The 136,179-nt window shown below is 53.8% G+C and overlaps 7 long non-coding RNA genes across 9 annotated transcripts; all 7 read left to right on the top strand.

The window, feature by feature from the left end:
* Positions 1 to 2,136: 2,136 nt before the first annotated feature.
* Positions 2,137 to 4,078, top strand: LOC136304836 (uncharacterized). The gene is made up of 3 exons (XR_010724847.1): positions 2,137 to 2,804; positions 3,619 to 3,686; positions 3,963 to 4,078. It is a non-coding gene; the product is annotated as an uncharacterized lncRNA (long non-coding RNA).
* Positions 4,079 to 22,269: 18,191 nt separating this feature from the next.
* Positions 22,270 to 26,132, top strand: LOC136304833 (uncharacterized). The gene is made up of 4 exons (XR_010724844.1): positions 22,270 to 22,903; positions 24,067 to 24,289; positions 24,451 to 24,516; positions 25,551 to 26,132. It is a non-coding gene; the product is annotated as an uncharacterized lncRNA (long non-coding RNA).
* A 17,124-nt stretch (positions 26,133 to 43,256) lies between these two features.
* LOC136304835 (uncharacterized) lies at positions 43,257 to 44,957 on the top strand. The gene is made up of 5 exons (XR_010724846.1): positions 43,257 to 43,618; positions 43,697 to 43,738; positions 43,829 to 43,968; positions 44,077 to 44,155; positions 44,233 to 44,957. It is a non-coding gene; the product is annotated as an uncharacterized lncRNA (long non-coding RNA).
* A 99-nt stretch (positions 44,958 to 45,056) lies between these two features.
* Positions 45,057 to 46,505, top strand: LOC136304832 (uncharacterized). Of its 2 annotated transcripts, XR_010724843.1 has the most exons (3): positions 45,057 to 45,331; positions 45,944 to 46,166; positions 46,328 to 46,505. It is a non-coding gene; the product is annotated as an uncharacterized lncRNA (long non-coding RNA). The 2 variants fall into 2 exon arrangements; XR_010724842.1 differs by lacking the exon at positions 45,057 to 45,331 and having other exon boundaries at positions 45,417 to 46,166.
* A 1,406-nt stretch (positions 46,506 to 47,911) lies between these two features.
* LOC136304838 (uncharacterized) lies at positions 47,912 to 117,453 on the top strand. Of its 2 annotated transcripts, none has more exons than XR_010724850.1 (3): positions 47,912 to 48,154; positions 115,832 to 115,960; positions 116,346 to 117,453. It is a non-coding gene; the product is annotated as an uncharacterized lncRNA (long non-coding RNA). The 2 variants fall into 2 exon arrangements; XR_010724849.1 differs by lacking the exon at positions 47,912 to 48,154 and adding an exon at positions 115,606 to 115,619.
* Positions 117,454 to 117,459: 6 nt separating this feature from the next.
* LOC136304837 (uncharacterized) lies at positions 117,460 to 119,162 on the top strand. The gene is made up of 9 exons (XR_010724848.1): positions 117,460 to 117,524; positions 117,603 to 117,644; positions 117,744 to 117,788; positions 117,883 to 117,924; positions 118,020 to 118,068; positions 118,159 to 118,200; positions 118,291 to 118,425; positions 118,533 to 118,612; positions 118,690 to 119,162. It is a non-coding gene; the product is annotated as an uncharacterized lncRNA (long non-coding RNA).
* Positions 119,163 to 120,240: 1,078 nt separating this feature from the next.
* On the top strand, positions 120,241 to 123,303 carry LOC136304834 (uncharacterized). The gene is made up of 10 exons (XR_010724845.1): positions 120,241 to 120,365; positions 120,465 to 120,544; positions 120,622 to 121,684; positions 121,763 to 121,804; positions 121,903 to 121,948; positions 122,043 to 122,084; positions 122,182 to 122,226; positions 122,329 to 122,372; positions 122,458 to 122,498; positions 122,583 to 123,303. It is a non-coding gene; the product is annotated as an uncharacterized lncRNA (long non-coding RNA).
* Positions 123,304 to 136,179: the final 12,876 nt, after the last annotated feature.

The raw sequence follows: 136,179 nt of genomic DNA, 5'->3' as shown, positions 1-136,179 counted from the left end.
CGCCTGATCTGTGCGGCAATGCTGCCACCGTGTGGGCAAAGAGCGGTAGTGCAGCTGTCCCTCCCGCCCGTCCCGCCTGATCTGTGCGGCAATGCTGCCACCCTGTGGGCAAAGAGCGGTAGTGCAGCTGTCCCCCATGACCGTCCCGCCGGAGCCGTGCGGCAGTGCTGCCACCCTGTGGGCAAAGAGCGGTAGTGCAGCTGTCCCCCCCCGCCCGTCCCCGACGCGCGTGGCAGCCCCGCATTGTGAGCTCGGGGGCGGCGCTGCCGCCCGCCCGCCCGCAGCTCGGGGCCGAAAGGGAGGGAAAAAGGCAAGGAGCCCGGGCGCGTGGCAGCCGGCTGCCTGCGCGCGCCACCCGGACCCCGGAGCCGTCCGGGCGCGCTTTTCCGCGGCGTCTGCGGGTGTGCGGACACGGGATGGGGGCGCAGCGGCGCCGCGGGCGGCAGTCCATTGAGTCAGGCGCTTGTGTGAGCGGCCGAGGGGGCATTTTAGTGGGTTCCACTACCAAGATGGCGGCGAGACGCGAGGCGCCTGACCTTCTAAAAAGGGCGGCCAAAAGGGCGGGAAAAATAAGGACCCTATAGGTGTTTATGCAGCTGCCTGCACAAAACCCCGACTACGGCGCCGCCCGGGGGCAATTTTCCGCGGCGTTTCCAGGTGTGGGGACACGGGCCGTGTGCTCAGTCGCGCCGCGTCCGCGTTCAGATTCGTTGATTTAGTCAGGCGTCTGCGTAAACACCTGGCGGAGGCCTATGCCGAGCCACAAAGAACATGGCGGCCGGGACGGAAGTGGCCTCAGGAGCAACCAAGATGGCGGCAAGGGAAAGCGGAAGTCACACGTCGCCCCTCACAAAATGGCGCCGAAGCGCGAGGCGCCCGACCTTCCAAAAAAGGCGGCCAAAAGGGCGGGAAAAAATAAGGACCCTATAGGCATTTAGCCAGACGCCTGCACAAAAACCCCGACTACGGCGCTGCCCGGGCGCAATTTTCCGCGGCGTTTCCAGGTGTGCCGACACGGGCCGTGTGCTCAGTCGCGACGCGCTTGCGTTCGGATTCGTGGATTTAGTCAGGCGTCTGTGTAAACACCTGGCGGAGGCCTATGCCGAGCCACAAAGAACATGGCGGCCGGGACGGAAGTGGCCTCAGCAGCAACCAAGATGGCGGCAAGGAAAAGCGGAAGTCACGCGTCGCCCCTCACAAAATGGCGCCGAGGCGCGAGGCGCCCGACCTTCCAAAAAGGGCGGCCAAAAGGGCGGGAAAAAATAAGGACCCTGTAGGCGTTTACGCAGATGCCTGCACAAAAACCCCGACTACAGCGCCGCCCGGGCGCAATTTTCCGCGGCGTTTCCAGGTGTGAAGACACCGGCCATGTGCTCATCCGCGCCGCCTCCGGGTTCGGATTCGTGGATTTAGTCAGGCGTCTGTGTAAACACCTGCCGGGGGCCTTAGCGGTGCCGCAAAAAAGATGCCGGCGGGACCGGAAGTGGCCTCAGACGCAACCAAGATGGCGGCAAGGAAAGGCGGAATGCTCGTGGGGCTCATCGCGGCCGAAAATCACCGAGTGCAGCTCACACCCTGCAATGGCAAAAGCTGTTTTATTAAAACTCAGCCGAGAATTTTCCTCTTATTTCCAGGTCACAGGATATACTGAGCCTGAGAGGGATCCTAAAATCTGACTCTCAAGCAGACGGACCGTTTGAGAATCGAACTCAGCACCTTGGCATTACCCGGACTCTGCTCCAAGCAGCTGAACCAATCTCTGCATTATGGGGATGGACCTCCATAGGATGGCAACGCTTGGCCCCACTAAGGTAAGTGCAGTGCCGCCTTCTCTGCCAAAGCTGCTTCACACACCAGCCCCTGGAATGGCTCGAGGGCAGAACTGGCTGGCAGCTCACGACAGCACAAAGCTCTTCCAGTGACGCTGATTTCCTGTCCTTTCCAGGATTTACTCAACAGCTGCCGTAAAAGTACTTACACAAAGTCTCTTTCTGGGCGGAAAAGAGCAGGACAAGTCCTGAGGCTTCCCTTCTTCCACGGCCAAAGCTCTGCAGAGAGGCAGGGCCGGTCCCACCCGCACAGGGGCGTTTCCTGCAGGTGAGTGTTGCCGGGCCAAACTGATGGCAGCTGCTGAGGCCGGGGCTGCTTTTCTGGCCGGAGGCCTCGGTGCCCCCCCGTGCCGCCTGCAGTGTCCCTCGGTGTTTCCTGCAGGTGTCCCGGGTGCCCGGAGGCGCAGGGAGGAAGGAGGCCGGCAGCCCCAGCGGGGCCAGCAGCCCTGGGATGATGTGCAGGGGAGGAGCTGTGCCTGCGGGGCCCCGCCCGTGGCAGCGGCGGCCAAACGCAGGGCCCGGGGCCGGGCTCGGGGCTGGCACGGACACGGCCCCGGGGCTGCCGCGGCTCCTCGGCCAGGGGCTGCTCCCGCCGGGCACGGGGAGATGCTGCAGCCCGGACAGAGGCACCCACAGCCCAAGAGCTCCCCAGGGAACAGCTGGCATTGCCCGGGAACGGCGGCTCGGGCTGTCTGCAGAGGGGCTCAGACAGCAATTCCCACCTCCCGGAGCTCCCACACAGTTGCCAGGGATGTCCTGGCCACCCCAAATCCCCTCCCTTTCAGCCTGAGGACATCACCCATCGGCAGCATTAAAGCCAAGGTGCTCCTCCCTCACAGAAATTAAATCCAGAGCAACGGCCCTCGGAGATGCCTCAAAATCAAAGGTTTGAGTGGGATGGAGTTTCGTTTGGATGAAGTCTGGACTTTTCCAGGGAGCCAGCCGGAGTGCAGAAGTGATGGAAAGCTTTTGCAGGTGGGTCCCACTGGAGGTGTGCTGAAGGCAGGGATGGGCATCCCTTGCCTGAGGGAAAGGCACTTGCAGAGGCCACTGCTGGGGCTCGGAAAGGAGCTGAGCTCCTGCAGGGAGCTGTGTCCTCCCGAGGGCACAGGGGCTGCCTCAGCACAGGCCGGCCAGTGCCTTCTCCTGCTCTGAAACATCACCTGGAGCCCGAGCTCAGGGGGTGGCTGAATTCCAGGGAAATCTGACAGGTGACCCCCCAGGGGATGAGGGTTAGAATTAACCAAATCTATGGAATAGAAACCTATCCTGTCCCTATCCTGCTGAGCTTCCTTGGAAGCTCTGCTAGTTCCTGACACATCTGGCATTCAAGCAGCAGCTCTGCGTGGGAATATCCATGCTCTGTGAGGCACTGTGAGGTTATTGCAGCAGGAACTGAGCAGGGAATTCGGGGCCGTGGGTATAATTCATCTAAACTAGCAAAGGTGACAGTGAACCCCAAATCTGGGCACCACACAGAGAACAATCTTTGTGCTGCCCTGTCAGCTCAAGCCCCTGGGCTGGGAAGTTTTGGGAGTCAAACATATGGAATGATAAAAGTCACAGCAACTGGTGTCACCCCGAGGGACAGTCCAAGTCCCAGACAATTCCTCTGCAGTCCCCTGGGGGGGAAAACACCCTCTGTCTGCCAGGAGCCCTGACTCTGTTTCTCCTATCAGCTGTGTTGGGCTTTAAGAACTTGAAATAACTTTGAAGCCAAAGAAATCACCTTTTCCTTCTGGTTTGATTGTGTTTTTTTGTTGTTTTTTTTTTTTTTTTTTTCTTTCAGGTGCTGGACTTGCTTCTGTGGATGTGTGCTGAGCTCTGGCTGCAGGGGACTGTCAGGCCTGAATGGCTGTGAGTTTGTGTTCTTCTCGCTGGGGAAGCAGAAGTAATTATTAATTAGACTGCAGAAATGTTTTCAGAAACCTTTCCCCTTTCCTGCCCTTTGCTGGTGGATCTTCTCTTTCTGCCTTTGACTTTACAAAGCTGTTCCCTAATGTCAATTCCCCTGCCTGAATTCCTTGCAGCTCCTAGCTGGGAAAAACTGGGATGATGTCCTAGGGATGTTCTTAGGGGAGGACAGAGGTGAGATTTTTGCCTGTATTTTTCTAATATTTTCTAAAATTTCAGGGAGCTGCTCCTGCTCCTGCCCCTAATCCTGCTGCTGCTGCACAAGTGGAGCCTTGTCAGCGAAGACCTGCATCTGCAGGAGGCCCCGCAGGCCCTGGCTGGGAAGTGCCAAAACAAAGAAGTGATCAGTAAGTGCTGAACTGCTTCCAGGAGGGCATATTTTGTTGCAGCCGTTACAGACCAACCGTGTGGTGCTGGTGACTTTGTGTGAGTTGCTTTATTAAAGCCAATCGTTGGTAAGGGTTTTGAGCCTGCCTTGGAGAGCACTTGGAGCTCTGGGTGCCCTGGCTTTCCCCTAGGTGGCCCTGGGGGCGCCCCGGCTGTCCCCTAGGTGTCCCTGGGGTGCTCTGGCTGTCCCTGGGATGCCCTGCCTGTCCCCTAGGTGTCCCTTGGGGTCCACGGGCTGTCCACTAGGTGTCCCTTGGGGGGACCTGACTGTCCCTGGGATGCCCTGGCTGTCCCCTAGGTGTCCCTGGGGGTGCCCTGGCTGTCCCCTAGTTGTCCCTGGGGTGCCCTGGCTGTCTCTTAGGTGTCCCTGGGGGTGCCCTGGCTGTCCCCTAGGTGTCCCAGGGCTGCCCTGGCTGTCTTTTAGGTGTCCCTGGGGGGCCCTGGCTGTCCCCTAGGTGTCCTTGGGGTGCCTTGCTGTCCCCAAGGCGTCCCTGGGGTGCCCTGGCTGTCCCTGGGGGTCCCTGGGGTTGCCTTCCCTGTCCCCTAGGTGTCCCTGGGGTGCCCTGGCTGTCCCCTCGGTGTCCCTGGGGGTGCCCTGGGTGTCCCCTAGGTGTCCCTGGGGGTGCCCTGGGTGTCCCTGGGGTGCCCTGGGGGTGCCCTGGCTGTCCCCTAGGTGTCCCAGGGCTGCCCTGGCTGTCCCATAGGTGTCCCTGGGGGTGCCCTGGCTGTTCCTTAGGTGTCCCTGGGGGTGCCCTGGCTGTCCCTTAGGTGTCCCTGGGGGTTCCCTGGCTATCTGTGGGGTGCCGTGGCTGCCTCTGGGGTGCCCTTGATGTCCCCTAGGTGTCCCTGGGGTGCCCTGAGTGTCCCTGTGGGTGCCCTGGCTGTCCCCTAGGTGTCCCTGGGGTGCCCTGGCTGTCCTTTAGGTGTCCCTGGGGGTGCCCTGGCTGTCCCCTAGGTGTCCCTGCCTCGCTCGTATCCTCGACTCCGCCTCCGGCGCCATGGTGACTCCCCTCCCAGTCTGGACCGGTGTGGCCACACCCCCTCCCCTGGGGCCATTAGACCCATCCCAGTACAGAGCAGTAAGGCACCGTGTGCCCACCATGGACCCCCACACGCCTGCCAGTTCGTCCCAGTCCACTCCCCGTCCATCCCAGTTCTCTCTGATCACCCTCCCAGTGCTCCCAGTCCATCCCAGTCCCGCAGGTGCTGGTGCTTGTGGCTTGATCAGCTGGTGCCTGTCCGCAACGTGGAGCGGGTCAAATGAGGCCTCAGGGGGAGGGGGGGGCGGATTTTGGGGGGTCCTGGGGGTCCCGAGTTGTCCTGGAGGGGTTTGGGGGGTCTGCGGGGAGTCTCAAGGGGCTGCTGTGGGTGTTTTTCGGGGATCTTCGGGAGGTTTGGGCGGCCCATTTGAGGCATCAAAGGAACCTGAGGAGGGTTTTGCGGGCTCCTGGAGGTCGGGGGGGCCCTGGGGGTGGTTTGGGGGGCACTGGGGGGTTCCAGCCCGTGACCCCCCCCCGTTTTTGACCCCCCCCCCCCCCCCCGAGCTGTTTCGGTCTCATCGACGCCCTCCTGAAGCCCAAGGGGGGGTGGGCGCTGGGCCCCCCCCGCTGCCCCCTCCCCCTGCCACCCCCGCGACGCCCTGCAGGTGAGGGACCCCCAAAAACCCCTCCCCAGACCCCAAATTCACCCCTGGGACCCCAAAAAACCCCCAAAACCTCTCCCCGGACCCCAAATTCACCCCTGAGGCCCCAAAAAACCCCCAAACCCCTCCCCATGAACCCCAAATCCACCCCTGGGACCCCCCAAAACCTCCCCAGGACCCCAGATCCACCCCGGGACCCCCAAATCCATCCCTTGGACCCCCAAAAACCCCCAAATCCATCCCTGGGACCCCCCAAAACCTCCCTTCAAACCCCAAATTCACCCCTCGGACCTCCAGAATCCTTCCACAGGACCCCTCAGGGGTCGTTCCCCACGAAAAAGTGCGGGAAACGTGAGGGGAGAAAAAGGGCGGGAAACGTGAGGGGAGAAAAAGGGCGGGATCAAGTGGAGGGGATCAATGGAATTTTGGGGGGGGTCAGCGACGCTGAGGAAGGATCAATGGAATATTGGGGGGGCATCAATGACATTGGGGGGGTCAGTGACACTCGGGTGGGGATCAATGATGCTGTGGGGGGGTCGATATCAGCTCGAGGGGCGGCCATGGGTTTTTGGGGGGCCGCAACGCAGGCATCCGTGCTGGGTTTGGAGCGGGGGGGCCCCTTCAACCTCTGGGGGGGCCCTGGCTGTCCCCTGGCTGTACCTGGGGGTGCCCTGCCTGTCCCCTAGGTGTCCCTGGGGATGCCCTGGAGTCCCAGGGGGTGCCCTGGCTGTCCCTGGGGGTCCCTGGCTGTCCCCTATGTGTCCTTGGGGTGCCTTGCTGTCCCCAAGGCGTCCCTGGGGTGCCCTGGCTGTCCCCTAGGTGTCCCTGGGGGTGCCCTGGCTGTCCCTGGGGGTCCCTGGCTGTCCCATAGGTGTCCCTAGGGGTGCCTTGTCTGTCCCTGGGGGGGCCCTGGGTGTACCCTGGTGTCCCTGGGAGGGCCCTGGCTGTCCCCTAAGTGTCCCTGGGGGTGCCCTGGCTGTCCCCTAGGTGTCCCTGGGGGTGCCCAGGCTGTCCCGTAGGGGTCCCTGGGGGTACCCTGGCTGTCCCTGGGGTGCCGTGGCTGTCCCCTTGGTGTCCCTGGGGGTGACCTGCCTGTCCCCTAGGTGTCCCTGGAGGTGCCCTGGCTGTCCCCTTGGTGTCCCTGGGGGTGCCCTGGCTGTCCCATAGGTGTCCCTGGAGGTGCCCTGGCTGTCCCCTTGGTGTCCCTGGGGGTGCCCTGGGTGTCCTTGGGGTGCCCTAGCTGTCCCCTAGGTGTCCCTGGGGGTGCCCTGGCTATCCCCTTGGTGTCCCTGGGGTACCCTGGCTGTCCCTTAGATGTCCCTGGGGGTGCCCTGGCTGTCCCTTATGTGTCCTTGGGGGTGCCCAGGGTGTCCCTGGGGTGCCTTGCTGTCCCCTAGGTGTCCCTGGGGGTGCCCTGCCTGTCCCCGAGGTGTCCCTGGGGGTGCCCTGGCTGTCCTTGGGGTGCTCTGGCTGTCCCCTAGGTGTCCCTGGAGTGCCCTGACTGTCCCCTAGGTGTCCCTGGGGGTTCCCTGGCTGTCCCCTAGTTGTCCCTGGGGGAGCCCTGGCTGACCCTAGGGTGCCCTGCCTGTCCCCTAGGTGTCCCGGGGAGTGCCCTGGCTGTCACCTAGATGTCCCAGGGGGTCCCTGGCTGTCCCCTAGTTGTCCCTGGGGGAGCCCTGGCTGTCCCAAGGGTGCTCTGCCTGTCCCCTAGGTGTCCCTGGGAGTGCCCTGGCTGTCCCCTAGGTGTCCCTGGGGGTGCCCTGGGTGTCCCTCTGGGTGCCCTTGCTGTCCCCTAGGTGTCCCTGGGGTCCCCTGGGTGTCCCCGGGGGTGCCCTGGCTGTTCCTGTGGTGCCCTGGCTGTCTTCTAGGTGTCCCTGGGGGGCCCTGGCTGTCCCCTAGGTGTCCCTGGGGTTCCCTGGCTGTCCCTGGGGTGCCCAGGCTTTCCTATAGGTGTCCCTGGGGGTGCCCTGGCTGTCCCCTAGGTGTCCCAGGGCTGCCCTGGCTGTCCCATAGGTGTCCCTGGGGGTGCCCTGGCTGTTCCTTAGGTGTCCCTGGGGGTGCCCTGGCTGTCACTTAGGTGTCCCTGGGGGTTCCCTGGCTATCTGTGGGGTGCCGTGGCTGCCTCTGGGGTGCCCTTGATGTCCCCTAGGTGTCCCTGGGGTGCCCTGGCTGTCCTTTAGGTGTCCCTGGGGGTGCCCTGGCTGTCCCCTAGGTGTCCCTGCCTCGCTCGTATCCTCGACTCCGCCTCCGGCGCCATGGTGACTCCCCTCCCAGTCTGGACCGGTGTGGCCACACCCCCTCCCCTGGGGCCATTAGACCCATCCCAGTACAGAGCAGTAAGGCACCGTGTGCCCACCATGGACCCCCACACGCCTGCCAGTTCGTCCCAGTCCACTCCCCGTCCATCCCAGTTCTCTCTGATCACCCTCCCAGTGCTCCCAGTCCATCCCAGTCCCGCAGGTGCTGGTGCTTGTGGCTTGATCAGCTGGTGCCTGTCCGCAACGTGGAGCGGGTCAAATGAGGCCTCAGGGGGAGGGGGGGGGCGGATTTTGGGGGGTCCTGGGGGTCCCGAGTTGTCCTGGAGGGGTTTGGGGGGTCTGCGGGGAGTCTCAAGGGGCTGCTGTGGGTGTTTTTCGGGGATCTTCGGGAGGTTTGGGCGGCCCATTTGAGGCATCAAAGGAACCTGAGGAGGGTTTTGCGGGCTCCTGGAGGTCGGGGGGGCCCTGGGGGTGGTTTGGGGGGCACTGGGGGGTTCCAGCCCGTGACCCCCCCCCGTTTTTGACCCCCCCCCCCCCCCCCGAGCTGTTTCGGTCTCATCGACGCCCTCCTGAAGCCCAAGGGGGGGTGGGCGCTGGGCCCCCCCCGCTGCCCCCTCCCCCTGCCACCCCCGCGACGCCCTGCAGGTGAGGGACCCCCAAAAACCCCTCCCCAGACCCCAAATTCACCCCTGGGACCCCAAAAAACCCCCAAACCCCTCCCCATGAACCCCAAATCCACCCCTGGGACCCCCCAAAACCTCCCCAGGACCCCAGATCCACCCCGGGACCCCCAAATCCATCCCTTGGACCCCCAAAAACCCCCAAATCCATCCCTGGGACCCCCCAAAACCTCCCTTCAAACCCCAAATTCACCCCTCGGACCTCCAGAATCCTTCCACAGGACCCCTCAGGGGTCGTTCCCCACGAAAAAGTGCGGGAAACGTGAGGGGAGAAAAAGGGCGGGAAACGTGAGGGGAGAAAAAGGGCGGGATCAAGTGGAGGGGATCAATGGAATTTTGGGGGGGGTCAGCGACGCTGAGGAAGGATCAATGGAATATTGGGGGGGCATCAATGACATTGGGGGGGTCAGTGACACTCGGGTGGGGATCAATGATGCTGTGGGGGGGTCGATATCAGCTCGAGGGGCGGCCATGGGTTTTTGGGGGGCCGCAACGCAGGCATCCGTGCTGGGTTTGGAGCGGGGGGGCCCCTTCAACCTCTGGGGGGGCCCTGGCTGTCCCCTGGCTGTGCCTGGGGGTGCCCTGCCTGTCCCCTAGGTGTCCCTGGGGATGCCCTGGAGTCCCTGGAGGTGCCCTGGCTGTCCCTGGGGGTCCCTGGCTGTCCCCTAGGTGTCCCTGGGGTGCCCTGGCTTTCCCTGGGGTGCCCTGGCTGTCCCCTAGGTGTCCTTGGGGTGCCTTGCTGTCCCCAAGGCGTCCCTGGGGTGCCCTGGCTGTCCCCTAGGTGTCCCTGGGGGTGCCCTGGCTGTCCCTGGGGGTCCCTGGCTGTCCCATAGGTGTCCCTAGGGGTGCCTTGTCTGTCCCTGGGGGGGCCCTGGGTGTACCCTGGTGTCCCTGGGAGGGCCCTGGCTGTCCCCTAAGTGTCCCTGGGGGTGCCCTGGCTGTCCCCTAGGTGTCCCTGGGGGTGCCCAGGCTGTCCCGTAGGGGTCCCTGGGGGTACCCTGGCTGTCCCTGGGGTGCCGTGGCTGTCCCCTTGGTGTCCCTGGGGGTGACCTGCCTGTCCCCTAGGTGTCCCTGGAGGTGCCCTGGCTGTCCCCTTGGTGTCCCTGGGGGTGCCCTGGCTGTCCCATAGGTGTCCCTGGAGGTGCCCTGGCTGTCCCCTTGGTGTCCCTGGGGGTGCCCTGGGTGTCCTTGGGGTGCCCTAGCTGTCCCCTAGGTGTCCCTGGGGGTGCCCTGGCTGTCCCTTAGATGTCCCTGGGGGTGCCCTGGCTGTCCCTTATGTGTCCTTGGGGGTGCCCAGGGTGTCCCTGGGGTGCCTTGCTGTCCCCTAGGTGTCCCTGGGGGTGCCCTGCCTGTCCCCGAGGTGTCCCTGGGGGTGCCCTGGCTGTCCTTGGGGTGCTCTGGCTGTCCCCTAGGTGTCCCTGGAGTGCCCTGACTGTCCCCTAGGTGTCCCTGGGGGTTCCCTGGCTGTCCCCTAGTTGTCCCTGGGGGAGCCCTGGCTGACCCTAGGGTGCCCTGCCTGTCCCCTAGGTGTCCCTGGGAGTGCCCTGGCTGTCACCTAGGTGTCCCTGGGGGTCCCTGGCTGTCCCCTAGTTGTCCCTGGGGGAGCCCTGGCTGTCCCAAGGGTGCCCTGCCTGTCCCCTAGGTGTCCCTGGGAGTGCCCTGGCTGTCCCCTAGGTGTCCCTGGGGGTGCCCTGGGTGTCCCTCTGGGTGCCCTGGCTGTCCCCTAGGTGTCCCTGGGGTCCCCTGGGTGTCCCCGGGGGTGCCCTGGCTGTTCCTGTGGTGCCCTGGCTGTCTTCTAGGTGTCCCTGGGGGGCCCTGGCTGTCCCCTAGGTGTCCCTGGGGTTCCCTGGCTGTCCCTGGGGTGCCCAGGCTTTCCTATAGGTGTCCCTGGGGGTGCCCTGGCTGTCCCCTAGGTGTCCCAGGGCTGCCCTGGCTGTCCCATAGGTGTCCCTGGGGGTGCCCTGGCTGTTCCTTAGGTGTCCCTGGGGGTTCCCTGGCTATCTGTGGGGTGCCGTGGCTGCCTCTGGGGTTCCCTTGATGTCCCCTAGGTGTCCCTGGGGTGCCCTGAGTGTCCCTGGGGTGCCCTGGCTGTCCCCTAGGTGTCCTTGGGGTGCCTTGCTGTCCCCAAGGCGTCCCTGGGGTGCCCTGGCTGTCCCCTAGGTGTCCCTGGGGGGCCCTGGCTGTCCCCTAGGTGTCCTTGGGGTGCCTTGCTGTCCCCAAGGCGTCCCTGGGGTGCCCTGGCTGTCCCTGGGGGTCCCTGGGGTTGCCTTCCCTGTCCCCTAGGTGTCCCTGGGGTGCCCTGGCTGTCCCCTCGGTGTCCCTGGGGGTGCCCTGGGTGTCCCCTAGGTGTCCCTGGGGGTGCCCTGGGTGTCCCTGGGGTGCCCTGGGGGTGCCCTGGCTGTCCCCTAGGTGTCCCAGGGCTGCCCTGGCTGTCCCATAGGTGTCCCTGGGGGTGCCCTGGCTGTTCCTTAGGTGTCCCTGGGGGTGCCCTGGCTGTCCCCTAGGTGTCCCAGGGCTGCCCTGGCTGTCCCATAGGTGTCCCTGGGGGTGCCCTGGCTGTTCCTTAGGTGTCCCTGGGGGTTCCCTGGCTATCTGTGGGGTGCCGTGGCTGCCTCTGGGGTTCCCTTGATGTCCCCTAGGTGTCCCTGGGGTGCCCTGAGTGTCCCTGGGGTGCCCTGGCTGTCCCCTAGGTGTCCTTGGGGTGCCTTGCTGTCCCCAAGGCATCCCTGGGGTGCCCTGGCTGTCCCCTAGGTGTCCCTGGGGGTGCCCTGGCTGTCCCCTACTTGTCCCTGGGGTGCCCTGGCTGTCTCTTAGGTGTCCCGGGGGGTGCCCTGGCTGTCCCCTAGGTGTCCCAGGGCTGCCCTGGCTGTCTTTTAGGTGTCCCTGGGGGGCCCTGGCTGTCCCCTAGGTGTCCTTGGGGTGCCTTGCTGTCCCCAAGGCGTCCCTGGGGTGCCCTGGCTGTCCCTGGGGGTCCCTGGGGTTGCCTTCCCTGTCCCCTAGGTGTCCCTGGGGTGCCCTGGCTGTCCCCTCGGTGTCCCTGGGGGTGCCCTGGGTGTCCCCTAGGTGTCCCTGGGGGTGCCCTGGGTGTCCCTGGGGTGCCCTGGGGGTGCCCTGGCTGTCCCCGAGGTGTCCCAGGGCTGCCCTGGCTGTCCCATAGGTGTCCCTGGGGGTGCCCTGGCTGTTCCTTAGGTGTCCCTGGGGGTGCCCTGGCTGTCCCCTAGGTGTCCCAGGGCTGCCCTGGCTGTCCCATAGGTGTCCCTGGGGGTGCCCTGGCTGTTCCTTAGGTGTCCCTGGGGGTTCCCTGGCTATCTGTGGGGTGCCGTGGCTGCCTCTGGGGTTCCCTTGATGTCCCCTAGGTGTCCCTGGGGTGCCCTGAGTGTCCCTGGGGTGCCCTGGCTGTCCCCTAGGTGTCCTTTGGGTGCCTTGCTGTCCCCAAGGCGTCCCTGGGGTGCCCTGGCTGTCCCCTAGGTGTCCCTGGGGGTGCCCTGGCTGTCCCCTACTTGTCCCTGGGGTGCCCTGGCTGTCTCTTAGGTGTCCCGGGGGGTGCCCTGGCTGTCCCCTAGGTGTCCCAGGGCTGCCCTGGCTGTCTTTTAGGTGTCCCTGGGGGGCCCTGGCTGTCCCCTAGGTGTCCTTGGGGTGCCTTGCTGTCCCCAAGGCGTCCCTGGGGTGCCCTGGCTGTCCCTGGGGGTCCCTGGGGTTGCCTTCCCTGTCCCCTAGGTGTCCCAGGGCTGCCCTGGCTGTCTTTTAGGTGTCCCTGGGGGGCCCTGGCTTTCCCCTAGGTGTCCTTGGGGTGCCTTGCTGTCCCCAAGGCGTCCCTGGGGTGCCCTGGCTGTCCCTGGGGGTCCCTGGGGTTGCCTTCCCTGTCCCCTAGGTGTCCCTGGGGTGCCCTGGCTGTCCCCTCGGTGTCCCTGGGGGTGCCCTGGGTGTCCCTGGGGTGCTCTGGGGGTGCCCTGGCTGTCCCCTAGGTGTCCCAGGGCTGCCCTGGCTGTCCCATAGGTGTCCCTGGGGGTGCCCTGGCTGTTCCTTAGGTGTCCCTGGGGGTGCCCTGGCTATCCCCTAGGTGTCCCAGGGCTGCCCTGGCTGTCCCATAGGTGTCCCTGGAGGTGCCCTGGCTGTTCCTTAGGTGTCCCTGGGGGTGCCCTGGCTGTCCCTTAGGTGTCCCTGGGGGTTCCCTGGCTATCTGTGGGGTGCCGTGGCTGCCTCTGGGGTGCCCTTGATGTCCCCTAGGTGTCCCTGGGGTGCCCTGAGTGTCCCTGTGGGTGCCCTGGCTGTCCCCTAGGTGTCCCTGGGGTGCCCTGGCTGTCCTTTAGGTGTCCCTGGGGGTGCCCTGGCTGTCCTTGGGGTGCTCTGGCTGTCCCCTAGGTGTCCCTGGAGTGCCCTGACTGTCCTTTAGGTGTCCCTGGGGGTTCCCTTGCTGTCCCCTAGTTGTCCCTGGGGGAGCCCTGGCTGACCCTAGGGTGCCCTGCCTGTCCCCTAGGTGTCCCTGGGAGTGCCCTGGCTGTCACCTAGGTGTCCCTGGGGGAGCCCTGGCTGTCCCAAGGGTGCCCTGCCTGTCCCCTAGGTGTCCCTGGGAGTGCCCTGGCTGTCCCCTAGGTGTCCCTGGGGGTGCCCTGGGTGTCCCTCTGGGTGCCCTGGCTGTCCCCTAGGTGTCCCTGGGGTTCCCTGGCTGTCCCTGGAGTGCCCAGGCTTTCCTATAGGTGTCCCTGGGGGTGCCCTGGCTGTCCCCTAGGTGTCCCAGGGCTGCCCTGGCTGTCCCTTAGGTGTCCCTGGGGGTGCCCTGGCTGTTCCTTAGGTGTCCCTGGGGGTGCCCTGGCTGTCCCTTAGGTGTCCCTGGGGGTTCCCTGGCTATCTGTGGGGTGCCGTGGCTGCCTCTGGGGTGCCCTTGATGTCCCCTAGGTGTCCCTGGGGTGCCCTGAGTGTCCCTGTGGGTGCCCTGGCTGTCCCCTAGGTGTCCCTGGGGGTGCCCTGGCTGTCCTTTAGGTGTCCCTGGGGGTGCCCTGGCTGTCCCCTAGGTGTCCCTGCCTCGCTCGTATCATCGACTCCGCCTCCGGCGCCATGGTGACTCCCCTCCCAGTCTGGACCGGTGTGGCCACACCCCCTCCCCTGGGGCCATTAGACCCATCCCAGTACAGAGCAGTAAGGCACCGTGTGCCCACCATGGACCCCCACACGCCTGCCAGTTCGTCCCAGTCCACTCCCCGTCCATCCCAGTTCTCTCTGATCACCCTCCCAGTGCTCCCAGTCCATCCCAGTCCCGCAGGTGCTGGTGCTTGTGGCTTGATCAGCTGGTGCCTGTCCGCAACGTGGAGCGGGTCAAATGAGGCCTCAGGGGGAGGGGGGGGCGGATTTTGGGGGGTCCTGGGGGTCCCGAGTTGTCCTGGAGGGGTTTGGGGGGTCTGCGGGGAGTCTCAAGGGGCTGCTGTGGGTGTTTTTCGGGGATCTTCGGGAGGTTTGGGCGGCCCATTTGAGGCATCAAAGGAACCTGAGGAGGGTTTTGCGGGCTCCTGGAGGTCGGGGGGGCCCTGGGGGTGGTTTGGGGGGCACTGGGGGGTTCCAGCCCGTGACCCCCCCCCGTTTTTGACCCCCCCCCCCCCCGAGCTGTTTCGGTCTCATCGACGCCCTCCTGAAGCCCAAGGGGGGGTGGGCGCTGGGCCCCCCCTGCTGCCCCCTCCCCTGCCACCCCCGCGACGCCCTGCAGGTGAGGGACCCCCAAAAACCCCTCCCCAGACCCCAAATTCACCCCTGGGACCCCGAAAAACCCCCAAAACCTCTCCCCGGACCCCAAATTCACCCCTGAGGCCCCAAAAAACCCCCAAACCCCTCCCCATGAAATCCAAATCCACCCCTGGGACCCCCCAAAACCTCCCCAGGACCCCAGATCCACACCGGGACCCCCCAAATCCATCCCTTGGACCCCCAAAAACCCCCAAATCCATCCCTGGGACCCCCCAAAACCTCCCTCCAAACCCCAAATTCACCCCTCGGACCTCCAGAATCCTTCCACAGGACCCCTCAGGGGTCGTTCCCCACGAAAAAGTGCGGCAAACGTGAGGGGAGAAAAAGGGCGGGAAACGTGAGGGGAGAAAAAGGGCGGGAAACGTGAGGGGAGAAAAAGGGCGGGATCAAGTGGGGAGATCAGTGGAATATTGGGGGGGGCAGTGACGCTGAGGGAAGATCAATGGAATATTGGGGGGGCATCAATGACATTGGGGGGGTCAGTGACACTCGGGTGGGGATCAATGATGCTGTGGGGGGGTCGATATCAGAGGTTATCAGAGGAAATCGCCGCCGCCGTCCTCCCGTGCCCAGAGCCCCGGCAGGACCCCAGCGCAGCTCCGGCTGCAGGCGGAGCAGGAGCGGCTCCTGCCGCCCGCAGCGATCCCGGTCCCGATCCCGACCGCAACGCCAGCTTGGGCCTCAGGCCCCGAGACCCACAACCCGCCCGCCGGGGGGGGCCGCACCTCTCGGGAGCCGCAGCCGACACTGACAGGACCCGAACCAGAACGCCCGCTCCCATTCCCGGCCCCGCCTGGCTCCGCGCAGGGCCGCGAGCAACCTCGGCTCGGTTCGGCTCGGCTCAGCTGCGAGGGGCGGGGCGGGGTCGCGGGCGATGGTCCCGCCCCCAAGCCGGGGCGTGCTCGGGGCGGAGCCGGGGCGGGCTCGGAGCGGAGCCGGGGCGGGCTCGGGCCGGATCCGGGGCGGGCTCGGGGCGGATCCGGGGCGGATCCGGGGCGGGCTCGGGGCGGAGCCGAGGCGGGCTCGGGGCGGAGCCGGGGCGGGCTCTGGGCGGAGCCGGGGCGGGCTCGGGGCGGAGCCGGGGCGGAGCCGGGGCGGGCTCGGGGTGGGCTCGGGGCGGAGCAGGGGCAGAGCCGGGGCGGGCTCGGGGCGGGGCCGGGGCGGAGCCGGGGCTCTGTGAGGCGGGGCCGGAGGCAGCCGGGGCCGGGCAGTACCGGGGGCGCGGCTTCAGGGGCGCGGGGCGGGTCCCAAGTGCAGGGCGCCGGGACCCCACCGGGGCGTTCCTCACCGAGCCCATAGAGCAGCAGCTACTTCCGCCACCCTTTTGAATCCCCGCGATTGGCGGGCTCGCTGAGGCATCGGCAGTGCTGATTGGACAGCGGGCCCCGGGAACCGCCCCCGCCCCCCGGCCCGCGCTGAGGGCCCGGGGCCTCCGCCCTCAGACCGGCTCCGGCTCCAACCCGGCCCGGGCTCTGCTCCGGTCCCCCCGGCCCGCCCTGAGGGCCCGGGGGCTCTGCGCCGAGACCGGCCTTGCCCCTCCCCGCCTCGCCCTGTAGTAGATTTCTGTTTGGTTTGTGGGAAGAAACAGGTGTGAGAAGTGAGATTTGTGCTGGAGAGGTGCTGCTGGGAAGAAAGGATGGAGTAAATCTGCTCCAAGGATGTGCGATGAAGAATTCAGGGTCAGAGGTGGGCAGTATTTATAAACTGTCTCCATATTTCCCTGTATCTCTGGGTGTTTGGATTGAGCCTGGGATTGTCAGCTATGTTATAAACAAGCCAACCCGGCTACTGAACTCCCAATGAACGTTTGGAAACCCTTGCACAGAAAGACAAGGTAGTAATGATTCCAAAGGAGAAAATGTAAATGAAGGGTAACGATTGCTGGGAAATTTCCTTAGGAATTGTGAACCTCACACAAACGGAATTTAGGAGGTGGAATCCCAGTTTCAGCCTTGGGCACGTGCAGGAGAAGAGGGATCCTTATTCACAGCAAGGAAAGCCCGGTGCCCCAGCGTGTCAGTGCACACAGTGCAATGTCCAGGAAATGAGCGGCAGGGACTGGCAGCAGCTGCAGGTGAGAGCTGTCACAGGCTGATTGAGGGGACAGAGCAGCCCCAGGTGAGAGCTGTCACACTGATGAGGGGACAGAGCAGCCCCAGGTGAGAGCTGTCACACTGATGAGGGGACAGGTGTAAGCTGTAAAGGATAACGAGGGGGCGGGTCCTGCCAGCACTGCTTTAAGAGGGGAGCCCGAGCTCAGTTTGGCACGGAGCTGCGGGAGGAGAGGGGTTTATGCTGGGCTCCCAGGTGAGGCTCATGGAAGGATGGTGAGTTCATCTCACAGGGGCTGGGGGAGGCCTTGGGCGTGGAACATTACTTCAGGAGGTGCTGAGGGACAAACCTTTGTGCCGAGCAGCAGCAGCACAAAAGGTTGAAATAAGTTTTGGTTTGGCATGTAGTGATGGGATTGGCGTCTATGGTGTGCTAGTGTTATCTAAAGGTTTAAACTTTAATGTTTATTTTTAAAGCTTTAAGTTAATGAATTGATATAGGTTGCAAGACATGGGCTTTTTCCTTTTTATTTGGCTAGCGGGAGGTCTTTAACTTTGGGGGCGCTCTGGGTATATGTTCTGGAGTATTATTGAGGGGATTGGACGTGGGGTTGTTTTTATTATATTCAGTAGTTTGACTGGGGGTGATAAGAGTTGGCTTTTTTTGCTGGAATTTTTTTGGGGTTGTCTGTTTGAAAATTTATGTATTTATGCAGTTAAGTGTAGTGGTGTTTCCGGTGTAACTCTTCAGCTTATGTTATTGTTTGTGTGTTTGAGGTGGTCCACTTGTCTTACGCCCTGACCGATTGGCCAACAGATCTGCTGAGATCATACATCGATGTTTGTTTTATTTCTTGTAGCCGAATAAGAGACAGCAGCCCGGTGACAGCAGGAAATTCCCAGAGGGCGAGGCGGCCTTCTGTGGCACCCGACGTGGATTCTCATCCCCAGACGTCCAAGAGATAAGTGGAGGGTTCAGAGCCACAGAGGGGATGAAAGTGGAGTGCTGGGTCAGGACTTGTCAGGAGGGGTTTTTGAGTCAGGTTTGGAGATAGGGATGTCCAAGATGTGCCAATTGAGAGTACAGGTGTACCAGCCCGACCCAAACCTGAAGGAGTAGCCCTAAAGACATGCCCGTTTCCCTGAGTGCGGGTACAGGCAGGAGCCCTTATGCAGGACAATGCCAGAAGGCCTGGCTGCGAGGTGTAGGGCTCTAAAGAAGTTGGGTTTAGAAGGGGGGAGGTGTAGCCACACACACAGAGGCTGAGGTAAAGGACTCAAGGACTAGAGGACACACGGTGAAAACCAGGGGAACAGGCTAGGATACAAGTCAGAGTACAGGTGTAGCGGCCCTCACAGCACTGCTACCAGCACACTTCCCCTGAGAGCAGGTGCAGGCAGCAGCCCTAGTGCAGGAACACACCAGAAGCTCTGACCTGTGCAGACACTGTCAGGCTAGGGCCAGGCAGGAAGCGATAGTGGGGAGCAGGATCCAGCAGGGCTGGGGATAACGGGGGTTTCCCGCCCCACCCACCCTGGGATTCCCTGTCTCTCCGCAGCCGGTGGAAGTGCTCCTGATTTCCCTCTCGAGGCGGCGGTTGGTAAGGCTTCGTGCCTTTTGCCACCGCAAAGAGTTCGGCTCTGTCAGCCTCTGCCCTGTCTCAGGGCCACGTTTAGGGTAGGCAGGGAACAACTGTGGATGTACCTGTCCTGCGTGCGGGACAGCTCTTGGGACCCTAACGGTGCAGAGCGTCCCCGGCTGCAAGGTCTAGGGCTCTGAAGAAGCAGGGTTCAGAAGGGGGGAGGTTACAGTGATGCACACAGAGGCTGAGGTAAAGGACTCAAGGACTAGAGAACACACAGTGAAAATCAGGGGTACAGGCTAGGATACAAGTCAGAGTACAGGTATCCCGGTCCTCACAGTGCTGCTTCCAACACTGTTTCCCTGAGAGCAGGTGCAGGCAGCAATCCTAATGGCAAGGCAATGCCAGAAGTCCTGAGAGGTGCAGGCAGTAACCCTAAGCTAGGGCCAGGCAGGAAGTGACAGTGGTGGGGCAGAGTCCACAGGGTTGAGGTTCACCGGGGATGTCCACCCTGCGTTCCTGTCCTGCTCTAACCGGGGATGCTCACAGCCCTAATGGAGGCCACGGTGGGTGGGCTCGGTGCCAGTAATGCCTCTAAGGCTTTGGCGCTGCGAGCGTCGGCCTCCGAGCTCAGCTGAAGCACACACGGGGCCCGAGGACCCGGTCCTGCTTAAGAGACGGTGAGTAGCAGAGCTGCTGGTTTTTGGCTGATGTGCAGCTAAGATTATGCTTTGATGTTTGGTTTTCTTTATTGTAGCTGACTAGGAGACAGCAGGCAAGTGACGGGAGGAATTTCCCAGAGGCATAGGCGGCCTTCTTTGGGACCCAGCGTGGATTCACCTCCCCAGACATCTGAGAGATAAGTGGCGGGCTCGGAACTAGGGAGAGGATGAAAGCGGGGTGCCAGGGCAGGGGTCAGCGGGAGGGATTTTTTGAGTCGGGTTTGGAGATGGGGATGTCCCAGATGTGACCCCTTAGGCTACAATAAGGGAAAGTCTCATTCTGGATCACAGTGCTGAGGTGTGCAGGGCAGAGCAGTCCCAGGGTGTGTTGTGTCTGTTGTGCACTTTGTGTCTTTTGGGTGTCTTGTCTTTTCCTTTAGTCTTTTCAGGCGCCTGTCAAAACCTCTGGCATCAGTCTTAGCATTTCTGATCTCTGTGCTCCTCAGCCAGGTGCCTTTGTCTCAGCTGCTCGGACACTCATCAGAATCCATCTCTCTTCACAAGCATCCAGTCCGATGCCTTTTCAGGTCTTGTTCTGAGCTGTACTGACAGCCGTGCACCGCCCTGATCCATTCCGGCGGGTTAGGTCTTGTGAGAATGCAAAGACAGGTCGAGGATTCTGACCGTAGGGTTCTCGGGCATCCATCTCTGCATTTCTTGGGATAAGTCATCCCGATGGCATCTTGTTCCTGCAGGGTTCTCTGAGCCTGGCCAGCTCACCTTCCTTCTCACCTCGGTCATCTCATTCCGAGTTCTCTGGACCCTCAGGGTCATTCTTCTTGCCCAGAGTTTTCTGTCCCTGTTGCGTCCCCTCGTTTGTCCTGTGCTGTGTCACGGGTGTTGGTGTGTGTTTGGCCGGGAGCTGCTCTGCCTTGATGCTCAGTCTGGGTGTAGGGGTACGAGGGTAATAGTGCCGGGGGCTTGAAATTTGTGATGTGGGGTGTAGTTAGACTGTAGAGGGTATTCCTAGATTGCCACAAGATGTGTGGAGCTGTCAAGGTATCCTGCAGCACTCTGACTTTTGTCCGAACTTTCTTTCAGATGCAGAGGGATGAAATCTGTGGCAGAGCCCCCCAGTCTGGGTGAGGGGCTCCCCTGAGAAGGTCAGTCACTGTTTTGATTTGCAGGGGAGGTGTAAATGATGGCTGTGTTACATCTCTGTTCTTTGTCTTTATTTTTAGGTGGTAAAGCCGGATCTCAGCAGTCAAGCTGACGTGGGCGAGGTGAGCAGCGATGGGTGGACAGAAGCAGTTGCTATTGTTCAAGCCTCACTCGCTGGTGCAACTCTAAGCCTCCGTTATTGTGTGTTTTAGGGAGTCCACTCGCAGGAGGCCGAGCTCCCCTCTCACCAACCGGACGACAGACCCGGGTCACCTCACCCGTGAGCCCTCCGGGAGCATTCCAGGAGTCTGTGATGGAGCCTTGATCTTCTCCTTGTGAAGGCCCCATCCAGGTAGTCTTGGATAACGGGCGAGGAGTTGAGGTGAGTCAGGGAGGAGAAGGAGGGATGGTCCCCTCAAGTTCCAGCGCTGCCACGTCACCTTGTCTGCTCTTTACCCAGGCAGACCCTGCGACGCCGGCGTTGGCCTCTGAGCGCAGCTGAAGCACGGGGCCGAGGACACGGGCAAGCTTAGGAGACAGTGAGTAGCAGAATTGTCGGGTTTTGGGTGATGGGCTGCCAAGATTATGCTTTGATGTTTGGTTTTCTTTATTGTAGCTGTGTAGGAGACAACAGCCCAGCAACAGCAGGAATTTCCCTGAGGGAGAGGCGGCCTTCTTTGCCACCCAGCGTGGATTCACCTCCCTAGACGTCCGAGAGATAAGTGGAGGGCTCGGAGCCAGGGAGGGCTTGAAAGCGGGGTGTGGGATCAGGGGCCACCGGGAGGGATTTTTTGAGTCATTTTTGGTGACAGGGATGTCCAAGAAGTGACCGCTTAGGCTACAGAAAGTCTCATTCTGGATCAGAGTGCCGAGGTGTGCCGGGCAGAGCAGTCCTGGTGTGTGTTGTGTCACTTGTCTGTTGTGCACTCTGTCTGTTTGGTGTCTTGTCTTTTCCTTTTGTCCTTTGAGGGGCCTATCAAAACCCCTGGCATCAGTCTTAGCATTTCTGATCTCTGTGCTCCTCAGCCAGGTGCCTTTGTCTCAGCTGCTCGGACACTCATCAGAATCCATCTCTCTTCACAAGCATCCAGTCCGATGCCTTTTCAGGTCTTGTTCTGAGCTGTACTGACAGCCGTGCACCGCCCTGATCCATTCCGGCGGGTTAGGTCTTGTGAGAATGCAAAGGCAGGTCGAGGATTCTGACCGTAGGATTCTCGGGCATCCATCTCTGCATTTCTTGGGATAAGTCATCCCGATGGCATCTTGTTCCTGCAGGGTTCTCTGAGCCTGGCCAGCTCACCTTCCTTCTCACCTCGGTCATCTCATTCCGAGTTCTCTGGACCCTCAGGGTCATTCTTCTTGCCCAGAGTTTTCTGTCCCTGTTGTGTCCCCTCGTTTGTCCTGTGCTGTGTCACGGGTGTTGGTGTGTGTTTGGCCGGGAGCTGCTCTGCCTTGATGCTCAGTCTGGGTGTAGGGGTAATAGGATAATAGTGCTGGGGGCTTGAAATTTGTGATGTGGAGTGTAGCAGGGCTGTCGAGGGTATTCCTAGATTGCCACAAGATATGTGGAGCTGTCAAGGTATCCTGCCGCACTCTGACTGTTGTTCTGACTTTCTTTCAGATGCAGGTGGATGAAATCTGTGGCAGAGCCCCCCATCCTGGGTGAGGGGGCTCCCCTGAGAAGGTCGGTCACTGTTTTGATTTGCAGGGGAGGTGTAAATGGTGGCCGTGTTACAGCTCTGTTCTTTGTCTTTATTTTTAGACCAGACCCTGCGACGCCGGCGTTGGCCTCTGAGCGCAGCTGAAGCACAGGGCCGAGGACACAGGCAAGCTTAGGAGACTGTGAGTAGCAGAATTGCTGGTTTCTGGCTGATGTGCTGCTAAGAGCACAGGGTCACGTTTAGTTCTCTTTATTGTAGCTGACGAGGAGACACCAGCCTGGTCACAGCAGGAATTTCCCCGAGGGAGAGGCAGCCTTCTTTGGGACCCGGCGTGGATGCACCTCCCCAGACATCTGAGAGATAAGTGGAGAGCTCAGAGCCGTAGAGGGCATGAAAGAAGAGCGTGGGGTCACTAGCAAGGTTTTTTGAGTCAGGTTTGAAGACAGGGATGTCTAAGCTGTGACCCCTTAGGTTTCATCCAGGGAGAGTCTCATTCTGGATCACAGTGCCGAGGTGTGCAGGGCAGAGCAGTCCTGGTGTGTGTTGTGTCTGTTGTGCACTCTGTGTCTTGGGTGTCTTGTGTGTGCTGTCTTTTCCCTTAGCCCTTCAGGGGCCTGTCAAAACCTCTGGCATCAGTCTTAGCATTTCTGATCTCTGTGCTCCTCAGCCAGGTGCCTTTGTCTCAGCTGCTCGGACACTCATCAGAATCCATCTCTCTTCACAAGCATCCAGTCCGATGCCTTTTCAGGTCTTGTTCTGAGCTGTATTGACAGCCGTGCACCGCCCTGATCCATTCGGCGGGTTAGGTCTTGTGAGAATGCAAAGACAGGTCGAGGATTCTGACCGTAGGGTTCTCGGGCATCCATCTCTGCATTTCTTGGGATAAGTCATCCCGATGGCATCTTGTTCCTGCAGGGTTCTCTGAGCCTGGCCAGCTCACCTTCCATCTTACCTCGGTCATCTCATTCCGAGTTCTCTGGACCCTCAGGGTCATTCTTCTTGCCAGAGTTTTCTATCCCTGTTGTGTCCCCTCGTTTGTCCTGTGCTGTGTCACGGGTGTTGGTGTGTGTTTGGCCTGGAGCTGCTCTGCCTTGATGCTCAGTCTGGGTGTGGGGGTAATAGGATAATAGTGCTGGGGGCTTGAAATTTGTGATGTGGGGTGTAGTTAGACTGTAGAGGGTATTCCTAGATTGCCACAAGATGTGTGGAGCTGTCAAGGTATCCTGCAGCACTCTGACTTTTGTCCCAACTTTCTTTCAGATGCAGAGGGATGAAATCCGTGGCAGAGCCCCCCATCCTGGGTGAGGGGCTCCCCTGAGAAGATCGATCGCTATTCAAGGTGAGAGTCACATATTTCACATTTTTTGGCACTCCAGTGCAGGCCACCTGCATTTACAGCTTGAAACAGGTGAGTCCCTTGGTAACCCCTGGGCAGCAGCTGGAGCCTGCTCCGGGCTGGGCTGAGGGAGCAAACACTTGTGGCTGACACAGCTCCACACTGGGGGTACTTGGGAAAACACCTGCCTTGTCCTGGATTGTTTTTTTTTTTGAGCTTTTGACAAGGTTTTAGTCATCACCTTGGTAAAAATAAATGGTAAGGACTGAAAACATGAGAGACTGGCAGGTTATATGCACGAAAGACAACTTTTTTTTTCTTAAATATTTGTGCAACCTATATCTTAATTTTGAGACTCTTTTTTGGTCAACTTTATTGTAAAACCCCCTTATTTTCAAGTTAGCTGCTTCAATAATGAATTTGTTTTACAAATACCCGCTAATGTCCGAAGGTTAAAGCACTAACACCAACATCCCACCTCTTTTATTTTTGCAGCAAAATTTTATCTTTACTAAACTTGAAACTTGATGTTTTTGCAGGTAGTAAGTTAAAGAAGGTGTTTATCTGCCCATCACTGATAGTCAGGGTCATGAAGAAATTGCTCTAGTGTTCTAAAATAAATGCAGATTTTTAGGCCTCTCCCATTCTCTCTGACTAGCAGCATGTGAATTGATTTTTGATCTCCTTTCTGTTGGTGTCTGTGGGTTTTAAGCGGCATGGAGAAGGTGTCTGTGGACATGGCACCCAGGGAATGGTGCTGGGAAGGGCAGGATGGAAAGGAGCTGCTCAGGAATCCAGAGCAGCAGTGGAGTGGGAGCTGGTGCTGCTGCCTCAGTCACACCCTCCTGGACAGTCTGTGCAGTGATAATATTCCTACTTTCCTTCCTGAACCTGGGGTTGGAGGAGAACATGAGTCTTGGCATTGTTGGAAAGGGGAACTCCAGGGAAAAACTGCTGTTTGTGTCCTCAGAGAGCAGTGGGAAGAGCCTGGGAGAAATCCTGGCTGGCTGAGGGATCCTTGTGTCCCCTCAGGAATAAATCCCTGCGTCTCCTCAGACCTGCTGGTTTGCAGTAGAGTTTGGGCACCTTTCGCTGCAGCTGTGGTTCTTAATAACTGGAAGTCCATGGATTGCTGGGCGATTCCCATAAGTTCTCCTATTTTGTAGGAGCTGCACGGTGAGGTCAGCATTCTGATGGAGGCCCTGGCACAGCTGCCAAGGGCAAGGAACGTGGAGCATCCCGGGGCTTCTCCCACCCGAGTTTCTCCCGGAGCGTGCTGCGTGTCGTGCCGGATGTTTAACCCGGGTTTGGGGTGTTCTCCTGCAGTCCCAGCTCTGACTGCTGCCCCCGAGCCCCGGCCTTGCTCGGTCCCAGCACTGAACCTGGCAGGTGGGTGTGCTTTTCCAGCCCTTTAATCCCACGGGCAATCCCAGATTCCCGGAGCTCCCCGAGGCACAGCCTGGCCTCCCTCCCTGGGAGCTGCATTTCAGTCTGCCTGGACCAAGGCCATCCTGTTTGAGACTTTATTCCTGTTGCTTTTCTTCTTCCAGGTTGTGGGCAAAAAGGAGAGAGCCAGTAGGAAGTGAAGCCACTGGAAGGCCTTATCCCAGTCCAAGGTTGGATAGGAGTAACTGGACCTGTTGAATTCCCACTTCCCTTTAAATTAGAGCAGAGGAAGCAGATTTTAAATCATCATTCCATGAACTTTCACCAACTTCATGTCTCTTGCAAAAGTTTTCAATGTTAGAAATTCCTGAGCTTGTTTTCCAGGCAAGCTTGGATTTAGATGTTATTCCTTCCTTTTATTTGAAGGAATAACTCTGATTTTCTCTCTGATTTTAGTAAGGGAATATTTATTTATTCCAATTTTCCATCCTAATTGGAATTTTTGCACCTTGTAGAGCACATTTCCAAGGAAATTTACCCAATTAATGTTGGTAAATCAGGAATTGTCCAGCACCATCTCCACAAAATTCTGTGAATTCCCAAGAAAACGTTGAAGTATTTATTTGCCATGATTCATCTCTTTGTAAAGTTCAATTTACTGCATTTTTAATTACATAAATGCCATTAAAACCTGAATCCAGGCCTAGCTGCTGTTCCTTGGACACAGGGGGCTGGTTCTTTCCTACCTTGGCACATTTGGGTGTTTGTCCAAAATGAGCTTCCCACTAAAATAGAATTTGTTTCCAAGCAAAAGTGGGAATTGTCTAGAAAACCTTCTGTTCTGGGGGGCACTGGGTTTGTTTCCCTTATTGCTGCATAATTGAGGAAAGCCATGGTGCTTTTTTAGGCAGTGGCAGGAGGTGAAAGCTGCATTTATTTAATTTTGTATTTTATTTCTTGTTATTTTTGTATTTTTATGCTCTTTTGTTGTGGTTTCTCATGTTGCGTTTTGTGGTTTTTCAAAGACTTTTTCTTCCGTTTTTTAATTTTTATATTTTTTTCTTTAGCTATTTATTTACTTGTTAAAACTACTTTTAGTTTTTTATTTTAATTTTTTGTTTAAATTTTTTTTCCACTTTTTTGTTACTTTGAAATTTTTTTCTTTTGGTATTTTAATTTTATTTATTATTTTCTATAGTTTTGGTTTATTTTTTCATGTTTTCTTTGTTCCTTTTTTTTTTCCCCATACTCTTTCTTCCCCCAGGCGCCTGGGGGTTTGGCTGTTGGCAAGAAAGATGAGAAATGACCTCCGTGCCCGCTGGACGTCGGGATGTCATAGAGAGCGCAGTTGGCAAAAGCTCTGTATTTTCTGCTCCATAAAACTCCTGAAGGGAGAAAGCTGTGACCACCGTGGTGCCGTTTTTTCCTTCCCAGCCCCGACCAGGTCTCCTCCTACCCGTGCACAGTGTTACCAGCAGCAGCCTGCTGTCCAGGCTGTCGAGGCGTATTTCAGAGGGGGCAATAAAAACAAAGTAGACGTTTTATTTTGAACTCTCCGACCCTGCTTGTTTATTAGCAAAGAACTCCAAAACAAAGCGAACAAAAAAAGAAAACCCACAAACTAAACTCCCCCGCAACCCACCAAAAGAAAACCATAGAGAAAGAGAAAACATGCCCATATTATTTGAATAAAGATTAAAACTTTACCCCTTAGAAAACCAGGCTCATTTAATTCAAATTAATTGTGTTTCTGATGTGTTAGGTTAATGAATTCATCTAGTGTAAAATATCGTTTAAAATATAAACAAACGAATTAAAAAATAATGAAAAAGAAAAATAACAAAAAGTATAGGATATGAAAAATAATATAAATAATAAATACACAATATATTATTACATACTACACGTTTTATAAATATATATAATATACATAATATAAACATCTATAATGTACATAATCATGATATTTAAATGAAATGTATTATTATTTATAACATTACATAATAAATAATAAATTATTTTATATATAACTTTCTATACTTAATATATATAATAAATATAATAGTATAATAAACATAATACATGATGTATAATGTACATAATATAAAAGCTGAATTGTAATGATTAATGTAAATATCAGAATCACAAAGATAAAAAATATTGAAATAGAGCCTGAACGAAAGGCTTTTTTGTTTCGGTCTGGTTGCTGGCAGGGTTCTCGCAGGTGTGCTCGGGGGTCTTTTGGGCCATTTATTCCGGAGGCTGTTCGCCAGGGCATTTCTGGGCACGTTCGTTTATGGCTCCGCTCCGCGCCGCCGCGCGGCAGTGCTGCCACCCTGTGGGCAGAGAGCGGTAGTGCAGCTTCCCCCCCGCCCGGCCCGCCCGATCTGTGCGGCAATGCTGCCACCGTGTGGGCAAACAGCGGTAGTGCAGCTGTCCCTCCCGCCCGTCCCGCCTGATCTGTGCGGCAATGCTGCCATCGTGTGGGCAAAGAGCGGTAGTGCAGCTGTCCCTCCCGCCCGTCCCGCCTGATCTGTGCGGCAATGCTGCCACCCTGTGGGCAAAGAGCGGTAGTGCAGCTGTCCCCCATGACCGTCCCGCTGGAGCCGTGCGGCAGTGCTGCCACCCTGTGGGCAAAGAGCGGTAGTGCAGCTGTCCCCCCCCGCCCGTCCCCGACGCGCGTGGCAGCCCCGCATTGTGAGCTCGGGGGCGGCGCTGCCGCCCGCCCGCCCGCCCGCAGCTCGGGGCCGAAAGGGAGGGAAAAAGGCAAGGAGCCCGGGCGCGTGGCAGCCGGCTGCCTGCGCGCGCCACCCGGACCCCGGAGCCGTCCGGGCGCGATTTTCCGCGGCGTTTGCGGGTGTGCGGGCACGGGATGGGGGCGCAGCGGCGCCGCGGGCGGCAGTCCATTGAGTCAGGCGCTTGTGTGAGCGGCCGAGGGGGCATTTTAGTGGGTTCCACTACCAAGATGGCGGCGAGACGCGAGGCGCCTGACCTTCTAAAAAGGGCGGCCAAAAGGGCGGGAAAAATAAGGACCCTATAGGTGTTTATGCAGCTGCCTGCACAAAACCCCGACTACGGCGCCGCCCGGGGGCAATTTTCCGCGGCGTTTCCAGGTGTGGGGACACGGGCCGTGTGCTCAGTCGCGCCGCGTCCGCGTTCAGATTCGTTGATTTAGTCAGGCGTCTGCGTAAACACCTGACGGAGGCCTATGCCGAGCCACAAAGAACATGGCGGCCGGGACGGAAGTGGCCTCAGGAGCAACCAAGATGGCGGCAAGGGAAAGCGGAAGTCACACGTCGCCCCTCACAAAATGGCGCCGAAGCGCGAGGCGCCCGACCTTCCAAAAAAGGCGGCCAAAAGGGCGGGAAAAAATAAGGACCCTGTAGGCATTTAGCCAGACGCCTGCACAAAAACCCCGACTACGGCGCTGCCCGGGCGCAATTTTCCGCGGCGTTTCCAGGTGTGCCGACACGGGCCGTGTGCTCAGTCGCGACGCGCTTGCGTTCGGATTCGTGGATTTAGTCAGGCGTCTGTGTAAACACCTGGCGGAGGCCTATGCCGAGCCACAAAGAACATGGCGGCCGGGACGGAAGTGGCCTCAGGAGCAACCAAGATGGCGGCAAGGAAAAGCGGAAGTCACGCGTCGCCCCTCACAAAATGGCGCCGAGGCGCGAGGCGCCCGACCTTCCAAAAAGGGCGGCCAAAAGGGCGGGAAAAAATAAGGACCCTGTAGGCGTTTACGCAGATGCCTGCACAAAAACCCCGACTACAGCGCCGCCCGGGCGCAATTTTCCGCGGCGTTTCCAGGTGTGCAGACACCGGCCATGTGCTCATCCGCGCCGCCTCCGGGTTCGGATTCGTGGATTTAGTCAGGCGTCTGTGTAAACACCTGCCGGGGGCCTTAGCGGTGCCGCAAAAAAGATGCCGGCGGGACCGGAAGTGGCCTCAGACGCAACCAAGATGGCGGCAAGGAAGGGCGGAATGCTCGTGGGGCTCATCGCGGCCGAAAATCACCGAGTGCAGCTCACACCCTGCAATGGCAAAAGCTGTTTTATTAAAACTCAGCCGAGAATTTTCCTCTTATTTCCAGGTCACAGGATATACTGAGCCTGAGAGGGATCCTAAAATCTGACTCTCAAGCAGACGGACCGTTTGAGAATCGAACTCAGCACCTTGGCATTACCCGGACTCTGCTCCAAGCAGCTGAACCAATCTCTGCATTATGGGGATGGACCTCCATAGGATGGCAACGCTTGGCCCCACTAAGGTAAGTGCAGTGCCGCCTTCTCTGCCAAAGCTGCTTCACACACCAGCCCCTGGAATGGCTCGAGGGCAGAACTGGCTGGCAGCTCACGACAGCACAAAGCTCTTCCAGTGACGCTGATTTCCTGTCCTTTCCAGGATTTACTCAACAGCTGCCGTAAAAGTACTTACACAAAGTCTCTTTCTGGGCGGAAAGGAGCAGGACAAGTCCTGAGGCTTCCCTTTTTCCACGGCCAAAGTTCTGGAGAGAGGCAGGGCCGGTCCCACCCGCACAGGGGCGTTTCCTGCAGGTGAGTGTTGCCGGGCCAAACTGATGGCAGCTGCTGAGGCCGGGGCTGCTTTTCTGGCCGGAGGCCTCGGTGCCCCCCCGTGCCGCCTGCAGTGTCCCTCGGTGTTTCCTGCAGGTGTCCCGGGTGCCCGGAGGCGCAGGGAGGAAGGAGGCCGGCAGCCCCAGCGGGGCCAGCAGCCCTGGGATGATGTGCAGGGGAGGAGCTGTGCCTGCGGGGCCCCGCCCGTGGCGGCCAAACGCAGGGCCCGGGGCCGGGCTCGGGGCTGGCACGGACACGGCCCCGGGGCTGCCGCGGCTCCTCGGCCAGGGGCTGCTCCCGCCGGGCACGGGGAGATGCTGCAGCCCGGACAGAGGCACCCACAGCCCAAGAGCTCCCCAGGGAACAGCTGGCATTGCCCGGGAACGGCGGCTCGGGCTGTCTGCAGAGGGGCTCAGACAGCAATTCCCACCTCCCGGAGCTCCCACACAGTTGCCAGGGATGTCCTGGCCACCCCAAATCCCCTCCCTTTCAGCCTGAGGACATCACCCATCGGCAGCATTAAAGCCAAGGTGTTCCTCCCTCACAGAAATTAAATCCAGAGCAACGGCCCTCGGAGATGCCTCAAAATCAAAGGTTTGAGTGGGATGGAGTTTCGTTTGGATGAAGTCTGGACTTTTCCAGGGAGCCAGCCGGAGTGCAGAAGTGATGGAAAGCTTTTGCAGGTGGGTCCCACTGGAGGTGTGCTGAAGGCAGGGATGGGCATCCCTTGCCTGAGGGAAAGGCACTTGCAGAGGCCACTGCTGGGGCTCGGAAAGGAGCTGAGCTCCTGCAGGGAGCTGTGTCCTCCCGAGGGCACAGGGGCTGCCTCAGCACAGGCCGGCCAGTGCCTTCTCCTGCTCTGAAACATCACCTGGAGCCCGAGCTCAGGGGGTGGCTGAATTCCAGGGAAATCTGACAGGTGACCCCCAGGGGATGAGGGTTAGAATTAACCAAATCTATGGAATAAAAACCTATCCTGTCCCCATCCTGCTGAGCTTCCTTGGAAGCTCTGCTGGTTCCTGACACATCTGGCATTCAAGCAGCAGCTCTGCGTGGGAATATCCATACTCTGTGAGGCACTGTGAGGTTATTGCAGCAGGAACTGAGCAGGGAATTCGGGGCCGTGGGTATAATTCATCTAAACTAGCAAAGGTGACAGTGAACCCCAAATCTGGGCACCACACAGAGAACAATCTTTGTGCTGCCCTGTCAGCTCAAGCCCCTGGGCTGGGAAGTTTTGGGAGTCAAACATATGGAATGATAAAAGTCACAGCAACTGGTGTCACCCCGAGGGACAGTCCAAGTCCCAGACAATTCCTCTGCAGTCCCCTGGGGGGGAAAACACCCTCTGTCTGCCAGGAGCCCTGACTCTGTTTCTCCTATCAGCTGTGTTGGGCTTTAAGAACTTGAAATAACTTTGAAGCCAAAGAAATCACCTTTTCCTTCTGGTTTGATTGTGTTTTTTTGTTGTTTTTTTTTTTTTTTTTCTTTCAGGTGCTGGACTTGCTTCTGTGGATGTGTGCTGAGCTCTGGCTGCAGGGGACTGTCAGGCCTGAATGGCTGTGAGTTTGTGTTCTTCTCGCTGGGGAAGCAGAAATAATTATTAATTAGACTGCAGAAATGTTTTCAGAAACCTTTCCCCTTTCCTGCCCTTTGCTGGTGGATCTTCTCTTTCTGCCTTTGACTTTACAAAGCTGTTCCCTGATGTCAATTCCCCTGCCTGAATTCCTTGCAGCTCCTAGCTGGGAAAAACTGGGATGATGTCCTAGGGATGTTCTTAGGGGAGGACAGAGGTGAGATTTTTGCCTGTATTTTTCTAATATTTTCTAAAATTTCAGGGAGCTGCTCCTGCTCCTGCCCCTAATCCTGCTGCTGCTGCACAAGTGGAGCCTTGTCAGCGAAGACCTGCATCTGCAGGAGGCCCCGCAGGCCCTGGCTGGGAAGTGCCAAAACAAAGAAGTGATCAGTAAGTGCTGAACTGCTTCCAGGAGGGCATATTTTGTTGCAGCCGTTACAGACCAACCGTGTGGTGCTGGTGACTTTGTGTGAGTTGCTTTATTAAAGCCAATCGTTGGTAAGGGTGTTGAGCCTGCCTTGGAGAGCACTTGGAGCTCTGGGTGCCCTGGCTTTCCCCTAGGTGGCCCTGGGGGCGCCCCGGCTGTCCCCTACGTGTCCCTGGGCTGCCCTGGCTGTCTTTTAGGTGTCCCTGGCTGTCCCATAGGTGTCCCTAGGGGTGCCTTGTCTGTCCCTGGGGGGGCCCTGGGGGGGCCCTGGGTGTACCCTGGTGTCCCTGGGAGGGCCCTGGCTGTCCCCTAAGTGTCCCTGGGGGTGCTCTGGTGTCCCTGGGGATGCCCTGGCTGTCCCCTAGCTGTCCCTGGGGGTGCCCTGGGTGTCCCTGGGGTGCCCTGGCTGTCCCCTAGGTGTCCCTGGGGTGCCGTGGCTGTCCCCTTGGTGTCCCTGGGGGTGACCTGCCTGTCCCATAGGTGTCCCTGGAGGTGCCCTGGCTGTCCCCTTGGTGTCCCTGGGGGTGCCCTGGCTGTCCCATAGGTGTCCCTGGAGGTGCCCTGGCTGTCCTCTTGGTGTCCCTGGGGGTGCCCTGGCTGTCCCCTTGGTGTCCCTGGGGTACCCTGGCTGTCCCTTAGATGTCCCTGGGGGTGCCCTGGCTCTCCTTGAGGTGCCCTGGCTGTCCCTTATGTGTCCCTGGGGGTGCCCTGGCTGTCCCTGGGGGTCCCTGGGGTTGCCTTGGCTGTCCCCTAGGTGTCCCTGGGTGTGCCCTGGTGTCCCTGGGGTGCCCTGGCTGTCCCCTAGGTGTCCCTGGGGGTGCCCTGCCTGTCCCCGAGGTGTCCCTGGGGGTGCCCTGGCTGTCCTTGGGGTGCTCTGGCTGTCCCCTAGGTGTCCCTGGAGTGCCCTGACTGTCCCCTAGGTGTCCCTGGGGGTTCCCTGGCTGTCCCCTAGTTGTCCCTGGGGGAGCCCTGGCTGTCCCTAGGGTGCCCTGCCTCTCCCCTAGGTGTCCCTGGGAGTGCCCTGGCTGTCCCCTAGGTGTCCCTGGGGGTCCCTGGCTGTCCCCTAGTTGTCCCTGGGGGAGCCCTGGCTGTCCCAAGGGTGCCCTGCCTGTCCCCTAGGTGTCCCTGGGAGTGCCCTGGCTGTCCCCTAGGTGTCCCTGGGGGTGCCCTGGGTGTCCCTGTGGGTGCCCTGGCTGTCCCCTAGGTGTCCCTGGGGTCCCCTGGGTGTCCCCGGGGGTGCCCTGGCTGTTCCTGGGGTGCCCTGGCTGTCCTTTAGGTGTCCCTTGGGGTACCCTGGCTGTCCCCTAGGTGTCCCAGGGCTGCCCTGGCTGTCTCTTAGGTGTCCCTGGGGGTGCCCTGGCTGTCCCCTAGGTGTCCCTGGGAATGCGCTGGCTGTCCTTGGGGGCGCCGTGGCTGTCCCCTTGGTGTCCCTGGGGATTCCCTGGGTGTCCCTGCGGAGGCCCTGACTGTCCCCTAGGTGTCCCTGGTGGTGCCCTGGCTGTCCCTGGGGATCCCTGGCTGTCCCCTAGGCGTGCCTGCGGGTGACCTGGCTGTCCCCTATGTGTCCCTGGGGGTGCCCTGGCTGTCCCCTTGGTGTCCCTGGGGTGCCCTGGCTTTCCCTGGGGTGCCCTGGCTGTCCCCTAGGTGTCCCTGAGGTTGCCCTGGGTGTCCCTGTCAGGGCCCTGGCTGTCCCTTATGTGTCCCTAGGGGTACCTTGTCTGTCCCTGGGGGGGCCCTGGCTGTCCCTTTGGGGGCCCTGGCTGTCCCCTAGGTGTCCCTGGGGTGCCCTGGCTGTCCCTGGGGTGCCCTGGCTTTCCTTTAGGTGTCCCTGGGGGTGCCCTGGCTGTCCCCTAGGTGTCCCAGGGCTGCCCTGGCTGTCCCTTAGGTGTCCCTGGGGGTGCCCTGGCTATCTGTGGGGTGCCGTGGCTGCCTCTGGGGTGCCCTTGATGTCCCCTAGGTGTCCCTGGGGTGCCCTGAGTGTCCCTGTGGGTGCCCTGGCTGTCCCCTAGGTGTCCCTGGGGTGCCCTGGCTGTCCTTTAGGTGTCCCTGGGGGTGCCCTGGCTGTCCCCTAGGTGTCCCTGCCTCGCTCGTATCCTCGACTCCGCCTCCGGCGCCATGGTGACACCCCTCCCAGTCTGGACCAGTGTGGCCACACCCCCTCCCCTGGGGCCATTAGACCCATCCCAGTACAGAGCAGTAAGGCACCGTGTGCCCACCATGGACCCCCACACGCCTGCCAGTTCGTCCCAGTCCACTCCCCGTCCATCCCAGTTCCCTCTGATCACCCTCCCAGTGCTCCCAGTCCATCCCAGTCCCGCAGGTGCTGGTGCTTGTGGCTTGATCAGCTAGTGCCTGTCCGCAACGTGGAGCGGGTCAAATGAGGCCTCAGGGGGAGGGGGTGGGCGGATTTTGGGGGGTCCTGGGGGTCCCGAGTTGTCCTGGAGGAGTTTGGGGAGTTTTGGGGGGTCTGCGGGGAGTCTCAAGGGGCTGCTGTGGGTGTTTTTGGGGGGGCTTTGGGAGGTTTGGGCGGCCCATTTGAGGCATCAAAGGAACCTGAGGAGGGTTTTGCGGGCTCCTGGAGGTCGGGGGGGGCCCTGGGGGTGGTTTGGGGGGCACTGGGGGGTTCCAGCCCGTGACCCCCCCCCGTTTTTGACCCCCCCCCCCCCGAGCTGTTTCTGTCTCATCGACGCCCTCCTGAAGCCCAAGGTGGGGGTGGGCGCTGGGCCCCCCCCGCTGCCCCCTCCCCCTGCCACCCCTGCGATGACCTGCAGGTGAGGGACCCCCAAAAACGCCTCCCCGGACCCCAAATTCACCCCTGGAACCCCAAAAAACCCCCAAAACCTCTCCCCGGACCCCAAATTCACCCCTGAGGCCCCAAAAAACCCCCAAACCTTTCCCCATGAACTCCAAATCCACCCCTGGGACCCCCCAAAACCTCCCCAGGACCCCAGATCCTCCCCGGGACCCCCAAATCCATCCCTTGGACCCCCAAAAACCCCCAAATCCATCCCTGGGACCCCCCAAAACCTCCCTCCAAACCCCAAATTCACCCCTCGGACCTCCAGAATCCTTCCACAGGACCCCTCAGGGGTGGTTCCCCACGAAAAAGTGCGGGAAACGTGAGGGGAGAAAAAGGGCGGGATCAAGTGGAGGGGATCAATGGAATTTTGGGGGGGGTCAGCGACGCTGAGGAAGGATCAATGGAATATTGGGGGGGCATCAATGACATTGGGGGGGTCAGTGACACTCGGGTGGGGATCAATGATGCTGTGGGGGGGTCGATATCAGCTCGGGGGGCGGCCATGGGTTTTTGGGGGGCCGCAACGCAGGCATCCGTGCTGGGTTTGGAGCGGGGGGGCCCCTTCAACCTCTGGGGGGGCCCTGGCTGTCCCCTGGCTGTACCTGGGGGTGCCCTGGCTGTCCACTAGGTGTCCCTGGGGATGCCCTGGCTGTCCCTGGGGGTGCCCTGGCTGTCCCTGGGGGTCCCTGGCTGTCCCCTAGGTGTCCCTGGGGTGCCCTGGCTTTCCCTGGGGTGCCCTGGCTGTCCCCTAGGTGTCCTTGGGGTGCCTTGCTGTCCCCAAGGCGTCCCTGGGGTGCCCTGGCTGTCCCCTAGGTGTCCCTGGGGGTCCCTGGCTGTCCCATAGGTGTCCCTAGGGGTGCCTTGTCTGTCCCTGGGGTGCCCTGGGGGGGCCCTGGGTGTACCCTGGTGTCCCTGGGAGGGCCCTGGCTGTCCCCTAGCTGTCCCTGGGGGTGCCCTGGGTGTCCCTGGGGTGCCCTGGCTGTCCCCTAGGTGTCCCTGGGGTGCCGTGGCTGTCCCCTTGGTGTCCCTGGGGGTGCCCTGGCTGTCCCATAGGTGTCCCTGGGGATGCCCTGGAGTCCCTGGGGGTGCCCTGGCTGTCCCTGGGGGTCCCTGGCTGTCCCCTAGGTGTCCCTGGGGTGCCCTGGCTGTCCCCTAGGTGTCCTTGGGGTGCCTTGCTGTCCCCAAGGCGTCCCTGGGGTGCCCTGGCTGTCCCCTAGGTGTCCCTGGGGGTGCCCTGGCTGTCCCTGGGGGTCCCTGGCTGTCCCATAGGTGTCCCTAGGGGTGCCTTGTCTGTCCCTGGGAGGGCCCTGGGGGTACCCTGGTGTCCCTGGGAGGGCCCTGGCTGTCCCCTAAGTGTCCCTGGGGGTGCTCTGGTGTCCCTGGGGTGCCCTGGCTGTCCCCTAGGTGTCCCTGGGTGTGCCTTGTCTGTCCTTGGGGGTGCCTTGTCTGGCCCTGGGGGGGCCGTGGCTGTCCCCTAGGTGACCCTGGGGGTACTCTGGCTGTCCCTTAGGTGTCCGTAGGGGTGCCTTGTCTGTCCCTGGGGGTGCCCTGGCTGTACCCTACGTGTCCCTGGGGGTGCCTTGTCTGTCCCTTGGGGGGCCCTGGCTGTCCCTGGGGGTGCCCTGGCTGTCCTTTAGGTGTCCCTGGGGGTGCCCTGGCTGTCCCCTAGGTGTCCCTGGGGGTGCCCTGGGTGTCCCTGTCGGGGCCCTGGCTGTCCCCTCGGTGTCCCTGGGGGTTCCCTGGGTGTCCCATCGGGGGCCCTGGCTGTCCCCTAGGTGTCCCTGTGGGGGCCCTGGCTGACCCTGGGGTGCCCTTGCTGTCCCCTAAGTGTCTTTGGGGCTGCCCTGGCTGTCCCCTACGTGTCCCTGGGGGTTCCCTGGGTGTCCTCTAGGTGTCCCTAGGGGGTGCCCTGGCTGTCTCTGGGGGGCCCTTGCTGTCCCCTAGATGTCCCTGGGGGTGCCCTGGATGTCCCTGGGGGTGCCCTGGGTGTCCCCTAAGTTTCCCTGGGGGTGCCCTGGGTGTCCCTGGGGGTGCCCTGGCTGCCTCCTAGGTGTCCCTTGGGGTGCCCTAGGTGTCCCTGGGGGTGCCCTGGCTGTCCTCTAGGTGTCCCTGGGGGAGCCCTGGTGTCTCTGGGGGTGCCCTGGCTGTCCCTGGCGTGGCCAGGGAGTCCCTAGGGTGCCCTGGCTATCCCCTAGGTGTCCCTGGGGGTGCCCTGGCTGTCCCTGAGGTGCCCTTGCTGTCCCCTAGGTGTCCCTGGGGTTACCTGGGTGTCCTCTATCTGTCCCTGGGGGTTTCCTTGGTGTCCGTGGCGGTGCCCTGGGGATGCTCTGGCTCTCCCTGGGGCGGCCCTGGCTGCCCCTGGTGTGGCCGTGGCTGTCCCTGGGGTTGCCCTGGCTGTACCCTACGTGTCCCTGGGGGTGCCTTCTCTGTCCCTTGGGGGTCCCTGGCTGTCCCTGTGGGGGCCCTGGCTGTCTTCTAGGTGTCCCTATGGTGCCCTGGCTGTCCCTGGGGTGCCCAGGCTGTCCTTTAGGTGTCCGTGGTGGTGCCCTGGCTGTCCCCTAGGTATCCCTGGGGGTGCCCTGGCTGTCCCTGGGGAGGCCGTGGCTGTCCCCTAGGTGTCCCTGGGGGTTCCCTGGGTGTCCCTGCGGGGGCCCTGGCTGTCCCATAGGTGTCCCTGTGGGGGCCCTGGCTGTCCCTGGGGTGCCCTGGCTGTATCTGGGGGTGCCCTGGCTGTCCCCTAGGTGTCCCTGGGGGTGCCCTGGGTGTTTCTGGGGGTCCCCTGGCTGTCCCATAGGTGTCCCTGGGGATGCCCTGGCTGACCCCTAGGTGTCACTGGGGGTGCCATGGCTGTCCCTTAGGTGTCCCTGGGGGTGCCCTGGCTGTCCCTTAGGTGTTTCTGGGGTGCCCTGGCTGTCCCCTAGGTGTCCCTGCCTCGCCCGGATCCTCGACTCCGCCTCTGGCGCCATGGTGACACCCCTCCCAGTCTGGACCAGTGTGGCCACACCCCCTCCCCTGGGGCCAATAGACCCATCCCAGTATAGACCAGTAAGGCACCTTGTGCCCACCATCGACCCCCACACAGCTGCCAGTTCATCCCAGTCCACTCCCCGTCCATCCCAGTTCTCTCTGATGACCCTCCCAGTGCTCCCAGTCCATCCCAGTCCCGCAGGTGCTGGTGCTTGTGGCTTGATCAGCTGGTGCCTGTCCGCAACGTGGAGCGGGTCAAATGAGGCCTCGGGGGGGGGGGGGCGGATTTTGGGGGGTCCTGGGGGTCCCGAGTTGTCCTGGAGGGGTTTGGGGGGTTTTGGGGGGCCTGGGGGGAGTCCTGGGGGCTGCTTTGGGTGTTTTTGGGGGATCTTCGGGAGGTTTGGGCGGCCCATTTGAGGCATCAAAGGAACCTGAGGAGGGTTTTGCGGGGTCCTGGAGGTCGGGGGGGGCCCTGGGGGTGGTTTGGGGGGCACTGGGGGGTTCCAGCCCGTGCCCCCCCCCCGTTTTTGACCCCCCCCCCCCCCGAGCTGTTTCGGTCTCATCGACGCCCTCCTGAAGCCCAAGGGGGGGTGGGCGCTGGGCCCCCCCCGCTGCCCCCTCCCCCTGCCACCCCTGCGACGCCCTGCAGGTGAGGAACCCCCAAAAACCCCTCCCCAGACCCCAAATTCACCCCTGGGTCCCCAAAAAAAACCCCAAAACCTCTCCCCGGACCCCAAATTCACCCCTGAGGCCCCAAAAAACCCCCAAACCCCTCCCCATGAACCCCAAATCCACCCCTGGGACCCCCCAAAACCTCCCCAGGACCCCAGATCCACCCCGGGACCCCCAAATCCATCCCTTGGACCCCCAAAAACCCCCAAATCCATCCCTGGGACCCCCCAAAACCTCCCTCCAAACCCCAAATTCACCCCTCGGACCTCCAGAATCCTTCCACAGGACCCCTCAGGGGTGGTTCCCCACGAAAAAGGGCGGGAAACGTGAGGGGAGAAAAAGGGCGGGAAACGTGAGGGGAGAAAAAGGGCGGGATCAAGTGGAGGGGATCAATGGAATTTTGGGGGGGGTCAGCGACGCTGAGGGAAGATCAATGGAATATTGGGGGGGCATCAATGACATGGGGGGGGGTCAGTGACACTCGGGTGGGGATCAATGATGCTGTGGGGGGGTCGATATCAGAGGTTATCAGAGGAAATCGCCGCCGCCGTCCTCCCGTGCCCAGAGCCCCGCCAGGACTCCAGCGCAGCTCCGGCTGCAGGCGGAGCAGGAGCGGCTCCTGCCGCCCGCAGCGATCCTGGTCCCGATCCCGACGGCAACGCCAGCCCGGTCCTCAGGCCCCGAGACCCACAGCCCGCCCGCCGAGGGGGGCCGCACCGCTCGGGAGCCGCAGCCGACACTGACAGGACCCGAACCAGAACGCCCGCTCCCATTCCCGGCCCCGCCTGGCTCCTCGCAGGGCCGCGAGCAACCTCGGCTCGGCTCAGCTTCGAGGGGCGGGGCGGGGCCGCGGGCGATGGTCCCGTCCCCATCCCGGGCAGCGCGGGGCGCCGGGGCGGGCTCGGGGCGGAGCCGGGGCGGGCTCGGGGCGGAGGCGGGGTGGGCTCGGGGCGGAGCCGGGGCGGAGCCGGGGCGGGCTCGGGGCGGAGCCGGGGCGGGCTCGGGACAGAGCCGGGGCGGGCTTTGGGCGGAGCCGGGGCGGAGCCGGGGCGGGCTTTGGGCGGAGCCGGGGCGGGCTCGGGGCGGAGCCGGGGCGGGCTCGGGGCGGAGCCGGGGCGGGCTCGGGGCGGAGCAGGGGCGGGCTCTGGGCGGAGCCGGGGCGGGCTCTGGGCGGAGCCGGGGCGGGCTCGGGGCGGAGCCGGGGCGGGCTCGGGGTGGAGCAGGGGCGGAGCCAGGGCGGGGTCGGGGCGCATCCGGGGCGGAGCCGGGGCTCTGTGAGGCGGGGCCCGGAGGCAGCCGGGGCCGGGCAGTACCGGGGGCGCGGCTTCAGGGGCGCGGGGCGGGTCCCAAGTGCACGGCGCCGGGACCCCACCGGGGCGTTCCTCACCGAGCCCATAGAGCAGCAGCTACTTCCGCCACCCTTTTGAATCCCCGCGATTGGCGGGCTCGCTGAGGCATCGGCAGTGCTGATTGGACAGCGGGCCCCGGGAATCGCGCCCGCCCCCCGGCCCGCGCTGAGGGCCCGGGGCCTCCGCCCTCAGACCGGCTCCGGCTCCAACCCGGCCCGGGCTCTGCTCCGGTCCCCCCGGCCCGCCCTGAGGGCCCGGGGGCTCTGCGCCGAGACCGGCCTCGCCCCTCCCCGCCTCGCCTCGTAGTAGATTTCTGTTTGGTTTGTGGGAAGAAACAGTTGTGAGAAGTGAGATTTGTGCTGGAGAGGTGCTGCTGGGAAGAAAGGATGGAGTAAATCTGCTCCGAGGATGTGTGATGAAGAATTCAGGGTAAGGGTTGGGCAATATTTATAAACTGTCTCCATATTTCCCTGTATCTCTGGGTGTTTGGATTTAGCCTGGGATTGTCAGCTAAGTTATAAAAAAGCCAACCCGGCTACTGAACTCCCAATAAACGTTTGGAACCCTTGCACAGAAAGACAAGTTAGCAACGATTCCAAAGGAAAAATTGTAAATGGAGGGTAACGATTGCGGGGGGATTTCCTTGGGGATTATGACCCTCACACATACAGAATTTAGGAGGTGGAATCCCAGTTTTAGCCTTGGGCACGTGCAGGAGAAGAGGGGTCGTTATCCCTATCAAGGAAAGCCCGGTGCCCCAGCGCGCCAGGTGCGGACAACGAATTCTCCGGGGATGAGCACAAGTCCCCTCTTCCCCTGCCCCGACACTCGGACTGGCAGCAGCTGCAGGTGAGAGCTGTCACAGGATGGTGAGGAGACAGAGCAGCCCCAGGTGTGACCGTCAGGATGAGGAGGGCAGCAGAGCCGCCACAAGTGTGAGCTGTAAAGGATAATGAGGGGCCGGTTCTAGCCGGGGGCGGTTTAATAGAGGAGCCCGAGTTCACTTTGGCATCGGGCCGTGAGGAGCTCAGCGTGGTTTCTGCGGTGGTGGGAAAGCTTCTTACAGCGCCTGCAGGAGCACGTGGATGTGGGGGGTTTCTTTGTGCCGGACAGCAGTAGCAGGTAAGCCAGCATGGGTTTGTAGGGGAGATTTTTTTTTCTTTGCAGCTTTGTCTTACTAATTTCTCTGTGGTGCTCCCAGGAAATAAAAGGAGTTATGGAGAGAAAAGGAGTTCAAATTCAGTGAAGAAACTCTTCTTCTGTGGTTGTCAGTATTCAAACTGAAGAAAACTTTCCACCTGGATTTTTAATGAGTTGTGGTATTTCTATGTGGTTTTTATTAAGTATTATGCTCTTGGGTGGCGTGTAGTGTTTTGTCTGATTTTTGATGTTATGTGTAATTTGGTTTTTGAGTGAGGATAACTTTGTTGGAGGGGTTGTTTGTATTTGAGGTAGAATTAATTTAAGTAGCTTTTTTTGCTAGACTTCTGATACGTGGTATTGGGGTTTTGTGTGTGATATGTAGGGATTCAAGTTGGGTAGGGTTATTTTTTCTGTTTAGTGGCTTTGAATGATTTATTGTGTAGCTTTATCTTGTTTGTAGATGGTGTATGGTGAGAGATATGGTTTCTTTTTCGTGTTAGGTTTTGTAGTTTACGTGTCGGTCAGAGTATTTTTGAACTGAGTTCTGTTGAATTGTTTTTGGTGAGATACAGTGTTTTTTGAGGGTGTGTTTTCTAAGGTTTACAATGGTGTAATTGGCTGTAGTGTGAGATGTAAAGGAGGTTTTTATTTTTTTGGTGGTGGTTTTTATTATGGTGAGTGTGTAGTATTTGTTTTGATGGGTTTGGGGTAGTGTGATGTAGCTAATTTATTAGGGTTTTCTAATATTTATAATTCAATTATTGTTTATTGTATTACAGGGATTTATTTATTTAGCTTGTTTGGTTTTAGTGTGTGTTCTATAATTATGGAAAATTTGGGAGATGCTGTTTATAGTTGAATGGATCTTTTAGTTTTAGGATTGAGGGGGTTGCGGGTATATATTTTGAAGGTTTTTTGAGGGGATTGGACATGGGGGTTATTTTTATTATATTTGGTAGTTGGACTTATAGTAATAAGAGCTGGCTTTTTTTGCTGCATTATTTTTTGTTTTTTCTTTTCTAGTATTCTTGTATTTGTGTGGTCAGGGTAGTGGTGTTTCTGGTGCAGCTGTAAGCCTCCATTATTGTTTGTGTGTTTTAGGTGGTCCACTGGTATTACAGGGAGACCCCCTCACTGACCGGCCAACAGATCTGCTGAGATTGTACATCAGCATTTGGTTTTCTCTATGGTACCTGACTAAGAGACAGCAGTCTGGTGACAGCAAGGAATTCCCAGAGGTGGAGCTGGATCTCAGCAGTCAAGCTGACGTGGGCAAGGTGAGCAGTGACTGGTGGACAGAAGCAGTTGCTATTGTTCAAGTCTCACTTGCTGGTGCAACTCTAAGCATTCACTGTTCTTTTTTTTTTTTACTTTAGGTTGTCCCCTTGCCAGATGTGCTGGCCCCAGAGGCCAGATGGGTGCAGCATTAAGGTATACTTGTGGCATGCTTCAGTCAGACTGGGGAGGTTGCTGTTTCACAGTAACTCAGCATGATTTTTTGCTTCTTTTGTTTCTTTGCAGGTGCCACTGCTGTCCCAGGCGTGCTAAGGAATAGAGAGAGCCGGTGAGTTGCCCTTTAGGCAGGGTGACCCATAGGTGAGCGATGCGCTCAGCATTTACTTTTTCCTTTTGCTGGGTCCACTCCTGTCAGCCTCTGGAGCGGAGTGAAGATCTGAGGGGGAGCTGGGGCAGCAGTGCAGAGGAGCCCTGGGGATTACTCTTCTGGAGGGGGATAGTCACATTTCCTGTTTTGTGATCCTAGGTAGCGCGAGGAGGTGCGGAGACAAAGTCTGGATACGGCAGCCCCAAAGCGGATGCTGAGAACATGTCTGAGATGCTGAGAACGTTCTGTCGAGGACGGACGTTCCACTCGTGTTCCAAAAGCTAAGTGTTGGGGCTGGTGGTCAGGAGAAGGGAAAAAACCTTTTCAGTCCCGGGAGGTGATTTAAAGTTACCTTAGAAGAGAAGGCCCTAGTGGGGTGGTCCCTTCAAAAGTAAAGGGTGAGGGTTTCTCCTCAGCTTCACCAGAGCCTTTGCTGGGAGGGGCAGTTCTGACCCATCTCCATGTTCTAGGGAGCTTCACATTATTGGCCTTCTTTTAGAGTCCACAGGGTTAGGCTGCAGCAGGGGATTCCTGGCCCAGGAGCGTCCTGATTAGGAGCAATGCTAGTTGCAAGGCGTAGGGTTAGTAGGGTTCAGCAGGGGGAGTTTACAGTGGCACACAGAGGCTGAAGGAGGGCTTGAGAAGTAAAGGACTCGAGGTCTAGAGAACACACAGTGAAAATCGGGGGTATAGCCTAGGATACAAGTCAGAGTACAGGTATCCCGGCCCTCACAGCGCTGCTGCCAACACTGTTTCCCTGAGAGCAGGTGCAGGCAGCAATCCTAATGGCAAGGCAATGCCAGAAGTCCTGAGAGGTGCAGGCAGTAACCCTAAGCTAGGGCCAGGCAGGAAGTGACAGTGGTGGGGCAGAGTCCACAGGGTTGAGGTTCACCGGGGATGTCCACCCTGCGTTCCTGTCCTGCTCTAACCGGGGATGCTCACAGCCCTAATGGAGGCCACGGTGGGTGGGCTCAGTGCCAGTAATGCCTCTAAGGCTTTGGCGCTGCGAGCGTCGGCCTCCGAGCTCAGCTGAAGCACACACGGGGCCCGAGGACCCGGTCCTGCTTAAGAGACGGTGAATAGCAGAGCTGCTGGTTTTTGGCTGATGTGCAGCTAAGATTATGCTTTGATGTTTGGTTTTCTTTATTGTAGCTGACTAGGAGACAGCAGCCCAGCGACAGCAGGAATTTCCCTGAGGGAGAGGCGGCCTTCTTTAGCACCCAGCGTGGATTCACCTTCCCAGACGTCTGAGAGATAAGTGGAGGGCTCGGAACTAGGGAGGGGATGAAAGCAGGGTGCCAGGGCAGGGGTCACCGGGAGGGATTTTTTCAGTCGGGTTTGGAGATGGGGATGTCCCAGATGTGACCCCTTAGGCTACATGAAGGGAAAGTCTCATTCTGAATCACAGGGCTGAGGTGTGCAGGGCAGAGCAGTCCCAGGGTGTGTTGTGTCTCTTGTGCACTCTGTGTCTTTTGGGTGTCTTGTCTTTTCCTTTAGTCCTTTCAGGGGCCTGTCAAAACCTCTGGCATCAGTCTTAGCATTTCTGATCTCTGTGCTCCTCAGCCAGGTGCCTTTGTCTCAGCTGCTTGGACACTCATCAGAATCCATCTCTTCACAAGCATCCAGTCCGATGCCTTTTCAGGTCTTGTTCTGAGCTGTACTGACAGCCGTGCACCGCCCTGATCCATTCCGGCGGGTTAGGTCTTGTGAGAATGCAAAGGCAGGTAGAGGATTCTGACCGTAGGGTTCTCGGGCATCCATCTCTGCATTTCTTGGGATAAGTCATCCCGATGGCATCTTGTTCCTGCAGGGTTCTCTGAGCCTGGCCAGCTCACCTTCCATCTTACCTCGGTCATCTCATTCCGAGTTCTCTGGACCCTCAGGGTCATTCTTCTTGCCCAGAGTTTTCTGTCCCTGTTGTGTCCCCTCGTTTTTCCTGTGCTGCGTCATGGGTGTTGGTGTGTGTTTGGCTGGGAGCTGCTCTGCCTTGCTGCTCAGTCTGGGTGTAGAAGTAATAGGATGAGTCCCGGGGACTTGCATTTTGTGATGTGGGGATGTGGGGTGTAGTTAGACTGTCGAGGGTATTCCTAGATTGGCACAAGATGTGTGGAGCTGTCAAGGTATCCTGCAGCACTCTGACTTTTGTCCCAACTTTCTTTCAGATGCAGAGAGATGAAATCCGTGGCAGAGCCCCCCATCCTGGGTGAGGGGCTCCCCTGAGAAGGTCAGTCCCTGTTTGTGTTTGCAGGGGAGGTGTAAATGATGGCTGTGTTACAGCTCTGTTCTTTGTCTTTATTTTTAGGTGGTAAAGCCGGATCTCAGCAGTCAAGCTGACGTGGGCGAGGTGAGCAGTGATGGGTGGACAGAAGCAGTTGCTATTGTTCAAGCCTCACTCGCTGGTGCAACTCTAAGCCTCCGTTATTGTGTGTTTTAGGGAGTCCACTCGCAGGAGGCCGAGCTCCCCTCTCACCAACCGGACGACAGACCCGGGTCACCTCACCCGTGAGCCCTCCGGGAGCATTCCAGGAGTCTGTGATGGAGCCTTGATCTTCTCCTTGTGAAGGCCCCATCCAGGTAGGCTTGGATAACGGCCGAGGAGTTGAGGTGAGTCAGGGAGGAGAAGGAGGGATGGTCCCCTCAAGTTCCAGCGCTGCCACGTCACCTTGTCTGCTCTTTACCCAGGCAGACCCTGCGACGCCGGCGTTGGCCTCTGAGCGCAGCTGAAGCACGGGGCCGAGGACACAGGCAAGCTTAGGAGACAGTGAGTAGCAGAATTGCTGGTTTCTGGCTGATGTGCTGCTAAGATTATGCTTTGATGTTTGGTTTTCTTTATTGTAGCTGTGTAGGAGACAACAGCCCAGCAGCAGCAGGAATTTCCCTGAGGGAGAGGCGGCCTTCTTTGCCACCCAGCGTGGATTCACCTCCCTAGACGTCCGAGAGATAAGTGGAGGGCTCGGAGCCAGGGAGGGCTTGAAAGCGGGGTGTGGGATCAGGGGCCAGTGGGAGGGATTTTTTGAGTCATTTTTGGTGACAGGGATGTCCAAGATGTGACCCCTTAGGCTACAGCAAGGGAAGGTCTCATTCTGGATCACAGTGCCGAGGTGTGCAGGGCAGAGCAGTCCTGGTGTGTGTTGTGTCACTTGTCTGTTGTGCTCTCTGTCCTTTGGGTGTCTTGTGTGTGCTGTCTTTTCACTTAGCCCTTTGAGGGGCCTATCAAAACCCCTGGCATCAGTCTTAGCATTTCTGATCTCTGTGCTCCTCAGCCAGGTGCCTTTGTCTCAGCTGCTCGGACACTCATCAGAATCCATCTCTCTTCACAAGCATCCAGTCCGATGCCTTTTCAGGTCTTGTTCTGAGCTGTATTGACAGCCGTGCACCGCCCTGATCCATTCCGGCGGGTTAGGTCTTGTGAGAATGCAAAGGCAGGTAGAGGATTCTGACTGTAGGATTCTCGGGCATCCATCTCTGCATTTCTTGGGATAAGTCATCCCGATGGCATCTTGTTCCTGCAGGGTTCTCTGAGCCTGGCCAGCTCACCTTCCATCTTACCTAGGTCATCTCATTCCGAGTTCTCTGGACCCTCAGGGTCATTCTTCTTGCCCAGAGTTTTCTGTCCCTGTTGTGTCCCCTCGTTTGTCTTGTGCTGTGTCACAGGTGTTGGTGTGTGTTTGGCCGGGAGCTGCTCTGCCTTGCTGCTTAGTCTGGGTGTAGGGGTACGAGGGTAATAGTGCCGGGGGCTTGAAATTTGTGATGTGGGGTGTAGTTAGACTATAGAGGGTATTCCTAGATTGCCACAAGATGTGTGGAGCTGTCAAGGTATCCTGCAGCACTCTGACTTTTGTCCCAACTTTCTTTCAGATGCAGAGGGATGAAATCCGTGGCAGAGCCCCCCATCCTGGGTGAGGGGCTCCCCTGAGAAGATCGATCGCTATTCAAGGTGAGAGTCACATATTTCACATTTTTTGGCACTCCAGTGCAGGCCACCTGCATTTACAGCTTGAAACAAGTGAGTCCCTTGGTAACCCCCCTGGGCAGCAGCTGGAGCCTGCTCCGGGCTGGGCTGAGGGAGCAAACACTTGTGGCTGACACAGCTCCACACTGGGGGTACTTGGGAAAACACCTGCCTTGTCCTGGATTTTTTTTTTTTTGAGCTTTTTACACGGTTTTAATCATCACCTTGGTAAAAATAAATGGTAAGGACTGAAAACATGAGAGGCTGGCAGGTTATGCTCATGAATGAGAACTTTTTTTTTAAATAACTGTGCGGCCTATATCTTAATTTTGAGACTCTCTTTTTTGGCTGACTTTACTGTAAAAAATCTAATTTTAATTTAGCTGCCTCAATAATGTTTTTATTGTACAAATATGTTCTAGCGGCAGGAGCTTAAAGTAGTAACACCAACATGCCACCTCTGGAATAAATCCCTGCGTCTCCTCAGACCTACTGGTTTGCAGTAGAGTTTGTACACCTTTCGCTGCAGCTGTGGTTCTTAATAACTGGAAGTCCATGGATTGCTGGGCGATTCCCATAAGTTCTCCTATTTTGTAGGAGCTGCACGGTGAGGTCAGCATTCTGAGGGAGGCCCTGGCACAGCTGCCAAGGGCAAGGAACGTGGAGCATCCCGGGGCTTCTCCCACCCGAGTTTCTCCCGGAGCGTGCTGCGTGTCATGCCGGATGTTTAACCCGGGTTTGGGGTGTTCTCCTGCAGTCCCAGCTCTGACTGCTGCCCCCGAGCCCCGGCCTTGCTCGGTCCCAGCACTGAACCTGGCAGGTGGGTGTGCTTTTCCAGCCCTTTAATCCCACGGGCAATCCCAGATTCCCGGAGCTCCCCGAGGCACAGCCTGGCCTCCCTCGCTGGGAGCTGCATTTCAGTCTGCCTGGACCAAGGCCATCCTGTTTGAGACTTTATTCCTGTTGCTTTTCCTCTTGCAGGTAGTTGGCGAAAAGGAGAGAGCCAGTAGGAAGTGAAGCCACTGGAAGGCCTTATCCCAGTCCAAGGTTCCCACTTTTCTTTCTGACTCCTGGATAATTGCCTGGCCATAACTGGACAGAGACTGTCAGTTTGATTTCCTGCCTTTTCCAATAAATCCTTGCTTTCAGCTGGAGTGTATTCCTGGTGTCATCCCCCTCCTCATCCGTGGATGTGTAAATAAAATTCCTGACTTGCCGAGTCCAATTTTGTTATTGCAGGAAGTGTGGTGCTTTTGTTCCACTGAAACTTCCCAACTCTGCTGAGAGTTTCCGATGTCAAATACAAGTAAGATTCGAGTTTCTTTGCATTGTTACTCCCACAAAACACAGATCATTCTTGGATAGGAGTAGCTGGACCTGTTGAATTTCCACTTCCCTTTAAAATTAGAGCAGAGGAAGCAGATTTAAATTTGTTCCATGAACTTCCACCAACTTGATGACTGTTCCAAAAGTTTGCAGTGTTAGAAATGCCTAAGCTTGTTTTCCAGGCAAGCTGGGATTTAGATGTTATTTCTTCCTTTTATTTGATGTTTTTTCTCTCTCTGATTCTAGTAAGAGAATATATTTTTTTTTCCAGTTTTCCATCCTAATTGGAGTTTTTGTACATTGTAGGGCACATTTCCAAGGAAATTTACCAAATTCATGTTGGTAAAGCAGGAGCTATTCAGCACCATGCTGCCACTTTTTTCCTTTCAACCCCTTAACAGGTCTCATTCTACCCATACACAGTATTACCAGCAATAACTTGGTGTCGAGTTGTATTTCAGAGGTAGCAATAAAACAAAGTTGACATTTTATTTTGTGCCTCTCTGAACCTCTTTGTTTATTAACAAAGAACTCCAAAACAAAGCAAACAGAAAAACAAAAACCAAAACAAAAGCCCCTACAAACACTGCCCCCCAAGAAAAAACAATGACAGAGAAAACATACCAACATTATTAAATAAAAATTAAATCTTTACCCCTTAGAAAACGAGGCTAATTTAATTTTAATTCATTGTGGTTCTGATGTGTTAGGTAAATGAATTCATATAGTTTAAAAAATAAACAAGTCAACACAAATTAAATAAATACAAAAATAGAAAAATATAAGTAACAAAAATAGAAATATAAAATACAGTCTTAAGGGGTGAGAAAATCTCTAGAAAAGCTAAAGCTTTTACAGTATCCCCTAAATAGGTGGTACTCTCTTAACTGCTGCAGAGCGTTGAAACAAGCCTAGAGAAGCTTCAGTGTGCACCAAAAGCAGCTGCTGCTATAGGAAACCGGTGTTGTTTTAAGACCTCCCCCTCCCAAGTTCCTTGCACTTTGTGTTCACAGAGAAGTCACACGAGTCCTGATATATTTTTCCTTTCTTCAAGGACGATGACAACAAGAAAAGTCAACTCTTTAATTTTTGCTTATCCCTAGCAAGCAAAGCCCGGTGCCCCAGTGTGTCGGTGCAAACAGTGAAATGTCTGCAGCAAGTTCCCTCTGCCCCGCCCTCACCCTCGGGCTGGCAGCAGCTGCAGGCGTGAGCTGTTAGGATAACGAGGGGACAGAGCAGCCGCAGGCGTGAGCTGTAAAGGATAATGAGGGGCAGGTGGCTCCTGCCCGAGCTGCTTACGCGGGGAGCCTCAGCTCAGTCTAGCGTGGAGCTGCCGGAGGGAGCAGCTTCTGCGAGGCTCTCTGGAGTGTCTTACGGGATGATGGCGAGCTCGTCTTACAGAGTTTGGGGGAACCCTCGGATATGGAGTATTGCTTCAGGAGATGCCGAGGGACAAACCTTTGTGCCGGGCAGCAGGAGCAGGTGAGCCGGTGTGGATTTGTAGGGGGGACTTTTCTCCTTTTCCCTTTCAATTTTGTCTTCCCAATCCTTCCCTGGCGTCCCTAGAAAAAAAAAAAGGGGGTTTTGAGGACAAAAGAGTTTAAATTGAGGAAAGAAACTCCTTTTATTGTCTGTGTTCAAACTGGGGGAATCCCCCTTCACCTGGGATTTTAATAAATAGTGGTACTTCTATGCGGTGCTTTTATTACTTTATTACTTATATGGTGCTTTTATTCAATATTGCATTCTTTGGTGGTACATAGTGTTTTGTTTTATTTTTTGGTATTATTTATTGCCTGTAATTTGGTTTTTGAGCGAAGGTAACTGTATGGATGGGTTTGTTTGTATTTGAGGTAGAATTAATTTAAGTAACTTTTTTTTTTTTTTTAAATAGGCTTCTGATACGTGCGATTGGGGTTTTGTTTTTGTTTATTGTATGTAGGGATTCAGATTACCTAGGGCCAGCCTGGCCGGTGGAGGTTTTGTTAGATGCAATTTTAATATTTTTAAAAGTTTTTTTCTGTTTAGTTGTTTTAAGGTGGTTTTCAATAATTTTTTGTGTAGTTTTATTTTGTTTGTAGATGGTGTATGCTAAGGGATACGGTCTATTTATTTGGTGGTAGGTTTCTTAGTTTACATGTCGATCAGATTGTTTTTGAACTGAGTTTTATTGTTGAAATATTTTTTTTTGGTGAGATATTGTATTTTTAAAGGAAATGTTTTCTAAGGTTTACAATGGTGGAAGTGGCTGTAGTGTGAGGTATAGGGGAGGTTATTTATTTAGCGGTGGCTTTTATCATGGTGAGTATGTAGTGTTTGTTTTGGTGGGTTGAGGTAGTGGAATGTAGGTAATTTTTTGTGTTTCCTAATATTTGTAATTGGATTATTGTTTATTATAGTATAGGGGTTAATTTATTTGGCTTGTTTGATTGCAGTATATGTTTTATACTTATGGATCATTTGAAAGGTATTGTTTATAGTTACATTGATTTTTTTAGTTTTGTGTGTATTTATAAGTGGTATTTTTGTTTTGATGGTTTGAGGTTTATGGGTTTCTTGAGTTAGGAATGATTTGTTTTGGTGTTTTTAATTGAAATTTATTTGTGACTTCTTTGTTGTGTAGTTTGATTTGTGTGTGCTGTCGGGGTTTAGAGTAAATTTGAGAGGAAACCTTTGAATGGGGTTCTTCTGGAAAGTAAACCTAAACAGTCTCTTTCTTTTAAACTGCTTTTGCAAAGAATTTCTTTGGAGAAAAGTGGGAAAACCTATTTGTTTAACAAACAAAGTGGTCGCAAGCATAAAGAATGAATAATATGAAATAATAAAACTTTTTGTTATTTTGAAGCGAGATGGTAACTTCAGAAAGTCTTTGCTGTGGGCTGTAGCTGAGCTCTTTTGGTCTCTTATCAGCTGTTCTGGTGTTGATAAAATGCTCAGGTGCAGGCCCCGTGGGCTGCAGGTGCCAGCTCTCGGCGCTGCTCTGGGTTTTTCAGTCTGCAGCAGGTTTAAACAGTCCTAAAAAAAAGGAAAACAAATAGCGAGGGAACTTCTCTGCCCTAACTAGCTGAAACTAAGAGCAAAGCACATCTTTGTGCTGCAGTCTGTCTGTGCTTGAGCTGAATATATGAGAGAGGGTATTCAGAGCAGTGAAAGTCATTTTCTTAAAACAAACTGCACCCATTTTCTTTCTTGCTTAGCTCTCAAAATCAGTCTTAAAGGTCCAGAACAAGCGACTGGGGATACAAGCGGCATAAACTCACCCTAGGGCATTCTATGTCTTATCCCCATATCATAAACTTACCAAAACAAATTGAATTCTAACTCTAGGAACACATACATTCCACACACTTATGTCTTTATAGAAGCAACATACAGCTGTATACAGACAATGGTAGCGATAGTTAATAAACAGTGATGCTTACAGATGGTTCTTACTTAACAGTTAGATTTTCTGGACGTTCACATCCGTGTTGTTTCATTTTTCTGTGCTGTTCACTATGTGCAACTCGGTTGCAGTCATTTTGCAGTCTAAGGAGAGTCAAGGTTGCAGCTACTGACAGCTTGGACCTGGGAGTAAAGTGCAGCAGTGTTCAGAATTGAAAGTGGCAGAAGCCCACTCCGGGGCACAGAGCTCTGTGCAGGAACGGTGGGTCTCTTCTGTGGGAAGCTAAACTCACCCCTCCAAGTTCCTGATGTCAGTTTGCAGGTGTTTGGCAGTCTAAGGGCAGCCAGGGTTTCAGCTTCTGGCAGCTTGGTTATGGGAGTAATGTGCACTGTTCAGAATTGTAAGTGGCAGAAGCTCACTCCGGGGCACAGACCTCTGTGCAGGAACGGGGACCCCTTTTCTGGGGAAACTAAACACACCTCCCTGGATCCGATTGTCAGTTTTAAGGAGCCATTTGGCAGTCTAAGGGGAGCCAGGCTTCCAGCTACTGACAGCGTGGATCTGGGAGTAATGTGCACTGTTCAGAATTCTAAGTGGCAGAAGCCCACTCCGGGGCACACAGCTCTGTGCAGGAACAGTGGGTCTTTTCTCTGGGAAGCTAAACTCACCCCAGTAGGTTCCTGATGTCAGTTTGCAGGTGGCATTTGGCACTCCAAGGACAGTTAGGGTTCCAGCTTCTGACAGCTTGGTTCTGGCAGTAATGTGCACTGTTTAGAATTCTAAATGGCAGAAGTCCACTCCCGAACACAGAGCTCTGTGCAGGAACGGTGACTGTCTTTCGTGGGAACCTAAACTCCCCCCATCAGGCTCCTGATGTCAGTTTATAGGACAGATTTGGCACCCCAAGGACAATAAGGGTTCCAGCTCCTAGGAGCTTGGATATGGAAGAAGTGCAGCAGTGTTCAGGATTCTAAGTGGCAGAAGCCCACTCCGGGGCACAAAGCTCTGTGCAGGAACCGTGGGTCTCTTCTGTGGGAAGCTAAACTCACCCCCCGAAGTTCCTAATGTCAGGTTGTAGGAGACATTTGGCACTCCAAGGACAGTTAGTGTTTCAGCTTCTGGCAGCTTGGATCTGGCAGATATCCTGTGCTGGACTTATTTTCAGCAGGCAGAAGCCCACTCCCCGGCACAGAGCTATGTGCAGGAACGGTGGCTGTCTTTCGTGGGAACCTAAACTCCCCCCATCAGGCTCCTGATGTCAGTTTATAGGATAGATTTGGCACTCGCAGGACAGTAAGGGTTCCAGCTTCTGGGAGCTTGGATCTGGCAGATATCCTGTGCTGAATTTTTTTTTAGCAGGCAGTAGCCCTCTCTGGGTCAGAGGGCTCTGTGCAGGAAGCGTCGCCCCTTTTCTGTGGGATCTGGACTCACCGCATCAGGTTCCTAATGTCAGGTTGTAGGAGACATTTGGCACTCGCAGGACAGTTAGGGTTCCAGCTTCTGACAGCTTGGTTCTGGGAGTAATGTGCACTGTTCAGAATTCTAAGTGGCAGAAGCCCACTCCTGGGCACAGAGCTCTGTGCAGGAACGGTGGGTCTTTTCTGTGGGAAACTAAACTCACCCCAGCAGGTTCCTGATGTCAGGCTGTAGGAGACATTTGGCACTCCAAGGACAGTAAGGGTTCCAGCTTCTGGATGCTTGGATCTGGCAGAAGTCCTGTGCTGAACTTATTTTTATCAGTTAGCAGCCCACTCCGTGGCAGAGAGTTCTGTGCTGGAACGGTGGGTCTTTTCTGTGGAAAGCTAAACTCACCCCTCCAAGTTCCTGATGTCAGTTTGCAGGGGGTGTTTGGCAGTCTAAGGGCAGCTAGGGTTTCAGCTTCATGGCAGCTTGGTTGTGGGAGTAAGTGCATTGTTCAGAATTCTAAGTGGCAGAAGCCCACTCCCGAGCACAGAGCTCTGTGCAGGAACGGTGGGTCTCTTCTGTGGGAAGCTAAACTCACCCCCCGAAGTTCCTAATATCAGGTTGTAGGAGACATTGGGCACTCCAAGGACAGTTAGGGTTCCAGCTTCATGGCAGCTTGGATATGGGAGAAGTGCAGCAGTGTTCAGAATTCTAAGTGGCAGAAGCCCACTCCCGGGCACAGAGCTCTGTGCAGGAACTGTGGGTCTTTTCTGTGGGAAACTAAACTCACCCCAGCAGGTTCCTGATGTCAGGCTGTAGGAGACATTTGGCACTCGCAGGACAGTTAGGGTTCCAGCTTCTGGATGCTTGGATCTGGCAAAAGTCCTGTGCTGAACTTATTTTTATCAGTTAGCAGCCCACTCCGTGGCCGAGAGTTCTGTGCAGGAACGGTGGGTCTTTTCTGTGGAAAGCTAAACTCACCCCTCCAAGTTCCTGATGTCAGTTTGCAGGGGGTGTTTGGCAGTCTAAGGGCAGCTAGGGTTTCAGCTTCATGGCAGCTTGGTTGTGGGAGTAAGTACACTGTTCAGAATTCTAAGTGGCAGAAGCCCACTCCCGGGCACAGAGCTCTGTGCAGGAACAGTGGCTCTCTTCTGTGGGAAGCTATACTCACCGACTAAGTTCCTAATGTCAGGTCGCAGGAGACATTGGGCACTCCAAGGACAGTTAGGGTTCCAGCTTCTGGGAGCTTGGATATGGGAGAAGTGCGGCAGTGTTCAGAATTCTAAGTGGCAGAAGCCCACTCCCAGGCACAGAGCTCTGTGCAGGAACCGTGGGTCTTTTCTGTGGAAAGCTAAACTCACCCCTCTAAGTTCCTGATGTCAGTTTGCAGGGGGTGTTTGGTAGTCTAAGGGCAGCTAGGGTTTCAGCTTCATGGCAGCTTGGTTGTGGGAGGAAGTACACTGTTCAGAATTCTAAGTGGCAGAAGCCCACTCCCGGGCACAGAGCTCTGTGCAGGAACAGTGGCTCTCTTCTGTGGAAAGCTATACTCACCGACTAAGTTCCTAATGTCAGGTTGTAGGAGACATTGGGCACTCCAAGGACAGTTAGGGTTCCAGCTTCTGGGAGGTTGGATCTGGCAGATATCCTGTGCTGAATTTATTTTTAGCAGGCAGTCGCCCTCTCTGGGTCAGGGGGCTCTGTGCAGGAAGCGTTGCTCCTTTTCTGTGGGAATCTGGACTCACCGCATCAGGTTCCTAATGTCAGGTTGTAGGAGACATTTGGCACTCCAAGGACAGTTAGGGTTCCAGCTTCTGGGAGCTTGGTTCTGCGAGTAATGTGCACTGTTCTGAATTCTAAGTGGCAGAAGCCTACTCCGGGGCACAGAGCTCTGTGCAGGAACTGTGGGTCTCTTCCGTGGGAAGCTAAACTCACCCCCCGAAGTTCCTAATGTCAGGTCGTAGGAGACATTGGGCACTCCAAGGACAGTTAGGGTTCCAGCTTCTGGGAGCTTGGTTCTGCGAGTAATGTGCACTGTTCAGAATTCTAAGTGGCAGAAGCCTACTCCGGGGCACAGAGCTCTGTGCAGGAACTGTGGGTCTCTTCCGTGGGAAGCTAAACTCACCCCCCGAAGTTCCTAATGTCAGGTCGTAGGAGACATTTGGCACTCGCAGGACAGTAAGGGTTCCAGCTTCTGGGAGCTTGGATATGGGAGAAGTGCGGCAGTGTTCAGAATTCTAAGTGGCAGAAGCCCACTCCCAGGCACAGAGCTCTGTGCAGGAACCGTGGGTCTTTTCTGTGGAAAGCTAAACTCACCCCTCCAAGTTCCTGATGTCAGTTTGCAGGGGGTGTTTGGCAGTCGAAGGGCAGCTAGGGTTTCAGCTTCATGGCAGCTTGGTTGTGGGAGTAAGTGCACTGTTCAGAATTCTAAGTGGCAGAAGCCCACTCCCGGGCACAGAGCTCTGTGCAGGAACTGTGGGTCTTTTCTGTGGGAAACTAAACTCACCCCAGCAGGTTCCTGATGTCAGGCTGTAGGAGACATTTGGCACTCGCAGGACAGTTAGGGTTCCAGCTTCTGGATGCTTGGATCTGGCGAAAGTCCTGTGCTGAACTTATTTTTATCAGTTAGCAGCCCACTCCGTGGCCGAGAGTTCTGTGCAGGAACGGTGGGTCTTTTCTGTGGAAAGCTAAACTCACCGCTCCAAGTTCCTGATGTCAGTTTGCAGGGGGTGTTTGGCAGTCTAAGGGCAGCTAGGGTTTCAGCTTCATGGCAGCTTGGTTGTGGGAGTAAGTACACTGTTCAGAATTCTAAGTGGCAGAAGCCCACTCCCGGGCACAGAGCTCTGTGCAGGAACAGTGGCTCTCTTCTGTGGGAAGCTATACTCACCGACTAAGTTCCTAATGTCAGGTCGTAGGAGACATTGGGCACTCGCAGGACAGTTAGGGTTCCAGCTTCTGGGAGCTTGGTTCTGCGAGTAATGTGCACTGTTCAGAATTCTAAGTGGCAGAAACCTACTCCGGGGCACAGAGCTCTGTGCAGGAACTGTGGGTCTCTTCCGTGGGAAGCTAAACTCACCCCCCGAAGTTCCTAATGTCAGGTCGTAGGAGACATTTGGCAGTCGCAGGACAGTTAGGGTTCCAGCTTCTGGGAGCTTGGATATGGGAGAAGTGCGGCAGTGTTCAGAATTCTAAGTGGCAGAAGCCCACTCCCGGGCACAGAGCTCTGTGCAGGAACCGTGGGTCTTTTCTGTGGAAAGCTAAACTCACCCCTCTAAGTTCCTGATGTCAGTTTGCAGGGGGTGTTTGGTAGTCTAAGGGCAGCTAGCGTTTCAGCTTCATGGCAGCTTGGTTGTGGGAGGAAGTACACTGTTCAGAATTCTAAGTGGCAGAAGCCCACTCCCGGGCACAGAGCTCTGTTCAGGAACAGTGGCTCTCTTCTGTGGGAAGCTAAACTCACCCCCCGAAGTTCCTAATGTCAGGTTGTAGGAGACATTGGGCACTCCAAGGACAGTTAGGGTTCCAGCTTCATGGCAGCTTGGATATGGGAGAAGTGCAGCAGTGTTCAGAATTCTAAGTGGCAGAAGCCCACTCCGAGGCACAGAGCTCTGTGCAGGAACGGTGGGTCTTTTCTGTGGGAAACTAAACTCACCCCAGCAGGTTCCTGATGTCAGGTTGTAGGAGACATTTGGCACTCGCAGGACAGTTAGGGTTCCAGCTTCTGCATGCTTGGATCTGGCGAAAGTCCTGTGCTGACCTTATTTTTATCAGTTAGCAGCCCACTCCGTGGCCGAGAGTTCTGTGCAGGAACCGTGGGTCTTTTCTGTGGAAAGCTAAACTCACCACTCCAGGTTCCTGATGTCAGTTTGCAGGGGATGTTTGGCAGTCTAAGGGCAGCTAGGGTTTCAGCTTCATGGCAGCTTGGTTGTGAAAGTAAGTACACTGTTCAGAATTCTAAGTGGCAGAAGCCCACTCGCGGGCACAGAGCTCTGTGCAGGAACAATGGCTCTCTTCTGTGGGAAGCTAAACTCACCCCCCGAAGGTCCTAATGTCAGGTCGTAGGAGACATTTGGCACTTGCAGGACAGTTAGGGTTCCAGCTTCTGACAGCTTTGTTGTGGGAGTAATGTGCACTGTTCAGAATTCTAAGTGGCAGAAGCCCACTCCCGGGCACAGAGCTCTGTGCAGGAACAGTGGCTCTCTTCTGTGGGAAGCTGAACTCACCCCCCGAAGTTCCTAATGTCAGGTTGTAGGAGACATTTGGCACTCGCAGGACAGTTAGGGTTCCAGCTTCTGGGAGCTTGGATATGGGAGAAGTGCAGCAGTGTTCAGAATTCTAAGTGGCAGAAGCCCACTCCGGGGCACAGAGCTCTGTGCAGGAACGGTGGGTCTTTTCTGTGGGAAACTAAACTCACCCCAGCAGGTTCCTGATGTCAGGCTGTAGGAGACATTTGGCACTCCAAGGACAGTAAGGGTTCCAGCTTCTGGATGCTTGGATCTGGCAGAAGTCCTGTGCTGAACTTATTTTTATCAGTTAGCAGCCCACTCCGTGGCAGAGAGTTCTGTGCTGGAACGGTGGGTCTTTTCTGTGGAAAGCTAAACTCACCCCTCCAAGTTCCTGATGTCAGTTTGCAGGGGGTGTTTGGCAGTCTAAGGGCAGCTAGGGTTTCAGCTTCATGGCAGCTTGGTTGTGGGAGTAAGTGCATTGTTCAGAATTCTAAGTGGCAGAAGCCCACTCCCGGGCACAGAGCTCTGTGCAGGAACGGTGGGTCTCTTCTGTGGGAAGCTAAACTCACCCCCCGAAGTTCCTAATATCAGGTTGTAGGAGACATTGGGCACTCCAAGGACAGTTAGGGTTCCAGCTTCATGGCAGCTTGGATATGGGAGAAGTGCAGCAGTGTTCAGAATTCTAAGTGGCAGAAGCCCACTCCCGGGCACAGAGCTCTGTGCAGTAACTGTGGGTCTTTTCTGTGGGAAACTAAACTCACCCCAGCAGGTTCCTGATGTCAGGCTGTAGGAGCCATTTGGCACTCCAAGGACAGTATGGGTTCCAGCTTCTGGATGCTTGGATCTGGCGAAAGTCCTGTGCTGAACTTATTTTTATCAGTTAGCAGCCCACTCCGTGGCCGAGAGTTCTGTGCAGGAACGGTGGGTCTTTTCTGTGGAAAGCTAAACTCACCCCTCCAAGTTCCTGATGTCAGTTTGCAGGGGGTGTTTGGCAGTCTAAGGGCAGCTAGGGTTTCAGCTTCATGGCAGCTTGGTTGTGGGAGTAAGTACACTGTTCAGAATTCTAAGTGGCAGAAGCCCACTCCCGGGCACAGAGCTCTGTGCAGGAACAGTGGCTCTCTTCTGTGGGAAGCTATACTCACCGACTAAGTTCCTAATGTCAGGTCGCAGGAGACATTGGGCACTCCAAGGACAGTTAGGGTTCCAGCTTCTGGGAGCTTGGATATGGGAGAAGTGCGGCAGTGTTCAGAATTCTAAGTGGCAGAAGCCCACTCCCGGGCACAGAGCTCTGTGCAGGAACCGTGGGTCTTTTCTGTGGAAAGCTAAACTCACCCCTCTAAGTTCCTGATGTCAGTTTGCAGGGGGTGTTTGGTAGTCTAAGGGCAGCTAGGGTTTCAGCTTCATGGCAGCTTGGTTGTGGGAGGAAGTACACTGTTCAGAATTCTAAGTGGCAGAAGCCCACTCCCGGGCACAGAGCTCTGTGCAGGAACAGTGGCTCTCTTCTGTGGAAAGCTATACTCACCGACTAAGTTCCTAATGTCAGGTTGTAGGAGACATTGGGCACTCCAAGGACAGTTAGGGTTCCAGCTTCTGGGAGGTTGGATCTGGCAGATATCCTGTGCTGAATTTATTTTTAGCAGGCAGTCGCCCTCTCTGGGTCAGGGGGCTCTGTGCAGGAAGCGTTGCTCCTTTTCTGTGGGAATCTGGACTCACCGCATCAGGTTCCTAATGTCAGGTTGTAGGAGACATTTGGCACTCCAAGGACAGTTAGGTTTCCAGCTTCTGGGAGCTGGGCTATGGGAGAAGTGCAGCAGTGTTCAGAATTCTAAGTGGCAGAAGCCCACTCCTGGGCACAGAGCTCTGTGCAGGAACGGTGGGTCTTTTCTGTGGGAAACTAAACTCACCCCAGCAGGTTCCTGATGTCAGGCTGTAGGAGACATTTGGCACTCCAAGGACAGTTAGGGTTCCAGCTTCTGGATGCTTGGATCTGGCAGAAGTCCTGTGCTGAACTTATTTTTATCAGTTAGCAGCCCACTCCGTGGCCGAGAGTTCTGTGCAGGAACGGTGGGTCTTTTCTGTGGAAAGCTAAACTCACCCCTCCAAGTTCCTGATGTCAGTTTGCAGGGGGTGTTTGGCAGTCTAAGGGCAGCTAGGGTTTCAGCTTCATGGCAGCTTGGTTGTGGGAGTAAGTACACTGTTCAGAATTCTAAGTGGCAGAAGCCCACTCCCGGGCACAGAGCTCTGTGCAGGAACAGTGGCTCTCTTCTGTGGGAAGCTATACTCACCGACTAAGTTCCTAATGTCAGGTCGTAGGAGACATTGGGCACTCGCAGGACAGTTAGGGTTCCAGCTTCTGGGAGCTTGGTTCTGCGAGTAATGTGCACTGTTCTGAATTCTAAGTGGCAGAAGCCCACTCCCGGGCACAGAGCTCTGTGCAGGAACTGTGGGTCTCTTCCGTGGGAAGCTAAACTCACCCCCCGAAGTTCCTAATGTCAGGTCGTAGGAGACATTTTGCAGTCGCAGGACAGTTAGGGTTCCAGCTTCTGGGAGCTTGGATATGGGAGAAGTGCGGCAATTTTCAGAATTCTAAGTGGCAGAAGCCCACTCCCGGGCACAGAGCTCTGTGCAGGAACAGTGGCTCTCTTCTGTGGGAAGCTATACTCACCCCCCGAAGTTCCTAATGTCAGGTTGTAGGAGACATTGGGCACTCCAAGGACAGTTAGGGTTCCAGCTTCTGACAGCTTGGTTCTGGGAGTAATGTGCACTGTTCAGAATTCTAAGTGGCAGAAGCCCACTCCGGGGCACAGAGCTCTGTGCAGGAACGGTGGGTCTTTTCTGTGGGAAACTAAACTCACCCCAGCAGGTTCCTGATGTCAGGCTGTAGGAGACATTTGGCACTCCAAGGACAGTAAGGGTTCCAGCTCCTGGATGCTTGGATCTGGCAGAAGTCCTGTGCTGAACTTATTTTTATCAGTTAGCAGCCCACTCCGTGGCCGAGAGTTCTGTGCAGGAACGGTGGGTCTTTTCTGTGGAAAGCTAAACTCACCCCTCCAAGTTCCTGATGTCAGTTTGCAGGGGGTGTTTGGCAGTCTAAGGGCAGCTAGCGTTTCAGCTTCATGGCAGCTTGGTTGTGGGAGTAAGTACACTGTTCAGAATTCTAAGTGGCAGAAGCCCACTCCGGGGCACAGAGCTCTGTGCAGGAACAGTGGCTCTCTTCTGTGGGAAGCTAAACTCACCCCCCGAAGTTCCTAATGTCAGGTCGTAGGAGACATTTGGCAGTCGCAGGACAGTTAGGGTTCCAGCTTCTGGGAGCTTGGATATGGGAGAAGTGCGGCAGTGTTCAGAATTCTAAGTGGCAGAAGCCCACTCCCGGGCACAGAGCTCTGTGCAGGAACCGTGGGTCTTTTCTGTGGAAAGCTAAACTCACCCCTCCAAGTTCCTGATGTCAGTTTGCAGGGGGTGTTTGGCAGTCGAAGGGCAGCTAGGGTTTCAGCTTCATGGCAGCTTGGTTGTGGGAGTAAGTGCACTGTTCAGAATTCTAAGTGGCAGAAGCCCACTCCCTGGCACAGAGCTCTGTGCAGGAACTGTGGGTTATTTCTGTGGGAGACTAAACTCACCCAGGCAGGTTCCTGATATCAGGCTGTAGGAGACATTTGGCACTCCAAGGACAGTAAGGGTTCCAGCTCCTGGATGCTTGGATCTGGCAGAAGTCCTGTGCTGAACTTATTTTTATCAGTTAGCAGCCCACTCCGTGGCCGAGAGTTCTGTGCAGGAACGGTGGGTCTTTTCTGTGGAAAGCTAAACTCACCCCTCCAAGTTCCTGATGTCAGTTTGCAGGGGGTGTTTGGCAGTCTAAGGGCAGCTAGGGTTTCAGCTTCATGGCAGCTTGGTTGTGGGAGTAAGTACACTGTTCAGAATTCTAAGTGGCAGAAGCCCACTCCCGGGCACAGAGCTCTGTGCAGGAACAGTGGCTCTCTTCTGTGGGAAGCTATACTCACCGACTAAGTTCCTAATGTCAGGTTGTAGGAGACATTGGGCACTCCAAGGACAGTTAGGGTTCCAGCTTCTGGGAGGTTGGATCTGGCAGATATCCTGTGCTGAATTTATTTTTAGCCGGCAGTCGCCCTCTCTGGGTCAGGGGGCTCTGTGCAGGAAGCGTTGCTCCTTTTCTGTGGGAATCTGGACTCACCGCATGAGGTTCCTAATGTCAGGTTGTAGGAGACATTTGGCACTCCAAGGACAGTTAGGTTTCCAGCTTCTGGGAGCTTGGCTATGGGAGAAGTGCAGCAGTGTTCAGAATTCTAAGTGGCAGAAGCCCACTCCTGGGCACAGAGCTCTGTGCAGGAACGGTGGGTCTTTTCTGTGGGAAACTAAACTCACCCCAGCAGGTTCCTGATGTCAGGCTGTAGGAGACATTTGGCACTCGCAGGACAGTTAGGGTTCCATCTTCTGGATGCTTGGATCTGGCAGAAGTCCTGTGCTGAACTTATTTTTATCAGTTATCAGCCCACTCCGTGGCTGAGAGTTCTGTGCAGGAACGGTGGGTCTTTTCTGTGGAAAGCTAAACTCACCCCTCCAAGTTCCTGATGTCAGTTTGCAGGGGGTGTTTGGCAGTCTAAGGGCAGTAAGGGTTTCAGCTTCATGGCAGCTTGGTTGTGGGAGTAAGTACACTGTTCAGAATTCTAAGTGGCAGAAGCCCACTCCCGGGCACAGAGCTCTGTGCAGGAACTGTGGGTCTCTTCCGTGGGAAGCTAAACTCACCCCCCGAAGTTCCTAATGTCAGGTCGTAGGAGACATTTGGCACTCGCAGGACAGTTAGGGTTCCAGCTTCTGGGAGCTTGGATATGGGAGAAGTGCGGCAGTGTTCAGAATTCTAAGTGGCAGAAGCCCACTCCCGGGCACAGAGCTCTGTGCAGGAACGGTGGGTCTTTTCTGTGGGAAACTAAACTCACCCCAGCAGGTTCCTGATGTCAGGCTGTAGGAGACATTTGGCACTCCAAGGACAGTAAGGGTTCCAGCTTCTGGATGCTTGGATCTGGCAGAAGTCCTGTGCTTAACTTATTTTTATCAGTTAGCAGCCCACTCCGTGGCCAAGAGTTCTGTGCAGGAACGGTGGGTCTTTTCTGTGGAAAGCTAAACTCACCCCTCCAAGTTCCTGATGTCATTTTGCAGGGGGTGTTTGGCAGTCTAAGGGCAGCTAGGGTTTCAGCTTCATGGCAGCTTGGTTGTGGGAGAAGTGCAGCAGTGTTCAGAATTCTAAGTGGCAGAAGCCCACTCCCGGGCACAGAGCTCTGTGCAGGAACGGTGGGTCTTTTCTGTGGAAAGCTAAACTCACCCCTCCAAGTTCCTGATGTCAGTTTTCAGGGGGTGTTTGGCAGTCGAAGGGCAGCTAGGGTTTCAGCTTCATGGCAGCTTGGTTGTGGGAGTAAGTGCACTGTTCAGAATTCTAAGTGGCAGAAGCCCACTCCCGGGCACAGAGCTCTGTGCAGGAACAGTGGGTCTCTTCTGTGGGAAGCTAAACTCACCCCCCGAAGTTCCTAATATCAGGTTGTAGGAGACATTGGGCACTCCAAGGACAGTTAGGGTTCCAGCTTCATGGCAGCTTGGATATGGGAGAAGTGCAGCAGTGTTCAGAATTCTAAGTGGCAGAAGCCCACTCCCGGGCACAGAGCTCTGTGCAGGAACTGTGGGTCTTTTCTGTGGGAAACTAAACTCACCCCAGCAGGTTCCTGATGTCAGGCTGTAGGAGACATTTGGCACTCGCAGGACAGTTAGGGTTCCAGCTTCTGGATGCTTGGATCTGGCAAAAGTCCTGTGCTGAACTTATTTTTATCAGTTAGCAGCCCACTCCGTGGCCGAGAGTTCTGTGCAGGAACGGTGGGTCTTTTCTGTGGAAAGCTAAACTCACCCCTCCAAGTTCCTGATGTCAGTTTGCAGGGGGTGTTTGGCAGTCTAAGGGCAGCTAGGGTTTCAGCTTCATGGCAGCTTGGTTGTGGGAGTAAGTACACTGTTCAGAATTCTAAGTGGCAGAAGCCCACTCCCGGGCACAGAGCTCTGTGCAGGAACAGTGGCTCTCTTCTGTGGGAAGCTATACTCACCGACTAAGTTCCTAATGTCAGGTCGTAGGAGACATTGGGCACTCCAAGGACAGTTAGGGTTCCAGCTTCTGGGAGCTTGGTTCTGCGAGTAATGTGCACTGTTCAGAATTCTAAGTGGCAGAAACCTACTCCGGGGCACAGAGCTCTGTGCAGGAACTGTGGGTCTCTTCTGTGGGAAGCTAAACTCACCCCCCGAAGTTCCTAATGTCAGGTCGTAGGAGACATTTGGCAGTCGCAGGACAGTTAGGGTTCCAGCTTCTGGGAGCTTGGATATGGGAGAAGTGCGGCAGTGTTCAGAATTCTAAGTGGCAGAAGCCCACTCCCGGGCACAGAGCTCTGTGCAGGAACCGTGGGTCTTTTCTGTGGAAAGCTAAACTCACCCCTCTAAGTTCCTGATGTCAGTTTGCAGGGGGTGTTTGGTAGTCTAAGGGCAGCTAGGGTTTCAGCTTCATGGCAGCTTGGTTGTGGGAGGAAGTACACTGTTCAGAATTCTAAGTGGCAGAAGCCCACTCCCGGGCACAGAGCTCTGTGCAGGAACAGTGGCTCTCTTCTGTGGAAAGCTATACTCACCGACTAAGTTCCTAATGTCAGGTTGTAGGAGACATTGGGCACTCCAAGGACAGTTAGGGTTCCAGCTTCTGGGAGGTTGGATCTGGCAGATATCCTGTGCTGAATTTATTTTTAGCAGGCAGTCGCCCTCTCTGGGTCAGGGGGCTCTGTGCAGGAAGCGTTGCTCCTTTTCTGTGGGAATCTGGACTCACCGCATCAGGTTCCTAATGTCAGGTTGTAGGAGACATTTGGCACTCCAAGGACAGTTAGGTTTCCAGCTTCTGGGAGCTGGGCTATGGGAGAAGTGCAGCAGTGTTCAGAATTCTAAGTGGCAGAAGCCCACTCCTGGGCACAGAGCTCTGTGCAGGAACGGTGGGTCTTTTCTGTGGGAAACTAAACTCACCCCAGCAGGTTCCTGATGTCAGGCTGTAGGAGACATTTGGCACTCCAAGGACAGTTAGGGTTCCAGCTTCTGGATGCTTGGATCTGGCAGAAGTCCTGTGCTGAACTTATTTTTATCAGTTAGCAGCCCACTCCGTGGCCGAGAGTTCTGTGCAGGAACGGTGGGTCTTTTCTGTGGAAAGCTAAACTCACCCCTCCAAGTTCCTGATGTCAGTTTGCAGGGGGTGTTTGGCAGTCTAAGGGCAGCTAGGGTTTCAGCTTCATGGCAGCTTGGTTGTGGGAGTAAGTACACTGTTCAGAATTCTAAGTGGCAGAAGCCCACTCCCGGGCACAGAGCTCTGTGCAGGAACTGTGGGTCTCTTCCGTGGGAAGCTAAACTCACCCCCCGAAGTTCCTAATGTCAGGTCGTAGGAGACATTTGGCACTCGCAGGACAGTTAGGGTTCCAGCTTCTGGGAGCTTGGATATGGGAGAAGTGCGGCAGTGTTCAGAATTCTAAGTGGCAGAAGCCCACTCCCGGGCACAGAGCTCTGTGCAGGAACGGTGGGTCTTTTCTGTGGGAAACTAAACTCACCCCAGCAGGTTCCTGATGTCAGGCTGTAGGAGACATTTGGCACTCCAAGGACAGTAAGGGTTCCAGCTTCTGGATGCTTGGATCTGGCAGAAGTCCTGTGCTTAACTTATTTTTATCAGTTAGCAGCCCACTCCGTGGCCAAGAGTTCTGTGCAGGAACGGTGGGTCTTTTCTGTGGAAAGCTAAACTCACCCCTCCAAGTTCCTGATGTCATTTTGCAGGGGGTGTTTGGCAGTCTAAGGGCAGCTAGGGTTTCAGCTTCATGGCAGCTTGGTTGTGGGAGAAGTGCAGCAGTGTTCAGAATTCTAAGTGGCAGAAGCCCACTCCCGGGCACAGAGCTCTGTGCAGGAACGGTGGGTCTTTTCTGTGGAAAGCTAAACTCACCCCTCCAAGTTCCTGATGTCAGTTTTCAGGGGGTGTTTGGCAGTCGAAGGGCAGCTAGGGTTTCAGCTTCATGGCAGCTTGGTTGTGGGAGTAAGTGCACTGTTCAGAATTCTAAGTGGCAGAAGCCCACTCCCGGGCACAGAGCTCTGTGCAGGAACAGTGGGTCTCTTCTGTGGGAAGCTAAACTCACCCCCCGAAGTTCCTAATATCAGGTTGTAGGAGACATTGGGCACTCCAAGGACAGTTAGGGTTCCAGCTTCATGGCAGCTTGGATATGGGAGAAGTGCAGCAGTGTTCAGAATTCTAAGTGGCAGAAGCCCACTCCCGGGCACAGAGCTCTGTGCAGGAACTGTGGGTCTTTTCTGTGGGAAACTAAACTCACCCCAGCAGGTTCCTGATGTCAGGCTGTAGGAGACATTTGGCACTCGCAGGACAGTTAGGGTTCCAGCTTCTGGATGCTTGGATCTGGCAAAAGTCCTGTGCTGAACTTATTTTTATCAGTTAGCAGCCCACTCCGTGGCCGAGAGTTCTGTGCAGGAACGGTGGGTCTTTTCTGTGGAAAGCTAAACTCACCCCTCCAAGTTCCTGATGTCAGTTTGCAGGGGGTGTTTGGCAGTCTAAGGGCAGCTAGGGTTTCAGCTTCATGGCAGCTTGGTTGTGGGAGTAAGTACACTGTTCAGAATTCTAAGTGGCAGAAGCCCACTCCCGGGCACAGAGCTCTGTGCAGGAACAGTGGCTCTCTTCTGTGGGAAGCTATACTCACCGACTAAGTTCCTAATGTCAGGTCGTAGGAGACATTGGGCACTCCAAGGACAGTTAGGGTTCCAGCTTCTGGGAGCTTGGTTCTGCGAGTAATGTGCACTGTTCAGAATTCTAAGTGGCAGAAACCTACTCCGGGGCACAGAGCTCTGTGCAGGAACTGTGGGTCTCTTCTGTGGGAAGCTAAACTCACCCCCCGAAGTTCCTAATGTCAGGTCGTAGGAGACATTTGGCAGTCGCAGGACAGTTAGGGTTCCAGCTTCTGGGAGCTTGGATATGGGAGAAGTGCGGCAGTGTTCAGAATTCTAAGTGGCAGAAGCCCACTCCCGGGCACAGAGCTCTGTGCAGGAACCGTGGGTCTTTTCTGTGGAAAGCTAAACTCACCCCTCTAAGTTCCTGATGTCAGTTTGCAGGGGGTGTTTGGTAGTCTAAGGGCAGCTAGGGTTTCAGCTTCATGGCAGCTTGGTTGTGGGAGGAAGTACACTGTTCAGAATTCTAAGTGGCAGAAGCCCACTCCCGGGCACAGAGCTCTGTGCAGGAACAGTGGCTCTCTTCTGTGGAAAGCTATACTCACCGACTAAGTTCCTAATGTCAGGTTGTAGGAGACATTGGGCACTCCAAGGACAGTTAGGGTTCCAGCTTCTGGGAGGTTGGATCTGGCAGATATCCTGTGCTGAATTTATTTTTAGCAGGCAGTCGCCCTCTCTGGGTCAGGGGGCTCTGTGCAGGAAGCGTTGCTCCTTTTCTGTAGGAATCTGGACTCACCGCATCAGGTTCCTAATGTCAGGTTGTAGGAGACATTTGGCACTCCAAGGACAGTTAGGTTTCCAGCTTCTGGGAGCTGGGCTATGGGAGAAGTGCAGCAGTGTTCAGAATTCTAAGTGGCAGAAGCCCACTCCTGGGCACAGAGCTCTGTGCAGGAACGGTGGGTCTTTTCTGTGGGAAACTAAACTCACCCCAGCAGGTTCCTGATGTCAGGCTGTAGGAGACATTTGGCACTCCAAGGACAGTTAGGGTTCCAGCTTCTGGATGCTTGGATCTGGCGAAAGTCCTGTGCTGAACTTATTTTTATCAGTTAGCAGCCCACTCCGTGGCCGAGAGTTCTGTGCAGGAACGGTGGGTCTTTTCTGTGGAAAGCTAAACTCACCGCTCCAAGTTCCTGATGTCAGTTTGCAGGGGGTGTTTGGCAGTCTAAGGGCAGCTAGGGTTTCAGCTTCATGGCAGCTTGGTTGTGGGAGTAAGTACACTGTTCAGAATTCTAAGTGGCAGAAGCCCACTCCCGGGCACAGAGCTCTGTGCAGGAACAGTGGCTCTCTTCTGTGGGAAGCTATACTCACCGACTAAGTTCCTAATGTCAGGTCGTAGGAGACATTGGGCACTCCAAGGACAGTTAGGGTTCCAGCTTCTGGGAGCTTGGTTCTGCGAGTAATGTGCACTGTTCAGAATTCTAAGTGGCAGAAGCCCACTCCCGGGCACAGAGCTCTGTGCAGGAACCGTGGGTCTTTTCTGTGGAAAGCTAAACTCACCCCTCCAAGTTCCTGATGTCAGTTTGCAGGGGGTGTTTGGCAGTCGAAGGGCAGCTAGGGTTTCAGCTTCATGGCAGCTTGGTTGTGGGAGTAAGTGCACTGTTCAGAATTCTAAGTGGCAGAAGCCCACTCCCTGGCACAGAGCTCTGTGCAGGAACTGTGGGTTATTTCTGTGGGAGACTAAACTCACCCAGGCAGGTTCCTGATATCAGGCTGTAGGAGACATTTGGCACTCCAAGGACAGTAAGGGTTCCAGCTCCTGGATGCTTGGATCTGGCAGAAGTCCTGTGCTGAACTTATTTTTATCAGTTAGCAGCCCACTCCGTGGCCGAGAGTTCTGTGCAGGAACGGTGGGTCTTTTCTGTGGAAAGCTAAACTCACCCCTCCAAGTTCCTGATGTCAGTTTGCAGGGGGTGTTTGGCAGTCTAAGGGCAGCTAGGGTTTCAGCTTCATGGCAGCTTGGTTGTGGGAGTAAGTACACTGTTCAGAATTCTAAGTGGCAGAAGCCCACTCCCGGGCACAGAGCTCTGTGCAGGAACAGTGGCTCTCTTCTGTGGGAAGCTATACTCACCGACTAAGTTCCTAATGTCAGGTTGTAGGAGACATTGGGCACTCCAAGGACAGTTAGGGTTCCAGCTTCTGGGAGGTTGGATCTGGCAGATATCCTGTGCTGAATTTATTTTTAGCCGGCAGTCGCCCTCTCTGGGTCAGGGGGCTCTGTGCAGGAAGCGTTGCTCCTTTTCTGTGGGAATCTGGACTCACCGCATGAGGTTCCTAATGTCAGGTTGTAGGAGACATTTGGCACTCCAAGGACAGTTAGGTTTCCAGCTTCTGGGAGCTTGGCTATGGGAGAAGTGCAGCAGTGTTCAGAATTCTAAGTGGCAGAAGCCCACTCCTGGGCACAGAGCTCTGTGCAGGAACGGTGGGTCTTTTCTGTGGAAAGCTAAACTCACCCCTCTAAGTTCCTGATGTCAGTTTGCAGGGGGTGTTTGGTAGTCTAAGGGCAGCTAGGGTTTCAGCTTCATGGCAGCTTGGTTGTGGGAGGAAGTACACTGTTCAGAATTCTAAGTGGCAGAAGCCCACTCCCGGGCACAGAGCTCTGTGCAGGAACAGTGGCTCTCTTCTGTGGAACGCTATACTCACCGACTAAGTTCCTAATGTCAGGTTGTAGGAGACATTGGGCACTCCAAGGACAGTTAGGGTTCCAGCTTCTGGGAGGTTGGATCTGGCAGATATCCTGTGCTGAATTTATTTTTAGCAGGCAGTCGCCCTCTCTGGGTCAGGGGGCTCTGTGCAGGAAGCGTTGCTCCTTTTCTGTGGGAATCTGGACTCACCGCATCAGGTTCCTAATGTCAGGTTGTAGGAGACATTTGGCACTCCAAGGACAGTTAGGTTTCCAGCTTCTGGGAGCTGGGCTATGGGAGAAGTGCAGCAGTGTTCAGAATTCTAAGTGGCAGAAGCCCACTCCTGGGCACAGAGCTCTGTGCAGGAACGGTGGGTCTTTTCTGTGGGAAACTAAACTCACCCCAGCAGGTTCCTGATGTCAGGCTGTAGGAGACATTTGGCACTCCAAGGACAGTAAGGGTTCCATCTTCTGGATGCTTGCATCTGGCAGAAGTCCTGTGCTGAACTTATTTTTATCAGTTAGCAGCCCACTCCGTGGCCGAGAGTTCTGTGCAGGAACGGTAGGTCTTTTCTGTGGAAAGCTAAACTCACCCCTCTAAGTTCCTGATGTCAGTTTGCAGGGGGTGTTTGGTAGTCTAAGGGCAGCTAGCGTTTCAGCTTCATGGCAGCTTGGTTGTGGGAGGAAGTACACTGTTCAGAATTCTAAGTGGCAGAAGCCCACTCCCGGGCACAGAGCTCTGTGCAGGAACAGTGGCTCTCTTCTGTGGGAAGCTAAACTCACCCCCCGAAGTTCCTAATGTCAGGTTGTAGGAGACATTGGGCACTCCAAGGACAGTTAGGGTTCCAGCTTCATGGCAGCTTGGATATGGGAGAAGTGCAGCAGTGTTCAGAATTCTAAGTGGCAGAAGCCCACTCCGAGGCACAGAGCTCTGTGCAGGAACGGTGGGTCTTTTCTGTGGGAAACTAAACTCACCCCAGCAGGTTCCTGATGTCAGGTTGTAGGAGACATTTGGCACTCGCAGGACAGTTAGGGTTCCAGCTTCTGCATGCTTGGATCTGGCGAAAGTCCTGTGCTGACCTTATTTTTATCAGTTAGCAGCCCACTCCGTGGCCGAGAGTTCTGTGCAGGAACCGTGGGTCTTTTCTGTGGAAAGCTAAACTCACCACTCCAGGTTCCTGATGTCAGTTTGCAGGGGATGTTTGGCAGTCTAAGGGCAGCTAGGGTTTCAGCTTCATGGCAGCTTGGTTGTGAAAGTAAGTACACTGTTCAGAATTCTAAGTGGCAGAAGCCCACTCGCGGGCACAGAGCTCTGTGCAGGAACAATGGCTCTCTTCTGTGGGAAGCTAAACTCACCCCCCGAAGGTCCTAATGTCAGGTCGTAGGAGACATTTGGCACTTGCAGGACAGTTAGGGTTCCAGCTTCTGACAGCTTTGTTGTGGGAGTAATGTGCACTGTTCAGAATTCTAAGTGGCAGAAGCCCACTCCCGGGCACAGAGCTCTGTGCAGGAACAGTGGCTCTCTTCTGTGGGAAGCTGAACTCACCCCCCGAAGTTCCTAATGTCAGGTTGTAGGAGACATTTGGCACTCGCAGGACAGTTAGGGTTCCAGCTTCTGGGAGCTTGGATATGGGAGAAGTGCAGCAGTGTTCAGAATTCTAAGTGGCAGAAGCCCACTCCGGGGCACAGAGCTCTGTGCAGGAACGGTGGGTCTTTTCTGTGGGAAACTAAACTCACCCCAGCAGGTTCCTGATGTCAGGCTGTAGGAGACATTTGGCACTCCAAGGACAGTAAGGGTTCCAGCTTCTGGATGCTTGGATCTGGCAGAAGTCCTGTGCTGAACTTATTTTTATCAGTTAGCAGCCCACTCCGTGGCAGAGAGTTCTGTGCTGGAACGGTGGGTCTTTTCTGTGGAAAGCTAAACTCACCCCTCCAAGTTCCTGATGTCAGTTTGCAGGGGGTGTTTGGCAGTCTAAGGGCAGCTAGGGTTTCAGCTTCATGGCAGCTTGGTTGTGGGAGTAAGTACACTGTTCAGAATTCTAAGTGGCAGAAGCCCACTCCCGGGCACAGAGCTCTGTGCAGGAACAGTGGCTCTCTTCTGTGGGAAGCTATACTCACCGACTAAGTTCCTAATGTCAGGTCGCAGGAGACATTGGGCACTCCAAGGACAGTTAGGGTTCCAGCTTCTGGGAGCTTGGATATGGGAGAAGTGCGGCAGTGTTCAGAATTCTAAGTGGCAGAAGCCCACTCCTGGGCACAGAGCTCTGTGCAGGAACCGTGGGTCTTTTCTGTGGAAAGCTAAACTCACCCCTCTAAGTTCCTGATGTCAGTTTGCAGGGGGTGTTTGGTAGTCTAAGGGCAGCTAGGGTTTCAGCTTCATGGCAGCTTGGTTGTGGGAGGAAGTACACTGTTCAGAATTCTAAGTGGCAGAAGCCCACTCCCGGGCACAGAGCTCTGTGCAGGAACAGTGGCTCTCTTCTGTGGAAAGCTATACTCACCGACTAAGTTCCTAATGTCAGGTTGTAGGAGACATTGGGCACTCCAAGGACAGTTAGGGTTCCAGCTTCTGGGAGGTTGGATCTGGCAGATATCCTGTGCTGAATTTATTTTTAGCAGGCAGTCGCCCTCTCTGGGTCAGGGGGCTCTGTGCAGGAAGCGTTGCTCCTTTTCTGTGGGAATCTGGACTCACCGCATCAGGTTCCTAATGTCAGGTTGTAGGAGACATTTGGCACTCCAAGGACAGTTAGGTTTCCAGCTTCTGGGAGCTGGGCTATGGGAGAAGTGCAGCAGTGTTCAGAATTCTAAGTGGCAGAAGCCCACTCCTGGGCACAGAGCTCTGTGCAGGAACGGTGGGTCTTTTCTGTGGGAAACTAAACTCACCCCAGCAGGTTCCTGATGTCAGGCTGTAGGAGACATTTGGCACTCCAAGGACAGTTAGGGTTCCAGCTTCTGGATGCTTGGATCTGGCAGAAGTCCTGTGCTGAACTTATTTTTATCAGTTAGCAGCCCACTCCGTGGCCGAGAGTTCTGTACAGGAACGGTGGGTCTTTTCTGTGGAAAGCTAAACTCACCCCTCCAAGTTCCTGATGTCAGTTTGCAGGGGGTGTTTGGCAGTCTAAGGGCAGCTAGGGTTTCAGCTTCATGGCAGCTTGGTTGTGGGTGTAAGTACACTGTTCAGAATTCTAAGTGGCAGAAGCCCACTCCCGGGCACAGAGCTCTGTGCAGGAACAGTGGCTCTCTTCTGTGGGAAGCTATACTCACCGACTAAGTTCCTAATGTCAGGTCGTAGGAGACATTGGGCACTCGCAGGACAGTTAGGGTTCCAGCTTCTGGGAGCTTGGTTCTGCGAGTAATGTGCACTGTTCTGAATTCTAAGTGGCAGAAGCCCACTCGCGGGCACAGAGCTCTGTGCAGGAACTGTGGGTCTCTTCCGTGGGAAGCTAAACTCACCCCCCGAAGTTCCTAATGTCAGGTCGTAGGAGACATTTTGCAGTCGCAGGACAGTTAGGGTTCCAGCTTCTGGGAGCTTGGATATGGGAGAAGTGCGGCAATTTTCAGAATTCTAAGTGGCAGAAGCCCACTCCCGGGCACAGAGCTCTGTGCAGGAACAGTGGCTCTCTTCTGTGGGAAGCTATACTCACCCCCCGAAGTTCCTAATGTCAGGTTGTAGGAGACATTGGGCACTCCAAGGACAGTTAGGGTTCCAGCTTCTGACAGCTTGGTTCTGGGAGTAATGTGCACTGTTCAGAATTCTAAGTGGCAGAAGCCCACTCCGGGGCACAGAGCTCTGTGCAGGAACGGTGGGTCTTTTCTGTGGGAAACTAAACTCACCCCAGCAGGTTCCTGATGTCAGGCTGTAGGAGACATTTGGCACTCCAAGGACAGTAAGGGTTCCAGCTCCTGGATGCTTGGATCTGGCAGAAGTCCTGTGCTGAACTTATTTTTATCAGTTAGCAGCCCACTCCGTGGCCGAGAGTTCTGTGCAGGAACGGTGGGTCTTTTCTGTGGAAAGCTAAACTCACCCCTCCAAGTTCCTGATGTCAGTTTGCAGGGGGTGTTTGGCAGTCTAAGGGCAGCTAGCGTTTCAGCTTCATGGCAGCTTGGTTGTGGGAGTAAGTACACTGTTCAGAATTCTAAGTGGCAGAAGCCCACTCCGGGGCACAGAGCTCTGTGCAGGAACAGTGGCTCTCTTCTGTGGGAAGCTAAACTCACCCCCCGAAGTTCCTAATGTCAGGTCGTAGGAGACATTTGGCAGTCGCAGGACAGTTAGGGTTCCAGCTTCTGGGAGCTTGGATATGGGAGAAGTGCGGCAGTGTTCAGAATTCTAAGTGGCAGAAGCCCACTCCCGGGCACAGAGCTCTGTGCAGGAACCGTGGGTCTTTTCTGTGGAAAGCTAAACTCACCCCTCCAAGTTCCTGATGTCAGTTTGCAGGGGGTGTTTGGCAGTCGAAGGGCAGCTAGGGTTTCAGCTTCATGGCAGCTTGGTTGTGGGAGTAAGTGCACTGTTCAGAATTCTAAGTGGCAGAAGCCCACTCCCTGGCACAGAGCTCTGTGCAGGAACTGTGGGTTATTTCTGTGGGAGACTAAACTCACCCAGGCAGGTTCCTGATATCAGGCTGTAGGAGACATTTGGCACTCCAAGGACAGTAAGGGTTCCAGCTCCTGGATGCTTGGATCTGGCAGAAGTCCTGTGCTGAACTTATTTTTATCAGTTAGCAGCCCACTCCGTGGCCGAGAGTTCTGTGCAGGAACGGTGGGTCTTTTCTGTGGAAAGCTAAACTCACCCCTCCAAGTTCCTGATGTCAGTTTGCAGGGGGTGTTTGGCAGTCTAAGGGCAGCTAGGGTTTCAGCTTCATGGCAGCTTGGTTGTGGGAGTAAGTACACTGTTCAGAATTCTAAGTGGCAGAAGCCCACTCCCGGGCACAGAGCTCTGTGCAGGAACAGTGGCTCTCTTCTGTGGGAAGCTATACTCACCGACTAAGTTCCTAATGTCAGGTTGTAGGAGACATTTGGCACTCCAAGGACAGTTAGGGTTCCAGCTTCTGGGAGGTTGGATCTGGCAGATATCCTGTGCTGAATTTATTTTTAGCCGGCAGTCGCCCTCTCTGGGTCAGGGGGCTCTGTGCAGGAAGCGTTGCACCTTTTCTGTGGGAATCTGGACTCACCGCATGAGGTTCCTAATGTCAGGTTGTAGGAGACATTTGGCACTCCAAGGACAGTTAGGTTTCCAGCTTCTGGGAGCTTGGCTATGGGAGAAGTGCAGCAGTGTTCAGAATTCTAAGTGGCAGAAGCCCACTCCTGGGCACAGAGCTCTGTGCAGGAACGGTGGGTCTTTTCTGTGGGAAACTAAACTCACCCCAGCAGGTTCCTGATGTCAGGCTGTAGGAGACATTTGGCACTCCAAGGACAGTAAGGGTTCCAGCTTCTGGATGCTTGGATCTGGCAGAAGTCCTGTGCTGAACTTATTTTTATCAGTTAGCAGCCCACTCCGTGGCAGAGAGTTCTGTGCTGGAACGGTGGGTCTTTTCTGTGGAAAGCTAAACTCACCCCTCCAAGTTCCTGATGTCAGTTTGCAGGGGGTGTTTGGCAGTCTAAGGGCAGCTAGGGTTTCAGCTTCATGGCAGCTTGGTTGTGGGAGTAAGTACACTGTTCAGAATTCTAAGTGGCAGAAGCCCACTCCCGGGCACAGAGCTCTGTGCAGGAACAGTGGCTCTCTTCTGTGGGAAGCTATACTCACCGACTAAGTTCCTAATGTCAGGTCGCAGGAGACATTGGGCACTCCAAGGACAGTTAGGGTTCCAGCTTCTGGGAGCTTGGATATGGGAGAAGTGCGGCAGTGTTCAGAATTCTAAGTGGCAGAAGCCCACTCCTGGGCACAGAGCTCTGTGCAGGAACCGTGGGTCTTTTCTGTGGAAAGCTAAACTCACCCCTCTAAGTTCCTGATGTCAGTTTGCAGGGGGTGTTTGGTAGTCTAAGGGCAGCTAGGGTTTCAGCTTCATGGCAGCTTGGTTGTGGGAGGAAGTACACTGTTCAGAATTCTAAGTGGCAGAAGCCCACTCCCGGGCACAGAGCTCTGTGCAGGAACAGTGGCTCTCTTCTGTGGAAAGCTATACTCACCGACTAAGTTCCTAATGTCAGGTTGTAGGAGACATTGGGCACTCCAAGGACAGTTAGGGTTCCAGCTTCTGGGAGGTTGGATCTGGCAGATATCCTGTGCTGAATTTATTTTTAGCAGGCAGTCGCCCTCTCTGGGTCAGGGGGCTCTGTGCAGGAAGCGTTGCTCCTTTTCTGTGGGAATCTGGACTCACCGCATCAGGTTCCTAATGTCAGGTTGTAGGAGACATTTGGCACTCCAAGGACAGTTAGGTTTCCAGCTTCTGGGAGCTGGGCTATGGGAGAAGTGCAGCAGTGTTCAGAATTCTAAGTGGCAGAAGCCCACTCCTGGGCACAGAGCTCTGTGCAGGAACGGTGGGTCTTTTCTGTGGGAAACTAAACTCACCCCAGCAGGTTCCTGATGTCAGGCTGTAGGAGACATTTGGCACTCCAAGGACAGTTAGGGTTCCAGCTTCTGGATGCTTGGATCTGGCAGAAGTCCTGTGCTGAACTTATTTTTATCAGTTAGCAGCCCACTCCGTGGCCGAGAGTTCTGTACAGGAACGGTGGGTCTTTTCTGTGGAAAGCTAAACTCACCCCTCCAAGTTCCTGATGTCAGTTTGCAGGGGGTGTTTGGCAGTCTAAGGGCAGCTAGGGTTTCAGCTTCATGGCAGCTTGGTTGTGGGTGTAAGTACACTGTTCAGAATTCTAAGTGGCAGAAGCCCACTCCCGGGCACAGAGCTCTGTGCAGGAACAGTGGCTCTCTTCTGTGGGAAGCTATACTCACCGACTAAGTTCCTAATGTCAGGTCGTAGGAGACATTGGGCACTCGCAGGACAGTTAGGGTTCCAGCTTCTGGGAGCTTGGTTCTGCGAGTAATGTGCACTGTTCTGAATTCTAAGTGGCAGAAGCCCACTCGCGGGCACAGAGCTCTGTGCAGGAACTGTGGGTCTCTTCCGTGGGAAGCTAAACTCACCCCCCGAAGTTCCTAATGTCAGGTCGTAGGAGACATTTTGCAGTCGCAGGACAGTTAGGGTTCCAGCTTCTGGGAGCTTGGATATGGGAGAAGTGCGGCAATTTTCAGAATTCTAAGTGGCAGAAGCCCACTCCCGGGCACAGAGCTCTGTGCAGGAACAGTGGCTCTCTTCTGTGGGAAGCTATACTCACCCCCCGAAGTTCCTAATGTCAGGTTGTAGGAGACATTGGGCACTCCAAGGACAGTTAGGGTTCCAGCTTCTGACAGCTTGGTTCTGGGAGTAATGTGCACTGTTCAGAATTCTAAGTGGCAGAAGCCCACTCCGGGGCACAGAGCTCTGTGCAGGAACGGTGGGTCTTTTCTGTGGGAAACTAAACTCACCCCAGCAGGTTCCTGATGTCAGGCTGTAGGAGACATTTGGCACTCCAAGGACAGTAAGGGTTCCAGCTCCTGGATGCTTGGATCTGGCAGAAGTCCTGTGCTGAACTTATTTTTATCAGTTAGCAGCCCACTCCGTGGCCGAGAGTTCTGTGCAGGAACGGTGGGTCTTTTCTGTGGAAAGCTAAACTCACCCCTCCAAGTTCCTGATGTCAGTTTGCAGGGGGTGTTTGGCAGTCTAAGGGCAGCTAGCGTTTCAGCTTCATGGCAGCTTGGTTGTGGGAGTAAGTACACTGTTCAGAATTCTAAGTGGCAGAAGCCCACTCCGGGGCACAGAGCTCTGTGCAGGAACAGTGGCTCTCTTCTGTGGGAAGCTAAACTCACCCCCCGAAGTTCCTAATGTCAGGTCGTAGGAGACATTTGGCAGTCGCAGGACAGTTAGGGTTCCAGCTTCTGGGAGCTTGGATATGGGAGAAGTGCGGCAGTGTTCAGAATTCTAAGTGGCAGAAGCCCACTCCCGGGCACAGAGCTCTGTGCAGGAACCGTGGGTCTTTTCTGTGGAAAGCTAAACTCACCCCTCCAAGTTCCTGATGTCAGTTTGCAGGGGGTGTTTGGCAGTCGAAGGGCAGCTAGGGTTTCAGCTTCATGGCAGCTTGGTTGTGGGAGTAAGTGCACTGTTCAGAATTCTAAGTGGCAGAAGCCCACTCCCTGGCACAGAGCTCTGTGCAGGAACTGTGGGTTATTTCTGTGGGAGACTAAACTCACCCAGGCAGGTTCCTGATATCAGGCTGTAGGAGACATTTGGCACTCCAAGGACAGTAAGGGTTCCAGCTCCTGGATGCTTGGATCTGGCAGAAGTCCTGTGCTGAACTTATTTTTATCAGTTAGCAGCCCACTCCGTGGCCGAGAGTTCTGTGCAGGAACGGTGGGTCTTTTCTGTGGAAAGCTAAACTCACCCCTCCAAGTTCCTGATGTCAGTTTGCAGGGGGTGTTTGGCAGTCTAAGGGCAGCTAGGGTTTCAGCTTCATGGCAGCTTGGTTGTGGGAGTAAGTACACTGTTCAGAATTCTAAGTGGCAGAAGCCCACTCCCGGGCACAGAGCTCTGTGCAGGAACAGTGGCTCTCTTCTGTGGGAAGCTATACTCACCGACTAAGTTCCTAATGTCAGGTTGTAGGAGACATTTGGCACTCCAAGGACAGTTAGGGTTCCAGCTTCTGGGAGGTTGGATCTGGCAGATATCCTGTGCTGAATTTATTTTTAGCCGGCAGTCGCCCTCTCTGGGTCAGGGGGCTCTGTGCAGGAAGCGTTGCACCTTTTCTGTGGGAATCTGGACTCACCGCATGAGGTTCCTAATGTCAGGTTGTAGGAGACATTTGGCACTCCAAGGACAGTTAGGTTTCCAGCTTCTGGGAGCTTGGCTATGGGAGAAGTGCAGCAGTGTTCAGAATTCTAAGTGGCAGAAGCCCACTCCTGGGCACAGAGCTCTGTGCAGGAACGGTGGGTCTTTTCTGTGGGAAACTAAACTCACCCCAGCAGGTTCCTGATGTCAGGCTGTAGGAGACATTTGGCACTCGCAGGACAGTTAGGGTTCCATCTTCTGGATGCTTGGATCTGGCAGAAGTCCTGTGCTGAACTTATTTTTATCAGTTATCAGCCCACTCCGTGGCTGAGAGTTCTGTGCAGGAACGGTGGGTCTTTTCTGTGGAAAGCTAAACTCACCCCTCCAAGTTCCTGATGTCAGTTTGCAGGGGGTGTTTGGCAGTCTAAGGGCAGTAAGGGTTTCAGCTTCATGGCAGCTTGGTTGTGGGAGTAAGTACACTGTTCAGAATTCTAAGTGGCAGAAGCCCACTCCCGGGCACAGAGCTCTGTGCAGGAACTGTGGGTCTCTTCCGTGGGAAGCTAAACTCACCCCCCGAAGTTCCTAATGTCAGGTCGTAGGAGACATTTGGCACTCGCAGGACAGTTAGGGTTCCAGCTTCTGGGAGCTTGGATATGGGAGAAGTGCGGCAGTGTTCAGAATTCTAAGTGGCAGAAGCCCACTCCCGGGCACAGAGCTCTGTGCAGGAACGGTGGGTCTTTTCTGTGGGAAACTAAACTCACCCCAGCAGGTTCCTGATGTCAGGCTGTAGGAGACATTTGGCACTCCAAGGACAGTAAGGGTTCCAGCTTCTGGATGCTTGGATCTGGCAGAAGTCCTGTGCTTAACTTATTTTTATCAGTTAGCAGCCCACTCCGTGGCCAAGAGTTCTGTGCAGGAACGGTGGGTCTTTTCTGTGGAAAGCTAAACTCACCCCTCCAAGTTCCTGATGTCATTTTGCAGGGGGTGTTTGGCAGTCTAAGGGCAGCTAGGGTTTCAGCTTCATGGCAGCTTGGTTGTGGGAGAAGTGCAGCAGTGTTCAGAATTCTAAGTGGCAGAAGCCCACTTCCGGGCACAGAGCTCTGTGCAGGAACAGTGGCTCTCTTCTGTGGGAAGCTATACTCACCGACTAAGTTCCTAATGTCAGGTCGTAGGAGACATTGGGCACTCCAAGGACAGTTAGGGTTCCAGCTTCTGGGAGCTTGGTTCTGCGAGTAATGTGCACTGTTCAGAATTCTAAGTGGCAGAAGCCTAATCCGGGGCACAGAGCTCTGTGCAGGAACTGTGGGTCTCTTCCGTGGGAAGCTAAACTCACCCCCCGAAGTTCCTAATGTCAGGTCGTAGGAGACATTTGGCACTCGCAGGACAGTTAGGGTTCCAGCTTCTGGGAGCTTGGATATGGGAGAAGTGCGGCAGTGTTCAGAATTCTAAGTGGCAGAAGCCCACTCCCGGGCACAGAGCTCTGTGCAGGAACCGTGGGTCTTTTCTGTGGAAAGCTAAACTCACCCCTCCAAGTTCCTGATGTCAGTTTTCAGGGGGTGTTTGGCAGTCGAAGGGCAGCTAGGGTTTCAGCTTCATGGCAGCTTGGTTGTGGGAGTAAGTGCACTGTTCAGAATTCTAAGTGGCAGAAGCCCACTCCCGGGCACAGAGCTCTGTGCAGGAACGGTGGGTCTCTTCTGTGGGAAGCTAAACTCACCCCCCGAAGTTCCTAATATCAGGTTGTAGGAGACATTGGGCACTCCAAGGACAGTTAGGGTTCCAGCTTCATGGCAGCTTGGATATGGGAGAAGTGCAGCAGTGTTCAGAATTCTAAGTGGCAGAAGCCCACTCCCGGGCACAGAGCTCTGTGCAGGAACAGTGGCTCTCTTCTGTGGGAAGCTATACTCACCGACTAAGTTCCTAATGTCAGGTCGTAGGAGACATTGGGCACTCCAAGGACAGTTAGGGTTCCAGCTTCTGGGAGCTTGGGTCTGCGGGTAATGTGCACTGTTCAGAATTCTAAGTGGCAGAAACCTACTCCGGGGCACAGAGCTCTGTGCAGGAACTGTGGGTCTCTTCCGTGGGAAGCTAAACTCACCCCCAGAAGTTCCTAATGTCAGGTCGTAGGAGACATTTGGCACTCGCAGGACAGTTAGGGTTCCAGCTTCTGGGAGCTTGGATATGGGAGAAGTGCGGCAGTGTTCAGAATTCTAAGTGGCAGAAGCCCACTCCCGGGCACAGAGCTCTGTGCAGGAACCGTGCGTCTTTTCTGTGGAAAGCTAAACTCACCCCTCTAAGTTCCTGATGTCAGTTTGCAGGGGGTGTTTGGTAGTCTAAGGGCAGCTAGGGTTTCAGCTTCATGGCAGCTTGGTTGTGGGAGGAAGTACACTGTTCAGAATTCTAAGTGGCAGAAGCCCACTCCCGGGCACAGAGCTCTGTGCAGGAACAGTGGCTCTCTTCTGTGGAACGCTATACTCACCGACTAAGTTCCTAATGTCAGGTTGTAGGAGACATTGGGCACTCCAAGGACAGTTAGGGTTCCAGCTTCTGGGAGGTTGGATCTGGCAGATATCCTGTGCTGAATTTATTTTTAGCAGGCAGTCGCCCTCTCTGGGTCAGGGGGCTCTGTGCAGGAAGCGTTGCTCCTTTTCTGTGGGAATCTGGACTCACCGCATCAGGTTCCTAATGTCAGGTTGTAGGAGACATTTGGCACTCCAAGGACAGTTAGGTTTCCAGCTTCTGGGAGCTGGGCTATGGGAGAAGTGCAGCAGTGTTCAGAATTCTAAGTGGCAGAAGCCCACTCCTGGGCACAGAGCTCTGTGCAGGAACGGTGGGTCTTTTCTGTGGGAAACTAAACTCACCCCAGCAGGTTCCTGATGTCAGGCTGTAGGAGACATTTGGCACTCCAAGGACAGTAAGGGTTCCATCTTCTGGATGCTTGCATCTGGCAGAAGTCCTGTGCTGAACTTATTTTTATCAGTTAGCAGCCCACTCCGTGGCCGAGAGTTCTGTGCAGGAACGGTAGGTCTTTTCTGTGGAAAGCTAAACTCACCCCTCCAAGTTCCTGATGTCAGTTTGCAGGGGGTGTTTGGCAGTCTAAGGGCAGCTAGGGTTTCAGCTTCATGGCAGCTTGGTTGTGGGAGTAAGTACAGTGGTCAGAATTCTAAGTGGCAGAAGCCCACTCCCGGGCACAGAGCTCTGTGCAGGAACAGTGGCTCTCTTCTGTGGGAAGCTATACTCACCGATTAAGTTCCTAATATCAGGTCGTAGGAGACATTGGGCACTCCAAGGACAGTTAGGGTTCCAGCTTCTGGGAGCTTGGTTCTGCGAGTAATGTGCACTGTTCTGAATTCTAAGTGGCAGAAGCCCACTCCCGGGCACAGAGCTCTGTGCAGGAACTGTGGGTCTCTTCCGTGGGAAGCTAAACTCACCCCCCGAAGTTCCTAATGTCAGGTCGTAGGAGACATTTGGCAGTCGCAGGACAGTTAGGGTTCCAGCTTCTGGGAGCTTGCATATGGGAGAAGTGCGGCAGTGTTCAGAATTCTAAGTGGCAGAAGCCCACTCCCGGGCACAGAGCTCTGTGCAGGAACAGTGGCTCTCTTCTGTGGGAAGCTATACTCACCCCCAGAAGTTCCTAATGTCAGGTTGTAGGAGACATTGGGCACTCCAAGGACAGTTAGGGTTCCAGCTTCTGACAGCTTGGTTCTGGGAGTAATGTGCACTGTTCAGAATTCTAAGTGGCAGAAGCCCACTCCGGGGCACAGAGCTCTGTGCAGGAACAGTGGGTCTTTTCTGTGGGAAACTAAACTCACCCCAGCAGGTTCCTGATGTCAGGCTGTAGGAGACATTTGGCACTCCAAGGACAGTAAGGGTTCCAGCTCCTGGATGCTTGGATCTGGCGAAAGTCCTGTGCTGAACTTATTTTTATCAGTTAGCAGCCCACTCCGTGGCCGAGAGTTCTGTGCAGGAACGGTGGGTCTTTTCTGTGGAAAGCTAAACTCACCCCTCCAAGTTCCTGATGTCAGTTTGCAGGGGGTGTTTGGCAGTCTAAGGGCAGCTAGCGTTTCAGCTTCATGGCAGCTTGGTTGTGGGAGTAAGTACACTGTTCAGAATTCTAAGTGGCAGAAGCCCACTCCGGGGCACAGAGCTCTGTGCAGGAACAGTGGCTCTCTTCTGTGGGAAGCTAAACTCACCCCCCGAAGTTCCTAATGTCAGGTCGTAGGAGACATTTGGCAGTCGCAGGACAGTTAGGGTTCCAGCTTCTGGGAGCTTGGATATGGGAGAAATGCGGCAGTGTTCAGAATTCTAAGTGGCAGAAGCCCACTCCCGGGCACAGAGCTCTGTGCAGGAACGGTGGGTCTTTCCTGTGGAAAGCTAAACTCACCCCTCCAAGTTCCTGATGTCAGTTTGCAGGGGGTGTTTGGTAGTCTAAGGGCAGCTAGGGTTTCAGCTTCATGGCAGCTTGGTTGTGGGAGGAAGTACACTGTTCAGAATTCTAAGTGGCAGAAGCCCACTCCCGGGCACAGAGCTCTGTGCAGGAACAGTGGCTCTCTTCTGTGGGAAGCTATACTCACCGACTAAGTTCCTAATGTCAGGTTGTAGGAGACATTGGGCACTCGCAGGACAGTTAGGGTTCCAGCTTCTGGGAGCTTGGCTATGGGAGAAGTGCAGCAGTGTTCAGAATTCTAAGTGGCAGAAGCCCACTTCCGGGCACAGAACTCTGTGCAGGAACAGTGGCTCTCTTCTGTGGGAAGCTATACTCACCCTCTAAGTTCCTAATGGCAGGTTTTAGGAGACATTGGGCACTCCAAGGACAGTTAGGGTTCCAGCTTCTGACAGCTTGGTTCTGGGAGTAATGTGCACTGTTCAGAATTCTAATTGGCAGAAGCCCACTCCCGGTCACAGAGCTCTGTGCAGGAACTGTGGGTCTTTTCTGTGGGAAACAAAACTCACCCCAGCAGGTTCCTGATGTCAGGCTGCAGGAGACATTTGGCGCTCCAAGGCCAGTAAGGGTTCCAGCTTCTGGATGCTTGGATCTGGCAGAAGTCCTGTGCTGAACTTATTTTTATCAGTTAGCAGCGCACTCCGTGGCCGAGAGTTCTGTGCAGGAACGGTGGGTCTTTTCTGTGGGAAGCTATACTCACCGACTTAGTTCCTAATGTCAGGTTGTAGGAGACATTGGGCACTCCAAGGACAGTTAGGGTTCCAGCTTCTGACAGCTTTGTTGTGGGAGTAATGTGCACTGTTCAGAATTCTAAGTGGCAGAAGCCCACTCTGGGGCACAGAGCTCTGTGTAGGAACGGTGGGTCTTTTCTGTGGGAAACTAAACTCACCCCAGCAGGTTCCTGATGTCAGGCTGTAGGAGCCATTTGGCACTTCAAGGCCAGTAAGGGTTCCAGCTTCTGGATGCTTGGATCTGGCAGAAGTCCTGTGCTGAACTTATTTTTATCAGTTAGCAGCGCACTCCGTGGCCGAGAGTTCTGTGCAGGAACGGTGGGTCTTTTCTGTGGAAAGCTAAACTCACCCCTCCAAGTTCCTGATGTCAGTTTGCAGGGGGTGTTTGGCAGTCTAAGGGCAGCTAGGGTTTCAGCTTCATGGCAGCTTGGTTGTGGGAGTAAGTACACTGTTCAGAATTCTAAGTGGCAGAAGCCCACTCCCGGGCACAGATCTCTGTGCAGGAACAGTGGCTCTCTTCTGTGGGAAGCTATACTCACCGACTAAGTTCCTAATGTCAGGTTGTAGGAGACATTGGGCACTCCAAGGACAGTTAGGGTTCCAGCTTTTGGATGCTTGCATCTTGCAGAAGTCTTGTGCAGAACTTATTTTTTCAGTTCACAGCCCACTCCGTGGCCGAGAGTTCTGTGCAGGAACGGTGGGTCTTTTCTGTGGAAAGCTAAACTCACCCCTCCAAATTCCTGATGTCAGTTTGCAGGGGGTGTTTGGCAGTCTAAGGGCAGCTAGGGTTTCAGCTTCATGGCAGCTTGGTTGTGGGAGTAAGTACACTGTTCAGAATTCTAAGTGGCAGAAGCCCACTCCCGGGCACAGAGCTCTGTGCAGGAACAGTGGCTCTCTTCTGTGGGATGGTATACTCACCGAGTAAGTTCCTAATGTCAGGCTGTAGGAGACATTGGGCACTCCAAGGACAGTTAGGGTTCCAGCTTCTGACAGCTTGGTTCTGGGAGTAATGTGCACTGTTCAGAATTCTAAGTGGCAGAAGCCCACTCCCGGGCACAGAGCTCTGTGCAGGAACTGTGGGTCTTTTCTGTGGGAAACTAAACTCCCCCCAGCAGGTTCCTGATATCAGGCTGTAGGAGACATTTGGCACTCCAAAGCCAGTAAGGGTTCCAGCTTCTGGATGCTTGGATCTGGCAGAAGTCCTGTGCTGAACTTATTTTTATCAGTTAGCAGCCCACTCCGTGGCCGAGAGTTCTGTGCAGGAACGGTGGGTCTTTTCTGTGGAAAGCTAAACTCACCCCTCCAAGTTCCTGATGTCAGTTTGCAGGGGGTGTTTGGCAGTCTAAGGGCAGCTAGGGTTTCAGCTTCATGGCAGCTTGGTTGTGGGAGTAAGTACACTGTTCAGAATTCTAAGTGGCAGAAGCCCACTCCCGGGCACAGAGCTCTGTGCAGGAACAGTGGCTCTCTTCTGTGGAAAGCTATACTCACCGACTAAGTTCCTAATGTCAGGTTGTAGGAGACATTGGGCACTCCAAGGACAGTTAGGGTTCCAGCTTCTGGGAGGTTGGATCTGGCAGATATCCTGTGCTGAATTTATTTTTAGCCGGCAGTCGCCCTCTCTGGGTCAGGGGGCTCTGTGCAGGAAGCGTTGCTCCTTTTCTGTGGGAATCTGGACTCACCGCATGAGGTTCCTAATGTCAGGTAGTAGGAGACATTTGGCACTCCAAGGACAGTTAGGTTTCCAGCTTCTGGGAGCTTGGCTAAGGGAGAAGTGCAGCAGTGTTCAGAATTCTAAGTGGCAGAAGCCCACTCCTGGGCACAGAGCTCTGTGCAGGAACGGTGGGTCTTTTCTGTGGGAAACTAAACTCACCCCAGCAGGTTCCTGATGTCAGGCTGTAGGAGACATTTGGCACTCGCAGGACAGTTAGGGTTCCATCTTCTGGATGCTTGGATCTGGCAGAAGTCCTGTGCTGAACTTATTTTTATCAGTTATCAGCCCACTCCGTGGCTGAGAGTTCGGTGCAGGAACGGTGGGTCTTTTCTGTGGAAAGCTAAACTCACCCCTCCAAGTTCCTGATGTCAGTTTGCAGGGGGTGTTTGGCAGTCTAAGGGCAGTAAGGGTTTCAGCTTCATGGCAGCTTGGTTGTGGGAGTAAGTACACTGTTCAGAATTCTAAGTGGCAGAAGCCCACTCCCGGGCACAGAGCTCTGTGCAGGAACGGTGGGTCTCTTCTGTGGGAAGCTAAACTCACCCCCCGAAGTTCCTAATATCAGGTTGTAGGAGACATTTGGCACTCGCAGGACAGTTAGGGTTCCAGCTTCTGGGAGCTTGGATATGGGAGAAGTGCGGCAGTGTTCAGAATTCTAAGTGGCAGAAGCCCACTCCCGGGCACAGAGCTCTGTGCAGGAACGGTGGGTCTTTTCTGTGGGAAACTAAACTCACCCCAGCAGGTTCCTGATGTCAGGCTGTAGGAGACATTTGGCACTCCAAGGACAGTAAGGGTTCCAGCTTCTGGATGCTTGGATCTGGCAGAAGTCCTGTGCTGAACTTATTTTTATCAGTTAGCAGCCCACTCCGTGGCCGAGAGTTCTGTGCAGGAACGGTGGGTCTTTTCTGTGGAAAGCTAAACTCACCCCTCCAAGTTCCTGATGTCAGTTTGCAGGGGGTGTTTGGCAGTCTAAGGGCAGCTAGCGTTTCAGCTTCATGGCAGCTTGGTTGTGGGAGGAAGTACACTGTTCAGAATTCCAAGTGGCAGAAGCCCACTCCCGGGCACAGAGCTCTGTGCAGGAACAGTGGCTCTCTTCTGTGGAAAGCTATACTCACCGACTAAGTTCCTAATGTCAGGTTGTAGGAGACATTGGGCACTCCAAGGACAGTTAGGGTTCCAGCTTCTGGGAGGTTGGATCTGGCAGATATCCTGTGCTGAATTTATTTTTAGCAGGCAGTCGCCCTCTCTGGGTCAGGGGGCTCTGTGCAGGAAGCGTTGCTCCTTTTCTGTGGGAATCTGGACTCACCGCATCAGGTTCCTAATGTCAGGTTGTAGGAGACATTTGGCACTCCAAGGACAGTTAGGTTTCCAGCTTCTGGGAGCTGGGCTATGGGAGAAGTGCAGCAGTGTTCAGAATTCTAAGTGGCAGAAGCCCACTCCTGGGCACAGAGCTCTGTGCAGGAACGGTGGGTCTTTTCTGTGGGAAACTAAACTCACCCCAGCAGGTTCCTGATGTCAGGCTGTAGGAGACATTTGGCACTCCAAGGACAGTAAGGGTTCCATCTTCTGGATGCTTGGATCTGGCAGAAGTCCTGTGCTGAACTTATTTTTATCAGTTAGCAGCCCACTCCGTGGCCGAGAGTTCTGTGCAGGAACGGTGGGTCTTTTCTGTGGAAAGCTAAACTCACCCCTCCAAGTTCCTGATGTCAGTTTGCAGGGGGTGTTTGGCAGTCTAAGGGCAGCTAGGGTTTCAGCTTCATGGCAGCTTGGTTGTGGGAGTAAGTACACTGTTCAGAATTCTAAGTGGCAGAAGCCCACTCCCGGGCACAGAGCTCTGTGCAGGAACAGTGGCTCTCTTCTGTGGGAAGCTATACTCACCGACTAAGTTCCTAATATCAGGTCGTAGGAGACATTGGGCACTCCAAGGACAGTTAGGGTTCCAGCTTCTGGGAGCTTGGTTCTGCGAGTAATGTGCACTGTTCTGAATTCTAAGTGGCAGAAGCCCACTCCCGGGCACAGAGCTCTGTGCAGGAACTGTGGGTCTCTTCCGTGGGAAGCTAAACTCACCCCCCGAAGTTCCTAATGTCAGGTCGTAGGAGACATTTGGCAGTCGCAGGACAGTTAGGGTTCCAGCTTCTGGGAGCTTGGATATGGGAGAAGTGCGGCAGTGTTCAGAATTCTAAGTGGCAGAAGCCCACTCCCGGGCACAGAGCTCTGTGCAGGAACGGTGGGTCTTTTCTGTGGGAAACTAAACTCACCCCAGCAGGTTCCTGATGTCAGGCTGTAGGAGACATTTGGCACTCCAAGGACAGTAAGGGTTCCAGCTTCTGGATGCTTGGATCTGGCAGAAGTCCTGTGCTTAACTTATTTTTATCAGTTAGCAGCCCACTCCGTGGCCAAGAGTTCTGTGCAGGAACGGTGGGTCTTTTCTGTGGAAAGCTAAACTCACCCCTCCAAGTTCCTGATGTCATTTTGCAGGGGGTGTTTGGCAGTCTAAGGGCAGCTAGGGTTTCAGCTTCATGGCAGCTTGGTTGTGGGAGAAGTGCAGCAGTGTTCAGAATTCTAAGTGGCAGAAGCCCACTCCCGGGCACAGAGCTCTGTGCAGGAACGGTGGGTCTTTTCTGTGGAAAGCTAAACTCACCCCTCCAAGTTCCTGATGTCAGTTTTCAGGGGGTGTTTGGCAGTCGAAGGGCAGCTAGGGTTTCAGCTTCATGGCAGCTTGGTTGTGGGAGTAAGTGCACTGTTCAGAATTCTAAGTGGCAGAAGCCCACTCCCGGGCACAGAGCTCTGTGCAGGAACAGTGGGTCTCTTCTGTGGGAAGCTAAACTCACCCCCCGAAGTTCCTAATATCAGGTTGTAGGAGACATTGGGCACTCCAAGGACAGTTAGGGTTCCAGCTTCATGGCAGCTTGGATATGGGAGAAGTGCAGCAGTGTTCAGAATTCTAAGTGGCAGAAGCCCACTCCCGGGCACAGAGCTCTGTGCAGGAACTGTGGGTCTTTTCTGTGGGAAACTAAACTCACCCCAGCAGGTTCCTGATGTCAGGCTGTAGGAGACATTTGGCACTCGCAGGACAGTTAGGGTTCCAGCTTCTGGATGCTTGGATCTGGCAAAAGTCCTGTGCTGAACTTATTTTTATCAGTTAGCAGCCCACTCCGTGGCCGAGAGTTCTGTGCAGGAACGGTGGGTCTTTTCTGTGGAAAGCTAAACTCACCCCTCCAAGTTCCTGATGTCAGTTTGCAGGGGGTGTTTGGCAGTCTAAGGGCAGCTAGGGTTTCAGCTTCATGGCAGCTTGGTTGTGGGAGTAAGTACACTGTTCAGAATTCTAAGTGGCAGAAGCCCACTCCCGGGCACAGAGCTCTGTGCAGGAACAGTGGCTCTCTTCTGTGGGAAGCTATACTCACCGACTAAGTTCCTAATGTCAGGTCGTAGGAGACATTGGGCACTCCAAGGACAGTTAGGGTTCCAGCTTCTGGGAGCTTGGTTCTGCGAGTAATGTGCACTGTTCAGAATTCTAAGTGGCAGAAACCTACTCCGGGGCACAGAGCTCTGTGCAGGAACTGTGGGTCTCTTCTGTGGGAAGCTAAACTCACCCCCCGAAGTTCCTAATGTCAGGTCGTAGGAGACATTTGGCAGTCGCAGGACAGTTAGGGTTCCAGCTTCTGGGAGCTTGGATATGGGAGAAGTGCGGCAGTGTTCAGAATTCTAAGTGGCAGAAGCCCACTCCCGGGCACAGAGCTCTGTGCAGGAACCGTGGGTCTTTTCTGTGGAAAGCTAAACTCACCCCTCTAAGTTCCTGATGTCAGTTTGCAGGGGGTGTTTGGTAGTCTAAGGGCAGCTAGGGTTTCAGCTTCATGGCAGCTTGGTTGTGGGAGGAAGTACACTGTTCAGAATTCTAAGTGGCAGAAGCCCACTCCCGGGCACAGAGCTCTGTGCAGGAACAGTGGCTCTCTTCTGTGGAAAGCTATACTCACCGACTAAGTTCCTAATGTCAGGTTGTAGGAGACATTGGGCACTCCAAGGACAGTTAGGGTTCCAGCTTCTGGGAGGTTGGATCTGGCAGATATCCTGTGCTGAATTTATTTTTAGCAGGCAGTCGCCCTCTCTGGGTCAGGGGGCTCTGTGCAGGAAGCGTTGCTCCTTTTCTGTAGGAATCTGGACTCACCGCATCAGGTTCCTAATGTCAGGTTGTAGGAGACATTTGGCACTCCAAGGACAGTTAGGTTTCCAGCTTCTGGGAGCTGGGCTATGGGAGAAGTGCAGCAGTGTTCAGAATTCTAAGTGGCAGAAGCCCACTCCTGGGCACAGAGCTCTGTGCAGGAACGGTGGGTCTTTTCTGTGGGAAACTAAACTCACCCCAGCAGGTTCCTGATGTCAGGCTGTAGGAGACATTTGGCACTCCAAGGACAGTTAGGGTTCCAGCTTCTGGATGCTTGGATCTGGCGAAAGTCCTGTGCTGAACTTATTTTTATCAGTTAGCAGCCCACTCCGTGGCCGAGAGTTCTGTGCAGGAACGGTGGGTCTTTTCTGTGGAAAGCTAAACTCACCGCTCCAAGTTCCTGATGTCAGTTTGCAGGGGGTGTTTGGCAGTCTAAGGGCAGCTAGGGTTTCAGCTTCATGGCAGCTTGGTTGTGGGAGTAAGTACACTGTTCAGAATTCTAAGTGGCAGAAGCCCACTCCCGGGCACAGGGATCTGTGCAGGAACAGTGGCTCTCTTCTGTGGGAAGCTATACTCACCGACTAAGTTCCTAATGTCAGGTCGTAGGAGACATTGGGCACTCCAAGGACAGTTAGGGTTCCAGCTTCTGGGAGCTTGGTTCTGCGAGTAATGTGCACTGTTCAGAATTCTAAGTGGCAGAAGCCCACTCCCGGGCACAGAGCTCTGTGCAGGAACCGTGGGTCTTTTCTGTGGAAAGCTAAACTCACCCCTCCAAGTTCCTGATGTCAGTTTGCAGGGGGTGTTTGGCAGTCGAAGGGCAGCTAGGGTTTCAGCTTCATGGCAGCTTGGTTGTGGGAGTAAGTGCACTGTTCAGAATTCTAAGTGGCAGAAGCCCACTCCCTGGCACAGAGCTCTGTGCAGGAACTGTGGGTTATTTCTGTGGGAGACTAAACTCACCCAGGCAGGTTCCTGATATCAGGCTGTAGGAGACATTTGGCACTCCAAGGACAGTAAGGGTTCCAGCTCCTGGATGCTTGGATCTGGCAGAAGTCCTGTGCTGAACTTATTTTTATCAGTTAGCAGCCCACTCCGTGGCCGAGAGTTCTGTGCAGGAACGGTGGGTCTTTTCTGTGGAAAGCTAAACTCACCCCTCCAAGTTCCTGATGTCAGTTTGCAGGGGGTGTTTGGCAGTCTAAGGGCAGCTAGGGTTTCAGCTTCATGGCAGCTTGGTTGTGGGAGTAAGTACACTGTTCAGAATTCTAAGTGGCAGAAGCCCACTCCCGGGCACAGAGCTCTGTGCAGGAACAGTGGCTCTCTTCTGTGGGAAGCTATACTCACCGACTAAGTTCCTAATGTCAGGTTGTAGGAGACATTGGGCACTCCAAGGACAGTTAGGGTTCCAGCTTCTGGGAGGTTGGATCTGGCAGATATCCTGTGCTGAATTTATTTTTAGCCGGCAGTCGCCCTCTCTGGGTCAGGGGGCTCTGTGCAGGAAGCGTTGCTCCTTTTCTGTGGGAATCTGGACTCACCGCATGAGGTTCCTAATGTCAGGTTGTAGGAGACATTTGGCACTCCAAGGACAGTTAGGTTTCCAGCTTCTGGGAGCTTGGCTATGGGAGAAGTGCAGCAGTGTTCAGAATTCTAAGTGGCAGAAGCCCACTCCTGGGCACAGAGCTCTGTGCAGGAACGGTGGGTCTTTTCTGTGGAAAGCTAAACTCACCCCTCTAAGTTCCTGATGTCAGTTTGCAGGGGGTGTTTGGTAGTCTAAGGGCAGCTAGGGTTTCAGCTTCATGGCAGCTTGGTTGTGGGAGGAAGTACACTGTTCAGAATTCTAAGTGGCAGAAGCCCACTCCCGGGCACAGAGCTCTGTGCAGGAACAGTGGCTCTCTTCTGTGGAACGCTATACTCACCGACTAAGTTCCTAATGTCAGGTTGTAGGAGACATTGGGCACTCCAAGGACAGTTAGGGTTCCAGCTTCTGGGAGGTTGGATCTGGCAGATATCCTGTGCTGAATTTATTTTTAGCAGGCAGTCGCCCTCTCTGGGTCAGGGGGCTCTGTGCAGGAAGCGTTGCTCCTTTTCTGTGGGAATCTGGACTCACCGCATCAGGTTCCTAATGTCAGGTTGTAGGAGACATTTGGCACTCCAAGGACAGTTAGGTTTCCAGCTTCTGGGAGCTGGGCTATGGGAGAAGTGCAGCAGTGTTCAGAATTCTAAGTGGCAGAAGCCCACTCCTGGGCACAGAGCTCTGTGCAGGAACGGTGGGTCTTTTCTGTGGGAAACTAAACTCACCCCAGCAGGTTCCTGATGTCAGGCTGTAGGAGACATTTGGCACTCCAAGGACAGTAAGGGTTCCATCTTCTGGATGCTTGCATCTGGCAGAAGTCCTGTGCTGAACTTATTTTTATCAGTTAGCAGCCCACTCCGTGGCCGAGAGTTCTGTGCAGGAACGGTAGGTCTTTTCTGTGGAAAGCTAAACTCACCCCTCTAAGTTCCTGATGTCAGTTTGCAGGGGGTGTTTGGTAGTCTAAGGGCAGCTAGCGTTTCAGCTTCATGGCAGCTTGGTTGTGGGAGGAAGTACACTGTTCAGAATTCTAAGTGGCAGAAGCCCACTCCCGGGCACAGAGCTCTGTGCAGGAACAGTGGCTCTCTTCTGTGGGAAGCTAAACTCACCCCCCGAAGTTCCTAATGTCAGGTTGTAGGAGACATTGGGCACTCCAAGGACAGTTAGGGTTCCAGCTTCATGGCAGCTTGGATATGGGAGAAGTGCAGCAGTGTTCAGAATTCTAAGTGGCAGAAGCCCACTCCGAGGCACAGAGCTCTGTGCAGGAACGGTGGGTCTTTTCTGTGGGAAACTAAACTCACCCCAGCAGGTTCCTGATGTCAGGTTGTAGGAGACATTTGGCACTCGCAGGACAGTTAGGGTTCCAGCTTCTGCATGCTTGGATCTGGCGAAAGTCCTGTGCTGACCTTATTTTTATCAGTTAGCAGCCCACTCCGTGGCCGAGAGTTCTGTGCAGGAACCGTGGGTCTTTTCTGTGGAAAGCTAAACTCACCACTCCAGGTTCCTGATGTCAGTTTGCAGGGGATGTTTGGCAGTCTAAGGGCAGCTAGGGTTTCAGCTTCATGGCAGCTTGGTTGTGAAAGTAAGTACACTGTTCAGAATTCTAAGTGGCAGAAGCCCACTCGCGGGCACAGAGCTCTGTGCAGGAACAATGGCTCTCTTCTGTGGGAAGCTAAACTCACCCCCCGAAGGTCCTAATGTCAGGTCGTAGGAGACATTTGGCACTTGCAGGACAGTTAGGGTTCCAGCTTCTGACAGCTTTGTTGTGGGAGTAATGTGCACTGTTCAGAATTCTAAGTGGCAGAAGCCCACTCCCGGGCACAGAGCTCTGTGCAGGAACAGTGGCTCTCTTCTGTGGGAAGCTGAACTCACCCCCCGAAGTTCCTAATGTCAGGTTGTAGGAGACATTTGGCACTCGCAGGACAGTTAGGGTTCCAGCTTCTGGGAGCTTGGATATGGGAGAAGTGCAGCAGTGTTCAGAATTCTAAGTGGCAGAAGCCCACTCCGGGGCACAGAGCTCTGTGCAGGAACGGTGGGTCTTTTCTGTGGGAAACTAAACTCACCCCAGCAGGTTCCTGATGTCAGGCTGTAGGAGACATTTGGCACTCCAAGGACAGTAAGGGTTCCAGCTTCTGGATGCTTGGATCTGGCAGAAGTCCTGTGCTGAACTTATTTTTATCAGTTAGCAGCCCACTCCGTGGCAGAGAGTTCTGTGCTGGAACGGTGGGTCTTTTCTGTGGAAAGCTAAACTCACCCCTCCAAGTTCCTGATGTCAGTTTGCAGGGGGTGTTTGGCAGTCTAAGGGCAGCTAGGGTTTCAGCTTCATGGCAGCTTGGTTGTGGGAGTAAGTACACTGTTCAGAATTCTAAGTGGCAGAAGCCCACTCCCGGGCACAGAGCTCTGTGCAGGAACAGTGGCTCTCTTCTGTGGGAAGCTATACTCACCGACTAAGTTCCTAATGTCAGGTCGCAGGAGACATTGGGCACTCCAAGGACAGTTAGGGTTCCAGCTTCTGGGAGCTTGGATATGGGAGAAGTGCGGCAGTGTTCAGAATTCTAAGTGGCAGAAGCCCACTCCTGGGCACAGAGCTCTGTGCAGGAACCGTGGGTCTTTTCTGTGGAAAGCTAAACTCACCCCTCTAAGTTCCTGATGTCAGTTTGCAGGGGGTGTTTGGTAGTCTAAGGGCAGCTAGGGTTTCAGCTTCATGGCAGCTTGGTTGTGGGAGGAAGTACACTGTTCAGAATTCTAAGTGGCAGAAGCCCACTCCCGGGCACAGAGCTCTGTGCAGGAACAGTGGCTCTCTTCTGTGGAAAGCTATACTCACCGACTAAGTTCCTAATGTCAGGTTGTAGGAGACATTGGGCACTCCAAGGACAGTTAGGGTTCCAGCTTCTGGGAGGTTGGATCTGGCAGATATCCTGTGCTGAATTTATTTTTAGCAGGCAGTCGCCCTCTCTGGGTCAGGGGGCTCTGTGCAGGAAGCGTTGCTCCTTTTCTGTGGGAATCTGGACTCACCGCATCAGGTTCCTAATGTCAGGTTGTAGGAGACATTTGGCACTCCAAGGACAGTTAGGTTTCCAGCTTCTGGGAGCTGGGCTATGGGAGAAGTGCAGCAGTGTTCAGAATTCTAAGTGGCAGAAGCCCACTCCTGGGCACAGAGCTCTGTGCAGGAACGGTGGGTCTTTTCTGTGGGAAACTAAACTCACCCCAGCAGGTTCCTGATGTCAGGCTGTAGGAGACATTTGGCACTCCAAGGACAGTTAGGGTTCCAGCTTCTGGATGCTTGGATCTGGCAGAAGTCCTGTGCTGAACTTATTTTTATCAGTTAGCAGCCCACTCCGTGGCCGAGAGTTCTGTACAGGAACGGTGGGTCTTTTCTGTGGAAAGCTAAACTCACCCCTCCAAGTTCCTGATGTCAGTTTGCAGGGGGTGTTTGGCAGTCTAAGGGCAGCTAGGGTTTCAGCTTCATGGCAGCTTGGTTGTGGGTGTAAGTACACTGTTCAGAATTCTAAGTGGCAGAAGCCCACTCCCGGGCACAGAGCTCTGTGCAGGAACAGTGGCTCTCTTCTGTGGGAAGCTATACTCACCGACTAAGTTCCTAATGTCAGGTCGTAGGAGACATTGGGCACTCGCAGGACAGTTAGGGTTCCAGCTTCTGGGAGCTTGGTTCTGCGAGTAATGTGCACTGTTCTGAATTCTAAGTGGCAGAAGCCCACTCGCGGGCACAGAGCTCTGTGCAGGAACTGTGGGTCTCTTCCGTGGGAAGCTAAACTCACCCCCCGAAGTTCCTAATGTCAGGTCGTAGGAGACATTTTGCAGTCGCAGGACAGTTAGGGTTCCAGCTTCTGGGAGCTTGGATATGGGAGAAGTGCGGCAATTTTCAGAATTCTAAGTGGCAGAAGCCCACTCCCGGGCACAGAGCTCTGTGCAGGAACAGTGGCTCTCTTCTGTGGGAAGCTATACTCACCCCCCGAAGTTCCTAATGTCAGGTTGTAGGAGACATTGGGCACTCCAAGGACAGTTAGGGTTCCAGCTTCTGACAGCTTGGTTCTGGGAGTAATGTGCACTGTTCAGAATTCTAAGTGGCAGAAGCCCACTCCGGGGCACAGAGCTCTGTGCAGGAACGGTGGGTCTTTTCTGTGGGAAACTAAACTCACCCCAGCAGGTTCCTGATGTCAGGCTGTAGGAGACATTTGGCACTCCAAGGACAGTAAGGGTTCCAGCTCCTGGATGCTTGGATCTGGCAGAAGTCCTGTGCTGAACTTATTTTTATCAGTTAGCAGCCCACTCCGTGGCCGAGAGTTCTGTGCAGGAACGGTGGGTCTTTTCTGTGGAAAGCTAAACTCACCCCTCCAAGTTCCTGATGTCAGTTTGCAGGGGGTGTTTGGCAGTCTAAGGGCAGCTAGCGTTTCAGCTTCATGGCAGCTTGGTTGTGGGAGTAAGTACACTGTTCAGAATTCTAAGTGGCAGAAGCCCACTCCGGGGCACAGAGCTCTGTGCAGGAACAGTGGCTCTCTTCTGTGGGAAGCTAAACTCACCCCCCGAAGTTCCTAATGTCAGGTCGTAGGAGACATTTGGCAGTCGCAGGACAGTTAGGGTTCCAGCTTCTGGGAGCTTGGATATGGGAGAAGTGCGGCAGTGTTCAGAATTCTAAGTGGCAGAAGCCCACTCCCGGGCACAGAGCTCTGTGCAGGAACCGTGGGTCTTTTCTGTGGAAAGCTAAACTCACCCCTCCAAGTTCCTGATGTCAGTTTGCAGGGGGTGTTTGGCAGTCGAAGGGCAGCTAGGGTTTCAGCTTCATGGCAGCTTGGTTGTGGGAGTAAGTGCACTGTTCAGAATTCTAAGTGGCAGAAGCCCACTCCCTGGCACAGAGCTCTGTGCAGGAACTGTGGGTTATTTCTGTGGGAGACTAAACTCACCCAGGCAGGTTCCTGATATCAGGCTGTAGGAGACATTTGGCACTCCAAGGACAGTAAGGGTTCCAGCTCCTGGATGCTTGGATCTGGCAGAAGTCCTGTGCTGAACTTATTTTTATCAGTTAGCAGCCCACTCCGTGGCCGAGAGTTCTGTGCAGGAACGGTGGGTCTTTTCTGTGGAAAGCTAAACTCACCCCTCCAAGTTCCTGATGTCAGTTTGCAGGGGGTGTTTGGCAGTCTAAGGGCAGCTAGGGTTTCAGCTTCATGGCAGCTTGGTTGTGGGAGTAAGTACACTGTTCAGAATTCTAAGTGGCAGAAGCCCACTCCCGGGCACAGAGCTCTGTGCAGGAACAGTGGCTCTCTTCTGTGGGAAGCTATACTCACCGACTAAGTTCCTAATGTCAGGTTGTAGGAGACATTTGGCACTCCAAGGACAGTTAGGGTTCCAGCTTCTGGGAGGTTGGATCTGGCAGATATCCTGTGCTGAATTTATTTTTAGCCGGCAGTCGCCCTCTCTGGGTCAGGGGGCTCTGTGCAGGAAGCGTTGCACCTTTTCTGTGGGAATCTGGACTCACCGCATGAGGTTCCTAATGTCAGGTTGTAGGAGACATTTGGCACTCCAAGGACAGTTAGGTTTCCAGCTTCTGGGAGCTTGGCTATGGGAGAAGTGCAGCAGTGTTCAGAATTCTAAGTGGCAGAAGCCCACTCCTGGGCACAGAGCTCTGTGCAGGAACGGTGGGTCTTTTCTGTGGGAAACTAAACTCACCCCAGCAGGTTCCTGATGTCAGGCTGTAGGAGACATTTGGCACTCCAAGGACAGTAAGGGTTCCAGCTTCTGGATGCTTGGATCTGGCAGAAGTCCTGTGCTGAACTTATTTTTATCAGTTAGCAGCCCACTCCGTGGCAGAGAGTTCTGTGCTGGAACGGTGGGTCTTTTCTGTGGAAAGCTAAACTCACCCCTCCAAGTTCCTGATGTCAGTTTGCAGGGGGTGTTTGGCAGTCTAAGGGCAGCTAGGGTTTCAGCTTCATGGCAGCTTGGTTGTGGGAGTAAGTACACTGTTCAGAATTCTAAGTGGCAGAAGCCCACTCCCGGGCACAGAGCTCTGTGCAGGAACAGTGGCTCTCTTCTGTGGGAAGCTATACTCACCGACTAAGTTCCTAATGTCAGGTCGCAGGAGACATTGGGCACTCCAAGGACAGTTAGGGTTCCAGCTTCTGGGAGCTTGGATATGGGAGAAGTGCGGCAGTGTTCAGAATTCTAAGTGGCAGAAGCCCACTCCTGGGCACAGAGCTCTGTGCAGGAACCGTGGGTCTTTTCTGTGGAAAGCTAAACTCACCCCTCTAAGTTCCTGATGTCAGTTTGCAGGGGGTGTTTGGTAGTCTAAGGGCAGCTAGGGTTTCAGCTTCATGGCAGCTTGGTTGTGGGAGGAAGTACACTGTTCAGAATTCTAAGTGGCAGAAGCCCACTCCCGGGCACAGAGCTCTGTGCAGGAACAGTGGCTCTCTTCTGTGGAAAGCTATACTCACCGACTAAGTTCCTAATGTCAGGTTGTAGGAGACATTGGGCACTCCAAGGACAGTTAGGGTTCCAGCTTCTGGGAGGTTGGATCTGGCAGATATCCTGTGCTGAATTTATTTTTAGCAGGCAGTCGCCCTCTCTGGGTCAGGGGGCTCTGTGCAGGAAGCGTTGCTCCTTTTCTGTGGGAATCTGGACTCACCGCATCAGGTTCCTAATGTCAGGTTGTAGGAGACATTTGGCACTCCAAGGACAGTTAGGTTTCCAGCTTCTGGGAGCTGGGCTATGGGAGAAGTGCAGCAGTGTTCAGAATTCTAAGTGGCAGAAGCCCACTCCTGGGCACAGAGCTCTGTGCAGGAACGGTGGGTCTTTTCTGTGGGAAACTAAACTCACCCCAGCAGGTTCCTGATGTCAGGCTGTAGGAGACATTTGGCACTCCAAGGACAGTTAGGGTTCCAGCTTCTGGATGCTTGGATCTGGCAGAAGTCCTGTGCTGAACTTATTTTTATCAGTTAGCAGCCCACTCCGTGGCCGAGAGTTCTGTACAGGAACGGTGGGTCTTTTCTGTGGAAAGCTAAACTCACCCCTCCAAGTTCCTGATGTCAGTTTGCAGGGGGTGTTTGGCAGTCTAAGGGCAGCTAGGGTTTCAGCTTCATGGCAGCTTGGTTGTGGGTGTAAGTACACTGTTCAGAATTCTAAGTGGCAGAAGCCCACTCCCGGGCACAGAGCTCTGTGCAGGAACAGTGGCTCTCTTCTGTGGGAAGCTATACTCACCGACTAAGTTCCTAATGTCAGGTCGTAGGAGACATTGGGCACTCGCAGGACAGTTAGGGTTCCAGCTTCTGGGAGCTTGGTTCTGCGAGTAATGTGCACTGTTCTGAATTCTAAGTGGCAGAAGCCCACTCGCGGGCACAGAGCTCTGTGCAGGAACTGTGGGTCTCTTCCGTGGGAAGCTAAACTCACCCCCCGAAGTTCCTAATGTCAGGTCGTAGGAGACATTTTGCAGTCGCAGGACAGTTAGGGTTCCAGCTTCTGGGAGCTTGGATATGGGAGAAGTGCGGCAATTTTCAGAATTCTAAGTGGCAGAAGCCCACTCCCGGGCACAGAGCTCTGTGCAGGAACAGTGGCTCTCTTCTGTGGGAAGCTATACTCACCCCCCGAAGTTCCTAATGTCAGGTTGTAGGAGACATTGGGCACTCCAAGGACAGTTAGGGTTCCAGCTTCTGACAGCTTGGTTCTGGGAGTAATGTGCACTGTTCAGAATTCTAAGTGGCAGAAGCCCACTCCGGGGCACAGAGCTCTGTGCAGGAACGGTGGGTCTTTTCTGTGGGAAACTAAACTCACCCCAGCAGGTTCCTGATGTCAGGCTGTAGGAGACATTTGGCACTCCAAGGACAGTAAGGGTTCCAGCTCCTGGATGCTTGGATCTGGCAGAAGTCCTGTGCTGAACTTATTTTTATCAGTTAGCAGCCCACTCCGTGGCCGAGAGTTCTGTGCAGGAACGGTGGGTCTTTTCTGTGGAAAGCTAAACTCACCCCTCCAAGTTCCTGATGTCAGTTTGCAGGGGGTGTTTGGCAGTCTAAGGGCAGCTAGCGTTTCAGCTTCATGGCAGCTTGGTTGTGGGAGTAAGTACACTGTTCAGAATTCTAAGTGGCAGAAGCCCACTCCGGGGCACAGAGCTCTGTGCAGGAACAGTGGCTCTCTTCTGTGGGAAGCTAAACTCACCCCCCGAAGTTCCTAATGTCAGGTCGTAGGAGACATTTGGCAGTCGCAGGACAGTTAGGGTTCCAGCTTCTGGGAGCTTGGATATGGGAGAAGTGCGGCAGTGTTCAGAATTCTAAGTGGCAGAAGCCCACTCCCGGGCACAGAGCTCTGTGCAGGAACCGTGGGTCTTTTCTGTGGAAAGCTAAACTCACCCCTCCAAGTTCCTGATGTCAGTTTGCAGGGGGTGTTTGGCAGTCGAAGGGCAGCTAGGGTTTCAGCTTCATGGCAGCTTGGTTGTGGGAGTAAGTGCACTGTTCAGAATTCTAAGTGGCAGAAGCCCACTCCCTGGCACAGAGCTCTGTGCAGGAACTGTGGGTTATTTCTGTGGGAGACTAAACTCACCCAGGCAGGTTCCTGATATCAGGCTGTAGGAGACATTTGGCACTCCAAGGACAGTAAGGGTTCCAGCTCCTGGATGCTTGGATCTGGCAGAAGTCCTGTGCTGAACTTATTTTTATCAGTTAGCAGCCCACTCCGTGGCCGAGAGTTCTGTGCAGGAACGGTGGGTCTTTTCTGTGGAAAGCTAAACTCACCCCTCCAAGTTCCTGATGTCAGTTTGCAGGGGGTGTTTGGCAGTCTAAGGGCAGCTAGGGTTTCAGCTTCATGGCAGCTTGGTTGTGGGAGTAAGTACACTGTTCAGAATTCTAAGTGGCAGAAGCCCACTCCCGGGCACAGAGCTCTGTGCAGGAACAGTGGCTCTCTTCTGTGGGAAGCTATACTCACCGACTAAGTTCCTAATGTCAGGTTGTAGGAGACATTTGGCACTCCAAGGACAGTTAGGGTTCCAGCTTCTGGGAGGTTGGATCTGGCAGATATCCTGTGCTGAATTTATTTTTAGCCGGCAGTCGCCCTCTCTGGGTCAGGGGGCTCTGTGCAGGAAGCGTTGCACCTTTTCTGTGGGAATCTGGACTCACCGCATGAGGTTCCTAATGTCAGGTTGTAGGAGACATTTGGCACTCCAAGGACAGTTAGGTTTCCAGCTTCTGGGAGCTTGGCTATGGGAGAAGTGCAGCAGTGTTCAGAATTCTAAGTGGCAGAAGCCCACTCCTGGGCACAGAGCTCTGTGCAGGAACGGTGGGTCTTTTCTGTGGGAAACTAAACTCACCCCAGCAGGTTCCTGATGTCAGGCTGTAGGAGACATTTGGCACTCGCAGGACAGTTAGGGTTCCATCTTCTGGATGCTTGGATCTGGCAGAAGTCCTGTGCTGAACTTATTTTTATCAGTTATCAGCCCACTCCGTGGCTGAGAGTTCTGTGCAGGAACGGTGGGTCTTTTCTGTGGAAAGCTAAACTCACCCCTCCAAGTTCCTGATGTCAGTTTGCAGGGGGTGTTTGGCAGTCTAAGGGCAGTAAGGGTTTCAGCTTCATGGCAGCTTGGTTGTGGGAGTAAGTACACTGTTCAGAATTCTAAGTGGCAGAAGCCCACTCCCGGGCACAGAGCTCTGTGCAGGAACTGTGGGTCTCTTCCGTGGGAAGCTAAACTCACCCCCCGAAGTTCCTAATGTCAGGTCGTAGGAGACATTTGGCACTCGCAGGACAGTTAGGGTTCCAGCTTCTGGGAGCTTGGATATGGGAGAAGTGCGGCAGTGTTCAGAATTCTAAGTGGCAGAAGCCCACTCCCGGGCACAGAGCTCTGTGCAGGAACGGTGGGTCTTTTCTGTGGGAAACTAAACTCACCCCAGCAGGTTCCTGATGTCAGGCTGTAGGAGACATTTGGCACTCCAAGGACAGTAAGGGTTCCAGCTTCTGGATGCTTGGATCTGGCAGAAGTCCTGTGCTTAACTTATTTTTATCAGTTAGCAGCCCACTCCGTGGCCAAGAGTTCTGTGCAGGAACGGTGGGTCTTTTCTGTGGAAAGCTAAACTCACCCCTCCAAGTTCCTGATGTCATTTTGCAGGGGGTGTTTGGCAGTCTAAGGGCAGCTAGGGTTTCAGCTTCATGGCAGCTTGGTTGTGGGAGAAGTGCAGCAGTGTTCAGAATTCTAAGTGGCAGAAGCCCACTTCCGGGCACAGAGCTCTGTGCAGGAACAGTGGCTCTCTTCTGTGGGAAGCTATACTCACCGACTAAGTTCCTAATGTCAGGTCGTAGGAGACATTGGGCACTCCAAGGACAGTTAGGGTTCCAGCTTCTGGGAGCTTGGTTCTGCGAGTAATGTGCACTGTTCAGAATTCTAAGTGGCAGAAGCCTAATCCGGGGCACAGAGCTCTGTGCAGGAACTGTGGGTCTCTTCCGTGGGAAGCTAAACTCACCCCCCGAAGTTCCTAATGTCAGGTCGTAGGAGACATTTGGCACTCGCAGGACAGTTAGGGTTCCAGCTTCTGGGAGCTTGGATATGGGAGAAGTGCGGCAGTGTTCAGAATTCTAAGTGGCAGAAGCCCACTCCCGGGCACAGAGCTCTGTGCAGGAACCGTGGGTCTTTTCTGTGGAAAGCTAAACTCACCCCTCCAAGTTCCTGATGTCAGTTTTCAGGGGGTGTTTGGCAGTCGAAGGGCAGCTAGGGTTTCAGCTTCATGGCAGCTTGGTTGTGGGAGTAAGTGCACTGTTCAGAATTCTAAGTGGCAGAAGCCCACTCCCGGGCACAGAGCTCTGTGCAGGAACGGTGGGTCTCTTCTGTGGGAAGCTAAACTCACCCCCCGAAGTTCCTAATATCAGGTTGTAGGAGACATTGGGCACTCCAAGGACAGTTAGGGTTCCAGCTTCATGGCAGCTTGGATATGGGAGAAGTGCAGCAGTGTTCAGAATTCTAAGTGGCAGAAGCCCACTCCCGGGCACAGAGCTCTGTGCAGGAACAGTGGCTCTCTTCTGTGGGAAGCTATACTCACCGACTAAGTTCCTAATGTCAGGTCGTAGGAGACATTGGGCACTCCAAGGACAGTTAGGGTTCCAGCTTCTGGGAGCTTGGGTCTGCGGGTAATGTGCACTGTTCAGAATTCTAAGTGGCAGAAACCTACTCCGGGGCACAGAGCTCTGTGCAGGAACTGTGGGTCTCTTCCGTGGGAAGCTAAACTCACCCCCAGAAGTTCCTAATGTCAGGTCGTAGGAGACATTTGGCACTCGCAGGACAGTTAGGGTTCCAGCTTCTGGGAGCTTGGATATGGGAGAAGTGCGGCAGTGTTCAGAATTCTAAGTGGCAGAAGCCCACTCCCGGGCACAGAGCTCTGTGCAGGAACCGTGCGTCTTTTCTGTGGAAAGCTAAACTCACCCCTCTAAGTTCCTGATGTCAGTTTGCAGGGGGTGTTTGGTAGTCTAAGGGCAGCTAGGGTTTCAGCTTCATGGCAGCTTGGTTGTGGGAGGAAGTACACTGTTCAGAATTCTAAGTGGCAGAAGCCCACTCCCGGGCACAGAGCTCTGTGCAGGAACAGTGGCTCTCTTCTGTGGAACGCTATACTCACCGACTAAGTTCCTAATGTCAGGTTGTAGGAGACATTGGGCACTCCAAGGACAGTTAGGGTTCCAGCTTCTGGGAGGTTGGATCTGGCAGATATCCTGTGCTGAATTTATTTTTAGCAGGCAGTCGCCCTCTCTGGGTCAGGGGGCTCTGTGCAGGAAGCGTTGCTCCTTTTCTGTGGGAATCTGGACTCACCGCATCAGGTTCCTAATGTCAGGTTGTAGGAGACATTTGGCACTCCAAGGACAGTTAGGTTTCCAGCTTCTGGGAGCTGGGCTATGGGAGAAGTGCAGCAGTGTTCAGAATTCTAAGTGGCAGAAGCCCACTCCTGGGCACAGAGCTCTGTGCAGGAACGGTGGGTCTTTTCTGTGGGAAACTAAACTCACCCCAGCAGGTTCCTGATGTCAGGCTGTAGGAGACATTTGGCACTCCAAGGACAGTAAGGGTTCCATCTTCTGGATGCTTGCATCTGGCAGAAGTCCTGTGCTGAACTTATTTTTATCAGTTAGCAGCCCACTCCGTGGCCGAGAGTTCTGTGCAGGAACGGTAGGTCTTTTCTGTGGAAAGCTAAACTCACCCCTCCAAGTTCCTGATGTCAGTTTGCAGGGGGTGTTTGGCAGTCTAAGGGCAGCTAGGGTTTCAGCTTCATGGCAGCTTGGTTGTGGGAGTAAGTACAGTGGTCAGAATTCTAAGTGGCAGAAGCCCACTCCCGGGCACAGAGCTCTGTGCAGGAACAGTGGCTCTCTTCTGTGGGAAGCTATACTCACCGATTAAGTTCCTAATATCAGGTCGTAGGAGACATTGGGCACTCCAAGGACAGTTAGGGTTCCAGCTTCTGGGAGCTTGGTTCTGCGAGTAATGTGCACTGTTCTGAATTCTAAGTGGCAGAAGCCCACTCCCGGGCACAGAGCTCTGTGCAGGAACTGTGGGTCTCTTCCGTGGGAAGCTAAACTCACCCCCCGAAGTTCCTAATGTCAGGTCGTAGGAGACATTTGGCAGTCGCAGGACAGTTAGGGTTCCAGCTTCTGGGAGCTTGCATATGGGAGAAGTGCGGCAGTGTTCAGAATTCTAAGTGGCAGAAGCCCACTCCCGGGCACAGAGCTCTGTGCAGGAACAGTGGCTCTCTTCTGTGGGAAGCTATACTCACCCCCAGAAGTTCCTAATGTCAGGTTGTAGGAGACATTGGGCACTCCAAGGACAGTTAGGGTTCCAGCTTCTGACAGCTTGGTTCTGGGAGTAATGTGCACTGTTCAGAATTCTAAGTGGCAGAAGCCCACTCCGGGGCACAGAGCTCTGTGCAGGAACAGTGGGTCTTTTCTGTGGGAAACTAAACTCACCCCAGCAGGTTCCTGATGTCAGGCTGTAGGAGACATTTGGCACTCCAAGGACAGTAAGGGTTCCAGCTCCTGGATGCTTGGATCTGGCGAAAGTCCTGTGCTGAACTTATTTTTATCAGTTAGCAGCCCACTCCGTGGCCGAGAGTTCTGTGCAGGAACGGTGGGTCTTTTCTGTGGAAAGCTAAACTCACCCCTCCAAGTTCCTGATGTCAGTTTGCAGGGGGTGTTTGGCAGTCTAAGGGCAGCTAGCGTTTCAGCTTCATGGCAGCTTGGTTGTGGGAGTAAGTACACTGTTCAGAATTCTAAGTGGCAGAAGCCCACTCCGGGGCACAGAGCTCTGTGCAGGAACAGTGGCTCTCTTCTGTGGGAAGCTAAACTCACCCCCCGAAGTTCCTAATGTCAGGTCGTAGGAGACATTTGGCAGTCGCAGGACAGTTAGGGTTCCAGCTTCTGGGAGCTTGGATATGGGAGAAATGCGGCAGTGTTCAGAATTCTAAGTGGCAGAAGCCCACTCCCGGGCACAGAGCTCTGTGCAGGAACGGTGGGTCTTTCCTGTGGAAAGCTAAACTCACCCCTCCAAGTTCCTGATGTCAGTTTGCAGGGGGTGTTTGGTAGTCTAAGGGCAGCTAGGGTTTCAGCTTCATGGCAGCTTGGTTGTGGGAGGAAGTACACTGTTCAGAATTCTAAGTGGCAGAAGCCCACTCCCGGGCACAGAGCTCTGTGCAGGAACAGTGGCTCTCTTCTGTGGGAAGCTATACTCACCGACTAAGTTCCTAATGTCAGGTTGTAGGAGACATTGGGCACTCGCAGGACAGTTAGGGTTCCAGCTTCTGGGAGCTTGGCTATGGGAGAAGTGCAGCAGTGTTCAGAATTCTAAGTGGCAGAAGCCCACTTCCGGGCACAGAACTCTGTGCAGGAACAGTGGCTCTCTTCTGTGGGAAGCTATACTCACCCTCTAAGTTCCTAATGGCAGGTTTTAGGAGACATTGGGCACTCCAAGGACAGTTAGGGTTCCAGCTTCTGACAGCTTGGTTCTGGGAGTAATGTGCACTGTTCAGAATTCTAATTGGCAGAAGCCCACTCCCGGTCACAGAGCTCTGTGCAGGAACTGTGGGTCTTTTCTGTGGGAAACAAAACTCACCCCAGCAGGTTCCTGATGTCAGGCTGCAGGAGACATTTGGCGCTCCAAGGCCAGTAAGGGTTCCAGCTTCTGGATGCTTGGATCTGGCAGAAGTCCTGTGCTGAACTTATTTTTATCAGTTAGCAGCGCACTCCGTGGCCGAGAGTTCTGTGCAGGAACGGTGGGTCTTTTCTGTGGGAAGCTATACTCACCGACTTAGTTCCTAATGTCAGGTTGTAGGAGACATTGGGCACTCCAAGGACAGTTAGGGTTCCAGCTTCTGACAGCTTTGTTGTGGGAGTAATGTGCACTGTTCAGAATTCTAAGTGGCAGAAGCCCACTCTGGGGCACAGAGCTCTGTGTAGGAACGGTGGGTCTTTTCTGTGGGAAACTAAACTCACCCCAGCAGGTTCCTGATGTCAGGCTGTAGGAGCCATTTGGCACTTCAAGGCCAGTAAGGGTTCCAGCTTCTGGATGCTTGGATCTGGCAGAAGTCCTGTGCTGAACTTATTTTTATCAGTTAGCAGCGCACTCCGTGGCCGAGAGTTCTGTGCAGGAACGGTGGGTCTTTTCTGTGGAAAGCTAAACTCACCCCTCCAAGTTCCTGATGTCAGTTTGCAGGGGGTGTTTGGCAGTCTAAGGGCAGCTAGGGTTTCAGCTTCATGGCAGCTTGGTTGTGGGAGTAAGTACACTGTTCAGAATTCTAAGTGGCAGAAGCCCACTCCCGGGCACAGATCTCTGTGCAGGAACAGTGGCTCTCTTCTGTGGGAAGCTATACTCACCGACTAAGTTCCTAATGTCAGGTTGTAGGAGACATTGGGCACTCCAAGGACAGTTAGGGTTCCAGCTTTTGGATGCTTGCATCTTGCAGAAGTCTTGTGCAGAACTTATTTTTTCAGTTCACAGCCCACTCCGTGGCCGAGAGTTCTGTGCAGGAACGGTGGGTCTTTTCTGTGGAAAGCTAAACTCACCCCTCCAAATTCCTGATGTCAGTTTGCAGGGGGTGTTTGGCAGTCTAAGGGCAGCTAGGGTTTCAGCTTCATGGCAGCTTGGTTGTGGGAGTAAGTACACTGTTCAGAATTCTAAGTGGCAGAAGCCCACTCCCGGGCACAGAGCTCTGTGCAGGAACAGTGGCTCTCTTCTGTGGGATGGTATACTCACCGAGTAAGTTCCTAATGTCAGGCTGTAGGAGACATTGGGCACTCCAAGGACAGTTAGGGTTCCAGCTTCTGACAGCTTGGTTCTGGGAGTAATGTGCACTGTTCAGAATTCTAAGTGGCAGAAGCCCACTCCCGGGCACAGAGCTCTGTGCAGGAACTGTGGGTCTTTTCTGTGGGAAACTAAACTCCCCCCAGCAGGTTCCTGATATCAGGCTGTAGGAGACATTTGGCACTCCAAAGCCAGTAAGGGTTCCAGCTTCTGGATGCTTGGATCTGGCAGAAGTCCTGTGCTGAACTTATTTTTATCAGTTAGCAGCCCACTCCGTGGCCGAGAGTTCTGTGCAGGAACGGTGGGTCTTTTCTGTGGAAAGCTAAACTCACCCCTCCAAGTTCCTGATGTCAGTTTGCAGGGGGTGTTTGGCAGTCTAAGGGCAGCTAGGGTTTCAGCTTCATGGCAGCTTGGTTGTGGGAGTAAGTACACTGTTCAGAATTCTAAGTGGCAGAAGCCCACTCCCGGGCACAGAGCTCTGTGCAGGAACAGTGGCTCTCTTCTGTGGAAAGCTATACTCACCGACTAAGTTCCTAATGTCAGGTTGTAGGAGACATTGGGCACTCCAAGGACAGTTAGGGTTCCAGCTTCTGGGAGGTTGGATCTGGCAGATATCCTGTGCTGAATTTATTTTTAGCCGGCAGTCGCCCTCTCTGGGTCAGGGGGCTCTGTGCAGGAAGCGTTGCTCCTTTTCTGTGGGAATCTGGACTCACCGCATGAGGTTCCTAATGTCAGGTAGTAGGAGACATTTGGCACTCCAAGGACAGTTAGGTTTCCAGCTTCTGGGAGCTTGGCTATGGGAGAAGTGCAGCAGTGTTCAGAATTCTAAGTGGCAGAAGCCCACTCCTGGGCACAGAGCTCTGTGCAGGAACGGTGGGTCTTTTCTGTGGGAAACTAAACTCACCCCAGCAGGTTCCTGATGTCAGGCTGTAGGAGACATTTGGCACTCGCAGGACAGTTAGGGTTCCATCTTCTGGATGCTTGGATCTGGCAGAAGTCCTGTGCTGAACTTATTTTTATCAGTTATCAGCCCACTCCGTGGCTGAGAGTTCGGTGCAGGAACGGTGGGTCTTTTCTGTGGAAAGCTAAACTCACCCCTCCAAGTTCCTGATGTCAGTTTGCAGGGGGTGTTTGGCAGTCTAAGGGCAGTAAGGGTTTCAGCTTCATGGCAGCTTGGTTGTGGGAGTAAGTACACTGTTCAGAATTCTAAGTGGCAGAAGCCCACTCCCGGGCACAGAGCTCTGTGCAGGAACGGTGGGTCTCTTCTGTGGGAAGCTAAACTCACCCCCCGAAGTTCCTAATATCAGGTTGTAGGAGACATTTGGCACTCGCAGGACAGTTAGGGTTCCAGCTTCTGGGAGCTTGGATATGGGAGAAGTGCGGCAGTGTTCAGAATTCTAAGTGGCAGAAGCCCACTCCCGGGCACAGAGCTCTGTGCAGGAACGGTGGGTCTTTTCTGTGGGAAACTAAACTCACCCCAGCAGGTTCCTGATGTCAGGCTGTAGGAGACATTTGGCACTCCAAGGACAGTAAGGGTTCCAGCTTCTGGATGCTTGGATCTGGCAGAAGTCCTGTGCTGAACTTATTTTTATCAGTTAGCAGCCCACTCCGTGGCCGAGAGTTCTGTGCAGGAACGGTGGGTCTTTTCTGTGGAAAGCTAAACTCACCCCTCCAAGTTCCTGATGTCAGTTTGCAGGGGGTGTTTGGCAGTCTAAGGGCAGCTAGCGTTTCAGCTTCATGGCAGCTTGGTTGTGGGAGGAAGTACACTGTTCAGAATTCCAAGTGGCAGAAGCCCACTCCCGGGCACAGAGCTCTGTGCAGGAACAGTGGCTCTCTTCTGTGGAAAGCTATACTCACCGACTAAGTTCCTAATGTCAGGTTGTAGGAGACATTGGGCACTCCAAGGACAGTTAGGGTTCCAGCTTCTGGGAGGTTGGATCTGGCAGATATCCTGTGCTGAATTTATTTTTAGCAGGCAGTCGCCCTCTCTGGGTCAGGGGGCTCTGTGCAGGAAGCGTTGCTCCTTTTCTGTGGGAATCTGGACTCACCGCATCAGGTTCCTAATGTCAGGTTGTAGGAGACATTTGGCACTCCAAGGACAGTTAGGTTTCCAGCTTCTGGGAGCTGGGCTATGGGAGAAGTGCAGCAGTGTTCAGAATTCTAAGTGGCAGAAGCCCACTCCTGGGCACAGAGCTCTGTGCAGGAACGGTGGGTCTTTTCTGTGGGAAACTAAACTCACCCCAGCAGGTTCCTGATGTCAGGCTGTAGGAGACATTTGGCACTCCAAGGACAGTAAGGGTTCCATCTTCTGGATGCTTGGATCTGGCAGAAGTCCTGTGCTGAACTTATTTTTATCAGTTAGCAGCCCACTCCGTGGCCGAGAGTTCTGTGCAGGAACGGTGGGTCTTTTCTGTGGAAAGCTAAACTCACCCCTCCAAGTTCCTGATGTCAGTTTGCAGGGGGTGTTTGGCAGTCTAAGGGCAGCTAGGGTTTCAGCTTCATGGCAGCTTGGTTGTGGGAGTAAGTACACTGTTCAGAATTCTAAGTGGCAGAAGCCCACTCCCGGGCACAGAGCTCTGTGCAGGAACAGTGGCTCTCTTCTGTGGGAAGCTATACTCACCGACTAAGTTCCTAATATCAGGTCGTAGGAGACATTGGGCACTCCAAGGACAGTTAGGGTTCCAGCTTCTGGGAGCTTGGTTCTGCGAGTAATGTGCACTGTTCTGAATTCTAAGTGGCAGAAGCCCACTCCCGGGCACAGAGCTCTGTGCAGGAACTGTGGGTCTCTTCCGTGGGAAGCTAAACTCACCCCCCGAAGTTCCTAATGTCAGGTCGTAGGAGACATTTGGCAGTCGCAGGACAGTTAGGGTTCCAGCTTCTGGGAGCTTGGATATGGGAGAAGTGCGGCAGTGTTCAGAATTCTAAGTGGCAGAAGCCCACTCCCGGGCACAGAGCTCTGTGCAGGAACAGTGGCTCTCTTCTGTGGGAAGCTATACTCACCCCCCGAAGTTCCTAATGTCAGGTTGTAGGAGACATTGGGCACTCCAAGGACAGTTAGGGTTCCAGCTTCTGACAGCTTGGTTCTGGGAGTAATGTGCACTGTTCAGAATTCTAAGTGGCAGAAGCCTACTCCGGGGCACAGAGCTCTGTGCAGGAACAGTGGGTCTTTTCTGTGGGAAACTAAACTCACCCCAGCAGGTTCCTGATGTCAGGCTGTAGGAGACATTTGGCACTCCAAGGACAGTAAGGGTTCCAGCTCCTGGATGCTTGGATCTGGCGAAAGTCCTGTGCTGAACTTATTTTTATCAGTTAGCAGCCCACTCCGTGGCCGAGAGTTCTGTGCAGGAACGGTGGGTCTTTTCTGTGGAAAGCTAAACTCACCCCTCCAAGTTCCTGATGTCAGTTTGCAGGGGGTGTTTGGCAGTCTAAGGGCAGCTAGCGTTTCAGCTTCATGGCAGCTTGGTTGTGGGAGTAAGTACACTGTTCAGAATTCTAAGTGGCAGAAGCCCACTCCGGGGCACAGAGCTCTGTGCAGGAACAGTGGCTCTCTTCTGTGGGAAGCTAAACTCACCCCCCGAAGTTCCTAATGTCAGGTCGTAGGAGACATTTGGCACTCGCAGGACAGTTAGGGTTCCAGCTTCTGGGAGCTTGGATATGGGAGAAATGCGGCAGTGTTCAGAATTCTAAGTGGCAGAAGCCCACTCCCGGGCACAGAGCTCTGTGCAGGAACGGTGGGTCTTTTCTGTGGAAAGCTAAACTCACCCCTCCAAGTTCCTGATGTCAGTTTGCAGGGGGTGTTTGGTAGTCTAAGGGCAGCTAGGGTTTCAGCTTCATGGCAGCTTGGTTGTGGGAGGAAGTACACTGTTCAGAATTCTAAGTGGCAGAAGCCCACTCCCGGGCACAGAGCTCTGTGCAGGAACAGTGGCTCTCTTCTGTGGGAAGCTATACTCACCGACTAAGTTCCTAATGTCAGGTTGTAGGAGACATTGGGCACTCGCAGGACAGTTAGGGTTCCAGCTTCTGGGAGCTTGGCTATGGGAGAAGTGCAGCAGTGTTCAGAATTCTAAGTGGCAGAAGCCCACTTCCGGGCACAGAACTCTGTGCAGGTACAGTGGCTCTCTTCTGTGGGAAGCTATACTCACCCCCTAAGTTCCTAATGGCAGGTTTTAGGAGACATTGGGCACTCCAAGGACAGTTAGGGTTCCAGCTTCTTAGAGCTTGGTTCTGGGAGTAATGTGCACTGTTCAGAATTCTAAGTGGCAGAAGCCCACTCCCGGGCACAGAGCTCTGTGCAGGAACTGTGGGTCTTTTCTGTGGGAAACAAAACTCACCCCAGGAGGTTCCTGATGTCAGGCTGTAGGAGACATTTGGCGCTCCAAGGCCAGTAAGGGTTCCAGCTTCTGGATGCTTGCATCTGGCAGAAGTCCTGTGCTGAACTTATTTTTATCAGTTAGCAGCGCACTCCGTGGCCGAGAGTTCTGTGCAGGAACGGTGGGTCTTTTCTGTGGAAAGCTAAACTCACCCCTCCAAGTTCCTGATGTCAGTTTGCAGGGGGTGTTTGGCAGTCTAAGGGCAGCTAGGGTTTCAGCTTCATGGCAGCTTGGTTGTGGGAGTAAGTACACTGTTCAGAATTCTAAGTGGCAGAAGCCCACTCCGGGGCACAGATCTCTGTGCAGGAACAGTGGCTCTCTTCTGTGGGAAGCTATACTCACCGACTAAGTTCCTAATGTCAGGTTGTAGGAGACATTGGGCACTCGCAGGACAGTTAGGGTTCCAGCTTTTGGATGCTTGCATCCTGCAGAAGTCCTGTGCAGAACTTATTTTTATCAGTTCACAGCCCACTCCGTGGCCGAGAGTTCTGTGCAGGAACGGTGGGTCTTTTCTGTGGAAAGCTAAACTCACCCCTCCAAATTCCTGATGTCAGTTTGCAGGGGGTGTTTGGCAGTCTAAGGGCAGCTAGGGTTTCAGCTTCATGGCAGCTTGGTTGTGGGAGTAAGTACACTGTTCAGAATTCTAAGTGGCAGAAGCCCACTCCCGGGCACAGAGCTCTGTGCAGGAACAGTGGCTCTCTTCTGTGGGAAGGTATACTCACCGACTAAGTTCCTAATGTCAGGTTGTAGGAGACATTGGGCACTCCAAGGACAGTTAGGGTTCCAGCTTCTGACAGCTTGGTTCTGGGAGTAATGTGCACTGTTCAGAATTCTAAGTGGCAGAAGCCCACTCCCGGGCACAGAGCTCTGTGCAGGAACTGTGGGTCTTTTCTGTGGGAAACTAAACTCCCCCCAGCAGGTTCCTGATGTCAGGCTGTAGGAGACATTTGGCACTCCAAAGCCAGTAAGGGTTCCAGCTTCTGGATGCTTGGATCTTGCAGAAGTCCTGTGCTGAACTTATTTTTATCAGTTAGCAGCCCACTCCGTGGCCGAGAGTTCTGTGCAGGAACGGTGCGTCTTTTCTGTGGGAAGCAAAACTCACCCCTCCAAGTTCATGATGTCAGTTTGCAGGGGGTGTTTGGCAGTCTAAGGGCAGCTAGGGTTTCAGCTTCATGGCAGCTTGGTTGTGGGAGTAAGTACACTGTTCAGAATTCTAAGTGGCAGAAGCCCACTCCCGGGCACAGAGCTCTGTGCAGGAACAGTGGCTCTCTTCTGTGGGAAGCTATACTCACCGACTAAGTTCGTGATGTCAGGCTGTAGGAGACATTTGGCGCTCCAAGGCCAGTTAGGGTTCCAGCTTCTGGATGCTTGGATCTGGCAGAAGTCCTGTGCTGAACTTATTTTTATCAGGTATCAGCCCACTCCGTGGCCGAGAGTTCTGTGAAGGAACGGTGGGTCTTTTCTGTGGGAAGCTATACTCACCGACTACGTTCCTAATGTCAGGTTGTAGGAGACATTGGGCACTCCAAGGACAGTTAGGGTTTCAGCTTCTGACAGCTTGGTTCTGGGAGTAATGTGCACTGTTCAGAATTCTAAGTCGCAGAAGCCCACTCCGGGACACTGAGCTCTGTGCAGGAACTGTGGGTCTTTTCTGTGGGAAACTAAACTCACCCCAGCAGGTTCCTGATGTCAGGTTGTAGGAGACATTTGGCACTCCAAGGCCAGTAAGGGTTCCAGCTTCTGGATGCTTGGATCTGGCGGAAGTCCTGTGCTGAACTTATTTTTATCAGTTAGCAGCGCACTCCGTGGCCGAGAGCTCTGTGCAGGAACGGTGGGTCTTTTCTGTGGAAAGCTAAACTCACCTCTCCAAATTCCTGATGTCAGTTTGCAGGGGGTGTTTGGCAGTCGAAGGGCAGCTAGGGTTTCAGCTTCATGGCAGCTTGGTTGTGGCAGTAAGTACACTGTTCAGAATTCTAAGTGGCAGAAGCCCACCTCCGGGCACAGAGCTCTGTGCAGGAACAGTGGCTCTCTTCTGTGGGAAGCTATACTCACCGACTAAGTTCCTAATGTCAGGTTGTAGGAGACATTGGGCACTCCAAGGACAGTTAGGGTTCCAGCTTCTGACAGCTTGGTTCTGGGAGTAATGTGCACTGTTCAGAATTCTAAGTGGCAGAAGCCCACTCCCGGGCACAGAGCTCTGTGCAGGAACTGTGGGTCTCTTCTGTGGGAAACTAAACTCCCCCCAGCAGGTTCCTGATGTCAGGCTGTAGGAGACATTTGGCACTCCAAAGCCAGTAAGGGTTCCAGCTTCTGGATGCTTGGATCTGGCAGAAGTCCTGTGCTGAACTTATTTTTATCAGTTAGCAGCCCACTCCGTGGCCGAGAGTTCTGTGCAGGAACTGTGGGTCTTTTCTGTGGGAAGCAAAACTCACCCCTCCAAGTTCATGATGTCAGTTTGCAGGGGGTGTTTGGCAGTCTAAGGGCAGCTAGGGTTTCAGCTTCATGGCAGCTTGGTTGTGGGAGTAAGTACACTGTTCAGAATTCTAAGTGGCAGAAGCCCACTCCCGGGCACAGAGCTCTGTGCAGGAACAGTGGCTCTCTTCTGTGGGAAGCTATACTCACCGACTAAGTTCGTGATGTCAGGCTGTAGGAGACATTTGGCGCTCCAAGGCCAGTTAGGGTTCCAGCTTCTGGATGCTTGGATCTGGCAGAAGTCCTGTGCTGAACTTATTTTTATCAGGTATCAGCCCACTCCGTGGCCGAGAGTTCTGTGAAGGAACGGTGGGTCTTTTCTGTGGGAAGCTATACTCACCGACTACGTTCCTAATGTCAGGTTGTAGGAGACATTGGGCACTCCAAGGACAGTTAGGGTTCCAGCTTCTGGGAGCTTGGTTCTGCGAGTAATGTGCACTGTTCAGAATTCTAAGTGGCAGAAGCCCACTCCGGGGCACAGAGCTCTGTGCAGGAACAGTGGCTCTCTTCTGTGGGAAGCTATACTCACCGACTAAGTTCCTAATGTCAGGTTGTAGGAGACATTGGGCACTCGCAGGACAGTTAGGGTTCCAGCTTTCGGATGCTTGGATCTGGCAGAAGTCCTGTGCAGAACTTATTTTTTTCAGTTCGCAGCCCACTCTGTGGCCGAGAGTTCTGTGCAGGAACTGTGGGTGTTTTCTGTGGAAAGCTAAAGTTACCCCTCCAAATTCCTGATGTCAGTTTCCAGGGGGTGTTTGGCAGTCTAAGGGCAGCTAGGGTTTCAGCTTCATGGCAGCTTGGTTGTGGGAGTAAGTACACTGTTCAGAATTCTAAGTGGCAGAAGCCCACTCCCGGGCACAGAGCTCTGTGCAGGAACAGTGGCTCTCTTCTGTGGGAAGCTATACTCACCGACTAAGTTCCTAATGTCAGGCTGTAGGAGACATTGGGCACTCCAAGGACAGTTAGGGTTCCAGGTTCTGACAGCTTAGTTCTGGGAGTAATGTGCACTGTTCAGAATTCTAAGTGGCAGAAGCCCACTCCCGGGCACAGAGCTCTGTGCAGGAACAGTGGCTCTCTTCTGTGGGACGCTATACTCATCCCCTAAGTTTCTAATGTCAGGTTGTAGGAGACATTGGACACTCCAAGGACTGTAAGGGTTCCAGCTTCTCTAAGGTTGGATCTGGCAGAAGTTTTGTACTGAACTTATTTGTATCAGTTAGCAGCCCACTCTGTTGCAGAGAGTTCTGTGCAGGAAGAGTGGCTCTCTTCTCTGGGAAGCTAAACTCACCCCTCCAAGTTCCTGATGTCAGGTTGTAGTAGATATTGGGCACTCCAAGGACAGTTAGAGTTCCAGCCTCTGGGAGCTTGGATTTGGCTGATATCCTGTGTGGATTTATTTTTAGCAGGCAGTAGCCCTTTCTGGGTCAGAGGGCTCTGTGCAGGAAGTGTCGCCCCTTTTCTGTGGGAATCTGGACTCACCCCATCAGGTTCCTGATTTCAATTTATAGGATAGATTTGGCGCTCCAAGGACAGTAAGGGTTCCAGCGTCTGGGAGCTTGGATCTGGTAGCAGTCCTGTGCAGAACTTAATTTTATGAGTTAGCAGCCCAGTCTGGGGCAGAGAGTTCTGTGCAGGAATGGTGGCTCTTTTCTGTGGGAAGCTAAACTCACCTCTCCACGTTCCTAATGTCAGGTTGTAGGAGACATTTGGCACTCCAAGGACAGTTAGATTTCCAACTTTTGAAAGCTTTGATCTGGCAGGTATCCTGTGGTGACTTTATGTTTAGCAGGCAGAACCCCAATTTGGCCCCAGAGAGTTCTGTGCTGCAACGGTGGCTCTCTTCTGTGGGAAGCTAAACTCACTCCTCCAAGTCCTTCATTTCAGGTTGTAGGAGACATTTTGTCCTCCAAGGACAGTTAGGGTTCCAGCATCTGGCAGCTTGGGTCTGGCAGATATCCTGTGCTTAAGTTATTTTTAGGAGTCAGAAGCCCCCTCCGGGGCAGGGAGTTCTGTGCAGCCGTGGTGCCTCTGTTCGGTGGGAAGCTAAACTGCCCGCACCAGGTTCCTCATATCAGGTGGTAGGAGACATTTGCCACTCGAAGGACAGTTAGGGCTCCAGATTCTGGCAGCTTGGCCATGGGAGAAGTGCAGCAGTGTTCAGAATTGTAAGTGGCAGAAGCTCACTCCTGGGCTCAGAGCTCTGTGCAGGAATGGTGTCCCTTTTTCTGGGGAAACTAAACAAACCTCCTGGTTCAGATTGTTCGTTTTAAGGAGCCATTTGGCCGTCTCAGGGGAGCCAGGCTTCCAGGTACTGACAGCGTGGATCTGGGAGTAAGTGTGTTGTTCAGAATTCTAAGAGGCAGAAGCCCAGTCTGGGGCACAGAGGTCTCTGAAGGAAAGGTGGGTCTTTTGTGGGAACCTAAACTCTCCCCATCAGGTTCCTGATGTCAGTTCATAGGATAGATTTGGCACTCCAAGGACAGTAAGGGTTCCAGCTTCTGGCAGTTTGGATCTGGCAGATGTCCTGTGCTGAAGTTAATTTTATCATTTGGCAGCCCACTCCGTGGCAGAGAGTTCTGTGCAGGAACGGTGGTTCTCTTCTGATGGAACAGAAACTCACTCCTAGAAGTTCGTAATGTTCGGTTGTAGGAGACATTTGGCACTCGAAGGACAGTTAGGGTTCCAGCTTCTGGCACCTTGGCTCTGGGAGAAGTGTAGCTATGTTTAGATTTGTAGATGGCATAAGTCCACTCCTGGGCATAGCGCTCTGTTCAACATCAGTGGCCCTTTTGTGTGGCAAGCTGGACTCACCCTATCACATTCCTGATTTCAGTTTTTAGGAGGTGTTTGGCACTCCACGGCCAGTCTGGCATTCTGCTTCTAGTAGCATGGGTCTTGGTGCAATGCTGATGCATTCAGAATTCTATTTTCTAGAAGTCTAGTTCCATGTAGAAGGCCTTAGACCTGACTGGATGTTCCTTTTGTGGGAAAGTTAAGTCACCCCCTTCGGGTCCTGATGTCTGTTTTTATAGTCCACTGGTAGTATGTACCCTCCCTGAATCCTAGTTTTGGTTTATTGGGTTTGGGTGAAATATTCTTCTATCGGTAATTTTTGCAGGGAGACTTCTCCTCTGACCCTAAAAATCCTGCCTGCCCTAGATTGAAAAAAGTAACTCCCCTAATTTGAAAGCAGTTACATGTCGTTTTTATAAGATGTCCGTCAATCTGCTTGCAACATTGCTACAACCCTCATCTCTCTCCATCTAGATTCAGAAACATTACTCTGCCTGCATTTCATATAGGTGTTCACCAGGTTTCAAAGTATTAAACATGTACGTTTCAAAGTCTCCATTGCAAAATACGGGATGGGTTCTGGAATACCAGAATCACCCAGTTTCAACATGCCAAAACCATTCTATTTCATAATGTTAGAATATTAAGTTATAACATCTCTAAGACAATTTCTAAATATCAAGTTGCAAAGTATCATTTCTTTGATGTCTTCTAGGGATGGGATTCCTAATCCCCAAAACTGCCATACTGTCAAAATGGGATCTGTGTGAAATATTTTGCCCTCTGAAAAGTTTTTACCTAATGACCATTCATCTATTTTCATCATACAGCTAGATGTAGTAAAAAACAAGCAAATACTTTTAGTAGTTTTCTGCCTAGATGGATCTGAGAACTGGCATTTCCCAAACTAAGGATGGAGCAGATCTCTTCCCTGGATCATCCTGGAAAATTTGTTTAATAGGCAAAGGGAATTCTTATAAATTACATTAATATGTTACTGTAATTTAGGGCGGACCAGCCACCGGCAGCAGGACTCCGGTTTGCTCCGGGCCGGTCAGGATTAGACATCAGTCACCTGGCAACCCCCTTGGCTCCTTAAGGGATACATAGAAGACCTCAACAGAAACACAATTCAGTAAGGATTCCTAAGTAAATATTTCTGGTAATTGCTTACAGTCTGGGAAGAATTTCCTAAATACTTACAAACTTAGGACATAGGGAATTCTGGGGATAGAACTTCCATCTCGGCCACCGGCCACAAGAAGAACAGTTCTCTTCCACAGAACGGAAGCCTAGCACCCCAGCGTTTCAGAGCAGACGAAGGGTCACGCAGGGGAACGAACAATCTGCGGGATCTTTCTCGACCTCATCCCACAATGCCCCCTGTCTTCAGAGGGTTTCCTGGGCACACCCCGGCGGGGAGGTGCTAGTTCAGAGGGGCCTAGCTGTCTCTGCTTTTTAAGGGCTTGAATTTTAGGGAAAACTCCCCTTTTTTCTCCTCCCTGGAGAGACTTAAACTGAAGGAAACTGCTCTTTTCCAAAAATTTTAGGAGATTAAGTTAAGGGGCACAAGCCATTTATTTTCCACGTCACAGTTTAAGCAGAGGTAACTGCCCATATGCTAATTTTAAGTTGAAGGAACCCGTGCCTTTTTCAGCATTTTAAGGATTTAAAATTGGACTTCAGTTGCACTCGAACGGGTACCCCGGTAACACCTATCTCAGATGGGAGCTATCCAGGCGTATATATAAGCTTAACACCACCTGGGAGTTTATTTTGTTTTCCTTTGTAATTAATACATGAATATCCTTATTTAGAGGTGCTAATGAGCCTTACAGCATTCATAATCTTACTGTTCTTTGTCATCCTACTTAGTCACTCGTGGAATACTAATTGCAGTCACCCAGGAATAATTACCCCCGTCAACAGCAAATTACCCAAATTACTATCTTGCCATGTTACTAAAACACTAAGTTTTATTTTTGCCCTGTAGCCTGAAGTCATTACAGCCAAAACAGAAAAATAGCATTATTACCCCGAGGAGTTTTTTTCTCTGTCGAGCCCTGTACTTACCTTGCATTTGAGTCAGAGGAGCCAAACAGCTGCAGCTCCTTCGAGAGCTTTTATACCCCGTGGGAGTTGCCTCCTCCCTTTTCCCGGGCATTCTGGGAACGAGGGGCGGGCCCAATCAGGGGTATATTAACCCCAGCTTTTGCCAAGGGGCTTCATTCCCTCCTGGGAATCAGCCAGGGTAAGAGCTCTCCTCTCATTTCAGCGAAGAGGCTCTATCAGCTTATTTTTGTTAGGTGTTTTTGGGCACCTACAAATAACAGGAGCTTTGAGGACACTACAAAGAAGATGCTATCAAATACAGGGAGTATTTAAGTTCAGGGGTTTTGTTTGCACCTTCAGGGGAGGAAAGGCGCTTTTGTAATTTCTGGGTTTGTTCTCATTTTCTTTTAGGAGGAGCAGTACTCCTGAAGTTATAGGTCACATCCAGCACGATCTTCCAGATTCTTTCAGAAGATTTGTCACCTCAAAAGGGCCACTGTACACGTCAGAGGCAACGACCGAGATCCAGGCTTCCGATCGGTAAGGCGAGGACTACGTTCAGGGTACCCGGTTGAGAGTTAGCAGGTTTTGAAGGCAGCAAAATGAGGAATGAACTGCATTTGAGGGCCTCCCCCAAGGCTTTTTTGCAAGTAATAGCAGCTGCATTTATCTGTCTTATAGCACAGAAGAGCACCTAAGATACGTAAATGTGAGCACCTAAGTTTTGCTCACAGACCTGCCCTACAGTTTTGCCCCCTGCTAACTCAGGTACCGGACATTGTAACAGCCCTAGGCTTAGATGCGGGACAAAGCCACAGACTCGAGGACCCGGGCACGCTTAGGCGAGGGCGAGCGGCCGCCCCCTCGGGATTCGGCGCACGCGCCGCTAAATTCGTGCATCGATTTTCATTTTTCTTTTTCATAGCTAAGAGGCTAATCGGCGATCGGAGGGCCTTCTGAGACAGACTTATTTCCAGTCCAACGTGGATTCACCTTACCGGTCATCTCAAAGATAAGTCAGGGGCCACGGCCTCGAGATAGGACGACAGGGGTGTCAGAAATTTATGGGTCCGGTTTAACAGCTACCAGAGGGGCAGGGGTGTCCCTTAAGGGGCCACTTAGGACAGCCGAAGGGAACGGCTATACTTCAATAGCAACTACGGGGCACGCAAGGCAGAACGGTCCCCGTCCGCATCGTGCGGTCCGGCGCGCAGCGTCGTCCAGCCCCACTCAGCGATCCCGTTAGCTGTCAAGGGGAAGCCTTAATTTTGATCCCAATGCTGTGGTGCAGGGCAGTCCAGTCCCGGTGCATGTCCTGTCAGTTGTCTGTTGTGCACTCTGTGTCTTTTGAGTGTCTTGTATTTCATGTCATTTTCTCTGGCTTTTCAAGGGGCCATCAAAATCCCGGCATCATTTTTAGCATCTCCGGTCCCTCAGTTCCTCGGCCAGGCGCCGATACCATCAAACCATCGACTCGGGAGCTCAGGCCAGCATGGGAATCGTATTTATTTTCAGAAGCATCCAGTTTACTGTCTTTTCAGGTCTTGTTCTGAGCTGTACTGACAGCCAAGCACCACCACGATCCATTCCGGTGGATTAGGACTTGTAAGGATGCAAAGCTAGGGAGAGGATTCTGACCGGAGCATTCTCGAGCGTCCATCTTTGCGGTTCTTGGGATAAGTCATCCCCTTAGCATCTTTTTTCCTGCAGGTTTCTCTGAGCCCGGTCAGCTCTCGTTTCAGCTTACCTCGATCATCTCCTCCCGAGTTCTCTCGGTCCTCAGGGTCATTCCTCTCTTCGAGATTTTTTCTTTCCCTGTCGCGTCCCTTTGTTTGTTGCGTCTTGTGTCACGGGTGTGGGTGTGTATTTGGCCCAGCGCTGCTCTGCCCTGCCCTGTAGCACAGCTGGGTGTAGGGGTAATAGGACAAATTTGAAGTGCAGGGTGCATTGGCTTCTAGGTGTGATCTGTAGACTGACCAAGATGTGTGGAGCTGTCAAGTTATCCTGCAGCCCTTTGACTTTTGTCCTAACTTTCTTTCAGATGCAGACTGATTAAACCTGTGGCAGAGCAGCCCCTATCGGTGGAGTCGGTTCTCCCGAGAAGGTCAGTCCGAGTCGGTCTTTGCAGGGGAGGGGTAAATGGTGGCTCTGTTACAGCCCTGACCTTTGTCTTTGTTTTTAGGAGCTAATGCAGGATATTGGCAGTCCAGAAGAAGCGGGCAAGGTGAGCATGGACCGGTGAACAGAAGCAGTTGTTATTTCTCCGGTGTCAATTTCTTGTGCAACTGTAACCATTCACTGTTGGGTTTTTTTTTTTTTTCAGGTGGTCTGGTTTTGAGATGTCCTGTTTGTGGATTCCAGCGGCCAGGTAGGTGTCAGCTTACGTCAGTTGCAGTTTGTCTTTGCAGGGGCAGTGTAATTGGTGCCCTTGTTACTGCCTGTTTCTTTGTCTCTATTTTTAGGAGGTAAAGCAGGATGTTGGCGGTGAAGGTGAAGCGTGCAAGGTGAGCATTGATCTGCGGACAGAACCGGTTGCTGTTGCTCAGGTCTCAGTTTCTGGTGAAAATCTAATATCTGCTGTTTGTTTTCTTATTTTTAGGTGGCCCGCTTGTGAAATGTCCCGGTCGTGGATACCAGCAGCCAAGAGGGTATGTGCTTAAGTCAGTCCCAGTTTGCCTTTGCCGGGGCAGTGTAAATGATGACTGTGTTACAGCGTTGTTTTTTGTCTTTTTTTTTAGGAGGTAAAGAGGGATATTGGCAGTCCAGGTGAAGCGGCCCAGGTGAGCATTGTCCGGTGGATGGAAGCAGCTGTTATCACTCAGGTCTCAATATCTGGTGCAACTCTAAGGTTGTATTTTTGTCTGTTTTAGGCAGTCTGCTGTCATTATGCTGAAGTCCCTTCTCCAATGAGGTGATGGACCGGGTCCCTCTCTTTGGAGCCCTTCAGAAGCATTACAGGACTGTGTGATCAAGCCTCGATTTCTCCGTTTGAAGCTGCTTTCCAGGTAGTCTTTGATAACGGCCGAGGAGTCGGGGAGGCAGGGAGGAGAGGAGGAGCGAGCGTCCTCTCAAGTATCAGCAATGTCAAATCCCTTGTCTGCTCTTAATCCAGACCTACCCCCTGACGATGCCATCACCCTCCAAGCACGGCCGAGGCAGCGGGCCCGAGCACCCGGGCGTTCTCAAGAGGCGGTGGGTAGCAGAATTGTTCGGTTTTGGGCGATGCGGTGCTAAGACCACACAGTGATGTTTGCTTTTCTTTATTGCAGCTGACTAAGAGAGAGCAACCTGGTGTTAGCAGGAATTTCCCTGAGGGAGAGGCGGCCTTCCTTTTCACCTGCCAGGATTCTGCATCTCCAGATGTCTGAGAGATAAGTGGAGGGCTCCGAGCCACGGAGGGGATGAAAGCGGGGGGCCGGGTCGGCTTTCCACCGGGCGGGGGTTTGGAGACGGGGCCATCCAAGAAGCGGCCCCTTAGGCTTCCTACAGGGAAAGTCTCCCTTTTGATCTCTCCACTGAGGTGTGCAGGGCAGAGCAGTCCCGGTGCTTGTCGTGTCCCTCGTTTGTTGCGCACTCTTTGTTTCATGTCTTTTGCCTTAGCCCTTCAAGGGGCCTACCAAAAACCCTGGCATCCCTCTTAGCCTCTCTGGACTCTCAGTTCCTCGGCCAGGTGCCAATGCCCTCGGACCATCGACTCGGGAGCTCGGGCAGGCATGGGCATTGTATCTCTCTTCAGAAGCATCCAGTCCAATGTCTTTCCAGGTCTTGTTCTGAGCTGTACTGACAGCCGAGCACCACCAGCATCCATTCCGGTGGATTAGGACTTGTAAGAATGCATAGCTAGGTAGCAGAGTGTGACCGGAGCATTCTCGAGTGTTCATCTTTGCGGTTCTTGGGATAAGTCATCCCCTTAGCATCTTTTTTCCTGCAGGTTTCTCTGAGCCCGGTCAGCTCTCCTTTCAGCTTACCTCGGTCATCTGCTCCCGAGTTCTCTCGGTCCTCAGGGTCATTCCTCTCATCGAGAGTTTTCTTTCCCTGTCGCGTCCCTTTGTTTGTTGCGTCTTGTGTCACGGGTGTGGGTGTGTATTTGGCCCGGAGCTGCTCTGCCCTGCAGCACAGCTGGGTGTAGGGGTAATAGGACAAATTTGAAATGCAGGGTGCATTGGCTTCTAGGTGGGATCTGTAGATTGACCCAAGATGTGTGGAGCTGTCAAGTTATCCTGCAGCCCTTTGACTCTTGTCCTAACTTTCTTTCAGATGCAGATGGAATAACCCTGTGGCAGAGCAGCCCCTGTGGGATTCATCGGTTCCCCCGAGAAGGTCAGTCCCTGTTGGTCTTTGCAGGGGAGGTGTAAATGGTGGCTCTGATACAGCCCTGACCTTTGTCTTTGTTTTTAGGAGCTTATGCAGGATATTGGCAGTCCAGGTGAAGTGCGCCAGGTGAGCATCGACCGGTGGACAGAAGCAGTTGTTATTGCTCCCGTCTGAATTTCTGGCTCAAGTCTAACCATCCACTGTTGATTTTTGTTTTATTTCAGGTGGTCTGCTTGTGAGGTTGTCGTGGCTCAGGCTGGCAGCGGCCAGGTGGGTGTGAGTTTAAGTCAGTCCCAGTTTCGTTTTGCTGGGGGGGTGTACATTGTGAGTATGTTACAGCCTTGTTTTTTGTTTTTATTTTTAGGAGGTAAAGCGGGAGCTTGGCAGTCCAGGACCAGCTGCCTAGGTGAGCATTGACTGGTGGATGGAAGTGGCTGTAATCGCTCAGGTCTCAATTTCTGGTGCACCTCTAAGCTTCTATTATTGTGTTTTAGGTGGTCCACTCTTCTTCTGCTGAAGTACCCTCTGCCATGAGATCATGAACTTGGGCACCTTTTTTTGGGAGCCCTTCAGAAGCATTACAGGACTGTGTGATCAAGCCTCAATTTCTCTGTTTGAAGCTGCTTTCCAGGTAGGCTTTGATAACAGCTGAGGAGTTGGGGAGGCAGGGAGGAGAGAGGGTCCTGTCAAGTTTCAGCACTGTCAAATCCCCTGTGTGTTCTTAATCCAGGCCTACCCCAGGACGATGGCATGACTCTCCAAGCACGGCCGAGGCAGCGGGCTTGAGGGCCTGGGCGTTCTCAAGAGATGGTGAGTAGCAGAATTGTTGGGGTTTGGGTGCTGTGCTGCTAAGATCACACAGTGATGTTTGCTTTTCTTTATTGCAGCTGATTAAGAGTGAGCAGCCTGGTGTTAGCAGGAATTTCCCTGAGGGAGAGCCAGCCTTCCTTTTCACCTGCCTGGACTCTGCATCTCCAGATGTCTGAGAGATAAGTGGAGGGCTCCGAGCCACGGAGGGGACGAAAGTGGGGGGCCGGGTCGGCTTTCAACCGGGAGTGGTTTTTGAGTTGGGTTTGGAGCTGGGGTTGTCCAGGAAGCGGCCCCTTAGGCTTCCTACAGGGAAAGTCTCCCTTTTGATCTCTCCACTGAGGTGTGCAGGGCAGAGCAGTCCCGGTGCTTGTCGTGTCCCTCGTTTGTTGCGCACTCTTTGTTTCATGTCTTTTGCCTTAGCCCTTCAAGGGGCCTACCAAAAACCCTGGCATCCCTCTTAGCCTCTCTGGACTCTCAGTTCCTCGGCCAGGTGCCGATGCCCTCGGACCATCGACTCGGGAGCTCGGGCAGGCATGGGCATCGTATCTCTCTTCAGAAGCATCCAGTCCAATGTCTTTCCAGGTCTTGTTCTGAGCTGTACTGACAGCCGAGCACCACCAGCATCCATTCCGGTGGATTAGGACTTGTAAGAATGCATAGCTAGGTAGCAGAGTGTGACCGGAGCATTCTCGAGTGTTCATCTTTGCGGTTCTTGGGATAAGTCATCCCCTTAGCATCTTTTTTCCTGCAGGTTTCTCTGAGCCCGGTCAGCTCTCCTTTCAGCTTACCTCGGTCATCTGCTCCCGAGTTCTCTCGGTCCTCAGGGTCATTCCTCTCATCGAGAGTTTTCTTTCCCTGTCGCGTCCCTTTGTTTGTTGCGTCTTGTGTCACGGGTGTGGGTGTGTATTTGGCCCGGAGCTGCTCTGCCCTGCAGCACAGCTGGGTGTAGGGGTAATAGGACAAATTTGAAATGCAGGGTGCATTGGCTTCTAGGTGGGATCTGTAGATTGACCCAAGATGTGTGGAGCTGTCAAGTTATCCTGCAGCCCTTTGACTCTTGTCCTAACTTCCTTTCAGATGCAGATGGAATAACCCTGTGGCAGAGCAGCCCCTATGGGTGGCGTCGGTTCCCCCGAGAAGGTCAGTCCCTGTCGGTCTTTGCAGGGGAGGTGTAAATGGTGGCTCTGATACAGCCCTGACCTTTGTCTTTGTTTTTAGGAGCTTATGCAGGATATTGGCAGTCCAGGAGAAGCGGGCCAGGTGAGCATTCACTGGTGGACACCAGCTGTTGTTGTTGCTCCGCTCTCCATTTCTGCCTCAAGTCTAACCATCCACTGTTGATTTTTGTTTTATTTCAGGTGGTCTGCTTGTGAGGTTGTCGTGGCTCAGGCTGGCAGCGGCCAGGTGGGTGTGAGTTTAAGTCAGTCCCAGTTTGGTTTTGCCAGGGGGATGTACATTGTGACTCTGCTACAGCCTTGTTTTTTGTTTTTATTTTTAGGAGGTAAAGCGGGAGCTTGGCAGTCCAGGATCAGCTGCCTAGGTGAGCATTGACTGGTGGATGGAAGCTGCTGTCATTGCTCAGGTCTCAATTTCTGGTGTAACTCTAACATCCACTGTTTAATTTACTTTCATTTTAGGTGGTCCACTTGCAAGATTTCCTGGTCCTGGATGCCAGTGGCTTGGTGGGTATCAGCTTGAGCTTTATGTATTACTGAGTTCTGTTAGATTGTGGTGGTTGTGTTTTCTCAGTGACTCAGCCTGCTGTTTTCTTTGTGTCTTTGCAGGTGCTGCTACTGTCCTACACATGGCAAGGATTAGGGGCAAGCGGGTAAGTTGGCTTTTAGGCATTAGGGGTGATCCATAGGCATGGGGTGTGTAGCAGCATGCTAAATGTGTACCTTTTCCTTTTGCAGGTACCCTCTGGGTAAACTGTGGAGCCAAATCAGTATCTGAGGTGAGTTGGGGCAGAGGTGCTTGGAAAGCCTGGGGATTAGTTTCCTGTCACACAATTTTCACAGTTTGTACTTTGTTGTCTTAGGTATTGAAAGGAGGTGCGGAGCCTAAGTTTGGATACGGCAGTGCCGAAGTCCTCGGAGGATGGATTTTGTCCGCTCGTCTTCCGAAAGATAAGTGTTGGGGCTTGTGTTTGGGTGCAGGGGAAAGAACTTTGGAAGTGGGAGGCAATTTCACATTAGCTTAGAAGAGAGGGCCCTAGTGGGATGGGTCCCTCTGAAGTAATGGGAGAGGGTTTCCCCTTGGTCTCGCCGGAGCATTTGCCGGGCAGGGCAGTTCAGCATTCTAGCGTGTTTTGCGTCGTCAGCAGTCTTTGAGTCTCGGCGGCCTAGCGGACGTTTTCACCCGACGAGGTCGCCTTTCGTCCGGAGGCATCGCCACGGTCACCCGGCAGTCATCGCTTTCTTCACTCGGCTTCCCGAGCTTCTGGAGCGTCCTCTTAACAGCTTAGGCACTTAGTCTAGTGAGCAGTTTTGTTTGTATTGACTTGGAACTGACTATGTTTGTTTTGTATTGCAAGTGACTATGTTTGTTTTGTATTGCAAGTGACTATGTTTGTTTTGTATTGCAAGTGACTATGTTTGTTTTGTATTGCCAGTGACTCTGTATTGTATTGCATTGCCAGTGACTCTGTATTGTATTGCATTGCCAGTGACTCTGTATTGTATTGCATTGCCAGTGACTCTGTATTGTATTGCCTGTGACTCTGTTTGTATTGTATTGCCTGTGACTCTGTTTGTATTGTATTGCCTGTGACTCTGTTTGTATTGCACTGCCTGTGACTCTGTTTGTATTGCACTGCCTGTGACTCTGTTTGTATTGCACTGCCTGTGACTCTGTTTGTATTGCACTGCCTGTGACTCTGTTTGTATTGCATTGCAAGTGACTCTGTTTGTATTGCATTGCAAGTGACTCTGTTTGTATTGTATTGCAAGTGACTCTGTTTGTATTGTATTGCAAGTGACTCTGTATTGTATTGCATTGCAAGTGACTCTGTATTGTATTGCATTGCCAGTGACTCTGTATTGTATTGCAAGTGACTGTGTTTGTATTGTATTGCAAGTGACTCTGTATTGTATTGTATTGCAAGTGACTCTGTATTGTATTGTATTGCAAGTGACTCTGTATTGTATTGTATTGCAAGTGACTCTGTTTGTATTGCACTGCCAGTGACTCTGTTTGTATTGTAAGTGACTCTGTTTGCATTGCACTGCCAGTGACTCTGCGTTGCAAGTGACTGTTTGTATTGCACTCAAAGTCACTGTGCTTGTATTGCACTGAAAGTCACTGTGCTTGTATTGCACTGAAAGTCACTGTGCTTGTATTGCACTCAAAGTCACTGTGCTTGTATTGTATTGAAAGTGACTGTGTTTGTATTGCACTCTAAGTCATGATGTTGCTGTATCCTACTGTATGACTTATGCTTGAGCTGCCCTGCCCTGGCACAGTCACAGTTAGGTAGAAGAGTTGTAGGGCTTTGCAGTTCATCTTTTTTCTGTGGAGTTTTGGGTAGAGAAGGTATGGGCCCTGAGGGGGGATGATGCCTAGCTGTCAGGTAACCACTTGTTGACCACCTGTCATTGTCTTGCAGGTCTCTGGGCAGGATTAGTCTCTCTGTGGTTGCTGATGCTACGGAGTCTCTTGGAATCTACTGGGTAAGCTGAAGAGTGACTGTGTATGTCTGAGACTTGTCTGTCTGCTTGGGTTTGCCTGTGCGAGTGTGTGTGCTGACTGGTTCTAACCTTGTGTGTGTGACTTTTGCCTTCCAGGTTTTTCAACACATTTTAAATTTAGAATAAAAAATCCCCAGCCGGGGGGGTTTTTTTTTTTTTCCCCCCGGCTGGGTTTTTTTTTCCTCGGTCCCGGCCGGTCTGCGAGGCGACGTTCATCGCCAAAGTTTGGGCGCCGACGGCCTAGGGACCGGGGTTTTCGTCAGGCAGGCTGATTTTTTCAGGGCTCCCGGGAACCACGTTCCCGAGGAGCGGTGCGAGTGTGTGCTGATGGTAGGGGATTGAGAGGTGAGAGAGGGTGGGTTTGTGTGCATGTTGACTGGTTCTAACCTTGTGTGTGTGACTTTTGCCTTCCAGGTTTTTCAACACATTTTAAACTTAGAATAAAAAATCCCCAGCCGGGGGGGTTTTTTTTTTTTTCCCCCCGGCTGGGTTTTTTTTTCCTCGGTCCCGGCCGGTCTGCGAGGCGACGTTCATCGCCAAAGTTTGGGTGCCGACGGCCTAGGGACCGGGGTTTTCGTCAGGCAGGCTGATTTTTTCAGGGCTCCCGGGAACCACGTTCCCGAGGAGCGTTGCGAGTGTGTGCTGACTGTAGGGGATTGAGAGGCGAGAGAGGGTGCACGGTGCGCATGCTGAAGGAGGTGTGTGCGGTGGACGATTGTTATGTTTTATGTGTGCTGCTTTTGTTTTGGGTTTCCTGTAACAATAAAACAAGATATAATGAGTGTTTCAGATTTTGAAAAATGGTTCTATTGTGTTAATAGTCATTTGGCTTGTATTGCCTTGTATTGTTCTGTATTGGCATTTGCTGCTGTATTTCAATGTATTGCTCTGTATGTAAATTGTAATTTTATAGGTGTGCCTATGGACTGTATCTGTATTTGCATTTGTATCTGTTGTTTCTGTATGTTTACTAAAGTGTAAAGAAACCCATTCATGCAATAAAAGCTGAATATACCCTAATAAAGATGCCCCCCTGCCCCCCCAATAAAGATACCCCTTGCCCCCCTCTCCCCCATTTGGCTCCTGTGTTTATTTGGTGTCAGAGTCATTTATTCTATTTCCTACCTCAAGGTAAGTCTATTTTCCTCTCTACACCTTCATGCTATTTCCTTTTCTGTCTAATTCTGCTTCTTTCTCTCTTAACTCTTAATTTTTCTCTGTTATTCTATTTCTAGATGTTTTTCTGTTTCTCTTTCTCTTTAACTCTCTTTTTCTGTCTGTTTTGCTTTCAGTCTGTTTCAGTCTGTCTTTTGCTTTCACTCTAACTGTTTCACTCTTTCTCTCTCATGCTGTTTCTCTGTTTTTCTCTTTTGATTTCTATTTTTCTCTAACCCTGTTTCTCTGTATGTCTTTGTGTCTATTTCACTCTCTATTTCACTTCCTTTCTATTTCTCTCTGTCTATTTCTCTCTGGCTCTGTCTATTTCTCTCTTTGTCTGTTTCTCTGTGTTTTTCTCTGTTTCTTTCTATTTCTCTGTCTTTGTCTATTTCTCTATTTCTCTCTGTCTTTGTCTTTTTCTGTCTTAGACAAAGACAGAGAGAAATAGACAATTTCTCTCTTTGTGTTTTTCTCTTTCTCTATTTCTCTCTGTTTCTGTCATTTTCTCTCCATCTCTATTTCTCTCTGTCTTTGTCTTTTTGTCTGTCTGTATTTCTCTCTTTGTCTATTTCTCTCTGTCTCTGTCATTTTCTCTCTGTCTCTATTTCTCTGTCTTTGTCTATTTCTCTCTGTCTCTATTTCTCTCTGTCTCTGTCATTTTCTCTGTCTCTATTTCTCTCTGTCTCTGTCATTTTCTCTCTGTCTCTATTTCTCTGTCTTTGTCTATTTCTCTGTCTTTGTCTATTTCTCTCTGTCTCTGTCATTTTCTCTGTCTCTATTTCTCTGTCTTTGTCTATTTCTCTCTGTCTCTATTTCTCTCTGTCTCTGTCATTTTCTCTCTGTCTCTATTTCTCTGTCTCTATTTCTCTCTGTCTCTATTTCTCTCTGTCTCTATTTCTCTCTGTCTCTATTTCTCTCTGTCTCTATTTCTCTCTGTCTCTATTTCTCTCTGTCTCTATTTCTCTCTGTCTCTCTGTCTCTATTTCTCTCTGTCTCTATTTCTCTCTGTCTCTATTTCTCTCTGTCTCTGTCATTTTCTCTGTCTCTATTTCTCTGTCTTTGTCTATTTCTCTCTGTCTCTGTCATTTTCTCTGTCTCTTTTTCTCTGTCTTTGTCTATTTCTCTCTGTCTCTATTTCTCTCTGTCTTTGTCATTTTCTCTCTGTCTCTATTTCTCTGTCTCTGTCTCTATTTCTCTCTGTCTCTATTTCTCTCTGTCTCTATTTCTCTCTGTCTCTATTTCTCTCTGTCTCTATTTCTCTCTGTCTCTATTTCTCTCTGTCTCTATTTCTCTCTGTCTCTATTTCTCTCTGTCTCTATTTCTGTTTCTCTCTCTGTCTTTTTCTCTCTGTCTTTGTCTTTTTCTCTCTGTCTTTGTCTTTTTCTCTCTGTCTTTGTCTTTTTCTCTCTGTCTTTGTCTTTTTCTCTCTCTGTCTTTGTCTTTTTCTCTCTCTGTCTTTGTCTTTTTCTCTCTCTGTCTTTGTCTTTTTCTCTCTCTGTCTTTTTCTCTCTTTTCCTTTCTCTCTGGTGCAGCAGTAGGGCTTTTCAGGCGGCCAGGGAATAAATATTAAAAAAAACTTTAAATTTAAAATAAAAATATTTACTCCCTGGCCGCCTGAAAACCCCTACTGCTGCACCAGACTTATTATTTTTATTCTTTTTATTTATATACTATATATAGTATATAGGGTGTATATACATCCCATATACTATATAGCCCCCCAATTAGTACTCCAGATGGGAGTAGCAACCAATAATTATTAATCACCACTACAGTCTACTCCCATCTGGAGTACTAATTACCCCCAATTAACCCCTAATTATGCACATGACGTCACTAATTATGCAAATGAGCTAATTAGCATAATTTTTTCGGCGCGCGCGCACACACACCCCCCGATTTTGATTGACAGCCACACACCCCCCAGGGTTGATTGACAGCTAGCCCACCAGCCCCGCCCCTCGTCGTCGACGTCACCACTGCCCCCGCCCCTCGTCGTCGACGTCACCACTGCCCCCGCCCCTCGTCGTCGACGTCACCACTGCCCCCGCCCCTCGTCGTCGACGTCACCACTGCCCCCGCCCCTCGTCGTCGACGTCACCACTGCCCCCGCCCCTCGTCGTCGACGTCACCACTGCCCCCGCCCCTCGTCGTCGACGTCACCACTGCCCCCGCCCCTCGTCGTCGACGTCACCACTGCCCCCGCCCCTCGTCGTCGACGTCACCACTGCCCCCGCCCCTCGTCGTCGACGTCACCACTGCCCCCGCCCCTCGTCGTCGACGTCACCACTGCCCCCGCCCCTCGTCGTCGACGTCACCACTGCCCCCGCCCCTCGTCGTCGACGTCACCACTGCCCCCGCCCCTCGTCGTCGACGTCACCACTGCCCCCGCCCCTCGTCGTCGACGTCACCACTGCCCCCGCCCCTCGTCGTCGACGTCACCACTGCCCCCGCCCCTCGTCGTCGACGTCACCACTGCCCCCGCCCCTCGTCGTCGACGTCACCACTGCCCCCGCCCCTCGTCGTCGACGTCACCACTGCCCCCGCCCCTCGTCGTCGACGTCACCACTGCCCCCGCCCCTCGTCGTCGACGTCACCACTGCCCCCGCCCCTCGTCGTCGACGTCACCACTGCCCCCGCCCCCTCGTCGTCGACGTCACCACTGCCCCCGCCCCTCGTCGTCGACGTCACCACTGCCCCCGCCCCTCGTCGTCGACGTCACCACTGCCCCCGCCCCTCGTCGTCGACGTCACCACTGCCCCCGCCCCTCGTCGTCGACGTCACCACTGCCCCCGCCCCTCGTCGTCGACGTCACCACTGCCCCCGCCCCCTCGTCGTCGACGTCACCACTGCCCCCGCCCCTCGTCGTCGACGTCACCACTGCCCCCGCCCCCTCGTCGTCGACGTCACCACTGCCCCCGCCCCTCGTCGTCGACGTCACCACTGCCCCCGCCCCTCGTCGTCGACGTCACCACTGCCCCCGCCCCTCGTCGTCGACGTCACCACTGCCCCCGCCCCTCGTCGTCGACGTCACCACTGCCCCCGCCCCTCGTCGTCGACGTCACCACTGCCCCCGCCCCTCGTCGTCGACGTCACCACTGCCCCCGCCCCTCGTCGTCGACGTCACCACTGCCCCCGCCCCCTCGTCGTCGACGTTAGGGTTAGGGGTTAGGGTCAGGGTCAGGGTCAGGGTCAGGGTCAGGGTCAGGGTTAGGGGTTAGGGTTAGGGGTTAGGGTTAGGGTTAGGGTTAGGGTTAGGGGGTTAGGGTTAGGGGGTTAGGGTTAGGGGGTTAGGGTTAGGGTTAGGGTTAGGGTTAGGGTTAGGGTTAGGGTTAGGGTTAGGGTTAGGGTTAGGGTTAGGGTTAGGGGGTTAGGGTTAGGGGGTTAGGGTCCCCAGGGTTAGGGTTAGGGTTAGGGTTAGGGTTAGGGTTAGGGTTAGGGTTAGGGTTAGGGTTAGGGTTAGGGTTAGGGTTAGGGTTAGGGTTAGGGTTAGGGTTAGGGTTAGGGTTAGGGTTAGGGTTAGGGTTAGGGTTAGGGTTAGGGTTAGGGTTAGGGTTAGGGTTAGGGTTAGGGTTAGGGTCAGGGTCAGGGTCAGGGTCAGGGTCAGGGTCAGGGTCAGGGTCAGGGTCAGGGTCAGGGTCAGGGTCAGGGTCAGGGTCAGGGTCAGGGTCAGGGTCAGGGTCAGGGTCAGGGTCAGGGTCAGGGTTAGGGTTAGGGTTAGGGTTAGGGTTAGGGTTAGGGTTAGGGTTAGGGTTAGGGTTAGGGTTAGGGTTAGGGTTAGGGTTAGGGTTAGGGTTAGGGTTAGGGTTAGGGTTAGGGTTAGGGTTAGGGTTAGGGTTAGGGTTAGGGTTAGGGTTAGGGTTAGGGTTAGGGTTAGGGTTAGGGTTAGGGTTAGGGTTAGGGTTAGGGTTAGGGTTAGGGTTAGGGTTAGGGTTAGGGTTAGGGTTAGGGTTAGGGTTAGGGTTAGGGTTAGGGTTAGGGTTAGGGTTAGGGTTAGGGTTAGGGTTAGGGTTAGGGTTAGGGTTAGGGTTAGGGTTAGGGTTAGGGTTAGGGTTAGGGTTAGGGTTAGGGTTAGGGTTAGGGTTAGGGTTAGGGTTAGGGTTAGGGTTAGGGTTAGGGTTAGGGTTAGGGTTAGGGTTAGGGTTAGGGTTAGGGTTAGGGTTAGGGTTAGGGTTAGGGTTAGGGTTAGGGTTAGGGTTAGGGTTAGGGTTAGGGTTAGGGTTAGGGTTAGGGTTAGGGTTAGGGTTAGGGTTAGGGTTAGGGTTAGGGTTAGGGTTAGGGTTAGGGTTAGGGTTAGGGTTAGGGTTAGGGTTAGGGTTAGGGTTAGGGTTAGGGTTAGGGTTAGGGTTAGGGTTAGGGTTAGGGTTAGGGTTAGGGTTAGGGTTAGGGTTAGGGTTAGGGTTAGGGTTAGGGTTAGGGTTAGGGTTAGGGTTAGGGTTAGGGTTAGGGTTAGGGTTAGGGTTAGGGTTAGGGTTAGGGTTAGGGTTAGGGTTAGGGTTAGGGTTAGGGTTAGGGTTAGGGTTAGGGTTAGGGTTAGGGTTAGGGTTAGGGTTAGGGTTAGGGTTAGGGTTAGGGTTAGGGTTAGGGTTAGGGTTAGGGTTAGGGTTAGGGTTAGGGTTAGGGTTAGGGTTAGGGTTAGGGTTAGGGTTAGGGTTAGGGTTAGGGTTAGGGTTAGGGTTAGGGTTAGGGTTAGGGTTAGGGTTAGGGTTAGGGTTAGGGTTAGGGTTAGGGTTAGGGTTAGGGTTAGGGTTAGGGTTAGGGTTAGGGTTAGGGTTAGGGTTAGGGTTAGGGTTAGGGTTAGGGTTAGGGTTAGGGTTAGGGTTAGGGTTAGGGTTAGGGTTAGGGTTAGGGTTAGGGTTAGGGTTAGGGTTAGGGTTAGGGTTAGGGTTAGGGTTAGGGTTAGGGTTAGGGTTAGGGTTAGGGTTAGGGTTAGGGTTAGGGTTAGGGTTAGGGTTAGGGTTAGGGTTAGGGTTAGGGTTAGGGTTAGGGTTAGGGTTAGGGTTAGGGTTAGGGTTAGGGTTAGGGTTAGGGTTAGGGTTAGGGTTAGGGTTAGGGTTAGGGTTAGGGTTAGGGTTAGGGTTAGGGTTAGGGTTAGGGTTAGGGTTAGGGTTAGGGTTAGGGTTAGGGTTAGGGTTAGGGTTAGGGTTAGGGTTAGGGTTAGGGTTAGGGTTAGGGTTAGGGTTAGGGTTAGGGTTAGGGTTAGGGTTAGGGTTAGGGTTAGGGTTAGGGTTAGGGTTAGGGTTAGGGTTAGGGTTAGGGTTAGGGTTAGGGTTAGGGTTAGGGTTAGGGTTAGGGTTAGGGTTAGGGTTAGGGTTAGGGTTAGGGTTAGGGTTAGGGTTAGGGTTAGGGTTAGGGTTAGGGTTAGGGTTAGGGTTAGGGTTAGGGTTAGGGTTAGGGTTAGGGTTAGGGTTAGGGTTAGGGTTAGGGTTAGGGTTAGGGTTAGGGTTAGGGTTAGGGTTAGGGTTAGGGTTAGGGTTAGGGTTAGGGTTAGGGTTAGGGTTAGGGTTAGGGTTAGGGTTAGGGTTAGGGTTAGGGTTAGGGTTAGGGTTAGGGTTAGGGTTAGGGTTAGGGTTAGGGTTAGGGTTAGGGTTAGGGTTAGGGTTAGGGTTAGGGTTAGGGTTAGGGTTAGGGTTAGGGTTAGGGTTAGGGTTAGGGTTAGGGTTAGGGTTAGGGTTAGGGTTAGGGTTAGGGTTAGGGTTAGGGTTAGGGTTAGGGTTAGGGTTAGGGTTAGGGTTAGGGTTAGGGTTAGGGTTAGGGTTAGGGTTAGGGTTAGGGTTAGGGTTAGGGTTAGGGTTAGGGTTAGGGTTAGGGTTAGGGTTAGGGTTAGGGTTAGGGTTAGGGTTAGGGTTAGGGTTAGGGTTAGGGTTAGGGTTAGGGTTAGGGTTAGGGTTAGGGTTAGGGTTAGGGTTAGGGTTAGGGTTAGGGTTAGGGTTAGGGTTAGGGTTAGGGTTAGGGTTAGGGTTAGGGTTAGGGTTAGGGTTAGGGTTAGGGTTAGGGTTAGGGTTAGGGTTAGGGTTAGGGTTAGGGTTAGGGTTAGGGTTAGGGTTAGGGTTAGGGTTAGGGTTAGGGTTAGGGTTAGGGTTAGGGTTAGGGTTAGGGTTAGGGTTAGGGTTAGGGTTAGGGTTAGGGTTAGGGTTAGGGTTAGGGTTAGGGTTAGGGTTAGGGTTAGGGTTAGGGTTAGGGTTAGGGTTAGGGTTAGGGTTAGGGTTAGGGTTAGGGTTAGGGTTAGGGTTAGGGTTAGGGTTAGGGTTAGGGTTAGGGTTAGGGTTAGGGTTAGGGTTAGGGTTAGGGTTAGGGTTAGGGTTAGGGTTAGGGTTAGGGTTAGGGTTAGGGTTAGGGTTAGGGTTAGGGTTAGGGTTAGGGTTAGGGTTAGGGTTAGGGTTAGGGTTAGGGTTAGGGTTAGGGTTAGGGTTAGGGTTAGGGTTAGGGTTAGGGTTAGGGTTAGGGTTAGGGTTAGGGTTAGGGTTAGGGTTAGGGTTAGGGTTAGGGTTAGGGTTAGGGTTAGGGTTAGGGTTAGGGTTAGGGTTAGGGTTAGGGTTAGGGTTAGGGTTAGGGTTAGGGTTAGGGTTAGGGTTAGGGTTAGGGTTAGGGTTAGGGTTAGGGTTAGGGTTAGGGTTAGGGTTAGGGTTAGGGTTAGGGTTAGGGTTAGGGTTAGGGTTAGGGTTAGGGTTAGGGTTAGGGTTAGGGTTAGGGTTAGGGTTAGGGTTAGGGTTAGGGTTAGGGTTAGGGTTAGGGTTAGGGTTAGGGTTAGGGTTAGGGTTAGGGTTAGGGTTAGGGTTAGGGTTAGGGTTAGGGTTAGGGTTAGGGTTAGGGTTAGGGTTAGGGTTAGGGTTAGGGTTAGGGTTAGGGTTAGGGTTAGGGTTAGGGTTAGGGTTAGGGTTAGGGTTAGGGTTAGGGTTAGGGTTAGGGTTAGGGTTAGGGTTAGGGTTAGGGTTAGGGTTAGGGTTAGGGTTAGGGTTAGGGTTAGGGTTAGGGTTAGGGTTAGGGTTAGGGTTAGGGTTAGGGTTAGGGTTAGGGTTAGGGTTAGGGTTAGGGTTAGGGTTAGGGTTAGGGTTAGGGTTAGGGTTAGGGTTAGGGTTAGGGTTAGGGTTAGGGTTAGGGTTAGGGTTAGGGTTAGGGTTAGGGTTAGGGTTAGGGTTAGGGTTAGGGTTAGGGTTAGGGTTAGGGTTAGGGTTAGGGTTAGGGTTAGGGTTAGGGTTAGGGTTAGGGTTAGGGTTAGGGTTAGGGTTAGGGTTAGGGTTAGGGTTAGGGTTAGGGTTAGGGTTAGGGTTAGGGTTAGGGTTAGGGTTAGGGTTAGGGTTAGGGTTAGGGTTAGGGTTAGGGTTAGGGTTAGGGTTAGGGTTAGGGTTAGGGTTAGGGTTAGGGTTAGGGTTAGGGTTAGGGTTAGGGTTAGGGTTAGGGTTAGGGTTAGGGTTAGGGTTAGGGTTAGGGTTAGGGTTAGGGTTAGGGTTAGGGTTAGGGTTAGGGTTAGGGTTAGGGTTAGGGTTAGGGTTAGGGTTAGGGTTAGGGTTAGGGTTAGGGTTAGGGTTAGGGTTAGGGTTAGGGTTAGGGTTAGGGTTAGGGTTAGGGTTAGGGTTAGGGTTAGGGTTAGGGTTAGGGTTAGGGTTAGGGTTAGGGTTAGGGTTAGGGTTAGGGTTAGGGTTAGGGTTAGGGTTAGGGTTAGGGTTAGGGTTAGGGTTAGGGTTAGGGTTAGGGTTAGGGTTAGGGTTAGGGTTAGGGTTAGGGTTAGGGTTAGGGTTAGGGTTAGGGTTAGGGTTAGGGTTAGGGTTAGGGTTAGGGTTAGGGTTAGGGTTAGGGTTAGGGTTAGGGTTAGGGTTAGGGTTAGGGTTAGGGTTAGGGTTAGGGTTAGGGTTAGGGTTAGGGTTAGGGTTAGGGTTAGGGTTAGGGTTAGGGTTAGGGTTAGGGTTAGGGTTAGGGTTAGGGTTAGGGTTAGGGTTAGGGTTAGGGTTAGGGTTAGGGTTAGGGTTAGGGTTAGGGTTAGGGTTAGGGTTAGGGTTAGGGTTAGGGTTAGGGTTAGGGTTAGGGTTAGGGTTAGGGTTAGGGTTAGGGTTAGGGTTAGGGTTAGGGTTAGGGTTAGGGTTAGGGTTAGGGTTAGGGTTAGGGTTAGGGTTAGGGTTAGGGTTAGGGTTAGGGTTAGGGTTAGGGTTAGGGTTAGGGTTAGGGTTAGGGTTAGGGTTAGGGTTAGGGTTAGGGTTAGGGTTAGGGTTAGGGTTAGGGTTAGGGTTAGGGTTAGGGTTAGGGTTAGGGTTAGGGTTAGGGTTAGGGTTAGGGTTAGGGTTAGGGTTAGGGTTAGGGTTAGGGTTAGGGTTAGGGTTAGGGTTAGGGTTAGGGTTAGGGTTAGGGTTAGGGTTAGGGTTAGGGTTAGGGTTAGGGTTAGGGTTAGGGTTAGGGTTAGGGTTAGGGTTAGGGTTAGGGTTAGGGTTAGGGTTAGGGTTAGGGTTAGGGTTAGGGTTAGGGTTAGGGTTAGGGTTAGGGTTAGGGTTAGGGTTAGGGTTAGGGTTAGGGTTAGGGTTAGGGTTAGGGTTAGGGTTAGGGTTAGGGTTAGGGTTAGGGTTAGGGTTAGGGTTAGGGTTAGGGTTAGGGTTAGGGTTAGGGTTAGGGTTAGGGTTAGGGTTAGGGTTAGGGTTAGGGTTAGGGTTAGGGTTAGGGTTAGGGTTAGGGTTAGGGTTAGGGTTAGGGTTAGGGTTAGGGTTAGGGTTAGGGTTAGGGTTAGGGTTAGGGTTAGGGTTAGGGTTAGGGTTAGGGTTAGGGTTAGGGTTAGGGTTAGGGTTAGGGTTAGGGTTAGGGTTAGGGTTAGGGTTAGGGTTAGGGTTAGGGTTAGGGTTAGGGTTAGGGTTAGGGTTAGGGTTAGGGTTAGGGTTAGGGTTAGGGTTAGGGTTAGGGTTAGGGTTAGGGTTAGGGTTAGGGTTAGGGTTAGGGTTAGGGTTAGGGTTAGGGTTAGGGTTAGGGTTAGGGTTAGGGTTAGGGTTAGGGTTAGGGTTAGGGTTAGGGTTAGGGTTAGGGTTAGGGTTAGGGTTAGGGTTAGGGTTAGGGTTAGGGTTAGGGTTAGGGTTAGGGTTAGGGTTAGGGTTAGGGTTAGGGTTAGGGTTAGGGTTAGGGTTAGGGTTAGGGTTAGGGTTAGGGTTAGGGTTAGGGTTAGGGTTAGGGTTAGGGTTAGGGTTAGGGTTAGGGTTAGGGTTAGGGTTAGGGTTAGGGTTAGGGTTAGGGTTAGGGTTAGGGTTAGGGTTAGGGTTAGGGTTAGGGTTAGGGTTAGGGTTAGGGTTAGGGTTAGGGTTAGGGTTAGGGTTAGGGTTAGGGTTAGGGTTAGGGTTAGGGTTAGGGTTAGGGTTAGGGTTAGGGTTAGGGTTAGGGTTAGGGTTAGGGTTAGGGTTAGGGTTAGGGTTAGGGTTAGGGTTAGGGTTAGGGTTAGGGTTAGGGTTAGGGTTAGGGTTAGGGTTAGGGTTAGGGTTAGGGTTAGGGTTAGGGTTAGGGTTAGGGTTAGGGTTAGGGTTAGGGTTAGGGTTAGGGTTAGGGTTAGGGTTAGGGTTAGGGTTAGGGTTAGGGTTAGGGTTAGGGTTAGGGTTAGGGTTAGGGTTAGGGTTAGGGTTAGGGTTAGGGTTAGGGTTAGGGTTAGGGTTAGGGTTAGGGTTAGGGTTAGGGTTAGGGTTAGGGTTAGGGTTAGGGTTAGGGTTAGGGTTAGGGTTAGGGTTAGGGTTAGGGTTAGGGTTAGGGTTAGGGTTAGGGTTAGGGTTAGGGTTAGGGTTAGGGTTAGGGTTAGGGTTAGGGTTAGGGTTAGGGTTAGGGTTAGGGTTAGGGTTAGGGTTAGGGTTAGGGTTAGGGTTAGGGTTAGGGTTAGGGTTAGGGTTAGGGTTAGGGTTAGGGTTAGGGTTAGGGTTAGGGTTAGGGTTAGGGTTAGGGTTAGGGTTAGGGTTAGGGTTAGGGTTAGGGTTAGGGTTAGGGTTAGGGTTAGGGTTAGGGTTAGGGTTAGGGTTAGGGTTAGGGTTAGGGTTAGGGTTAGGGTTAGGGTTAGGGTTAGGGTTAGGGTTAGGGTTAGGGTTAGGGTTAGGGTTAGGGTTAGGGTTAGGGTTAGGGTTAGGGTTAGGGTTAGGGTTAGGGTTAGGGTTAGGGTTAGGGTTAGGGTTAGGGTTAGGGTTAGGGTTAGGGTTAGGGTTAGGGTTAGGGTTAGGGTTAGGGTTAGGGTTAGGGTTAGGGTTAGGGTTAGGGTTAGGGTTAGGGTTAGGGTTAGGGTTAGGGTTAGGGTTAGGGTTAGGGTTAGGGTTAGGGTTAGGGTTAGGGTTAGGGTTAGGGTTAGGGTTAGGGTTAGGGTTAGGGTTAGGGTTAGGGTTAGGGTTAGGGTTAGGGTTAGGGTTAGGGTTAGGGTTAGGGTTAGGGTTAGGGTTAGGGTTAGGGTTAGGGTTAGGGTTAGGGTTAGGGTTAGGGTTAGGGTTAGGGTTAGGGTTAGGGTTAGGGTTAGGGTTAGGGTTAGGGTTAGGGTTAGGGTTAGGGTTAGGGTTAGGGTTAGGGTTAGGGTTAGGGTTAGGGTTAGGGTTAGGGTTAGGGTTAGGGTTAGGGTTAGGGTTAGGGTTAGGGTTAGGGTTAGGGTTAGGGTTAGGGTTAGGGTTAGGGTTAGGGTTAGGGTTAGGGTTAGGGTTAGGGTTAGGGTTAGGGTTAGGGTTAGGGTTAGGGTTAGGGTTAGGGTTAGGGTTAGGGTTAGGGTTAGGGTTAGGGTTAGGGTTAGGGTTAGGGTTAGGGTTAGGGTTAGGGTTAGGGTTAGGGTTAGGGTTAGGGTTAGGGTTAGGGTTAGGGTTAGGG

The sequence above is a fragment of the Chamaea fasciata genome, unplaced genomic scaffold, assembly GCF_029207755.1.
Source record: "Chamaea fasciata isolate MVZ Bird 193981 ecotype frontalis unplaced genomic scaffold, bChaFas1.0.hap1 SCAF_202, whole genome shotgun sequence".
Taxonomy (NCBI): domain Eukaryota; kingdom Metazoa; phylum Chordata; class Aves; order Passeriformes; family Sylviidae; genus Chamaea; species Chamaea fasciata.
The sequence above is the reverse complement of the archived record's forward strand: the minus strand, read 5'-3'. Positions and strand labels throughout refer to the sequence as shown.